Raw genomic sequence first — 144179 nt, forward strand, 5'->3', positions numbered from 1 at the left:
GATCTGAGAGTCACCAGCAGCAAGACCAACATCATTGATATACACAGAGAAAAGAGTCGGCCCGAGAATTGAACCCTGTGGCACCCCATAGAGACTGCCATAGGTCCAGACAACAGGCCCTCCGATTTGACACATTGAACTCTATCTGAGAAGTAGTTGGTGAACCAGGCGAGGCAGTCATTTGAGAAACCAAGGCTATTTAGTCTGCCAATAAAAATGCGGTGGTTGACAGAGTTGAAAGCCTTGGCCAGGTCGATGAAGATGGCTGCACAGTACTGTCTTTTATCAATCGCGGTTATAATATCGTTTAGGACCTTGAGCATGGCTGAGGTGCACCCATGACCAGCTCGGAAACCGGATTGCATAGCGGAGAAGGTACGGTGGGATTCGAAATGGTTGGTGATCTGTTTGTTAACTTGGCTTTCAAAAACTTTCGAAAGGCAGGGCAGGATGGATATAGGTCTGTAACAGTTTGTATCTAGAGTGTGACCCCCTTTGAAGAGGGGGATGACTGCGGCAGCTTTCCAATCTCTGGGGATCTCAGACGTTATGAAAGAGAGTTTGAACAGGCTAGTAATAGGGGTTGCAACAATTTTGGCTGCTAATTTTAGAAAGAAATGGTCCAGATTGTCTAGCCCAGATGATTTGTAGGGGTCCAGATTTAGCAGCTCTTTCAGAACATCAGCTGTCTGAATTTGTGTGAAGGAGAAGCGGGGGGGCATGGGCAAGTTGTAGCGGAGGGTGCAGAGCTGGTGGCCAGGGTAGTGGTAGCCAGGTGGAAAGCATGGCCAGCCGTAGCAAAATGCTTGTTGAAATTCTCGATTATTGTAGATTTATCGGTGGTAATAGTGTTTCCTAGCCTCAGTGCAGTGGGCAGTTGGGAGGAGGTGCTCTTATTCTTCATGAACTTTACAGTGTCCCAAAACTTTTTGGAGTTAGTGCTACAGGATGCAAATTTCTGTTTGAAAAAGCTAGCCTTTGCTTTCCTAACTTCCCTGAAAAGTTGCTTATCGCAGGGGCTAATCGATGCTAATGCAGTACGCCACAGGATGTTTTTGTGCTTGTCAAGGGCAGTCAAGTCTGAGGAGAACCAGGGGCTATATCTGTTCTTAGTTCTGAATTTTTTGAATGGGGCATGCTTATTTAAGATTGAGAGGAAAGCACTTTTAAAGAACAACCAGGCATCCTCTACTGACGGAATGAGATCGATATCCATCCAGGATACCTGGGCCAGGTCAATTAGGAAGGCCTGCTCGCTAAAGTGTTTTAGGGAGCGTTTGACAGTGATAAGGGGTGGTCGTTTGACCGCGGACCCTTTACGGATGCAGGCAATAAGGCAGTGATCGCTGAGAACCTGGTTGAAGACAGTGGAGGTGTATTTAGAGGTTAAGTTAGTCAGGATGATATATATAAGGGTGCCCATGTTTACGGATTTAGGGTTGTACCTGGTAGGTTCCTTGATAATTTGTGTGAGATTGAGGGCATCTAGTTTGGATTGTAGGATGGCCGGGGTGTTAAGCATATCCCAGTTTAGGTCACCAAGTAGTACGAATTCTGAGGATAGATGGGGGGCAATCAATTCACATATGGTGTCCAGGGCACAGCTGGGGGCTGAGGGGGGTCTGTAGCAAGCGGCAACAGTGAGAGACTTATTTCTGGAAAGGTGGATTTTTAGAAGTATGAGCTCAAACTGTTTGGGCACAGACCTGGATAGTATGATAGAGCTCTGCAGGCTATCTCTACAGTAGATTGCAACTCCACCCCCTTTGGCAGATCTATCTAGACGGAAAATGTTGTAGTTGGGGACAACAGGTTGGGAGAGGGGACAACAGGTCATGCACTGGGGAGTCATTTCAGGTGAGTAGGCGCCCCACTTACCCAGAGCTCTCTGTTGGTCACATGTGTATACCTGTGAGATTTCCACAGGTGGCACCTCATTACCAGCATAAGGCGCTAGTAGATTCAGGCGCAGCTGGGAATTTTGTTGATCGTGCATTTTGTTATAGGTTAGGAATTCCCTTCGGCCGGTAGAAGCCCCCTTTCCTGTTCATGCCCTAGACAGCCGGCCGTTGGGGTCGGGGTTGATCAGAGAAGTCACAGCGCCACTTAAGATGACGACACAGGGGGGTCATGAGGAGATCATTCAGTTTTATCTGACTGACTCTCCTGCGTATCCCGTGGTGCTGGGGCTTCCCTGGTTAAGCGCCCATGATCCTACCATTGCGTGGCAACAGAGGGCTCTTATGGAGTGGTCTGCCCAGTGTGTAGGGAGATGTCTAGGGGTTTCCTTAGGGGCGACCTCGGTAGAGAGTCCGAACCAAGTGCCCGCAATGCGCATTCCCCCTGAATATGAGGATTTAGCACTGGTGTTCAGCAAAACGAGGGCAACACGGCTACCACCTCATAGACAGGGGGATTGTCCGATAGATCTCCAAACAGGAGCGGCACTTCCGCGGAGCCGTGTGTATCCCCTGTCTCAAGAGGAGACAGCGGCTATGGAGACTTACATAGCCAAGTCCTTGGCACAGGGATACATACGGTCCTCCACTTCCCCGGTTTCCTCGAGTTTCTTCTTTGTGAAGAAGAAGGACGGGGGTTTGCGCCCGTGTATTGATTACCGTAGTCTCAATCAGATCACGGTTAAGTACAGTTACCCTCTTCCACTGATTGCGACTATGACAGAATCATTACGCGGAGCGCGGTTCTTCACAAAGTTGGATCTCAGGAGCGCGTACAATCTGGTGCGCATTAGGGAGGGGGATGAATGGAAAACAGCATTTAGCACCACCTCGGGTCATTACGAGTATCTCGTCATGCCATACAGGTTAATGAATGCTCCTTCAGTCTTCCAATCCTTTGTTGACGAGATTTTCCGGGACATGCATGGGCAGGGTGTGGTAATATACATCGACGACATCCTAGTGTACTCTTCTACACGAGCCGAGCATGTAGCCCTGGTGCGCCGAGTGTTGAGGAGACTGTTGGAGCATGACTTGTATGTCAAGGCAGAAAAATGCTTGTTCTTCCAGGAGTCCGTCTCCTTTTTGGGTTATCGGTTGTCCGCGTCTGGTGTGAAGATAGAGGTTGACCGTGTGTCGGCCGTGCGTAATTGGCAAACTCCAACCACTGTAAAAGAGGTGCAGCAGTTTTTGGGTTTTGCTAATTACTACCGGAGGTTTATCCGGGGCTTTGGACAGGTTGCAGCTCCCATTTCATCCCTGCTAAAGGGGGGTCCGGTTCGTTTGCAGTGGTTAGCTGAGGCGGACAGGGCATTTGTCAAACTGAAGAACCTGTTCACCTCGGCTCCGGTGCTGGCGCATCCGGATCCCTCTTTACCATTCCAAGTAGAGGTAGACGCGTCCGAGGCCGGTATTGGGGCAGTCCTGTCACAACGGTCCGGCACGTCACCTAAGCTCCGCCCCTGTGCGTTCTATTCCAAGAAGCTCAGCTCGGCGGAGCGTAATTATGACGTAGGGGACAGGGAGCTGTTAGCTGTAGTCCAGGCCCTAAAGGTGTGGAGGCATTGGCTTGAGGGGGCTCAACACCCTTTCCTCATTCTGACTGATCACCGTAACCTGGAGTACATCCGGGCAGCTAGGAGATTGAACCCTCGTCAGGCTAGGTGGAACATGTTCCTGACCCGGTTTGTTTTTAAGATCACATACATCCCAGGGTCCCAGAACGGTAAGGCAGACGCCCTGTCCCGGCGGTATGACACAGAGGAGAGGTCCATTGAGCCTACTCCCATACTGCCGGAGGATTGTCTGGTGGCTCCGGTGGTGTGGGAGGTCGATGCGGAGATCGAGCGGGCACTGCGTACCGACCCTACTCCCCCCGAGTGTCCTGTGGGGCGGACGTACGTTCCGCTCGAGGTTCGTGATCGCCTTATTTATTGGGCTCATACATCACCCTCCTCTGGACATCCAGGTATTGGCCGGACAGTGCACTGCCTTAGCGTGAAATACTGGTGGCCAACGTTAGCTAAGGATGTGAGGGTTTATGTCTCCTCCTGCTCGGTGTGCGCCCAGTGTAAGGCGCCTAGACATTTGCCCAGGGGAAAGTTACATCCCCTGCCCGTTCCACAACGACCATGGTCCCACCTCTCGGTGGATTTTGTGACCGACCTACCCCCTCCCAGGGGAATACCACCATTTTGGTCGTTGTGGATCGGTTTTCCAAGGCCTGTCGTCTCCTCCCAATGCCGGGTCTCCCTACTGCCCTACAGACCGCTGAGGCCCTATTTACCCACGTGTTCCGGCACTATGGGGTCCCCGAGGATATTGTGTCTGACCGAGGTCCCCAGTTCACCTCCAGAGTCTGGGGGGCGTTCATGGAACGCTTGGGGGTCTCGGTGAGCCTTACCTCGGGGTACCACCCAGAGAGCAATGGGCAGGTTGAACGAGTCAACCAGGATGTGGGTAGGTTTCTGAGGTCCTATTGCCAGGGCCGGCCGGAGGAGTGTTCTAGGTATATCCCCTGGGCAGAGATGGCCCAGATCTCTCTCCGCCACTCCTCCACCAATTTAACACCTTTCCAGTGTGTTTTAGGGTATCAGCCGGTCCTGGCACCATGGCACGAGAGCCAGATCGAGGCCCCTGCGGTGGATGAGTGGGTTCGGCGCTCGGAGGAGACGTGGGACGCTGCCCATGTCCATCTGCAGCGGGCCATCCGTCAACAAAAGGCGAGCGCCGATCGCCACCGCAGTGCGGGACCGGTATATGCACCGGGAGATCGAGTCTGGCTCTCGACTCGAAACCTGCCCCTCCGCATGCCCTGCCGGAAGCTGGGTCGGCGGTTTGTGGGGCCCTTTAAAGTCCTGAGAAGATTGAACGAGGTGTGTTACAGGTTACAACTGCCTATTGAGTACAAGAATATTAACCCCTCGTTCCATGTGTCTCTTCTCAGGCCGGTGGTAGCTGGCCCACTCCAAGAAGATGAGATAAGAGAGACCCCTCCGCCCCCTTTGGACATCGAGGGGGCCCCGGCGTACAGGGTCCGGACCATCTTGGACTCGAGGCGCCGGATGAGTGGTCTCCAGTATCTCGTGGAGTGGGAGGGGTACGGTCCGGAGGAACGGTACTGGGTGCCTAGGAGGGACATCCTAGATCCATCCCTCCTGACTGAGTTCCACCGTGGGCATCCCACGCGCCCGGGTCCGCGCTCCTCCTGGCCGTCCCCGAGGCCGGGTCGGCGCACGGCTGGAGCCGCGCGTCAAGGGGGGGTACTGTCACGGATTCTGCCGAGGCTGCTCCTCCCCTCCTGGTTCGGGCAGGCTTCGGGCGTTCGTCGTCCCCGGAGTACTAGCTGCCACCGTTGAATGTTTCTATGTTTGATTGCTTTTGTCTGTCTTTTACACCTGTGTCCGTTTGTGTCTGATTACGTGTCCTATAAGTTGCCTGTTTTGTATTGGTTAGGTTGTGTGTTGTTTTTCGCCTGTCCGTAGTGCTGCGTGTTTTTGTATCTGTTTCGTTGTTTAGTGTAATACGCATTGCGTATTGCTCGCCTCTGTTTTGTTTTGAGGCCGTTTACTGTATCTTTGCCTAGTGGTTTCACAGTAAACTTTGTTGGACTAAGCTTCGGTGTCCTGCGCCTGACTCCCACACCACATACACCTCAGCCTTGACACTTGTGCTCCCCAAATAAGGTACAGGGTTTTGATCAGTCAATAGGCTGTTTGTTTCTACTTGGCTACCTGCCAAACTTTTCACATTTTACTTTTAAGAACCGTTTAATCAAACTCTATTTAACAAGTATACCAACTTCTTAGCTTTGTCCTCACTCAACTTTTTTCATTAAACTATTTCACCCTGGACGCTTTATCTGGACCTCCACCAGACGAAAACGCTAAGTCACACTATGCCTTGCAGGAGAACTATCGCCTTATGGTGAGAATAGCCGAGTTGCAAGCCCAGCTTTAGACACAATCGTTAGGCAAGGGCAATTTAAGTGTAGGAAAGGATGAAACAGAGTCTGTGCCACCAGTAAGTACAGGTAGTAGTGTTAACCCCCACACAGTCACCGCAGCCGGACAATTTTTTCATGGCTTCTGGAAAGAAATGCTGTTGGCATGCTCAACCGATGTCGCTCATTCAGCCGATATAAACTTTTAGAGGGGCATGCACGTACCAATAGGAGGCATGGGGTGTGAGTAGCTCTGTTTTGTACCTATAAAACTGTGGTTATATGTACAAACCAGACAACAAAGGTTAAATCAAGCCTCTAAACTTGATAAATCAATATATCCCCAAGCAACTGGGACAGCAAACCAATCAGTTTGTAAAACTGTGCAGTGACACGAATCCAACAAGCAAAAAGCAACTTGGAGACACAAACGAGAGTAATGAACAGTTAAATGCTATCCAAGACAACATAGCTAGAATACACTCAATGCACACCAAAAACAAATTACGATCTGTTAAAGTAGATATGCTCGAAAATAATGTAGAGGCTATCGTGTCAGACATGCACAAACAAGGCATGCGCGTGAACGAACAAGACAACAAAATTAGCGTTTTGGAAACAAAGTTGCAAACTTTAGAAGATTAATTGGACCAGCAAGAAAACAGAATGAGATTAAACAACATGAGAACATTGTCCTTACCAGAAGACGAGGAAAAAGGAGACCTTTCCAGCTACGTGGTCAAACTGATATCTGAGGAACTTCACGTGGATATATCACCAGAAGATCTGGAACGATGACATAGGATCGGTGTGAAACAGAAGAACGCTAAATACCCATGCATGGTAATCTTCAAACTATGGAACTATCAGACCAAAGTCAACATTCTGAAGGCACAAGGGAGAAAGGAGATCAAAATCCAAGGACAGACCATTCTATTCGTCCAGGACCTGTCTGCTAAGCTGAGAAAAAGACGCAAGGAATACCTTCCAATCAGACGGTCACTGGACAAAGAGGGGATTAAATATCAGCTCCGCTTCCCAGCAGTGCCGTGGGTATGGAAGGGAACGCAAAGAATGGAATTCAGGTGCCGATGAAGCCCTAATCAAGCTGCAAGAAACCTTTCCAGTCGAAGGCCTACAAACACTGAGCGTAATGGAGACCTCCATGGGCAGAGGAGAGTCCCCTGCACCGAGAAGATGATGAAGTGGGAAAAAGCGATGAATGCACTGTGTGCTTGGTGCGCACTGTAGGCTACATACAGTGATGCCTAAGACCCACTTACGGTAAGTTGAGACAATATTATTTCCCCCTCCCCCCAATGCAATCTATACTCTACTTTCCCCAAGTAACTGTTCTTCTATATGGAGTAACGATAGAAGTAGCCGATGCCAATGGGCTACATGGACACTGAAAATAATTTAAAGGGGGAAATATAGCATGTATTTCAATAACTGTTCTATGGATGTGTGTGTGTGAATGGGTGTGTGAGGGAGGGAGGTGTGAGGGAGGGTGAATATGTGTAGGATGGTGGGTGAGTGGGTGTGTGGATGCATAGGGCAGGGTTCCCCAACTGGTGGCCCACGGGCCAAATCTGTCCAGAAATATTTTTTATTTTTATTATTATTACAATACATTTGTATTTTTGTAAAATCTCAGACACATGATGCAAAAAGCCCCAAATGCAATGTCCCAAGAAGGAAGTTACCCCACCTAAATAATGCAAATGTTACTTTTTAACTTCATTCATGAGAGAGAATGCAGGAGACAGTCAACTAATAAAGCTGGCAGTGGACCATTTTGTGGTGCTGAAACATAAAGCTGCAACCGCAGCACAATCAATAGGTGAATAGCGCCTGGTGCTGAAAATATAGCTAACTTGATATGCAATTGGCGCACAGCAACAGATGGAGAAAAACTACACCAGTCGTGTAATTCATTTCAACAATCTTCATTAAAATTTTCAAATAACAATAAGGCTTAATAATTGGAGCCTACAGTGAGGGAAAAAAGTATTTGATCCCCTGCTGATTTTGTATGTTTGCCCACTGACAAAGAAATGATCAGTTTATAATTTTAATGGTAGGTTTATTTGAAAAGTGAGATACAGAATAACAAAAAAATGTCATGTCAAAATGTTATAAATTGATTTGCATTTTAATGAGGGAAATAAGTATTTGACCCCCTCTCAATCAGAAAGATTTCTGGTTCCCAGGTGTCTTTTATACAGGTAACGAGCTGAGATTAGGAGCACACTCTTAAAGGGAGTGCTCCTAACCTCAGCTTGTTACCTGTATAAAAGACACCTGTCCACAGAAGCAATCAATCAATCAGATTCCAAACTCTCCACCATGGCAAAGACCAAAGAGCTCTCCAAGGATGTCAGGGACAAGATTGTAGACCTACACAAGGCTGGAATGGGCTACAAGACCATCGCCAAGCAGCTTGGTGAGAAGGTGACAACAGTTGGTGCGATTATTCGCAAATGGAAGAAACACAAAAGAACTGTCAATCTCCCTCTGCCTGGGGCTCCATTGAAGATCTCACCTCGTGGAGTTGCAATGATCATGAAAACGGTGAGGAATCAGCCCAGAACTACACGGGAGGATCTTGTCAATGATCTCAAGGCAGCTGGGACCATAGTCACCAAGAAAACAATTGGTAACACACTACGCCGTGAAGGACTGAAATCCTGCAGCGCCCGCAAGGTCCCCCTGCTCAAGAAAGCACATATACAGTGGGGAGAACAAGTATTTGATACACTGCCAATTTTGTATGATTTTTAAGTAATTAATTTGCATTTTATTGCATGACATAAGTATTTGATCACCTACCAACCAGTAAGAATTACGGCTCTCACAGACCTGTTAGTTTTTCTTTAAGAAGCCCTCCTGTTCTCCACTCATTACCTGTATTAACTGCACCTGTTTGAACTCGTTACCTGTATAAAAGACACCTGTCCACACACTCAATCAAACAGACTCCAACCTCTCCACAATGGCCAAGACCAGAGAGCTGTGTAAGGACATCAGGGAAAAAATTGTAGACCTGCACAAGGCTGGGATGGGCTACAGGACAATAGGAAAGCAGCTTGGTGAGAAGGCAACAACTGTTGGCGCAATTATTAGAAAATGGAAGAAGTTCAAGATGACGGTCAATCACCCTCGGTCGGGGCTCCATGCAAGATCTCACCTCGTGGGGCTTCAATGATCATGAGGAAGGTGAGGGATCAGCCCAGAACTACACGGCAGGACCTGGTCAATGACCTGAAGAGAGCTGGGACCACAGTCTCAAAGAAAACCATTAGTAACACACTACGCCGTCATGGATTAAAATCCTGCAGCGCACGCAAGGTCCCCCTGCTCAAGCCAGTGCATGTCCAGGCCCGTCTGAAGTTTGCCAATTACTATCTGGATGATCCAAAGGAGGAATGGGAGAAGGTCATGTGGTCTGATAAGACAAAAATAGAGCTTTTTGGTCTAAACTCCACTCGCCGTGTTTGGAGGAAGAAAAAGGATAAGTACAACCCCAAGAACACCATCTCAACCGTGAAGCATGGAGGTGGAAACATCATTCTTTGGGGATGCTTTCTGCAAAGGGGACAGGACGACTGCACCGTATTGAGGGGAGGATGGATGGGGCCATGTATCACGAGATCACCTTATTGTGGGTCGTGACTGGGTCTTCCAGCATGACAACGACCCGAAACACACAGCCAGGGCAACTAAGGAGTGGCTCCGTAAGAAGCATCTCAAGGTCCTGGAGTGGCCTAGCCAGTCTCCAGACCTGAACCCAATAGAACATCTTTAGAGGGAGCTGAAAGTCTGTATTGCCCAGCGACAGCCCCGAAACCTGAAGGATCTGGAAAAGGTCTGTGTGGAGGAGTGGGCCAAAATCCCTGTTGCAGTGTGTGCAAACCTGGTCAAGACCAACAGGAAACGTATGATCTCTGTAATTGCAAACAAAGGTGTCTGTACCAAATATTAAGTTCTGCTTTTCTGATGTATCAAATACTTATGTCATGCAATAAAATGCAAATTATTACTTACAAATCATACAATGTGATTTTCTGGATTTTTGTTTTAGATTCCGTCTCTCACAGTTGAAGTATACCTATGATAAAAATTACAGACCTCTACATGCTTTGTAAGTAGGAAAACCCGCAAAATCGGCAGTGTATCAAATACTTGTTCTCCCCACTGTACATGCCCGTCTGAAGTTTGCCAATGAACATCTGAATTATTCAGAGGAGAACTGGGTGAAAGTGTTGTGGTCAGATGAGACCAAAATCGAGCTCTTTGGCATCAACTCAACTCGTCGTGTTTGGAGGAGGAGGAATGCTGCTTATGACCCCAAGAACACCATCCCCACCGTCAAACATGGAGGTGGAAACATTATGCTTTGGTGGTGTTTTTCTGCTAAGGGGACAGGACAACTTCACCGCATCAAAGGGACAATGGACGGGGCTATGTACCATCAAATCTTGGGTGAGAACCTCCTTCCCTCAGCCAGGGCATTGAAAATGGGTCGTGGATGGGTATTCCAGCATGACAATGACCCAAAACACAAGGCCAAGGCAACAAAGGAGTGGCTCAAGAAGAAGCACATTAAGGTTCTGGAGGGGCCTAGACAGTCTCCAGACCTTAATCCCATAGAAAATCTGTGGAGGGAGCTGGTTCGAGTTGCCAAACGTCAGCCTCGAAACCTTAGTAACTTGGAGAAGATCTGCAAAGAGGAGTGGGACAAAATCCCTCCTGAGATGTGTGCAAACCTGGTGGCCAACTACAAGAAACATCTGACCTCTGTGATTGCCAACAAGGGATTTGCCACCAAGTACTAAGTCATGTTTTGCAGAGGGGTCAAATATCTATTTCCCTCATTAAAATGCAAATCAATTTATAACATTTTTGACATGCGTTTTTCTGGATTTTTTTGTGGTTATTCTGTCTCTCACTGTTCAAATAAACCTACCATTAAAATTATAGACTGATCATTTCTTTGTCAGTGGGCAAACGTACAAAATCAGCAGGGGATCAAATACTTTTTCCCTCACTGTATTTCTTCCAAGCCTAGGCCTATATAAAATAGCCTACCTCAGCCAGTTGTTATTTGGCTTAACAGTATCTTTCACAATAAAAAAAATATGTGGCCTAATATTTATTTTATTTTATTATTATTATTAGGCTTACTTACAATGGCAACTGGCCAAAACTGTAGCATTCTACATAAAACAATAATACAAATAATAAAAACTGCAACGTCTGTAAATGTCTGCGTCTGTATCGGGAGTCTCGGGATGGCCTGCTCCTGTAACGACAGACCAAACAGAAAATACTGTCAGCAGGAGACCTAAATAGCCTTGGACAAGCACTCACAATAATGTTAGTATTTACTAAATAAAGTCAAATAGGCTACTAAGTTACTTAAATGGGAAAAGTGGCATTTCCCCTCGGACACGTTCTTGTGGATGTCAAGTGATGGATGTGATGTGGATGCGCAGGCAGTTCTCGATTGACTTATGTGAAAGCCGGTTCCTGTCGTGAGTCTTGATTGCGTTCATTGAGGAAAAGGAGGACTCGCAAGTGAAAAGTAAATCCAAATATTGTTAGTTTCTTTATTGTGCTGTATTCCTCTGAGCATGCCACCCAAAACGCACACAGGGACTTGGCACTCCTGAGCGCATCGCTGATTTGGCTCGATGTCTGGAATTGAATCTGCTCAGTCTGTGTTTTTTTGTATTTTACACCCTTTTTCTCCCAAATTTCATGATATCCAATTACGATCTTGTCTCATCTCTGCAACTCCCCAACAGCCTCGGGAGAGGCGAAGGTCGAGTCATGCGTCCTCCGAAACATGACCCGCCAAACTGTGATTCTTAACACCCGCCCGCTTAACCTGGAAGCCAGCTGCACCAACGTGTCGGAGGAAACACCGCTCAACTGACAACCGAAGTCAGCCTGCCGGCACCCGGCCCGCCACAAGGAGTCGCTAGAGGGTGATGAGCCAAGTAAAGCCCCCCCTGCCAAACCCTCCCCTAACCCGCACGACGCTTAGCCAATTGTGCGCCACCCTATTGGACTCCTGGTCACGGCCGGTTGTGACACAGCCTGGGATAGAACCCGGGTCTGTAGTGACGCCTCAAGCACGGCGATGCAGTGCCTTAGACTGCTGTGCCACTCGGGAGGTCGAGGGGTATTGTTTATCTTAGCAAGGGAGGAGAATTCTCCACCTGGGCGGACTGAGAGAATCACATAGAAACGTAATGATATCCTTGGGCCTGCTGTAGTCTTCAAATCTGATGGAGAAGTTGTCCCTTAGCTGCTTGATGAAATCTTCTATCACTTCTGTGACAATGTTGCGGCCTGGTCCCGCTGCCTGTTGTTTCTTCAGTGTGCTGAAGTGCAGTAGGCTTCCAGATGACAAGCCCAAATCGAACAACTCAAGCTTCCTAGTAAAGGCCTCCACATTTTTCCACAATGTCCACGACTGTTTTCCCTCTTCCTTGTAACTGCATATTTAACCTGTTTAAGTGACAGAATATGTCAGACAAAAAAGCAACATTGGAGAGGAATTCCTCAATTTCCAGAATGTGAAGGTGGTCATGCAGCTCACAGAACCGCTCCAGCGCTTTTCCTTTACTCAGCCAGCGCACGTCATTGGGAAGCAGGAGATCATCGTGGGTGTCCTCCTCTGATTCTGTCCCTAGAATTTCTAAGCAAACATCTGGAGTCAGGGCTTTCTCCTATAAAGCAACATTTTCATGGAATGGTCTGCCGATCCATGTGAGAGACGCTGACTTGGTCTCAACCTTTAAGTCTTTACTGAAGACTCATCTCTTCAGTAGGTCCTATGATTGAGTGTAGTCTGGCCCAGGGGTGCGAAGATGAACGGCAAGGCACTGGAGTGACAAACCACCCTTGCTGTCTCTGGCTGGCTGGTTCCCCTCTCTCCACTGAGATTCTCTGACTCTGACCCTATTACGGGGGTTAAGTCACTGGCTTGCTTGCACTCTCCCATGCCGTCCCTAGGTGGGGTGCATCACGTTGTGCCAGGCTTTTTCCGCTATACTCGACTTGAGTGGGTTGAGTCACTGACATGATCTTCCTGTCCGGTTTTGCGCCCCCTCGGGCTCGTGCGGTGGGGGAGATCTTCATGGGCTATACTTGGCCTTGTCGCAGGGTAGTAAGTTAGTGATCTGTTGATATCCCTTTGGTGGTGTGGGGGCTATGCTTTGGCATAGTGGGTGGGGTTATGTCCTGCCTGGTTGGCCCTGTCCGGGGGTAACTTTGTTCAGAGCCACAGTGTCCCCCGACCCCCTGTCTCAGTCTCCAGTATCTATGCTGCAATAGTCTATGTGCCGGGGGGCTAGGGTCAGTCTTTCCTATCTGGTGTAATTCTCCTGTCTTATCTGGTGTCCTGTGTGATCTTAGGTATGCTCCCTCTAATTTTCCCATCTCTCTCTCCCTCTCCCCTCCCGGAGGACCTGAGCCATAGTACCATGCCTCAGGACTACCTGGCCTGATGACTCCTGGCTGTCCCCGTCCCCAGTCCACCTGGTCGTGCTGCTGATCCAGTTTCTTGCGGCTATGAAACCATGACCTGTTCACCGGACGTGCTACCTTGTCCCGAACCTGCTGTTTCGACTCTCTCTCTCCCTCTCTCTCTCTACCTCTCGACCTCTTGACCTCTCAACCTCTGAATGCTTGGCTATTAAAAGCCAACTGACATTTACTCCTGAGGTGCTGACCTCTTACAACCTCTATAACCACTGTAATTATTATTTGACCCTGCTGATCATCTATGAACATTTGAACATCTTGAAGAACGATTTGGCCTTAATGGCCATGTACTCTTATAATCTCCACCCGATACGGACAGAAGAGGACTGGCCTCCCCTCAGAGCCTGGTTACTCTCTAGGTTTCTTCCTAGGTTCCTACCTTTCTAGGATGTTTTTTCCTAGCCACTGTGCTTCTACATCTGCATTTCTTGCTTTTTGGGGTTTTAAGCTGGGTTTCTGTATAAGCACTTTGTGGCAACTGCTGATGTAAAAAAGGCTTTATAAATACATTTGATTGATTGATTCATTGAATAGGTTAGATTGTCTCCCCAACAGATACTGATGTACCTTTCTTACTCCATAGATTAGTCCCAAGGCTTCATTTTCAACCTCGGCTGGGGATGAAGTCCTGGATATACAGTACCAGTCAAAAGTTTGGACACAACTACTCATTCAAGGGTTTTTCTTTATTTTTACTATTTTCTACATTGTAGAATTATAGTGAAGACATCAAAACTATGAAATAACAGATATGGAATCATGTAGTAACCAAAAAAGTGTTAAACAAATCAAAATATATTTGAGATTTTAGATTCTTCAAAGTAGCCACCCTTTGCCTTGATGACAGCATTGCACACTCTTGGCATTCTCTCAACCAGCTTCATGAGGTAGTCACCTGGAATGCTTTTCCAACAGTGTTGAAGGAGTTCCCACATATGCTGAGCACTTGTTGGCTGCTTTTCCTTCACTCTGCGGTCCAACTCATCCCAAACCATCTCAACTGGGTTGAGGTCGGGTGATTGTGGAGGCCAGGTCATCTGATGCAGCAATCCATCACTCTCCTTCTTGGTCAAATAGCCATTACACAGCCTGGAGGTGTGTTTTGGGTCATTGTCCTGTTGAAAAGCAAATGATAATCCCACTAAGCGCAAACCAGATGGGATGGCGTATCGCTTCAGAATGCTGTGGTAGACATGCTGGTTAAGTGTGCCTTGAATTCTAAATGAATCACTGACAGTGTCACCAGCAAAGCACCCCCACACCATCACAACTCCTCCTCCATGCTTCACGGTGGGAACCACACATATGGAGATCATCCGTTCACCTACTCTGCGTCTCACAAAGACACGGCGGTTGGAACCAAAAATCTCAAATTTGGACTCATCAGACCAAAGGACAGATTTCTACCGGTCTAATGTCCATTGCTCATGTTTATTGGCCCAAGCAAGTCTCTTCTTATTATTGGTGTCCTTTAGTAGTGGTTTCTTTGCAGCAATTCGACCATGAAGGCCTGATTCACGTAGTCTCCTCTGAACAGCTGATGTTGAGATGTGTCTGTTACTTGAACTCCGTGAAGCATTTATTTGGGCTGCAATCTGAGGTGCAGTTAATTGCCGATTTCTGAGACTGGTAACTATAATGAACTTATTCTCTGCAGCAGAGGTAACTCTGGGTCTTTTTTTCCTGTGGCAGTCCTCATGAGAGCCAGTTTCATCATAGTGCTTGATGGTTTTTGTGACTGCACTTGAAGAAACTTTCAAAGTTCTTGAAATTATCCGGATTGACTGACCTTCATGTCTTAAAGTAATGATGGACTGTCGTTTCTCTTTGCTTATTTGAGCTGTTCTTGCCATAATATGTACTTGGTATTTTACCAAATAGGGCTATCTTCTGAATACCAACCCTACCTTGTCACAACACAACTGATTTGCTCAAACGCATTAAGAAGGAAAGAAATTCCACAAATTAACTTTTAACAAGGCACACCTGTTAATTGAAATGCATTCCAGGAGACTACCTCATGAAGCTGGTTGAGAGAATGCCAAGAGTGTGCAAAGCTGTCATCAAGGCAAAGGGTGGCTACTTTGAAGAATCTCAAATCTCAAATATATTTTGATTTGTTTAACACTTTTTGGGTTACTACATGATTCCATATGTGTTATTTCATAGTTTTGATTTCTTCACTATTATTCGACAATTGAGAAAATAGTAAAAATAAAGAAAATCCCTTGAATGAGTAGGTGTGTCTAAACCTTTGACTGGTACTGTATATGCAATGGGACGTTCATTTCCATTTGGCATAATGTGCTGGATGACAGTTCCAATACCGTACGCAGATCACAAGCCTTCGATTCATTTCTTTCCAACTCTTTCTTTCCCCTCCTTGCCTCTTTTGACCTCACCCTTTGCTAATCCCCTCCAACTCGCAAGGCAGGCAATACACGTGACCTCATCTTTACTAGAGGCTTTTCGCCTACTAATCACATTGCATTAGATCTCCAGATCTTTGACCACTACTTTGTTTCCTTTTCTGTCTCCCTTTCCTCCAACCCTAGCCACAAAGCCCCTCCCCAGATGGTCATACACCGTCGCAATCTTCACTCTCTCTCTCCCACTACTCTCTCCTCTTCCATCCTATCATCTCTCCCTTCTGCTAAATCCTTCTCCCTCCTGTCTCCTGATTCTGCCTATTCAACCCTAATCTCCTCCCTTTCCACATCCTATGACTCACACTGTCCCCTTTCCTCCAGGCTGGCTCGGTCCTCCCCTCCTGCTCCGTGGCTGAGTGACTCATTGCGAGCTAAATAAACGTTATATCACTCTAAATTTCAAGCTCCTGCCTCTTTTTCACCATCTCCTCTCTCCTTAATCCCCCCCCCTCTCTGCGGACGACTTTGTCAACCACTTTGAAAAGAAGGTTGATGACTACCTCTCCTCATTCACTCAGCCTATTGAGTCCACTGGTCCCACTCACACAGAACTACCCTTTGCCTTGACCTCTTTCTCCCCTCCCTCTCCAGATTAAATCCTGCGATTAGTGAGGTCTGGCCACCCGAAAACCTGCACGCTCAACCCTATCCCCTCCTCCCTTCTCCACACCATCTCTGGAGACCTTCTCCCATTCCTCACTTCCCTCATCAAGTCATCCCTGACCACTGGCTTCAAAATGGCCAGAGTCGGTCCCCTCCTCAAGAAAACAACACTTGACTAATCTGACGTCAAAAACGATAGACCTGTATCCCTTCTTTATTTTCTTTCCAAAACACTTGAGCATGCTGTCTCTGATCAACTCTCTCGTTATCTGTCTCAGAACGATCTTCTTGACCCTAACCAGTCAGGCTTCAAGACGGGTACCTCAACCGAGACTGCTCTTCTCTGTGTCATTGAGTCTCTCCGCACTGCCAAAGCTGACTCTCTCTCCTCTGTTCTCATCCTCCTAGATATATCCGCTGCCTTCGACATGTAAACCATCAGATTCTCCTCTCCACACTCTCAGGGCTGGGCGTCTCAGGCTCTGCACACTCTTGGATTGCATCCTACCTGGCAGGCCGCTCCTACCAGGTGACGTGTAAAGGATCTATGTCTGCACCACGTACTCTCACTACTGGTGACCCCCAGGGCTCGGTTCCTGGCCCTCTTACCTCTATACACAAAGTCACTCGGATCCGTCATATCCTCTCATTGCTTTGCGGATAGATGGCAGCATTCGCTCAAAACTGAAAGCGCGAACCACTGCATTTAACCATGGCAAGGTGACTGGGAATATGGCAGAATACAAAAAGTGTAGTTATTCCCTCCACAAGGCAATCAAACAGGAAAAACGTCAGTATAGGGACAAAGTGGAGTCTCAATTCATCGGCTCAGACACGAGACGGAAGTGGCAGGGTCTACAGACAATCACGGACTACAAAAGGAAAACCAGCCACATCGCGGACACCGACGTCTTGCTTCCGGACAAGCTAAACACCTTCTTCGCCCGCTTTGAGGATAACACAGTACCACCGACGCGGCCCGCTACCAAGGACTGTGGGCTTTCCTTCTCCGTGGCCGATGTGAGTAAGACATTTAAGCGTGTTAACCCTCGCAAGGCTGTCGGCCCAGATGGCATCCCTAGCTGCGTCCTCAGAGCATGCGCAGACCAGCTGGCTGGTGTGTTAACGGACATATTCAATCTCTCCCTATCCCAGTCTGCTGTCCCCACATGCTTCAAGATGGCCACCATTGTCCCTGTACCCAAGAAAGCAAAGGTAACTGAACTAAATGACTATCGCCCCGTAGCACTCACTTCTGTCATCATTAAGTGCTTTGAGAGACTAGTCAAGGATCATATCACCTCTACTTTACCTGCCACTCTAGACCCACTTCAATTTGCTTAACGCCCCAATAGATCCACAGACGATGCAATCGCCATCACACTGCCCTATCCCATCTGGACAAGAGGAATACCTATGTAAGAATGCTATTCATTGACTATAACTCAGCATTCAACACCATAGTACCCTCCAAGCTCATCATTAAGTTCGAGGTCCTGGGTCTGAACCCCGCCCTGTGCAACTGGGTCCTGGACTTCCTGACGGGCCGCCCCCAGGTGGTGAAGGTAGGAAACAACACCTCCACTTTGCTGATCCTCAACACTGGGGCGCCACAAGGGTGCGTGCTCAGCCCCCTCCTGTACTCCCTGTTCACCCATGACTGCGTGGCCAAGCACGCCTCCAACTCAATCATCAAGTTTGCAGACGACACAACAGTAGTAGGATTGATTACCAACAATGACGAGACAGCCTACAGAGAGGAGGTGAGGGCTCTGGGAGTGTGGTGCCAGGAAAATAACCTCTCACTCAATGTCAACAAAACAAAGGAGATGATCGTGGACTTCAGGAAACAGCAGAGGGTGCACCCACCCCTATCCACATCGATGGGACCTCAGTGGAGAAGGTGGAAAGCTTCAAGTTCCTTGGCGAACACATCACTGACAAACTGAAATGGTCCACCCACACAGACAGTGTGGTGAAGAAGGCGCAACAGAGCCTCTTCAACCTCAGGAGGCTGAAGAAATTTGGCTTGGCACCTAAAGCCTTCACAAACTCTTACAGATGCACAATTGAGAGCATCCTGTCGGGCTGTATCACCGCCTGGTACGGCAACTGCACCACCCGCAACCACAGGGCTCTCCAGAGGGTGGTGCAGTCCGCCCAACGCATTAACGGGTGCAAACTACCCGCCCTCCAGGACACCTACAGCACCCAATGTCACAGGAAGGCCAAAAAGATCATCAAGGACATCAACCACCCGAGCCACTGCCTGTTCACCCGCTATCATCCAGAAGGCGAGGTCAGTACAGGTGCATCAAAGCTGGGACCGAGAGAATGAACAGCTTCTATCTCAAGGCCATCAGACTGCTAAGTAGCCATCACTAGCACATTAGAGGCTGCTGCTGCCTATTGAAATCACTGGCCACTTTAAGAAATGCAACACTAGTCACTTTATGTATATACTGTATTCTATAATTTTCTACTGTATCTTAGTCCATGCCGCTCTGTCATTGCTTGTCCATATATGTATATATTCTTAAATTCCAGTTCTTACTTAGATTTGTGTGTATTGGGTATATGTTGTGAAATTGTTAGATATTACTTGTTAGATATTACTGCACTGTCGGAGCTAGAAGCACAAGCATTTCGCTACACCCGCAATAACATCTGCTAAACACGTGTATGTGACAAATACAATTTGATTTGATTTGATTTATTCACACCCCTGTGTCACGTCTCCTCCCATTGCTCCCCTCCGGCGAATCTCTGATTCGCCGGTCTACTGAGCCACTGGTCTGAGCGCACCACCTCAGCAAACACAGGAATGGAAACCCAACGCACCCTAATCCCCTCCAGCGCACCTGCACCTTATCATCTCTTCACCACCACTATATAGACCTGGACTGTTCATTAATTGATGTGTGTAAATGTTAGCGTCGTGTCGTTTACTCGCTCCTTGTTATCCTCTTTCTCATTGTTAAGTAAACCTTTACCTTGTTAATTCCTGTGTCTGCGTCCGGCCTCTTCGTATACTCAGTACTCGTCACACCCTGAGTCACCTTTGACAGCGATTACATCTGTGAGTCTTTCTGGGTAAGTCTCTAAGAGCTTTCCACACCTGGATTGTGCAACATTTGACCATTATTATTTTCAAAATTCTTCAAGCTCTGTCAAATTGGTTGTTGATCATTGCTAGACAACCCTTTTCAGGTCTTGCCCATAGATTTTCAAGTAGATTTAAGTACAAACTAATATCTCAGACTGCCCATCTTAATATTTTCCTTTTATTGGCCAGTCTGAGATATGGCTTTTTCTTTGCAACTCTGCCTAGAAGGTCAGCATCCCGGAGTCGCCTCTTCACTGTTGACTTTGAGACTGGTGTTTTGCGGGTACTATTTAATGAAGCTGCCAGTTGAGGACCTGTGAAGCGTCTGTTTCTCAAGCTAGACACTAAATGTAATTTGTCCTCTTGCTCAGTTGTGCACCGGGGCCTCCCACTCCTCTTTCTATTCTGGTTAGAGACAGTTTGCGCTGATCTGTGAAGGGAGTAGTACACAGCGTTGTACGAGATCTTCAGTTTCTAGCCTTCATTTCTCAGAACAAGAATTTCAGAAGAAAGTTATTTGTTTCTGGCCATTTTGAGCCTGTAATCGAACCCACAATTGCTGATGCTCCAGATACTCAACTAGTCTCAAGAAGGCCAGTTTTATTGCTTCTTTAATCAGCACAACAGTTTTCAGCTGTGCTAACATAATTGCAAAAGGGGTTTCTAATGATCAATTAGCCTTTTAAAATGATAAACTTGGATTAGCAAACACAACGTGCCATTGGAACACAGGACTGATGGTTGCTGATAATGGGTCTCTGTACGCCTATGTAGATATTCCATTAAAAATCAGCCGTTTCCAGCTACAATAGCCATTTACAACATTAACAATGTCTACACTGTATTTCTGATCAATTTGACGTTATTTTAATGGACACAAAAATTGCTTTACTTTCAAAAACAAGGACATTTCTAAGTGACCCCAAGCTTTTGAATGGTAGTGTATATCAAATTGTTTTCATTTGGAAATGTGCACATTCTTTAAGATGGTCAATATAAGGTTTCCAGATTTTATCTAACATATTTTTTCTGCTTGACTTTAGAAAACACCAAATCTAGTGGAATGTCACTACATAGTTCAGCCCTCCAGTTCGTTAGTGAAGGTGAGTATGATGCTTTCCAATTGATAGCTAAACTCAGCAGAAAAAGAAACGTCCCCTTTTCAGGACCCTGTCTTTCAAAGATAATTCGTTAAAAAACCAAATAACTTAACAGACCTTCATTGTAAAGGGTTTAAACACTGTTTCCCATGCTTGTTCAATGAACCATAAACAACTAATGAACATGCACCTGTGGAACGGACTTTAAGACACTAACAGCTTACAGACGGTAGGCAATTAAGGTCACAGTTATGAAAACTTAGGACACTAAAGAGGCCTTTTTACTGACTCAGAAAAACACCAAAAGAAAGATGCCCAGGGTCCCTGCTCATCTGTGTGAACGTGCCTTAGGTATGCTGCAAGGAGGCATGAGGACTGCAGATGTGGCCAGGGCAATAAATTGCAATGTCTGTACTGTGAGACGCCTAAGACAGCACTACAGGGAGACAGGACGGGCAGCTGATCGTCCTCGCAGTGGCAGACCACGTGTAACAACACCTGCACAGGATCGGTACATCCGAACATCACACCAGCGGGACAGGTACAGGATGGCAACAACAACTGCCCGAGTTACACCAGGAACGCACAATCCCTCCATCAGTGCTCAGACTGTCCGCAATAGGCTGAGAGAGGCTGGACTGAGGGCTTGTAGGTCTGTTGTAAGGCAGGTCCTCACCAGACATCACTGGCAACAATGTCGCCTATGGGCACAAACCCACCGTCGCTGGACCAGACAGGACTGGCAAAAAGTGCTCTTCACTGACGAGTCGCGGTTTTGTCTCACCAGGGGTGATGGTCGGATTCGCGTTTATCGTCGAAGGAATGAGCATTACACCGAGGCCTGTACTCTGGAGCGGGATCGATTTGGAGGTGGATGGTCCGTCATGGTCTGGGGGCGGTGTGTCACAGCATCATCGGACTGAGCTTGTTGTCATTGCAGGCAATCTCAACGCTGTGCGTTACAAGGAAGACATCCTCCTCCCTCTTGTGGTACCCTTCCTGCAGGCTCATCCTGACATGACCCTCCAGCATGACAATGCCACCAGCCATACTGCTCGTTCTGTGCGTGATTTCCTGCAAGACAGGAATGTCAGTGTTCTGCCATGGCCAGCGAAGAGCCCGGATCTCAATCCCATTGAGCACGTCTGGAACCTGTTTGATCGGAGGGTGAGGGCTCGGACCATTCCCCCCCAGAAATGTCCGGAACATGCAGGTGCCTTGGTGGAAGAGTGGGGTAACATCTCACAGCAAGAACTGGTAAATCTGGTGCAGTCCATGAGGAGGAGATGCACTGCAGTACTTAATACAGCTGGTGGCCACACAAGATACTGACTGTTACTTTTGATTTTGACCCCCCCTTTGTTCAGGGACACATTATTCAATTTCTGTTAGTCACATGTCTGTGGAACTTGTTCAGTTTATGTCTCAGTTGTTGAATCTTGTTATGTTCATACAAATATTTACACATGTTATCTTTGCTGAAAATAAACGCAGTTGACAGTGAGAGGACATTTCTTTTTTTTGCTGAGTTTATAAACACTTTTTTAAGCAATTAGACCTAGGTTACAAAACTTTCTTCGATATTCCCAACAGACAATCGTGGAGATGGATGGATATAAATTCCTAGACACAATGATAGAGTTGCATCCCCTTTTGCCCTCAGAACAGCCTCAATTCGCCGGGGCATGGACTCTTCAATGTGTAGAAAGCATTCCACAGGGATGCTGGCCCATGTTTACTCCAATGCTTCCCACAGTTGTGTCAAGTTGTCTGGATGTCCTTTGGGTGGTGGACCATTCTTGATACACACGGGAAACTGTTGAGCATGAAAAACCCAGTGGCGATTTTAGCATGTAAATCTTGGTGGGCCAAACTCCCCAAAAATGTTTGGGAAGCATGCCAGCAAAGCCACTACACAACACAACACTAAACAATACATTAATTCCACTATAACGGTGACAAACGGTGCCCACAAACTGTTAGGGCCTACATAAAGCTGTCCCAACAGCAGAGCTTTCTTTTCAGCACCATGTAGTGAATCCTTACCACTGCTACACCTGGCTATCAGTGGAGCCTTGTCTGGCAGCGAAACAGTTCATTCAGCCTCATTTACTGCCTTTTAAAAAAACGTAGCTGATATGGCTGATTTGCTTAAACAAATGTGGTTTCTACTGACAATTGAGATGTACAAACTATGGCGTAAGGGGATGACGAGCGGATAAGTGTCACGCCCTGACTCAGGGGACGCTTATATGTTGAGTCAGGGTGTGTATATTCCTTGTTGTGCGTTTTCTATGTTTGTGTTCTAGTATGTGTATTTCTATGTTGGCCGGTGTGGTTCCCAATCAGAGGCAGCTATCGCTCGTTGTCTCTGATTGGGGACCATACTTAAGCAGCCTATTGGCACTGTCTAGTTGTGGGATTTTGTTCCGTGTAAGGTTTGTTTTCTGTACTACCTTGGACTTCACGTTTCGTTTCGTTTATTGTTTTGTTGTGGTGTTTAATAGTTAAAATAAACATGTATGCATATCACGCTGCGCCGTGGTCTGTCCCGTCATTCAACGAACGTGACAGAAGATCCCACCAAACGAGGACCAAGCAGCGTGCCCAGGCGGAGCGGATGGCCATGTCACAGGTGGCCAATTTGTGGTCATGGGAGGAGATATTTGCGGGGAAAGGACCATGGGCTAAGTTAGATGCCCAGGCAGGAGAGGAGCAACGGCAACACGGAGGAGGCCGGTTGAGGAGGAAGCCCGAGAAGCAGCCCCAAGAAAAAAAAATTGGGGGGCACACGGGGTGGTTGGCGGAGCCTAGGGTTAGAGTAGAGCCAACTCCCCATACTCAGGCGAAGAGGCGTATGACTGGGCAAGCTCCGTGTTATGCAGAGCTACGTACTGTGTCGCCAGTGCGCCGGCACAGTCCTGTACGTCCTGTGCTTGCACCACGCACGTGCCGTGCAAAGATGGGCATCCAGCCAGGACGGGGTGTGCCGGCTCAACGCTCCTGGTCTCCAGTACGCCTCCTCGGTCCCGCATATCCTGCGCCAGTTCTATGAACTGTATCTCCAGTGCGCGTGCACAGCCCAGTGCGTCCTGTGCCAGCACCCCGCATGTGTAGTGCGAAAGTGGGCAGCCAGCCAGGACGGGTTGTGCCAGCTCTCCACTATAGACCTCCAGTCCGCCTCCACAGTCCGGCCCGGCCTGTTCCTGCTCCTCGCACCAAGACAGTGGTGCGCGTCGCCAGCCCGGCCCGGCCTGTTCCTGCTCCTCGCACCAAGCCAGTGGTGCGCGTCGCCAGCCCGGCCCGGCCTGTTCCTGCTCCTCGCACCAAGCCAGTGGTGTGCGTCGCCAGCCCGGCCCGGCCTGTTCCTGCTCCTCGCACCAAGCCAGTGGTGCGCGTCGCCAGCCCGGCCCGGCCTGTTCCTGCTCCTCGCACCAAGCCAGTGGTGCGCGTCGCCAGCCCGGCCCGGCCTGTTCCTGCTCCTCGCACCAAGCCAGTGGTGCGCGTCGCCAGTCCGGCCCGGCCTGTTCCTGCTCCTCGCACCAAGCCAGTGGTGCGCGTCGCCAGTCCGGCCCGGCCCGTTCCTGTCCCTCGCACCAAGGTAGTGGTGCATGTTCCTAGTCCGGTCCGGCCCGTGCCTGCACCTCGCACCAGACCAGTGGTGCGTTTGTCCAGTCCGGCACGGCCCGTGCCCGTTCCACCGGTGCCTAGTCCGGCACCGGTCAGCTGCTCCACTCCAGAGCCAGAGCAGTCCGCTCCACCGGTGCCTGATCCAGTGCCGGTCAGCTGTTCCACTCCGGAGCCAGAGCAGTCCGCTCCACCGGTGCCTGATCCAGCTCCTGTCAGCTGCTCCACTCCGGAGCCAGATCAGTCCGCTCCACTGGTGCGTGATCCAGCTCCGGTCAGCTGCTCCACTCCGGAGCCAGAGCAGTCCGCTCCACCGGTGCCTGATCCAGCTCCGGTCAGCGGCTCCACTCCGGAGCCAGAGCAGTCCGCTCCACCGGTACCCAGTCCAGCTCCGGTCAGCGGCTCCAGTCCAGACCATGACGTCAGCCCCTCTCCAGGTTCGGGGTCTCCCACACCAGGGTCCAGACAGGGCCTGGCGTATCGTGGGAGGAAGGAGAGGGGAAGCAGCGCGCCGAGGTCCAGACCAGACCAGGGGTGCAACAGGGAGGCGGAGAGTGAGAGGTCGTCACGACCCACCCGGCCCCTACCCTGTTATGTTTATGTTGTGCGGTCGGAGTCCGCACCTTTGGGTACTGTCACGCCCTGACTCAGGGGACGCTTATATGTTGAGTCAGGGTGTGTATATTCCTTGTTGTGCGTTTTCTATGTTTGTGTTCTAGTATGTGTATTTCTATGTTGGCCGGTGTGGTTCCCAATCAGAGGCAGCTGTCGCTCGTTATCTCTGATTGGGGCCCATACTTAAGCAGCCTATTGGCACTGTCTAGTTGTGGGATCTTGTTCCGTGTAAGGTTTGTTTTCTGTACTACCTTGGACTTCACGTTTCGTTTCGTTTATTGTTTTGTCGTGGTGTTTAATAGTTAAAATAAACATGTATGCATATCACGCTGCGCCGTGGTCTGTCCCGTCATTCAACAAACGTGACAATAAGTGGCAATAAGTAATTTGGATTGAGACATTAATGAGCAAGCTAGGACAGACGTAGTCAATAGAACTATTTGTTTAGCACTTTTGAAATGTACAGCGACAGAATTCAGAACATGGGTGAATTATGAAGGGGAAAGGGACCAAATGATTAGGGTGAGGCACATAGGCTACTAACAGCTTACCACACAACATTTACTTAGTATTACTTTCTTAGCTACAGTATACATATCTCCCTGGCATATTACATCATTTATGCAGTAGCATACAATACATTTTTGGACTCACCTTGTTGTGCTGTGCTCACTTGAACAGGAAGGTGGCGCAGCGGTCCTTCTTGTGGGCTCTAGAAAGAGGCCCGAAATCCCGACTTGGAATTCCAAGTTGGATGACCGTTAAAAATGATTTTCCATATTTTCCCAGTTGGAGCTAGTTTTATCGAAATTCCCAGTTGTCTTGAACTCTGAAGTCTAAGATGTCCCAGTTCCGAGTTTCCAGTTGTTTTGAACGCGGCAGAACTTTTCTGGCCCATGGTGTTATCTCCGTTTTGGTGATATCCAATTGGTAGTTACGATCTTGTCTCATCGCTGCAACTCCCCTACGTACTCAGCAAATGTCGAGAGCCAAGCCGCATTGCTTCTTGACACACTGCTCACTTACCCCGGAAGCCAGCCGCACCAGGAAACACTGTCGACCGAAGTCAGCTTGCAGTTACCTGGCCCGCCACAAGGAGTCGCTAGAGCACGATGAGACAAGGACATCCCGGCTGGCCAAACCCTCTTCTAACCCGGACGACGCTGGGCCAATTGTGCGCCACCTCATGGGTTTCCCGGTCGCAGCCGGCTGTGACACAGCCTGGGATCGAACCCAGGGCTGCAGTGGTGCCTTAGCACTCATTGTTGGATTTGCGATTTCCAACTTGTTCTGTAATGTTTATGTTCAATGGCCGATGAGCACCGATACGTTTTATCTATAATTTCTCTTCATATGACAAGGATTGAAAAGGATTTGCCAGTAAATTGCCAACTTGATGCATGATGATGACTCCTTGTCTATCTTGCTAGCTAAGAGTTTGAAAGTATGATGTTGACATGATCAGTCCAATCAAGGCTACGGTAGATATAATGTGATTTTACGTAATTTTATCTGTGGCCAATGACCTTGAGCCTTCTTGGATGGGCACTTCTAATGTAAGTCTATGGCAGCACCCAAGGGGCTTGAATTTTCGAGCTCTTCCCATAGATTTTGCGGGGACATAGTGTCCCCATGAGTGACAGAACACTGAGCCAATTACGGCGCAACTAGAGAACATTACGAACGCCTATGCTCCATATTTTCCGCTGGCTGCCCCACCACCACAGAAAGCACTGAGCTAGGCTGAAACACCTGCATTTTGGAGAAAGCAAAAAAGAGACCATGTTTGTATGCAGCTTTATTAACTCAACGATTATATATTTTTACATTGTTTGCAAACTGATATGTGACACGTATTAATGCCAAGTTTTTTGTTACATCATTTTTTTTAGCTAAACAGGTGGGGCTCAAAACAGGTGGGGCTGAATGACGCGTCGCCACTGAGCGTTGCAGTTCTTGACACACTCAAACCGGTGCACTTGGCACCTACTACCATACCCCGTTGTCTTGCCCATTCACCCTCTACACAATCCATGTCTCAAGGCTTAAAACTCCTTCTTCAACCTGTCTCCTCCCCTTCATCTACACTGATTGAAGTGGATTTAACAAGTGACATCAATAAGGGATCATAGCTTTCACCTGTATTCACCTGGTCAGTCTGTCATGGAAACAGCAGGTGTTCCTAATGTTTTGTCCACTCGCTATATTTTAATATTCAGAAATACCTTATTTACATAAGTATTAAGCCCCTTCGCTATGAGACTCAAAATTGAGTTCAGGTGCATCCTATTTCCATTGATCATCCTTGAGATGTTTCTACAACATGATTGGAATCCACCTGTGGTAAATTCAATTGATTGGACATGATTTGGAAAGGCACACACCTGTCTATATAAGGTCCCACAGTTGACAGTGCATGTCAGAGCAAAAACCAAGCCATGAGGTCGAAGGAATTGTCCGTAGAGCTCCGAGACAGGATTGTGTCGAGGCACAGATCTGGGGAAGGAACACAGTGGCCTCCATCATTCTTAAATGGAAGATGTTTGGAACCACCAAGACTCTTCCTAGAGCTGGCCGCCCGGCCAAACTGAGCAATTGGAAGGACAGAAGGACAACCATAACTCCACCGATCTGGCTTTTATGGTAGAGTGGCCAGACGGAAGCCACTCCTCAGTAAAAGGCACGACAGCCCGCTTGGAGTTTGCCAAAAGTCACCTAAAGGACTCTCAGACCATGAGAAACAAGCTTGAACTCTTTTGGCCTGAATTCCAAGCTTCACGTCTGGAGGAAACTTGGCACGATCCCTACGGTGAAGCATGGTGATGGCAGACTTGTCAGGATCGAGGGAAAGATTAACCGAGCAAAGTACAGAGAGATCCTTGATTAAAACCTGTTCCAGATCACTCAGGACCTCAGACTGAGGCGAAGGTTCACCTTCCAACAAGACAACGACCCTAAGCACACAACCAAGACAACGCAGGAGTGGCTTCAAGACAAGTCTCTGAATGTCCTTGAGTGGCCCAGCCAGAGCCAGGACTTGAACCCGATCGAACATCTCTGGAGAGACCTGAAAATAGCTGTGCAGCGACGCTCCCCATCCAACCTGACAGAGCTTGAGAGTATCTGCAGAGAAGAATGTGAGAAACTCCCCAAATACAGGTGTGTCAAGCTTGTAGCGTCAATACAAGAAGACTCAAGGCTGTAATCGCTGCCAAAGGTGCTTCAACAAAGTACTGAGTAAAGGGTCTGAATACTTGTAAAATGTATCACATTTACATATTTTCATTTTAGTCATTTAGCAGACGCTCTTATCCAGAGCGACTTACAGTTAGTGAGTGCATACATTTTCATACTGGCCCCCCGTGGGAATCGAACCCACAACCCTGGCGTTGCGAACGCCATGCTCTACCAACTGAGCTACACGGGACTTCGGAACTGATATTTCAGTTGTTGTTTTTTTATACATTTGCAAACATTTCTAAAAACCTATTTTTGCTTTGTCATTATGGGGTACTGATGAGGGAAAAAAACAATTGAACAACAATAGAATAAGGCTGTAACGTAACAAAATGTGGAAAAGAATCAAGGGGTCTGAATACTTTCCGAATGCACCATATGCCATTTAGTAGACGCTTTTATCCAAAGCAACTTAGTCATGTGTGAGGATAATAAGTAAGACAGAGGGGCTCGCTCCTCTTCTGTTTCGCTCACTCGGATACTTTCTCTGATGAGATAGTTTCAGCAACTTGCGACGTGAAGGAAAGTTGGCGGGTGAAAAGTGCACTGTTCGGATGCTGAAATTATTTTGGCTGAACTTGCGACGGTAATCTACTTTTTTGTTTGACAATCAGATGAAAACATCATGACTGCCTGTGTTCATGGCACATTAAAAGGTAATACATTTTTACAGTTAAATTACATCACCAATTATTGGTCTTTCTATAAACTAGGGTACCAGAGTGTTTCTTGTAGTGGGAAACTGTTTGGAGCTGTTACAAAGTCATTAATAATAATTTGCCATTTGTTTTTATGTGAATACATTAAGATATAAAGGGGGAACATAGATACAGTTGAAGTCGGAAGTTTACATACACCTTAGCCGAACACATTTAACATCAGTTTTTCCCAATTCCTGACATTTAATCCTAGTAAAAATTCCCTGTCTTAGGTCAGTTAGGATCACTACTTTATTTTAAGAATGTGAAATGTCAGAATAATAGTAGAGAGAATGATAATAATTGTATTTATTTCATCAGATTCCCAGTGGGTCAGAAGTTTACATACAGTGAGGGAAAAAAGTATTTGATCCCCTGCTGATTTTGTATGTTTGCCCACTGACAAACACATGATCAGTCTATAATTTTAATGGTAGGTTTATTTGAACAGTGGGTGAGAACATCCTGGAATACCCATCCACAACCCATTTTCAATGCCATGGCTGAGGGAAGGAGGTTCTCACCCAAGATTTGACGGTACATGGGCCCGTCCATCGTCCCTTTGATGCGGTGAAGTTGTCCTGTCCCCTTAGCAGAATAACACCCCCAAAGCATAATGTTTCCACCTCCATGTTTGACGGTGGGGATGGTGTTCTTGGGGTCATAGGCAGCATTCCTCCTCCTCCTCCAAACATGGAGAGTTGAGTTGATGCCAAAGAGCTCGATTTTGGTCTCATCTGACCACAACACTTTCACCCAGTTCTCCTCTGAATCATTCAGATGTTCATTGGAAAACTTCAGACGGGCATGTACAGTTGAAGTCGGAAGTTTACATACACTTAGGTTGGAGTCATTAAAACTTGTTTTTCAACCACTCCACACATTTCTTGTTAACAAACTATAGTTTTGGCAAGTCGGTTAGGACATCTACTTTGTGCATGACACAAGTAATTGTTCCAACAATTGTTTACAGACAGACTATTTAACTTATAATTCACTGTATCACAATTCCAGTGGGTCAGAAGTTTACATACACTAAGTTGTCCGTGCATTTAAACAGCTTGGAAAATTCCAGAAAATGATGTCATGGCTTTAGAAGCTTCTGATAGGCTAATTGAAATCATTTTAGTTAATTGGAGGTGTACCTGTGGATGTATTTCAAGGCCTACCTTCAAACTCAGTCCCTCTTTGCTTGACATCATGGGAAAATCAAAAGAAATCAGCCAAGACCTCAGAAAAAAGATTGTAGACCTCCACAAGTCTGGTTCATCCTTGGGAGCAATTTCCAAACGCCTGAAGGTACCACGTTCATCTGTACAAACAATAGTACGCAAGTATAAACACCATGGGACCACGCAGCCGTCATACCGCTCAGGAAGGAGACGTGTTCTGTCTCCTAGAGATGAACGTACTTTGGTGCGAAAAGTGCAAATCAATCCCAGAACAACAGCAAAGGACCTTGTGAAGATGCTGGAGGAAACATGTACAAAATTATCTATATCCACAGTATAACAAATCCTATATCGACATAACCTGAAAGGCCGCTCAGCAAGGAAGAAGCCACTGCTCCAAAACCACCATAAAAATGCCATACTACGTTTTGCAACTGCACATGGGGACAAAGATCATACTTTTTGGAGAAATGTCCTCTGGACTGATGAAACAAAAATAGAACTGTTTGGCCATAATGACCATCGTTATGTTTGGAGCAAAAAGGTGGTGGCTTGCAAGCCGAAGAACACCATCCCAACCTTGAAGCACAGGGGGTGCCAGCATCATGCTGCGGGGGTGCTTTGCTGCAGGAGGGACTGGTGCACTTCACAAAATAGATGGCATCATGAGGAAGGAAAATTATGTGGATATATTGAAGCAACATCTCAAGACATCAGTCAGGAAGTTAAAGCTTGGTCGCAAATGGGTCTTCCAAATGAACAATGACCCCAAGCATACTTCCAAAGTTGTGGCAAAATGTCTTAAGGACAACAAAGTCAAGGTATTGGAGTGGCCATCACAAAGCCCTGACCACAATCCTATAGAAAATGTGTGGGCAGAGCTGAAAAAGCGTGGGTGAGCACGGAGGCCTACAAACCTGACTCAGTTACACCAGCTCTGTCAGGAGGAATGGGCCAAAATTCACCCAATTTATAGTGGGAAGCTTGTGGAAGGCTGCCCGAAATGTTTGACCCAAATTAAACAATTTAAAGGCAATGCTACCAAATACTAATTGAGTGTATGTAAACTTCTGACCCACTGGGAATGTGATGAAAGAAATAAAAGCTTAAATAAATCATTCTCTCTACTATTATACTGACATTTCACATTCTTAAATAAAGTGGTGATCCTAACTGACCTAAGACAGGGAATTTTTACTAGGATTAAATATCTGAAATTGTGAAAAACTGAGTTTAAATGTATTTGGCTAAGGTGTATGTAAACTTCAGACTTCAACTGTATACAGTGGGGAGAACAAGTATTTGATTCACTGCCGATTTTGCAGGTTTTCCTACTTACAAAGCATGTAGAGGTCTGTAATTTTTATCATAGGTACACTTCAACTGTGAGAGACGGAATCTAAAACAAAAATCCAGAAAATCACATTGTATGATTTTTAAGTCAATAATTTGCATTTTATTGCATGACATAAGTATTTGATCACCTACCAACCAGTAAGAATTCCGGCTCTCACAGACCTGTTAGTTTTTCTTTAAGAAGCCCTCCTGTTCTCCACTCATTACCTGTATTATCTGCACCTGTTTGAACTCATTACCTGTATAAAAGACACCTGTCCACACACTCAATAAAACAGACTCCAACCTCTCCACAATGGCCAAGACCAGAGAGCTGTGTAAGGACATCAGGGATAAAATTGTAGACCTGCATAAGGCTGGGATGGGCTACAGGACAATAGGCAAGCAGCTTGGTGAGAAGGCAACAACTGTTGGTGCAATTATTAGAAAATGGAAGAAGTTCAAGATGACGGTCAATCACCCTCGGTCTGGGGCTCCATGCAAGATCTCACCTCGTGGGGCATCAATGATCATGAGGAAGGTGAGGGATCAGCCCAGAACTACACGGCAGGACCTGGTCAATGACCTGAAGAGAGCTGGGACCACAGTCTCAAAGAAAACCATTAGTAACACACTACGCCGTCATGGATTAAAATCCTGCAGCGCACGCAAGGTCCCCCTGCTCAAGCCAGCGCATGTCCAGGCCCGTCTGAAGTTTGCCAAAGACCATCTGAATGATCCAGAGGAGGAATGGGAGAAGGTCATGTGGTCTGATGAGACAAAAATTGAGCTTTTTGGTCTAAACTCCACTCGCCGTGTTTGGAGAAAGAAGAAGGATGAGTACAACCCCAAGAACACCATCCCAACCGTGAAGCATGGAGGTGGAAACATCATTCTTTGGGGATGCTTTTCTGCAAAGGGGACAGGACGACTGCACCGTATTGAGGGGAGGATGGATGGGGCCATGTATCGTGAGATCTTGGCCAACAACCTCCTTCCCTCAGTAAGAGCATTGAAGATGGGTCGTGGCTGGGTCTTCCAGCATGACAACGAACCGAAACACACAGCCAGGGCAACTAAGGCGTGGCTCCGTAAGAAGCATCTCAAGGTCCTGGAGTGGCCTAGCCAGTCTCCAGACCTGAACCCAATAGAAAATCTTTGGAGGGAGCTGAAAGTCCGTATTGCCCAGTGACAGCCCCGAAACCTGAAGGATCTGGAGAAGGTCTGTATGGAGGAGTGGGCCAAAATCCCTGCTGCAGTGTGTGCAAACCTGGTCAAGACCTACAGGAAACGTATGATCTCTGTAATTGCAAACAAAGGTTTCTGTACCAAATATTAAGTTCTGCTTTTATTCATGAATACTTATGTCATGCAATAAAATGCAAATTAATTACTTAAAAATCATACAATGTGATTTTCTGGATTTTTGTTAAAGATTCCGTCTCTCACAGTTGAAGTGTACCTATGATAAAAATTACAGACCTCTACATGCTTTGTAAGTAGGAAAACCTGCAAAATCGGCAGTGTATCAAATACTTGTTCTCCCCACTGTATATGTGCTTTCTTGAGCAGGGGGACCTTGCGGGCGCTGCAGGATTTCAGTCCTTCACGGCGTAGTGTGTTACCAATTGTTTTCTTGGTGACTATGGTCCCAGCTGCCTTGAGATCATTGACAAGATCCTCCCGTGTAGTTCTGGGCTGATTCCTCACCGTTCTCATGATCATTGCAACTCCACAAGGTGAGATCTTGCATGGAGCCCCAGGCCGAGGGAGATTGACAGTCTTTTGTGTTTCTTCCATTTGCGAATAATGGCACCAACTGTTGTCACCTTCTCACCAAGCTGCTTGGCGATGGTCTTGTAGCCCTTTCCAGCCTTGTGTAGGTCTACAATCTTGTCCCTGACATCCTTGGAGAGCTCTTTGGTCTTGGCCATGGTGGAGAGTTTGGAATCTGATTGATTGATTGCTTCTGTGGACAAGTGTCTTTTATACAGGTAACAAACTGAGATTAGGAGCACTCCCTTTAAGAGTGTGCTCCTAATCTCAGCTCGTTACCTGTATAAAAGACACCTAGGAGCCAGAAATCTTTCTGATTGAGAGGGGGTCAAATACTTATTTCCCTCATTAAAATGCAAATCAATTTATAACATTTTTGACATGCGTTTTTCTGGATTTTTTTGTTGTTATTCTGTCTCTCACTGTTCAAATAAACCTACCATTAAAATTATAGACTGATCATTTCTTTGTCAGTGGGCAAACGTACAAAATCAGCAGGGGATCAAATAATTTTTTCCCTCACTGTACTAAGCATTTAACAATTGAATTACACATTAAACTTGACAGTAGCGGTGCGTGGTTAAAATCACTGAGGAAGCCAGCACAAAAGCCATATTACAACCTGTGTTGTGATAATTGCGTTGTTTGCTCTATAACCTGTTAGTTCATATGCCTTGCCACCTTGATATATAGGACTAAAGGCCAAGACAATAAGAAGACACACTGGCAGAATAAATTCAACCACACCTTTGTTTCATCACAAAACCGGAGAGCAACCTCTGTCCAGTGAAGTCCAGAAAGCATATTGCATGTAACAAACAGTTACATGACCTACAGCCTGGTCAAGCAAGTTAATGTTTCCGACATTTTCGGACTACTAAACAACTATTGACTTAGAACCACAGAGAGTTACCGCAAGCCGCAAAGAAAACAGGAGCTACCTCCACTATTCCAGCACCACTTCAACATTTCAACATCATCAAATCACCTATGCTTAGTATAATACAGTGACAACTAAAAGATAACTGAATATGATGTGGCTGTCCATGGTTCTGGATTTCTGTGTGTGTGTGTGTGTGTGCGTCCGTGCATTCGTGCAAGAAAAAAAACTTGTTGACTCACCCTACTTTTAGAGAAACACCAATGCCATCCTCCTCTCTTTCAAGTTGACAAAACAGTCTATGACTGTCATACAGTATACGCTTTTCGTTTTTGTTGTCCTAGACTACCTGACTAAAATGCTTGCTCGCTAGCCTAACTTCATTTCATGGGCAACGATGAGCCAGCTAGTTAACATTAGCCTACTACATCTAGCTGCATTCTGAATTTCCATCCTCTCAGGCCAAGGGCACAATGTATGAATTTATGGTTGGAACACAATCACCATTAAAATCATTGGCTTGTACGGAGAATTAAGTAAAACCACAAGTCAAAATCCCTATCTCCATCCATGGCTAATTTAGGAAAGGGCCAATTTTAGCTAGCTAGCCACCGGAAGACAACGACACAACGAGATGCCAAAAAAAAAAATCTGTCAATGACGTTTTGATTTTGATGAGATGTGATTGGAGTGAAGCCAAATCCAAACTGGCTTCCCTTGACACTTTTTTTTGGTGCGCCAGGACCATTCACAGTTGAGCTCACTCAGATATCGGAAGTGCACTGTAACCTCGTAACATTTTGTATCTCCCCATGTTACAGTGTGAAAACAGTTTTCATGGGCACACATATCCAAAATAATGTCTGTGATTGTAAAATCGAATGCTTCTAACAGAAACAGTAACTTTAACATGATTAATAAAACAAACAAAAACATACTGTCATTAACGGGGTTCTTCAATAATTATCCATAATAGCTGTTTGATGTGCATTTGATTTATATCTATTTAGTTAGGAGGGGCCATTATCGAGCTACATCAGCTGATTCAGGAAGTCAAGTGATAAAGAGCTTGTGTGATACCGCACGCGATTGAACAACAGCCAAAGTGCAGGAATGAATGTTGATCATGAGGATTGACAGAACATTTTTGTGTATGTTGTGACGGGGTCAAGATAAATAGCCTAGTCTATTCCTGAGGATTCCTGAGGTAAGATTACAATGACAGCTGTAGCCTAGTTGTCTGTTTGACTTATGGCAGATTTGTTACATTGAGCAGAGAAAGTGTCAAGTTCATGAGTGAAAGTTTATGAGTGAAAGTGATGGGCAATGGAACACTAGCTGACTTGTGATGGAACAGTGAGTCTGTGTTACGTAGAGCCATGTGCATACAAATCATTCATTTCTAAAAGCTTTGCCTAAAAACTTTCCCAATTAAATGTTGACTTCGAAGAAAGCATACCTATCAGAATGATATCATGACTTATATCAATCGGGTGGGCGTTCGTTTATTTTGCAAACTCTCCCATCACTTCTAGTAGCCTACAGAAACACCCTAGCCAAACACAAAGGTCAATTTTTGCAAGGTGCACAGTTTAATTAAAGGGGAACTACACCAATTTGTGTTTTATTTCTTTTTTACTCAAAGGTGGTCTACTGATGTGGTTTAACCATTGTTGTGGATATAGAACATCCAATTTTGTAGTCTTTCTGGAAACATTTTCTAAATCTGCAGTTTTCCCATAGGCCTACTTGTCGTCCTTTATACAAATCTATATGATATTATTATTATTATTTACATAGCCTGCCAGAAAACATTTTTAGACAGTTTTAAAATACACTTTTTAATGCATTTGATGGAATTGTGTGTGTGTCGTATTTACAATAATTTTACAGGTTCAAAGTAAAAAAACAAAAACAAAGGACAACAAAACATATAGACATGAGATGACCCTTGCTGACAGTATCCTAAAAAATAGGAACATTTCAAGCAAAGAGAGGGAGAAGGCAGAAAAGCTGCAGCAGCTGAAAAATATATATAATGCCAGTGCTTCCCAGAGAATGCGGAAGGTGAGAGCAAAGTGAAGAGAGGACGCCCAGAGCAACCAAAAATGTGTTTAGAAAACACTTACAAGAACAGAATTGCAGAAAAAGAACAAGAAGAATACAAAGCTGGTTTTAAGAAAATGTGAACAGAGAGCAGCTAGGTCAAAAGAGGAGCATGAAAAAGACAAAGCTAAATGACGGGAAAAATATGGTCAGAACAAAGAAAAGGCAAAGCAGAATGACCAGGCAAAGCAGATGAAAGCACAACAAGAGAAATTGGAGGCAGAGAAAATTTGTCTCAAGGAACTAGAGGATAAATTAGAAGAATGCAGAAAGCAACTTGAACATTTTAAAAGAGCCTTGCAGACAGCAGGGCTAGATATACGGGTTCCATCTGCTGGATGGAAGAGCTTTTAAAGGGATAAAGCCTGTATGTCAAAACAGGCAGCATAGTGTCACTACTACCATGGACCTCATTGACAAGGCCTCACCGAGGAAGGCAGCCATTTAACATCAGAAGAAGGATGTGGCAGTTGTTGAAGCAGTAGCCAAAGGCCTATCAAAGTCCAGACAATCTGCAACTAGGAAAGCTTTGGCTTGTTCACTGAATATGATTAAGAAATACAAACTACAGAGACAGTTTGCAAAAAGATTTGGGGTCAGTAGAAAAAAGCCCATGAGGTCGACATATAGATTACCTCAATCTACAGTCTCAGCAGTAGAAAAATATCTATGAAGCAGTCTCTCACAATGTGCCAGATAAGAAAAAGTTGAGTAAGAAGAATGGGAAGGCAGCCAGCTTTCTTGACATTGCAGTGCAAGGATTGTGGTGTCCATAGATTAGATCCATTTATTGCCCCCTCCTAAAAAAAAAAAGGACACTGACATAGAGTGGAAAAGATGGGAGATTGTCAGACAAAAAGTAACAAATGGGAAACAAGAGTACACCATAAAAAATGATCACTGGTCTGTAAGCGTGGATCTATGAAGAGGTTTATTGATGAACTGAAACAAGAGGCTCAGGCTTTTTCAGAACACTTGTTTATCAAGGACTGGCAGAACAAGCAACTTGCAAAAGTGACAGCCAACCTCCCAGAACACACAGCATTGGGCATCCTGGACATTGCCGAGAACTACACTTGCAGGTACCAGCAAGAGGCCCAGGGGGCTTACTGGACCCAATAGAGTGCTACACTGCACCCCTTGGTAATGTACTACAAATGTGGGAAATGCCAGAAGACCATCACAGACAGTTGTATAATGATATCAGATGACGTCAAGCATGACTACAATGCAGTCAATGCATTTCAAACTGCAGATAATTGATCACCTAAAAAACCAAAGAAATCTGAAGCCCAACAAGGTCTACAGATACTCTGACGGCTGTGGGGCACAATACAAATCAAAAGGACCTATATCTGATGTTAGCTAAGCTGTGTCTGATTTTGGTTTCCCCATACAACACAACAATTCTGGCTCCAGACATGGTCAAGGTGCCAGTGATGGGGAAAGTGCAGTAATCAAGAGCCATGCAACCACAGCAGTGAAGGTTGGCCGAGCCCTGATCAGAAACGCAAAGGAGCTCTACAACTACAGCAGAGACAATCTGACAAAGTAAGCATCTCCAGATACCTGTACCCATTACCTCCATACCATGTTCTTCATTCCCAGTGAGGGGAAGTCACCGTAGTCTGAAGCAAGTGCCTGCCACCATGAAGTTGCATTGCATCAAAACAGTCAAGGACGGGTTAGAGGCAACCAGAAACCTCAGCTGCCACTGTTTCCATGGGTTTGGAGTCTGTGAGAATGGATTGGATGTTGAGCAATGGAGAGAGGTGAAACGTCATAGTCTGCGTGGTAAGTAACACATTGCTTACATTATGTAAATCATGTTTGATATTAAATGACTTATTTCAATAACCTCATGTAATTCTTTGTTTCCATACCAGAAATTTTGAAAGAGATGCCAGAGACCAGATGTGCCAGAGACCAGATGTCCCAGAGACCAGATGTCCCAGAGACCAGATGACAGTGACCAGATGAATGACAGCGTCTCACTCACACACACACACACACACACACACACACACACACACACACACTGGGTGCTGGAGGAGTATTGATGGTAGTGGTGATAAAGTGATCTAATAATGTCATAAAGCCAGAGAACATGCTGTAAGTGAAAATAGGTTATACAGTGTAACACACACACACACACACACACAAGCACACACATACACAATGCTTGAAGAGTTTACTGATTATATGAATGTATTATTGATTATTATTATTGTCAATGATTTTCTTGACAGAACCCATTGTATTATATTATATAAACTATTTAAACAAATGTATAGAAATGCTGTTTATTTTTCATTCTTCAGGAATGTTTAGCATTGCTAAATGATAGGGAAATTGACTAAAGCACAAATAGACTTGGCTACTAGGCATGACAAGTAAACATGCGGTGTCCATGTTTCATGTGGCAATTTGAATGACATGTAGATGTTTTGTTGTTGCTAGGAGGAGTTATTGTCTCATTGTGCATATCTAGACTTTTATTCCTGTAACTACACATGGAAAGCTGCAAGAAAATAATATTTAAATGTATATCAAACCATTTTGAAATGTTGACACTGATATCACATATTGGCCCCTTTATTTATAGAAAGACCCATATACCATGTGAACATTTTCTCAGAATAAATAACACAGGATTGTTATGGGTGTTAGAAGACCAGAATATAGAGTAGGGAGCTAGAGAGCTTGGAAGAAACCACTAGATGGGGGTATCGAGCACCAGTATGAGGCAATAGATATACCAGTAAAATACTTCAATACAATTCTTCATTCATGCCTGATAGGTGGAGAGTTTTAAGATCGAATACAGGTGGATGTTCTGTCTGGAGAAGACTAAGTTCAAGATTACCACCCCTATGTGAATGTTTTATCTGCTGTATAGCAGAGAAGGACATGTAGGAGATAGGGTGACCAGCCTCTGAGAAATGACATGCAATTGGGGATTTAGGGTCATTTCTCCTTACAGCACTATTGTGTTCTACACTGCTCAAAAAAATAAAGGGAACACTTAAACAACACAATGTAACTCCAAGTCAATCACACTTCTGTGAAATCAAACTGTCCACTTAGGAAGCAACACTGATTGACAATACATTTCACATGCTGTTGTGCAAATGGAATAGACAACAGGTGGAAATTATAGGCAATTAGCAAGACACCCCCAATAAAGGACTGGTTTTGCAGGTGGTGACCACAGACCACTTCTCAGTTCCTATGCTTCCTGGCTGATGTTTTGGTCACTTTTGAATGCTGGCGGTGCTTTCACTCTAGTGGTAGCATGAGACGGAGTCTACAACCCACACAAGTGGCTCAGGTAGTGCAGCTCATCCAGGATGGCACATCAATGCGAGCTGTGGCAAGAAGGTTTGCTGTGTCTGTCAGCGTAGTGTCCAGAGCATGGAGGCGCTACCAGGAGACAGGCCAGTACATCAGGAGACGTGGAGGAGGCCGTAGGAGGGCAAAAATCCAACAGCAGGACTGCTACCTCCGCCTTTGTGCAAGGAGGAGCAGGAGGAGCACTGCCAGAGCCCTGCAAAATGACCTCCAGCAGGCCACAAATGTGCATGTGTCTGCTCAAACGGTCAGAAACAGACTCCATGAGGGTGGTATAAGGGCCCGACGTCCACAGGTGGGGGTTGTGCTTACAGCCCAACACCGTGCAGGACGTTTGGCATTTGCCAGAGAACACCAAGATTGGCAAATTCGCCACTGGCGCCCTGTGCTCTTCACAGATGAAAGCAGGTTCACACTGAGCACGTGACAGACGTGACAGAGTCTGGAGACACCGTGGAGAACGTTCTGCTGCCTGCAACATCCTCCAGCATGACCGGTTTGGCGGTGGGTCAGTCATGGTGTGGGGTGGCATTTCTTTGGGGGGCCGCACAGCCCTCCATGTGCTCGCCAGAGGTAGCCTGACTGCCATTAGGTACCGAGATGAGATCCTCAGACCCCTTGTGAGACCATATGCTGGTGTGGTTGGCCCTGGGTTCCTCCTAATGCAAGACAATGCTAGACCTCATGTGGCTGGAGTGTGTCATCAGTTCCTGCAAGAGGAAGGCATTGATGCTATGGACCGCCCGTTCTTCAGACCTGAATCCAATTGAGCACATCTGGGACATCATGTCTCGCTCCATCCACCAACGCCACGTTGCACCACAGACTGTCCAGGAGTTGGCGGATGCTTTAGTCCAGGTCTGGGAGGAGATCCCTCAGGAGACCATCCGCCACCTCATCAGGAGCATGCCCAGGCGTTGTAGGGAGGTCATACAGGCACGTGGAGGCCAAACACACTACTGAGCCTCATTTTGACTTGTTTTAAGGCCATTACATCAACGTTGGATCAGCCCGTAGTGTGGTTTTCCACTTTAATTTTGAGGGTGACTCCAAATCCAGACCTCCATGGGTTGATACATTTGATTTCCATTTTTGTGTGATTTTGTTGTCAGCACATTCAACTATGTAAAGAAAAAAGTATTTAATAAGATTATTTCATTCATTCAGATCTAGGATGTGTTATTTTACTGTTCCCTTAATTTTTTTGAGCAGTGTATAATGTGTGTTCTTATCTGTCTACTGGTTTTACCCACCCACGTATTGCATGGACAAGAGATAAGGTACAGTATATGATGTTAGAAGAGCTGCATGTGAGGAACTGTTTGATAGTGTATTGTTTACCAGTGGCAGAGCTACTGAATTCACTCACTTTTTTACAGTAGTCCCTATATGCCGCACAACTACGGCAGGGGTAGAAACCGGTCACCTCGTCCAGTCGTCCATCATTGATTTTCAGGGGGACATAAGTGTCAGCCCGAACAATGAAGTCCCTGACATTTCTGGCCCTGTAGTGTGAGAAAAGAGGAGGGTCAGAGAAAACCTTTTAGCAAACAGGAACAGCCATGAGGGCATTCCAATGTTTCTTAATGGCTCCCTTGATGTCATCACTCAAAGGACAATATGTAGTGGTACAGACACATTCATGTTGTTTTTTCTTCTCACTTTTATCCCTTCTGGTTGAGGTCATATCGTTACGTACCCTACTGAGGACATCATCAAGACATTCTTTAGGGTATGAACGGGTCTCAAACTGTCTATACATTTTCACAGCCTAATTTTCAAAGTCTGTTTTACTAGTACAAATCAAATCAAATTGTACTGGTCGGGTACACATATTTAGCAGATGTTATTGCGGGTGTAGCGAAATGCTTACGTTCCTAGCTCCAGCAGTGCAGTAATACCTCACAAAACAAAACAAAGCGTTTCAGTCTCAGAAATTGTGTGTTTGGTAATCCCTTTTTCAGAAATGTGGGATGCACACTACAGGCATGTAGGATACTGTTCTTATCTGTAGGCTTGGTATACAAAGTAGTAGACAAGCAACCTGAGTCAAGGCACACAAGGGTATCAAGGAAAGATATCTCGCTCTGGCTAATCTCGGCTGTGAACTTGAGGTAAGCGATAAAGTCATCAAACACATTGAGGGGACCCTTCCAAACTAGAAACACATCAATATATATTTTCCACATACAGTGCATTTGGAAAGGTTACAGCCTTATTCTAAAATCGATTAAATCGTTTTATTCCTTCATCAATCTACACACAATATCCCATAATGACAAAAGCAAAAAGAGGTTGTTATTTTTGGGGGGCAAAACCCCCCGGAAATATCACATTTACATCAGTATTCAGACCCTTTACTCAGTACTTTGTTGAAGCACCTTTGGCAGGGATTACAGCCTCGAGTCTTATTGGGTATGACACTACAAGCTTGGTACACCTGTATTTGGGGAGTTTCTCCCATTCTTCTCTGCAGATCCTCTCAAGCTCTGTCAGGTTGGATGGGGAGCGTCACTGCACAGCTATTTTCAGGTCTCTCCAGAGATGTTCAATCGGGTTCAAGTCCGGGTTCTGGCTGGGCCACTCAAGGACATTCAGAGACCAGATTTAGGGTCGTTGTCCTGTTGGAAGGTGAACATTCGCCCCAGTCTGAGGTCCTGAGCGCTCTGGAGCAGGTTATTATCAAGGATCTCTCTGTACTTTGCTCTGTTCATCTTTCCCTCAATCCTGACTAGTCTCCCAGTCCCTGCCCCTGACTAGTCTCCCAGTCCCTGCCGCTGAAAAACATACCCACAGCATGATGCTGCCACCACTATGCTTCACCGTTAGGGATGGTATTGGCCAGGTGATGAGCGGTGCCTGGTTTCCTCCAGACGTGAAGCTTGGCATTCAGGCCAAAGAGTTCAATCTTGTTTTCATCAGACCAGAGAATCTTGTTTCTCATGGTCTGAGAGTCCTTTAGGGGCCTTTTGGCAAACTCCAAGCGGGCTGTCTTGTGCCTTTTACTGAGGAGTGGCTTCCGTCTGGCCACTCTACCATAAAGGCCTGATTGGTGGAGTGCTGCAGAGATGGTTGTCCTTCTGGAAGGTTCTCCCATCTCCACAGAGGAACTCTGGAGCTCTGTCAGAGTGACCATCGGATTCTTGGTCACGTCCCTGACCAAGGCCCTTCTCTCCCAATTGCTCAGTTTGGCCGGGTTGCCAGTTCTAGGAAGTGTCTTGGTGGTTCCAAACTTCTTCCATTTAAGAATGATGAAGGCCACTGTGTTCTTGGGGACCTTCAAGGCTGCAGAAATGTTTTGGTAACCTTCCCCAGATCTGTGCCTCGACACAATCCTGTCTCGGAGCTCTACGGACAATTCCTTCCAACTCATGGCTTGGTTTTTGCTCTGACATGCACTGTCAACTGTGGGACCTTATATAGAGAGGTGTGTTCCTTTCCAAATCATGTCCAATCAATTGAATTTACCACAGGTTGTAAATCATCTCAAGGATGATCAATGGAAACAGGATGCAACTGAGCTCAATTTCGAGTCTCATAGCAAAGGGTCTGAATACTTATGTAAATAAGGTATTTCTGTTTTTTATTTTTTATTAAAATTGCAAACATTTCTAAAAACCTGTTTTCGCTTTGTCATTATGGGGTATTGTGTGTAGATTGATGAGGACATTTTTTTATTCAATCCCTTTTATAATAAGGCTGTAACATAACAAAATGTGGAAAGAATGAAGGGGTGTGAATACTTTCCAAATGCACAGTAAGTATATGTTGGGAGAAAGGGTTATTGTGCTAAATAAACTTGTCTTCCAGATAACCCATAAATAGATATGCATAGGAGAGAAAATGGAGCCCTGTTTTTGTAAATAGTAACAGTCTTAAAAATATATATATGTTTGTACATGAGGATAGTTGCCAGATCCAACAAAAAACCTGTAGAATGTGTTGTGTCCCCTCTCTGTTCCAAAAATAACTTCAATGCCGCCAGTCTTTCTTCATGTTGTACATTAGTATATAAAGAAAAAACATCTAGGGTGATGAGAGAGATATCCAAGTAGACATCACACATTTTGAGTTATTTTATGAAATCGCCAGTGTCTCTCAAATATGAGGGCAACTGTCTTATACTGGGGCTTTAGAATATAATGGGAGTTAGAATAGTAGACTACACAAGGTGCAATTTCGAAATATGGTAGTGCATCAGCAGTTTTCCTCTTGTTATGTCAGTCACTGACAGTCACTCAATTAGCCCATGTCAGCTAACATTTTATAGATTGATAGGTAAGTTAGTCAAACCAGCTATCTAAACATTTGGAGCAATCATGGCTGAGTAATCAGGGTCCCTGACCTCCAGGGGGCCCCCATTGATTTTGTTAGTCCCTCTCACTCAGATATCCTATGCACATGGCATAACGCAAGGCAAAATGTGTAGAATTGCAACCAAATCTTGCTTAAGGCCCCCAAAAGTGACTGATGATTGGCTGAAAGAAATTGATAATAAGAAGATTGTGGGATCTGTTTTGTTAGAATTCAGTGCAGCTTTTGACATTATCAATCATAGTCTGCATATCATGGATTATGAGTTACCTATCTAACAGAACACAGAGGGTGTTCTTTAATTGAAGCCTTTCACTAATGACCTACCACTTGCCTTGAGTAAAGCCTGTGCATCTATATACGCTGATGATTCAACATTATACATGTCGGCTACCACAGCAAGCGAAATCACTGCAACACTTAACAAAGAGCTGCAGTCAGTTTTATAATGGATGGCTACTAATAAGCTGGTCCTAAATATAAAAAATTAATAAAAGCATTTGGGCCAAATCATTTGCAAAACCCTAAAACTCATCTAAATCTTCTACTGAATAATGTGGTAATTGAGCAAGTTGAGGACACCAAACTGCTTGGTGTAACGCTAGATTAGGGATGGGCAACTCTGCTGGGGGTGGGGGCCACAAAAAACGGAACTCATCATGAGGGGCAGCAGTGGCTCATGGGTCTGCGTACCCACATCCCCCCCCACACCACCTTGCGAGCAAAACATATATATTTTTTATTGGTCCGCGGGCCTACAAAAGGGGGGTCTCGGGCCGCCAGTTGCCCATCACTGCCCTAGATTGTAAACTGACATTGGCAAAACATATTGAAGCAACAGTAGCTAAGATGGGGAGAGGTCTGTCCGTGATAAAGCGCTGCTCTGCTTTCTTCACGTCACAATCAACAAAACAAGTCCTACAGACCCTAGTTTTAATCACACCTGGACAACTGCCCAGTTATATGGTCAAGTGTCGCAAAGAAGGACATAGGCAAATTAAAGTTGGGCCAAAACAGAGCAGCACGACTCGTCCTTAAATGCACTCAGAGGGCTAATATCAATAACATGCATGTCAATCGCTCCTGGCTCAAAGTAGAGGAGAGATTAACTGCATCAATACTTGTCTTTGTGAGAGGTATTGATGTGTTGAAAGCACCAAACTGTCTGTTCCAACAGCTAACAGACAGCTCAGACACCCATACCTACCCTAAAAGACATGCCACCAGGGGTGTCTTTACAGTCGCCAAGTCCAGAACAGACTCTGGGAAACGCACAGTATTACATAGAGCCATGACTACATGGAACTCTCTTCAATTAACTCAAGAGAGCAGTAAAATCAAATCAACAAACCCCAGATAAAACAACATCTCATAGCACAAGGCAGACTGACCTGCCACTGGCATTAAACAAAACATGTGTGTCCATGTATGCTGATGATTCAACCATATATGCATCAGCAACTACAGCTAATGAAGTCACTAAAACCCTTAACAAAGAGTTGCAGTCTGTTTTGGAATGGGTGGCCAGTAATAAACTGGTCCTGAACATATCTAAAACTAAGAACATTGTATTTGGTACAAATCATTCCCTAAGTTCTAGACCTCAGATGAATCTGGTAATGAATGGTGTGGCATTGAACAAGTTGAGGAGACTAAATTACTTGGTGTTACCTTAGATTGTAAACTGTCATGGTCAAAACATAGATTAAATAGTTGTAAAGATGGGGAGACGTCTGTCCGTAATAAAGAGATGCTCTGCTTTTTTGACACCACACTCAACAAAGCAAGTCCTGCAGGCTCTAGTTTTATCTTATCTTGATTATTGTCCAGTCATATAGTCAAGTGCTGCAAAGAAAGACCTAGTTAAACTGCAACTGGCCCAGAACAGAGCAAATAGTCTGGATTGCCATTTGATTCGATGTTCAGGAGTCTTATGGCTTGGGGGTAGAAGCTGTTTAGAAGCCTCTTGGACCTAGACTTGGCGCTCCGCTACCACTTGCCATGTGGTAGCAGAGAGAACAGTCTATGACTAGGGTGGCTGGAGTCTTTTCAGGGCCTTCCTATGACATATATAGAGGTCCTGGATGGCAGGAAGCTTGGCCCCAGTGATGTACTGGGCCGTACGCACTACCCTCTGTAGTGTCTTGCGGTCCGAGGAAGAGCAGTTGCCATACCAGGCAGTGATGCAACCAGTCAGGATGCTCTCGATGGTGCAGCTGTAGAACCTTTTGAGGATCTTTTCAGTCTCCTTAGGGGGAATAGGTTTTGTCGTGCCCTCTTCACAACTGCCTTGGTGTGCTTGGACCATGTTAGTTTGTTGGTGATGTGGACACCAAGGAACTTGAAGCTCTCAACCTGCTCCCCTACAGCCCGTATATGAGAATGGGTGCGTGCTCGGGCCTCTTCTTTTTCCTGTAGTCCACAATCATCTCCTTTGTCTTGATCACGTTGAGGGAGAGGTTGTTGTCCAGGTCTCTGACCTCCTCCCTATAGGCTGTCTCGTCATTGTCGGTGATCAGGCCTACCACTGTTGTGTCATCGGCAAACTTAATGATGGTGTTGGAGTCGTGCCTGGCCATGCAATCATGAGTGAACAGGGAGTACAGGAGGGGACTGAGCACACACCCCTGAGGGGCCCCCGTGTTGAGGATCAGCGTGGCGGATGTGTTGTTACCTACCCTTACCACCTGGGGGCAGCCCGTCAGGAAGTCCAGGATCCAGTTGCAGTTGTAATGTCTGCACCTGTTGTATTCGGCGCATGTGACCAATAAAATTTGATTTGATTTGATTTGATTTAGTGATGAGCTTTGAGGGCACACTGAGCTGTAGTCAATGAACAGCATTCTCACATAGGTGTTCCTTTTGTCCAGGTGTGAAAGGGCAGTGTGGAGCGCAATAGAGATTGCATAATCTGTGGATCTGTTGGGGCGTTATGCAAATTGGAGTGGGTCTAGGGTTTCTGGGGTAATGGTGTTGATGTGAGCCATGACAGCCTTTCAAAGCACTTCATGGCTACAGACGTGAGTGCTACGTGTCAGTAGTCATTTAGGCAGGTTACCTTAGTGTTCTTGGGAACAGGGACTATGGTGTTCTGCTTGAAACATGTTGGTATTACAGACTCAGACAGGGAGAGGTTGAAAATGTCAGTAAAGACACTTGCCAGTTGGTCAGCGCATGCTCGGAGTGCACGTCCTGGTAATCCACATGGCCCTGCGGCCTTGTGAATGTTGACCTGTTTAAAGGTCTTAGTCACATCGGCCACAGAGAGCGTGATCACACAGTCGTCCAGAACAGCTGATGCTCTCATGCATGTTTCAGTGTTACTTGCCTCGAAGCGAGCATAGAAGTAATTTAGCTCGTCTGGTAGGCTCGTGTCACTGGGCAGCTCGCGGTTGTGCTTCCCTTTGTAGTCTGTAATAGTTTGCAAGCCTTGCCACATCCGACGAGCGTTGGAGCCGGTGTAGTACGATTCGTTCTTAGTCCTGTATTGATGCTTTGCCTGTTTGATGGCTTGTCGGGGGGCATAGCAGGATTTCTTATAAGCTTCCGGGTCGAGTCCCACTCCTTGAAAGCAGCAGCTCTACCCTTTAGCTCAGTGCGGATGTTGCCTGTAATCCATGGCTTCTGGTTGGGGTATATACGTACAGTCACTGTGGGGATGACGTCATCGATGTACTTATTGATGAAGCCAGTGACTGATGTGGTGTACTCCTCAATGCCATCGGAAGAATCCCGGAATATATTCCAGTCTGTGCTAGCAAAACAGTCCAGTAGCTTAGCATCTGCTTCATCTGACCACTTTTTTATTGACCGAGTCACTGGTGCTTCCTGCTTTAGTTTTTGCTTGTAAGCAGGAATCAGGAGGATAGAATTATGGTCAGATTTGTACACGTCTCTGTGTGTGGAGTAAAGGTGGTCTAGAGTTATTTTCCCCCTCTGGTTGCACATTTAACATGCTGGTAGAAATGAGGTAAAACTGATTTAAGTTTCCCTGCATTAAAGTCCCCGGCCACTAGGAGTGCCGCCTCTGGATGAGCGTTTTCCTGTTTGCTTATGGCCATATACAGTTCATTGAGTGCGGTCTTAATGCCAGCATCGGTTTGTGGTGGTAAATTGTCAGCTACGAAGAATATTGATGAAAACTCTCTTGGTAGATAGTGTGGTCTACAGCTTATCATGAGATACTCTACCTCAGGCGAGCAAAACCTTGAGACTTCCTTACATATCGTGCACCAGCTGTTGTTTACAAATATACATAGACCGCCACCCCTTGTCTTACCAGAGGGTGCTGTTCTATCCTGCCGATACAGTGTATAACCCGCCAGCTCTATGTTATTCATGTCGTCATTCAGCCACGACTCTGTGAAACATAAGATATTACAGTTTTTAATGTCCCGTTTGTAGGATATACGTGCTTGTAGTTCGTCCACTTTATTATCAAGTGATTGTACGTTGGCCAATAGTATCAATGGCAAAGGCAGATTAGCCACTCGTCGCCGGCTCCTTACCAGGCACCCCGATCTCCTTCCGCGATATCTCCTTTTCTTTCTACTGCGAATGACGGGGATGAGGGCCCTGTCGGGTGTCTGGAGCAAATCCCTCTGGTCCGACTCATTAAAGAAAAATTATTTGTCCAGTTCAAGGTGAGTAATCACTGTTCTGATGTCCAGAAGCTCTTTTCGGTCATAAGAGATGGTAGCAGCAACATTATGTACAAAATAAGTTACAAACAATGAGAAAAATTATAATAATAGCACGGTTGGTTAAGAGTCCATAAAAAGGCAGCCATCCCCTCCGGCGCCATTCTCCAGCCATTTTTCATGTGTTGGACATTCCAAATTGTTTCATAGTCAACTTACACACAGCACTGACACACACTTACCCCACCAGACATGCCACCAGGGGTCTTTTCACAGTCCCAAGGTCTAGAACAAATTCAAGGAAACGTACAGTATTATACAGAGCCATGAGTGCATGGAACTCCTTTCCATTTTACATAGTGCAAAACCTGGTTTTAAAAAAACAAATAAAGCAACACCGCACAACGCCTCTCCCCCATGTGACCTACTTGTTGTGTGTATGTACTGACATGTATGTGTAACTGATAGATGCACACACACACACACACACACACACACACATTACTGTTTTTAAATGTATGTAAATTATAAAGTATTTTGTCTGTAATGTCTTTTTTGTTATGTGTCAGACCCCAGTAAGTCTAGCTGTCGCCATTGGCGTCGGCTAATGGGGATCCTAATAAATAAAATTAAAATAAATAAAAAAAGACGCACAAACACACGCACTTTACAAATAAACATTGTAATATTAGGAGCAACAACAGCTCAGCTGCAAAGTGGTAGGCCACACAAGCTCACAGAACGGGACCGTGAGTGCTTAAGCGTGTAAAAATCGTCTGTCCTCGGTTGCAACACTCCCGAGTTCCAAACTACCGAGTTCCAATCTGCCTCTGGAAGCAACGTCAGCACAATAACTGTTTGTCTGGAGCTTCATGAAATGGGTTTCCATGGCTGAGCAGCCACACACAAGCCTAATATCACAATGTGCAATGCCAAGCGTCGGCTGGAGTGGTGCAAAGCTCCCCGCCATTGGACTCTGGAGCAGTGGAAACGCGTTCTCTGGAGTGATGAATCACGCTTCACAATCTGGCAGTCCGATGGATGGTTTGGCGGATGCCAGGAGAACGCTACCTGCCCCAATTCATAGTGGCAACTGTAAAGTTTGGTGGATAAGGAATAATGGTCTGGGGCTGTTTTTCATGGTTCGGGCTAGGCCCCTTAGTTCCAGTGAAGGGAAATATTAACGCTACAGCATACAATGACATTCTAGACGATTCTGTGCTTCCAACTTTGTGGTAACAGTTTTGGGAAGGCCCTTTCCTGTTTCACCATGACAATGACCCTGTGCACAAAGCGAGGTCCATACAGAAATGGTTTGTCAAGATCAGTGTGGAAGAACTTGACTGGCCTGCACAGAGCCCTGACCTCAACCCCATCAAACACCTTTGGGATGAATTGGAACGCCGACTGCGAGCCAGGCCTAATTGCCCAACATCAGTGCCCGACCTCACTAATGCTCTTGTGGCTGAATGGAAGCAAGTCCCCACAGCAATGTTCCAACATCTAGTGGAAAGCCTTCCCAGAAGAGTGGAGGCTGTTATAGCAGCAAAGGGGGGACCAACTCCATATTAATACCCATGATTTTGGAATGAGATGTTCGACGAGCATGTGTCCACATACTTTTGGACTCCACTTTAGTCCCCTGTAGCTCAGCTGGTAGAGCATGGCGCTTGCAACACCAGGGTTGTGACTTCGTTTCCCACGGGGGGCCAGTATGAAAATGTATGCACTCACTAACTGTAAGTCGCTCTGGATAAGAGCGTCTGCTAAATGACTAAAATTTAAAATGTAATGTAGTGTAGATTCAGCTGCAGGACTATTTTTTCTTGAGTGGATGGTCAGGGAGCCGGAACATAATTACAAATACTTTGTAGACTGCAAATTGACCGCAAGAAGCCCAAACAAATATAATATTTGACTAAAACATAATAATTCCAAACCTTGCTTAAATTTGTATATGATCACATATATGTCTCTATTATGCGTGGGAATACTAAATTAATTTTTTTTTAAACAATTGGAGCTATTTTGCTGGTGTATTTACAGTCTTTTATGTCCAACAATTTAAATAAATAAATAAAAATTTGGGACGCCAGATGGTAAATTCCTAGAATAATCATTTTCCAAGAAAATATCCTGAATGGCCACTGATTGGCCGCGTGGACATGCAAATTGGCCACAAAAAGCCTCTAAAGAAGGCTCACCAAATCTGTGTCTGTATTTGGCTTGGTTAGAGACAGTCGTAGGTATTTCTGTGTTCGATCATTCTCTGAAAATGGCATCCGGGGAAAATAGCTTTCTGGCTTGAACTACAGAAACATAAGAGCAAACGTCAAACCAGATTCCAAGTAGGCCTAGAACCACTATTACTTCATGGTGCGAGGCGCACACATGGCGTCTTGGCAAACTTCCACTTCAATGAAAGGCGGGTCAGGATTTTCTCACTCATGCTCGCACAATGGCCGAGGCGAGTCCCAACATGAAAACCCCGAGTCAGCAAGTAGCCTAATCCACGTAGTCTACTGCAATACATTCCCAGTAGACCATTATGAGCAAATAATTCGCAGTTTTAGCGAATCCTTGAATTCAGACGCCTATAATTGAATATACCTATTGCTCAACACCTACAGGACTGGAAAATGCATTCTAAAATGTCAGGGTCAATCAATTTATGACGTGGAAAAGTGAAAACTCAAATTTAACATGGGTTATTATAGAGTCACTGAAATACAACATATTAACCCCACTGCCCAAGCATACCTTATAGAATACTCGAATATTATTGAGTAAACGGCCTGACATATGATTTTGATATTGCATGTTTGTTTCATACTCATGCAAGTGTAATATTACTTATCCACACCAAATATACATAATAGAATAGGAGTAGATACGGGCTAAAATATATTGAAATGGTAGGCCACACCCGCTGCAACCTGGTCTCAGAGAATGTTGTATTATTCTGTATGCAAATTTGTTAAAAAACACTCAATTTAGCATGATATGTTACGTCCCATATGGTATGTATTAATTTGGGAATGTCCACCATCCATTTCACATGATATGTAACGAATTACAGCAGCTACTCTTCTTGGGGTCTAGCAAAATGTTACGAATTTGCTATATGTACAATATGTTACGAATTCCAATTTGTTGTGGCAAATGTTAGCTAGGCAAGGGGTTAGGGTTAAGGTTAGGAGTTAGGTTCAAGGGTTAAGGTTTGGGGAAGGGTTAGCTAAAAGGGTTAAGCTTAGGGTTAGTTAACATGCTAAGTAGTTGCAAAATAGCTAAAAAGTAATAAGTAGCTGAAAAGTTGCTAAATGCTATGGTTGTCCATGATGAGATTCAAACATACAACCCTTGGGTTGCTAGACGTTCACTTTATACGCCCACCTATTCGTTGATCCATCCATCCATCCACCCCAATCAACCACCCTCCTTTCGTTTTTACCTTAAGTAACCTTCTGTTTTATGTAACCATACCAAACATAATATAGCATACTAATCTGGGTGTCCCAGATTAATGTTTACTTTAACGTTTACTATGTTACCTTTAGTGTATGAGACCTGGCTGTATTTATGGCAACGCATTTTATTATGCATTAACTGTTTGTTATTCATTTCCTCCCAATGGCCTAGCCCGAAAATAGTTTCTAGGCAACCTCCATCGGTGTCTGAGAAAAATACAGAAAAAAATATTATTTACCTTCCACGTGGGCGCTACTTTGGGTTAGTCTGATTTCTGCGATCTGGACACAACTTCCAAATAGTCTACGCCTACTGCGTCCAAAACCTTGCCACTGGGTGGGGTCGACGCCAGGATTCGCTTTGATTGGCCCCCAATGAGAAACTTAACTCTATGCCGCGCCGGTCCCAGTCCGACATGGGTCGAGCGATATAAATAGTGTCTTGGTGCAAGATGAGCACCGACACCCGATAGACTTGCCTTTGTTTCCCTAACAGTGCACGAACATAGCCAGAAGGATGCTGCAGCAAGCCCTCAAAGTGTCTGGTCGCAGTGCGTCCCCGCTTATCAAGTGGATGGAGAATTGGGCTGAGAGCGCAGCTGGCCTGAAGACTACAGAGGCGGCGCACCGGGTGAAAACCCTGGAGGAAATGCCGGGACCCACCGTCGCCAAATTTGCCTGGGACCTCTTCGCCAAACGGGGACTGTCCCGCCTCCACGAGCTGCAGGTAAATTATTTTGATTACTTGTTCATCTTTTCTTTTTAATTTATTTCTATTAAAGCCAGACAGCCACGTGAATGTATGGAATTACAGTGTTTCATAATGTCTGATAAACAGCAATACCATATAATGGCAGATTTAACTGGTCATCACACATTTTGTCTTGTTATAGATAGGTTATGACATTGCTGTTGGGTGTGGCATGGTGCTGTAGTGCAGACACTCTGTCACAGCCTCTCCTTACATGTAGGCTACTGTATAACCTAACCACCAGTGTGTAATGTAATTGCCCAGCAATTAAATAGCTATGAGAGGGCCAACATAAGCTGTACTGTGATGATCTAAATGCACCAGACATGCAGTTGCATATGCATAGACTATGTTAGACAAATGGTATGCATACATCAGTTCTCTTACCCTGATAGGGCATTGAGCAGGAAAGTGCCTTAGGCCACTAGGGCACTTTCCTGTGCTTTGGGAGGTACCTGCTGCCTCATAGGTGTAGATGGGGAGCACAAGGAGCAAGAAGGCAAGCTTTCTAGAACCGCTTGACAGGCGCTCCCAACGCTTTTAACATTTTTGTACAGATTTTGTCCATACACTTTACATCAAGCAGCTTTAGAACTGTAGCTAGGTCTGCTCACAACATGTCGATGTTCCATCCATATAAATAGATTATTTCTAAATCTATGGACTGTTCCATCTACAGTGAATCATGCCATCTACAGTGGGGGAAAAAAGTATTTAGTCAGCCACCAAATGTGCAAGTTCTCCCACTTAAAAAGATGACAGAGGCCTGTAATTTTCATCATAGGTACACGTCAACTATGACAGACAGAATGAGAATTTTTTTTCTACAGAAAATCACATTGTAGGATTTTTAATGAATTTATTTGCAAATTATGGTGAAAAATAAGTATTTGGTCAATAACAAAAGTTTCTCAATACTTTGTTATATACCCTTTGTTGGCAATGACACAGGTCAAACGTTTTCTGTAAGTCTTCACAAGGTTTTCACACACTGTTGCTGGTATTTTGGCCCATTCCTCCATGCAGATCTCCTCTAGAGCAGTGATGTTTTGAGGCTGTCGCTGGGCAACACAGACTTTCAACTCCCTCCAAAGATTTTCTATGAGGTTGAGATCTGGAGACTGGCTAGGCCACTCCAGGACCTTGAAATGCTTCTTACGAAGCCACTCCTTCGTTGCCCGGGCGGTGTGTTTGGGATCATTGTCATGCTGAAAGACCCAGCCACGTTCATCTTCAATGCCCTTGCTGATGGAAGGAGGTTTTCACTCAAAATCTCACGATACATGGACCCATTCATTCTTTCCTTTACACGGATCAGTCGTCCTGGTCCCTTTGCAGAAAAACAGCCCCAAAGCATGATGTTTCCACCCCCATGCTTCACAGTAGGTATGGTGTTCTTTGGATGCAACTCAGCATTCTTTGTCCTCCAAACACGACTGAGTTGAGTTTTTACCAAAAAGTTCTATTTTGGTTTCATCTGACCATATGACATTCTCCCAATCCTCTTCTGGATCATCCAAATGCACTCTAGCAAACTTCAGACGGGCCTGGACATGTACTGGCTTAAGCAGGGGGACACGTCTGGCACTGCAGGATTTGAGTCCCTGGCGGCGTAGTGTGTTACTGATGGTAGGCTTTGTTACTTTGGTCCCAGCTCTCTGCAGGTCATTCACTAGGTCCCCCCGTGTGGTTCTGGGATTTTTGCTACCGTTCTTGTGATCATTTTGACCCCACAGGGTGAGATCTTGCAGGGAGCCCCAGATCGAGGGAGATTATCAGTGGTCTTGTATGTCTTCCATTTCCTAATAATTGCTCCCACAGTTGATTTCTTCAAACCAAGCTGCTTACCTATTGCAGATTCAGTCTTCCCAGCCTGGTGCAGGTCTACAATTTTGTTTCTGGTGTCCTTTGATAGCTCTTTGGTCTTGGCCATAGTGGAGTTTGGAGTGTGACTGTTTGAGGTTGTGGACAGGTGTCTTTTATACTGATAACAAGTTCAAACAGGTGCCATTAATACAGGTAATGAGTGGAGGACAGAGGCGCCTCTTAAAGAAGAAGTTACAGGTCTGTGAGAGCCAGAAATTTTGCTTGTTTGTAGGTGACCAAATACTTATTTTCCACCATAATTTGCAAATAAATTCATAAAAAATCCTACAATGTGATTTTCTGGATTTTTTTCCCTCAATTTGTCTGTCATAGTTGATGTGTACCTATTGTCACGTACGTCGGGAACAGATGAGGACCAAGGCGCAGCGTTGCAGGCAAACATACTCTTTTATTGAGCGAAACGCGATCAAAACAACAAAGACGGTAACGTGACAGTACACGGTCAAACACAACCAACTTGAAACAAGAACCCACAAAAACAAAGGAAAAACCGACAGTTTAAATATGGCTCCCAATCAGAGACAACCAGCAAACAGCTGACACTCGTTGCCTCTGATTGGGAGTCACTCAGGACAACATAGAAATAGAGAATATAGATCTACACACCCTGGCTCAACATAACAGTGTCCCCAGAGCCAGGGCGTGACAGTACCCCCCCCTAAAGGCGCGGACTCCGACCGAGCCAACTAAATACCACAGGGGAGGGACCGGGTGGGCACTCCGCCTTGGCGGCGGATCCGGCTCTGGGCCCGATCCCCATTCCCTCTCCAACCCCCCAAAGTACCCCTGGTCCGGTCTGGCCCCGCTGGCCGGAGCCGGACTGACGACACGCACCCCTGGCTTGGTGCGTGGAACAGGAACGGACCGGACCGGGCTGACGATGCGCACCCCTGGCTTGGTGCGTGGAGTAGCAACTGGCCGGACCGGGCTGACGATACACACCCCTGGCTTGGTGCGTGGAGCAGGAATGGACCGGACCGGGCTGACGATGCGCACCCCTGGCTTGGTGCGTGGAGTAGCAACTGGCCGGACCGGGCTGACGATACGCACCCCTGGCTTGGTGCGTGGAGCAGGAATGGGCCGGACTGGGCTGGCGACGCGCACCACAGACTTGGTGCGGAGAGCAGGAACGGGCCGGACAGGGCTGACGAAACGCACCACAGACTTGGTGCGGGGAGCAGGAACAGGCCGGACCGGGCTGGCGACGCGCACCACAGGTTTGGTGCGGGGAGCAGGAACAGGCCGGACCGGGCTGGCGACGCGCACCACAGGTTTGGTGCGGGGAGCAGGAACAGGCCGGGCCGGGCTGGCGACGCGCACCATTGGCTTGGTGCGGGGAGCAGGAACAGGCCGGGCCGGGCTGGCGACACGCACCATAGGTTTGGTGCGGGGAGCAGGAACATGCCGGGCCGGGCTGGCGATGCGCACCATCGGCCTGGTGCGGGGAGCAGGAACAGGCCGGACCGGGCTGGCGACGCACACCATAGGCTCGGTGCGGGGAGCAGGAACAGGCCGGACCGGGCTGGCGACGCACACCATAGGCTCGGTGCGGGGAGCAGGAACAGGCCGGGCCGGGCTGACGACACGCACCACAGGCTCGATGCGAGGAACAGGAACAGGCCGGACCGTACTGGGGACACACACCACTGGCCCTACGCAGGGATCAGGAACGGGCCGGACCGGACTGGTAACACACCCCAGTACCTCTCGCCGTGCCTCCACACTTTCCCTCTCCTCTGTGACCAGTGGCCCCCTTAACCTGGCGGCCTCCTCTGCACACCCGCTGGACCGCTCCATCGCGGCCTCCTGCTGCCCCGTCGTCCACGTCGTGAGCCCCCCCTAAAAATGTTCTGGGGTTCTCTCCTCCCCGTGGACCAGGCCTCCCTAGTTCTCGCCAGACTCTCACCCCACTGCTTCAAAGTCCAACCTCTCTGCTCTTCACTTGGCTTGGCCCAGTCGAGACTCTTAATCCATTGCTCCATAGACCAGCCTCTCTTCTCTTCACTTAGCGGGGCCCAGTCGAGACTCCTACTCCACTGATCCCAGGTCCTTCCTCTCTCCTCTTCACGCTGCTTGGTCCAGTTTTGGTGGGTTCTTCTGTCACGTACGTCGGGAACAGATGAGGACCAAGGCGCAGCGTTGCAGGCAAACATACTCTTTTATTGAGCGAAACGCGATCAAAACAACAAAGACGGTAACGTGACAGTACACGGTCAAACACAACCAACTTGAAACAAGAACCCACAAAAACAAAGGAAAAACCGACAGTTTAAATATGGCTCCCAATCAGAGACAACCAGCAAACAGCTGACACTCGTTGCCTCTGATTGGGAGTCACTCAGGCCAACATAGAAATAGGGAACATAGATCTACACACCCTGGCTCAACATAACAGTGTCCCCAGAGCCAGGGCGTGACACCTATGATGAAAATTACAGGCCTCTCTCATCTTTTTAAGTGGGAGAACATGCACAATTGGTGGCTGACTAAATACTTTATTTCCCCACTGTATATGCGTTGTGTGCTAATGTGTTGTCATCTCCCAGCTGGAGGGTGTGAAGTGCTATGGGCCGATGTGGAAGGCCAGCTTCGGTCCCATTCTGACGGTGCACGTGGCAGAGCCAGACCTGATAGAGCAAGTGCTGAGGCAGGAGGGCCAGACCCCGATCCGCTCTGACCTCTCCTCCTGGAAGGACTACAGGAAACAACGAGGTCATGGCTACGGACTGCTCACAGCGTGGGTACCATTCCTCTCCTCCTCTGCTGTCTCCCCTCCCATGCTTGTCATGCTAATGTAAGCTGTTCTGACATCAGGTTCACGTGCTGTTGACAGGAACCAGGAAAGATTAACAGAGATGAAACAAAGACTTCAAGGGATACTTCAGGATTTTGGCAATGAAGCCCTTTATCTACTTCCCCAGAGTCTGATGAATCGTGGATACCATGTCTCTGTGTGCAGTTTGAAGGAAGTTGCTAACTAGCATTAGCACAATGAATGGAAGTCTATGGTATGTACTAGCATATTAGCAGTTGCCATATACTTCCAGTCATTGCGCTAATGCTAGTTAGTTTTGGCTAGCAAAACTACCTCTAACTTCCGTCATCCTGGATGCAGAGACATACAAATGGTATCCATGAGTTTGCCAAAATCCTGAAGTATCCCTTTAAGACAAAGGACTAATTGGTCTAGAAGCCAGACAGACAGACAGACAGTGAGTCATGAAAGAGACAGATGTCAGCCTATGATGCCCTCGTAAAACTAACTATCCTACCGATCCTTGACTTCGGCGATGTCATTTACAAAATAGCCTCCAACACTCTACTCAGCAAATTGGATGTGGTCTATCACAGTGCCATCCGTTTTGTCACCAAAGCCCCATATACTACCCACCATTGTGACCTGTACGCTCTCGTTGGCTGGCCCTCACTACATATTCGTCGCCAAACCCACTGGCTCCAGGTCATCTATAAATCACTGCTAGGCAAATCCCGCCTTATCTTAGCTCATTGGTCACCATAGCAACACCCAACTGTAGTATGCGCTCCAGCAGGTATATCTCACTGGTCATCCCCAAAGCCAACACCTCATTTGGCCGCCATTCCTTCCAGTTCTCTGCTGCCAATGACTGGAATGAACTGCAAAAATCTCTGAAGCTGGAGACTCTTATCTCCCTCACTAACTTTAAGCATCAGTTGTCAGAGCACCTTACCGATCACTGCACCTGTACACAGCCCATCTGAAATTAGCCCACCCAACTACCTCATCCCCATATTGTTATTTATTTTGCTCATTTGCACCCCAGTATCTCTATTTGCACATCATCTTCTGCACGTCTATCATTCCAGTGTTAATACTAAGTTGTAATTATTTTGCACTATGGCCTATTTATTGCCTTACCTCCATAACTTACTACATTTGCACACACTGTATATATATTTTCTATTGTGTTTTTGAGTGTACGTTTTGTTTACCCCATATGTAACTCTGTGTTGTTGTTTTTATCGCACTGCTTTGCTTTATCTTGGCCAGGTCGCAGTTGTAAATGAGAACTTGTTCTCAACTGGCTTACCTGGTTAAATAAAGGTGAAATAAAAAAATGACCTATGGGTTATTATTACCTATGGGTTATAACCTAATGACCAGGAATATGAAAATACTATCACAGTTCAATTACAGTTCAATCAAGTAGCCTACAGTACAGTTGGCCCAGCCTGTATAAAACATGTAAACTATTGATGTTTGGTAAGCAAACTCATTGATTACATTATTTTCTGTTTACCTTACTTAGGGTTGCAAATCGCTGAGAACTATAAATCATTTCCCTGGTTTTCCAGAAATCCTGGTTGGAGGATTCCGGATTTCCTGCTTATTCCCTCCTGATTCTGGACATTTTTGGGAAAACCAGGGAATTTTTTTAAAGTTCCAGGAATTTTGCAACCCTAACCTTTACTCTCTTCAGTGAGGGGGAGGAGTGGCAGGCGGTGCGGAGTCTCCTGGGGAAGCACATGCTACGTCCGAAGGCGGTGGAGGCCTACGACGCCACTCTAAACGGTGTGGTTGATGACCTCATTGCTAAGCTCCGCCTCCGCAGGCGCCAGGACCCCTGCGGCCTCGTCCCGAACATCGGCAGTGAGTTCTACCGCTTCGGCCTCGAAGGTAAGACCTATTTGCATTCAACCTGTTTCTTTGTTGTTATTTTTTTAAACGGTGGTATATGAGGTCAGCATCCGAGGTCAGGTGTGAGATTATCTGAGATCAGTCCCGTAATAAGAGACAAGATCAGGAAGCAACTTTATTGTATCAATGTCAATTAGCATTGTAGGCTACTAGTTTAGTCTATTACCACCACTTACTTGTGTATGGTAGGATAGGGTACTCTGACAAGTCTATAATAGGCTTGATTGGATCTGTATTACAGAGGGCAAACAAACAAAGCCCTTCCGGAAAGCCCTTCAAACCCTCCTCACCCTTGCCCTCTGCCGGTCTTCCTCTCTGCAGGGATCTCCTCAGTCTTGTTCGAGTCCAGGATTGGTTGCCTAGACCCTGTGGTTCCCACGGAGACAGAGTGTTTCATCCAGTCCATTAACACCATGTTTGTCATGACGCTCCTCACCATGGCTATGCCTGCCTGGTTACACCAGCTGTTCCCCAAGCCCTGGGACACTTTCTGCCAGTGCTGGGACTACATGTTCCAATTCGGTGAGCTGCCATCTTTGACAGCCTCATACTATCGTTACTTATTGTGTATTTATTCCTTGTGTTATCTTTCTATTATTTGTCTTTTTTTCCTCTGCATTGTTGGGAAGGGCCCATAAGTAAGCATTTCACTGTTAGTCTACAACTGTTGACAAATAACATTTTATTTGCTTGGTTTAATCCCGTGGACTTTTGAGTACATGCCACCTCTTACATTTGATATATTTAACCCAACTGACCTACTGATTATTAGTTACCCTCTACGGATAGATTTCTTGTAACTTGCTATAAATAGTTCCCATTCAATAGGACCCATAGTGTGTGTGGCTGCCTTCCATTCATCACCTGTAATCCCTGTAGTAAACTTTCCCAGAGGTCTATTTTTTCTTTCCAAGCTGTACAGATTCCCTTAGTTGGACTAGAGCTCCTTCAGACCTGGGTTCAAATATTTGAAATCATTTGAAATACTTCAGCTGGAATTGATTGATGATTGGTGCTATGGAACCAATAGAATTGTCGCAAAACTGCAACCCCCGCCCATCTGGCATTCCAGTTAGTCTAAAGCAAACGCTGACAGTATTTAAAATATTTAAAATAGTATTTGAACCCAGATTTGAGATTTTTTTCTCTGATCTGACCCCTGATCTCTCTCCTTGCAGCTCAAGGTCACATTGACCAGCGTCTGAAGGAGGAAGCGGAGAAGGTGGCGCGGGGAGAGGACGTGGAGGGGCGATATCTGACCTACTTCCTGACCCGCACGGGGCTGCCCATGAAGACGGTGTACAGCAACATCACTGAGCTGCTCCTGGCTGGGGTGGACACGGTGAGGAAAATCTCTCATCTCTTCTTCTTCTTGCATTTCTCCCTCCTCTTTGTCTTTTCTGTCCTAATCTCGCCATCTTTGAGCCTGCTCTTTACTATTGGTTTATAAAATATCCAATAGTCATACATCTCCATTTCCTCTCACTCCTAGTCAAAAGTATACTGTATCATTGAGTAAATCACAGCATACTACCTCTTCTTAAGCTGTAGGGAGCTCACCATCCTCTCCATCCACTGCTACAGTGACCTTATGGTGAATGATCTTTCCGTCGTACTGACCTGTTGTGTCCTGTGTGTGTTCAGATCTCCAGCACCATGTCCTGGTCCCTGTACGAGCTGTCTCGGCACCCTGAGGTGCAGGCCTCGCTGAGGGAGGAGATACTGGCCGTGATGGGGGGTCGGAGGGTGCCTGGGGCTGCAGACGTGGCTCGCATGCCCCTCATGAAGGCTGTGGTGAAGGAGGTGCTCAGGTAAAAATATGAATGATAATAATAATAGTAATGATGTAGTTTTGGATTATTATAGCGCTATTCCAAGTGCTCATAGCTCCTCGTTATATAATTAAGGGGAGCTCATTTAATCCGCTACCAATTGGAATCAACTACATCCAATCAATCAATCATTAGACTGATCAGTCACATCGACATTGTTATGTTTTGGCTCCTCCAGACTTTATCCTGTTATTCCGGCCAATGCCAGGGTCATCGCTGACAAAGACATCCAGGTCGGAGGCTACCTCCTCCCCAAAAACGTAAGTGTTGACATGATGTTGACTGCTTTTTTCTCTGAATTTTTTTAACAATCTGGTGTAATATTAAGGTGTGAAGAAGGCAAACATATGTAATGGAAGGATTTTACCAAGGTTTTTTAACTGATTCCTAGCAACAGTATGTCACAATTCTATCCTATCCAGACTCTGATCACCCTCTGTCACTTCGCCACATCCCGGAATGCAGCATTTTTCCCGAACCCGGATGCCTTCCAGCCCCATCGCTGGCTGAACCGGAACGAAGGCCACCACCCTTACGCCTCAGTGCCCTTCGGCGTGGGAAAACGCAGCTGCATCGGCCGCCGCATCGCAGAGCTGGAGGTCTACCTGGCACTGGCACGAGTGAGTAGATCTTTGGTCACTTTTACAGCTAGGCTTTGGCAATGAGTGTCCAATTTCATTTCCATAGCGTTTTGAGTCCCAGTACATTTTCATCCTTATTACATTTACATTTTAGTCATTTAGCAGACGCTCTTATCCAGAGCGACTCATAGTGGACTTACATTCTTCCAAGTACTGTACATGTGAGTGGCGCCCTCTCATTTTCTCAACCCCTCTCCTGGTCCCCTCAGATTCTGATGCAGTTTGATGTGAAGCCCGATCCGGAAGGCAGTGGTGCAGCAGTCAAACCCATGACCCGGACACTGCTGGTGCCAGAGAGCGAGATCAACCTGCAGTTTATCGAGAGATGAGCCGATGACCTGCTGAAAACTAGCTATGTGTATTTGACAGTGACTGACAATCCCAGTCTCTCAGAGTGCAACAGATGGGAGCACTGGGGAAGAAAGAGGGCCCAACTGAAGCTGAAACCCTGCAGGCCTCAACCCACAGACCAGGCCCTCAGCCCCTCAGAACTCAAGCCCAGTTGGTTTGGGCTGGCCTGGGTCTGAGTTGATACAGCAGCTGGATGAGGGGCTGATAGAGGTCTCAGATCAATGCCATTGTTATTTGAAAACCTTCCTTTCTGTCTATGGGCAGTAGTAGGTGCATTTCCAGTTAACTAAAATTCACTTCCCACACTTTTTGCACAAGGAGGCTAGGAGAGGGTGAAGGGAGGGTAGTGCAATATTTCAAGTGCATTATGGCCTGGCTTGAAACCTTCCCATGCAGAGCGAAATGCATAAAACTTGAAACTTTTGACTGAAACTTGAAATGTACATCAGGGCAAGTGATTTTCCGTCTCAATATCAGGTTGATTCCCCTTGCACCACTTAAACTTCCTGCTTTATTAATTAATGCTCATGAATGCAATAGCACTTATACTTACTTGTGGTTTAGATTGTAGCCAATGGTATTCCCAGTAGCCAATGATATTACCAGTGGAATCTCTGATAACTACATTATGTTCCTCTCATCTAACCAGACTGATTAAACTCAGTTGCAAGTATGCATCCTGATCATAGCATGTAATGTTCAGTACACCAAAACCACAATCACCCCTTTAGGCAGTCTTCAATATTCATTTATTATAGCCCTATGTATAATACTAGAAAACGCACCATATGTTTACAGCTGTGTTGGTAATGCATTGTTCTGTTCATAACCAGAACAGTTGTAACTCCTTCCTTAGCTTAGACAAACAGAAAGCAACTTATCCCTCTGTAATTTAAATCATAGATTGGCAGATGCCAAGCCAAACCAAACTTCAGTTGCATTTATTAATGTTTACGCATTGCTGATGAAGATGCTATAAAATGCTTATAAATATGTCATGTACTGCCTTTAGAAGAGTGTTATTGAATTATTATTATTATTTTGGACAAAACTGTGATGTTCCTATCAGAATGGTGCTTATATGGTGCTCATTAGAATCTTAAATGAAAAATGGCAGCTGGTGGGACTAACATAGTGCTCCATATCCTCCCACCTGGGTTTCTCTGTTTACAAACACTTTTGTCTTTTTAAAAGTCTTCTGATCTTGTATGATGTCCTACTCAGTTGTACAAAACGATGTATCCTCTGTGAGTTGTCTGTATCTCTTACATCTAAAAAAGAATTTGTGTGTTAGCATTTTTCTACATCTAGAACCTGACGTGACTTGTATGACGTGGTGCTTCAAAATACTTATTTCTCTGTTGGGATAAGACATTGTAAAAAGGTTATAAAAAATAATTTTGTAATTGTTCTCTATTAAAATAATGTCATACATGTATGCATGGTCTTCTGTTTCTGTTTTACTAGAAATGTGAAAGTCACACTACCTTGGGGCATCTTTTCCTGTAAGGCATTCTGGTTTCTGGTTGTAGCTTGTCTGTGGTTCAAACAGATGGAATAATATTTAGACATGAAGGCAGGTGATTCTGGGAATGCCGCTGCTGGGTATCGCTGTTCCTGTGAGATGTGTCTGTGGGGACATTCATTGTGCTTGCTACCTACCGTACATTAGTGCTAAGTTTGCAGGTCAACAGTTTGCATCACATAACCGCTCTACCCCCACTTACATTCTACAAAACCCTCCTCCTCCCATCTAATCTTTGGCTGCCCTGTGGATGAGTGATGAGAGAGTGAGGGTTTTGTACAAAACCCCTGACTGTCCAAAAAGACCCCAATCACACAACAAAGGTTGACTGACAGGAATCAACCCTCTAGATTAGAAGTCACTCTCCAAAAAGTTATGGTTATGAACAGAACAATGCATTACCAATACAGCTGTAAACATATGGTGCATTTTCTAGTATTATACATGAATAGGCCTATAATAAATTAATGTTGAAGACTGCCTAAAGGGGTGGTTGTGGTTTTGGCAGGCTGAAATGCCAGAGCAAGAACATCTATAGCCAGTGGCTGGTGGTCTATTGGAGGTAATAGTTCAATAATATAAATTCAGCCAGAGCTGAAATGTTTCTAAAATGGTTAATGATTCATAGGCTCTTTTCTCTTATTTTCCCCTCTGCCTGGCAGAGGCAGCAGCAGAGGTGGGGGCCTTAGGTGGCCTGAGACCAGACCAGGTCAATGTCTGTGCTGGACTTTAACAGGTGACTGTAAGCAGTGTGTCTGTGGCTATACTGACTCAGAGGTATAGTCTGTATACTGTCTGTTGTCTGGTAAACAGACAACACATAACAGGGTGTGTTGAAGGGGATGTGGAGGTGGGGTACATCCATGGTATGTGATTGTACACGAGAAAAGTTAATGGGGAAAGTTGAAACTGGTACCACAAATTATAGATTTTGATGATTGATTTAGCTTTTTCAGAGTTGCCCAATTCATTATTGTGATTGTCCCTCCTAATTTTTTAAAATAAAGTTCTATAAAATAAATAGTATTTTGTGAATTAGAACGTTGTGTCTTGGGGCTCCATCTGTTGGTAAAATCAAAGATGGTTTAGTATGAAGATATGTAGAAACTGCTTCGTGATGTCATGGAGACCTTGGCTAGCTTATGCGCAGAAATACATCTTCGGGTCTAAAGGTCGTCTCGCGCCGAACTTCGCATGTGCAGGCCGTCAAATCAAAGACATTCCTTCGATATAAAGTTGTTTTTGATGAAAATGTCAACGTATCAGTTTAATAATAATAATATGCCATTTAGCAGACGCTTTTATCCAAAGCAATAATATGCCATTTAGCAGACGCTTTTATCCAAAGCGACTTACAGTCATGCGTGCATACATTTTTTTGTGTATGGGTGGTTCCGGGGTTCGAACCCACTACCTTGGCGTTACAAGCGCCGTGCTCTACCAGCTGAGCTACAGAGGACCACAGTTTGTCACTCTCACGCGGTTGGAGTAATAACATGTTCAGCTACTTAAGACTGGGTCAAATATAGGATGTGCCTTTAGATTTAGAGAAAATTAACAACTAAGGAAGAATGTTTTATTTATCTCATTGACTTCTCAAACTCCAAACTCCGGTCTGAACTGTTGAGGCTGCTTCGCAAGCATTCCCGAAAGTTTCGTGATGTTGGGCCTCTGGGTTTAGAAACTCTGTGGTAAACCATACAATTATATTTATATGGGTAAAACCAGAGATATTAGAAAAGTATCTCTGAAAAAACACCTATTGACTAAACCACCTGTCATCATTAATTGCACATATCCTATGAGTTCACATAGCTACTGGAACAACATAGCATGTATTTTTATCGCAGAGAATCACATTTAAATAAACTGCAAGCATTTTGGGGTCAACCACTTATTTAAACAGAGAGGAAGAGGCGAATCGAGAGGTATAACTGGGGCCAAAATCTATTGTCTCCAGCAGGTGACGTTTTTTCGTTTTTTTCGGTCTCCAAGCGAGGAGTTTTTGTTTATGAAAGTGTCAAAGTTGGTCAACAAAAAATGTGAAGCCTTATTTAATCGAATAGACGTTTCGTAATTCTTAGGTTGTCACGAGTGTACTGATATAAATAGGACACGTAACATCCCGGCAACTTTGAGAAAAAACACTTTATATCGGAGTTGTGCCTGTTGTTCGCGCACGTATCTGCCCTCTTATTGGCTAGAATGGTCCCACCTGATCTTGCCTCCTGCCGACTGCCTTCCATTTTTGATGACATTTCTTTCCATTGTAAGAGCGGCCCCTTGAGTATCTGGTCAATATAATGGATAATCTGTGATGTAAATGAGCCAGTCCTGTTGGTGGCGGCAATGCACGTTACGAGAACGTTATGAAGAAGACGGCCAACGACATTTCCTGTACACACCGGAAATGTGTTTCGTTCTGTTATTGTTAGCATGAATGTAACTAGCTAGCTAATTTCGAATATAACAGAAACATATTGATTAGCAATTGTGTTGATTTATTCGAAGTTCAACGTACCTGGCTAGACTCTAGTTGGCTGATAAACCAGCCTGGGACGAGGTAAGTAGAGGAATAAGCGAAGAGGCTGCTTCGTTAGATAACCATGATGTGAAATGTTCCTAGCTTTGAAGACAGCTAACGTTACTGCTGTATCGACAATGTTCTCGACATCAAACTAGCTAACAATAGCATACATAGCACAACTTTCCCAAGTATCTGTGGCCAGATATGGGGTTTCGCTTGAACCAGAATCTGGCCTTACAGGACGGAGACGTTGATATGTCGATTGTCCTTTCAGCCCCAGGAAGCAGCCATTCAACTTGCCATTCACCAGCTTTTCAAGCTTAATAATGTCAAAATACATTCGTTACTCGCCAAATATGGAGTTTCGATGAGCAACTATCGTAATTTACTGCCATCGCGGCCGGTATGTACTTCCAAAAAACGTGTAAATAAAAAGTTACATGCAACCGAAAAAAGACCTCTCCAATGTATTGACCTGTTGTAGACTTCCGACCCGTTCATGGAAGCTAGGTTCCTTGGGATCCTTGGAACGTGTGCGATTTACATTGGAGTTGCCGACTAGGCATTTTTTCGGTTGCTTGTACATTTTTATTTAGATCTTTTTTTGATGTACATACCGCCCGTGACGTCAGTAAATTACGATAGTTGCTAATCGAAACTCCATTTTTGATGAATAACGAACGTATTTTGACATTATTGAGCTTGAAAAGCGGGTGAATGGCTGCTTCCTGGGCTTAAAGGAGATTCGCCATATCAACGTATCCCGTATGGCCAGATTCTGTTTCAAGTTTAGCTGAGCATCATTTACTTTTAATCGGAGCTTCCTGGGCGTTAGAGGTCTCTAACACACAGATACTGGAGCAAGCACAGCTTATATGTGTCACGTTGACTGCTAGCTAACTATCCGCACATGCTTCCCATTTACTGCCCATCTCTGACTGATACCTTCCTCTCTCTCGTCTTAGATTGCCACCTGAGATACGTTGTCTGAGTGACACCTGCCGAATGTAGCAACATTATATTATTCAACATTTATTCGAAATCTCTGGACTGTGAACAAGATCATGGAAAAAGGTATGCACATCTCTTGTTTGTCTGTCTGCCTTTGGTTGCAAGTTGTTGCCATTTATGTTGTCATCATAATCCATAGTGTCTAACATTGAGGTTTGTCTCTGTGTGGGGACAGATATACGGGCAGGTGCTGCAGCTGCATCTGTGGTTGGGGCACCGATGGGAGCAGCTGGGACACAGAGCCGGTCAGAGGACGAGGAGTCGACCGGGATGAAAGATATCAAAAGAACAGCAACACAGGCTTTTGTTGGGGGTGGCGGTGTTGTGCCCAATCGCAGGAGCTCTTCAAGGTTTGACTGTTACTCATTTGTGTCTGTCTTGATGTTATAGCTTTACTCTGCAGGCATTTTTTAGCTTCAATCTTTGCATCAGTTTTAACCTGAAAGATGAACATGCAACACCTTGTACAGTTCAGTGATTCAAAATAACTTCCTACACGTCTGACCATTGGACAGCATTCATTCTGCATCACCTACCTTCTGAATTTGAAGTAGGCCTGCATGAAAGGAAGCTCAGGGGTTCTGTCTGTTGCAGCTCTGGTGGCTATATGATATCTAACCTGTTCCTCTCCTACTCCCAGGTCAATTAAGAGGAAGAAGTTTGATGATGAACTAGTGGAGAGCAGCCTGGCCAAGTCATCCAGCAGGGTCAAGGGCCCACCTGTCATCGAGCCAATCCGCTGCTCTGGGAGCGAACCCTCATCCAATGAGAAGAAGAAGGTATGAGGGAGGAATTTAATCCAAAGAGTGTTTTTATGGGTTGCTCATATTGAGAAACGTAGAGGGGGAGATACCGGTAGTTGTTGAATTTTCTCTTGATTAAATAGCTAGATGATTAGCAGGTTAGCATTTTTCGTCATGAGTCTTGTTCTGGAAACAGCTCTGCAGTGGTCACTAGCTGGCACAGCCACAACGTCATAAAATATTATTTTAAACCAAACCGTAACCCTAACCACACTGCTAACCCTAATGCCTAACCCTAACCTTGCATTAAGACCAAAAAGCTTATTTTTTTATTTTCATGAATTTTTACAATATAGACAATTTTGACTTTGCAGCTGGCCTATCTAAGGGGAAATCGCTCAGTTCTGCCTCCAGGACAAGACTCATGACAAACGGCAACCTGCAGAGTATTGTGCTGTTTATATAGTCAGTTCTTTCTTTGTCTCTAGACTCTAACTAATAAGGGTGTCTGACCGATGATGAAATGCCTACTAGAGTAAATGCTGAATAAGGTAAAGGAGATGCCTCATTGGTTCCCCATTTCCATGCTACCCTATGTCAGATGTCCAAGTCCAGCACGGCCCTCACGCCGCCCCTCACCATGGTTATCACCCACCCGCCCATCGCCAAGAGAGTGAAGAAGAGCAAGCAGCCCCTCCAGATCACTAAAGACCTGGGCCGCTGGAAATCCACCGATGACCTGCTGCTCATCAATGCTGTGCTACAGGTAACAGGCCTAAAGACAATAGAGATACGCTATTGATATATAACTGAAACATCAGTGCTATAAATCATTGGAATTTGCAGTGTAGTATACTATGTAAACATTGACCTTGATTAATGTAAAATATGAATTTTCAATGTGTTTGCGATGTAGCCAGATAATTTGTCTATGGATGTATCATACAGCTCATTGATGTGGTAATGTACTATACACACTGTAACTGGCTGCAACTGACTGTGTGTGTATTGTTGTGTGTGTGCTGTTAGACAACAGATCTGACCTCTGTTCATCTGGGAGTGAAGTTCAGCTGTCGTTTCACCCTGAGGGAGATCCAGGAGCGCTGGTACTCTCTGCTCTACGACCCCGTCATCTCCAAGTAAGAGCAACCCACACACCCCTGGCCATCTCCTACTATCCACTTCCTCCTATCCTTTTCCTTCCTCTCTCTTTGTCTTTCTCGCTCCGTCCAGTATATTTGACCTCGACTGTTATTGTAATAGACAACCAATTATTGTTGATTTGACTGGCCAAGTAAAGGCAAATAAAATCTCTGTGTGACAATGTTCTACCCCTGTCTCTGTGTTGTAGGTTGGCATGGCAAGCGATGAGGCAGCTTCATCCGGAGGCCATTGCTGCGATCCAGAGCAAAGCTCTCTTCAGTCAGGCTGAGGAGGCTCTGTTGGCCAAGATTGCCTCAGTGAGTGAGTGGGGGGTTTCTATGGTGTTTGAAATATGAAGTCCCATCAGGTCAAGATGGCCCAGCTCTTGCTCTCAAATATGGAGTCAGTCAGCTCCTACTACACAAAGCAACGCCCAAATATAGTTATTGATGATCTCTATTGCATCTCAAACTTTTAATCATACACACAGTTCAGAGATGGTTTAATAAACATCATAAATCAGAACCATATACAGTCCTCACCATATGAATTTGGAAAGTGAATCTACATTTTTACATTTGGCTTTATACTCCAGCATTTTATTTAATTGTATTTTCATGCATATCTGTTTTACCATTTAGAAATTAATGCACTTTATGTATCAGTTCCCCTGTTTGAAGAATTCACAAGTATTTGTACAAATTCACTTAAAGTGTATTAAAGAAGTCAAAAGTTTAGTATTTGGTCCCATATTCCTTGCACACAATAACTACATCACAATGACTATATTTTAATAATAATAATAAATAATATGCCATTTAGCAGACGCTTTTATCCAAAGCGACTTAGAGTCATGTGCATACAATTTTACGTATGGGTGGTCCCGGGAATCGAACTCACTACCCTGGCGTTACAAGCGCCATGCTCTACCAATTGAGCTACAGAGGACCACAATGGTGAATGGTGAATAATGTATTGTGTCATTTTGGAATCACTTTTATCATAAGTAAGAATAGATATTTCTGAACACATATTACTTATGTCATCATTCACCATTCAGTTATTATTTGGCAAAACATAACCCAAAACAAACAACGAGTCCCAAGCTTGATGTAGTCATTGTGATGTAGCCATTGTGATGTAGTGGTCTAAGGCACTGCATCGCAGTGCTAGCTGTGCCACTAGAGATCCTGGTTCGTCGTAGGCTCTGTCGTAGCTGGCCTTGACCGGGAGACCCATGGGGCGGCGCACAATTGGCCCAGCGTCGTCCAGGGTAGGGGAGGGAATGGCCAGCAGGGATGTCGCTCAGTTGGTAGAGCATGGCGTTTGCAACGCCAGGGTTGTGGGTTCGATTCCCACGGGGGGCCAGTATGAAAAAAATTAAATAATAATATGTATGCACTCACTAACTGTAAGTCGCTCTGGATAAGAGCGTCTGCTAAATGACTAAAATGTAAATGTAAATGTATGTAGTCATTGACTGCTAGGAGTATGGGACCAAATACTAAACATTTGACTACTTTAATACACAATCAGTGAATTTGTCCAAATACTTATGACTTCTTCAAATGTGGGGAAGGGATGCATAAAGTGCTTTAATTTCTAAACGGTAAAACAGATACACCCTCAAATAAAAGGTGACATTCTGTACTGTCGTCTCATATGAAATATTTGACTTCAAATCCAAAATGCTGGAGTATACAGTGAGCTCCAAAAGTATTGGGACAGTGACACATTTTTTGTTGTTTTGGCTCTGTACTCCAGCACTTTGAATTTGAAATGATACAATGACTATGAGGTTCAAATGCAGACTGGCTTTAATTTGAGTGTATTTTCATCCATAGTCCCCCCATTTTAGGGGACCAAAACGATTGGGACAAATTCACTTGTGCGTTAAAGTAGTCAAAAGTTTAGTATTTGGTCCCATATTCCTAGCACGCAAGTCCTGAATGAATCGTGAATAATGATGAGTGAGAAAGTTACAGATGCACAATTATCATACCGCCAAGACATGCTAACCTCTCACCATTACAATAACAGGTGAGGTTAGCATTCTATTCTTATTTACAATAAAAGCGACTCAAATGACACTACATTATTTACAATTAAATTCTATTGGGCACAAAATAATCTGAAACACAACCAAAACAAACAGCAAATACATCAAACAAGTTTGTAGAATCACAAGCTTGATATAATCATTGACTGCTAGGAATATGGGACCAAATACTCAACCTTTTGACTACTTTAATACACATAAGTGAATTTGTCCCAATACTTTTGGTCCCCTAAAATGGGGGGGACTATGTACAAAAAGTGCTGTAATTTATAAACGGTTCACCCGATATGGATGAAAGTGCCCTCATTAAAGCTGACAGTTTGCACTTTAACCTCATAGTCAATATATCATTTAAAATCCAAAGTGCTGGAGTACGGAGGCAAAACAACAAAAAATGTGTCACTGTCCCAATACTTTTGGAGCTCACTGTAGAACCTCATTTCAAATGTTAGCTTCATTGTCCAAATACAGATAGTGTGGACTGACTGTATATACATGTGTATATAGAGTGATTTATACACATTTGTGTATATATGGTTCTGTCATAAACTAAGTGTAGTGATGCTGGAAAAAGCATTGACCTGCCCATTGGTGAAATATTTTTCTCACTGCATATGTTTACATGTGTGGGATTGATGGCACTATATGTTTGTCAGTTTGAAGAAGTGAGTGTGGGTTTGTTTAAATATGTTTTTGAATAAGTGTGTGTGTGTGTGTTTGTTCTGATGAACAGAGCAGTCAGCCCAAGCTGGAGGTGTTCCAGGAGCTGCTGAGTAAGCACCCCAGTGTGTTCTACCCCTCCCGCACTCCCAAGAGCCTGCTGGTGCACTGGCAGCTGCTCAAACAGTACTACCTGCTGGAGGACCAGAGTGGTGAGAGAAACTCAACTGGCCTTATTGGTTCATTACACAGGCTTCGTCCCAAATGCCACTCTATTCCCTTTTAGTGCACTACTTTCGACCAGAGCCTCTGGTCAAAAGTAGTGCACTAATAAGGAATAGGGTGCCATTTGGGATGCACAACACTGTTAGTCCATTACTTGACATCCATGAAGTGAATTATTTCTAAAAGTTTTTAACTACACACATATGTTCCCCTGTTGCAAACTGAAACTAAGTGATCAAAGAGAAAGGAGGACCAAGGCACTCGTCATATAATTAATTAAAATGCCTTTATTTGTATGGCATGTCCAATGGAAACAAAGTTTAAAAACGTAAACTTTGTTTCCATTGGACATGCCATACAAATAAAGGCATTTTAATTAATTATATGAAGAGTGGCTTGGTCCTCCTTTCTTTTTGATGACCAATTTTACCCCTTTTACCAAAGAGCACCTTCTGTTTACCAAAATCTACTATTGTGTACCTTAGCAGCGCTTCCCTTCCTTCTTTTTTCGTACAACTAAAACTAAGTGAGTTGAGTGCCCATCAGTCCCCCTATATATGAGGCCTTATTGTATGGTTTCATTCTCTTTTGCAGTCCAACCTTTCCCTAAAGGCGACCAAGTCCTCAACTTCTCTGATGCTGAGCAGCTGGTGGATGATGCTAAGCTAAAGTAAGAGAACCGGTCAACATTCTGACCACAATTAATTTCCAGTTTCCCTGAGGTAAAATTCAGAGCTCCGCCTGTCTCTGTCATTCTAATCAGTGTCTCTGTCTCGTTACCCAGGGAGAGCAGGGATGAGGTGCTGGAGCATGGTGAGTTACTCAAACATAGAACCTTGTACATTACTAACACATAAAAAGGAGTCTATCTAAGAAGGTGCTTCATTGATCAAATTCAAAGCACCTGAATGCATGTTCCTGAATGCATGTTGATTGGCTTAGAAATCTGTTGTCATCTCTTCTCCTCTTCATCATTCTCTCTCCTGCTGCCCTTCCTCATTCTGTCCCCACTCTTAGAGCTGATGATCTCTGACCGCCATCAGAAGAAGGAGATAAGACAGCTGGAGCAGGAGCTACCACGCTGGCAGGTACTGGTGGACAGCATCACAGGTGAGAGTGTGTGCATGTGCGCGTGTGTATGTGTAAGAAGACACTCTTGCAGGGCCTTTATGTTGTTGTTGTGTTCTCAGGTATGAACTCTCCAGACTTTGACAACCAGACACTGGCAGCGCTGAGAGGCCGGATGGTTCGCTACCTTATGAGGTCACGAGAGGTGAGCAGCTCATTTCAGATTGACCAATTAACTGAATTTACAGTACAGACAACTGTCCAATACCAACTCATATTAGGACCATAGTAAGATGACTGTGGAGCAGGTTAATTCTATGGAAATGTATGCTTACGAAATGTGAAATATATATTTTATGTTTTTTATATATATACCGTATATATAATTTATTAAGCTAATCTGACTTTTCCTCTAGATCACCCTGGGCAGAGCCACCAAGGACAAGCAAATAGATGTGGATCTGTCTCTGGAAGGACCTGCCTGGAAGATCTCCAGGAAACAAGGTGACTCACTTATCACCTGCAGCACCATGACATAGGATGCCTTTTTGGATGCAGCCCATATCTGCATTACCCGGGTCTGAAGCTGAAGAACCTGTATTATCTGGGCTCTAGAGGGCAGTGCCCGCCCTGTCCTCACTTCACCATAGTGAAATTAGACCCTGTTGAAATTAGACTGTTTTCTGATAAACGTCTATCATGTAGTAATATTATGGCCCCATATCAGGACTTGATCTAGTTTTTCATTGTGTGTTTGTAACTGTTTATGTCTAATGCACAGGGATCATTAAACTGAAGAACAACGGGGACTTCTTCATAGCCAACGAGGGCCGCAGGCCCATCTACATAGACGGTAGACCAGTCCTGTCGGGCAACAAGTGGAAACTCAACAACAACTCTGTGGTGGAGGTGTGTGGAAGGTTCTGGAAGACTTAAATTGCAGGATGTATTATAGGGTAGCTGGTGCAAGAAGAGTGAGATGAAGAAATGTGTTAAAGTGGCAAAAGGGCCTAGAAAAATAAAATAGACAACAGACTGCATAGTTGAGATTGAATTATGGATGCCTGTCATGGTTTTTATTTCACAATACATGATCTATAACACAAAATGTAAATCTGGACCTCGAAGCCAGTTCCACTGCTTTTTGTCAAAAAATTTCCCTTCTAATCAGGCACTGATTTAGACCTGCGAGACCAGGTGGGTGCAATTAATTATAAGGTAGAACAGAAAACCAGCAGTAGTCGGACCTCGTAGGGTAAGATTTGAATACCCCTGATCTATAACAACCACCTCTAATAATACATGAACTTCACAACAAGTAATTTGTCTCTCCAGATTGCAGGTCTTCGTTTTGTGTTCCTGATCAACCAGGAGCTGATCTCACTCATCAAGGCAGAAGCAGCTAAGATGAACCAGCAGTGAGAGAGCGAGCGAGAGAGAGATGCCAAGATAGCTGCTTTTAGCAACGCTGGTGTATTGACACACAAGCATTGCTGGGAATTGGGTTGCAAAAACTGAACAGTCCACAGGCCAGAAGTTAATACAATTCTATTTCAACTTACTCTGCCGGTGGTCTTGACGGTTGGTCCTTATAGCGAGGGGAATTTGAGACAAAATATAAAAAAGAACGTGGAAAGTCTGTTAAATAATATCTTTAGATAATTTGTCTCAAATTCCCCCAGTTATAAAGACCAACACTGGCTTCCCACTGACTGTTTTTTTGCAACCCAATTCCCAGCAATGCTAGTGAGTCAATGCACCAGCGCTGCTAAAAGCAGTTAAGGGTAAGACACATGCCTGTGTGCACTGCCCAGCCAGCTCCTCCATACAGAGCAACGTACGGTGGCCTCTAATGGACACACTGTACACCACCAGGAGCCTAGTAGACGAGGACCACATGAAGGACCATAGACTTGAAATAAAGGAACCTGGAACCTCTTTAGTCATGGTTATACAGTGGAGTAAGAGCACGACACCCACATACACACTCTGAATGGTTGTGGTATTTGGTTACATCACATACCTTTCCGCTGCTGGACATTTTAGGGTGAATCTCATCTCAAAGAACCTCGATGATACTTTCCTTGTAACCACAGGACCATAACACCAGTTTAGTCTTGTTTTAAAGTTTAAATTGGGATTCGTATCAGGAGGTTCCACAGTGCCTTTAAGACAATGCATTTGTTTTAAAACTGTGTTTCCTTTTTGTTCATACAGATAGGTTTAGGTTGAATTGGTACATGCAAAGATACATTTAGGACCAGGATAGGGAATCACTCGTAAAAGTGATATTGTGTGTGTATGTATGTATGTATGTATGTATGTATTAGTGCTACTTAAGCCAAAGCCATGTAAAAGTCAATGTGACAGTTTGTTAGATTTTTGTATGAAAGCTTGGATTAAAATGTCATAAATTGAGCCATTATTTTTTTCTACCACAAGGAGGAGCTGTTGGATAAGTAATGTTTGTTTTGGCATCTCTTCAGTCGTAATATTGTAGCACTCATTTACAGAGTATCTTTTGATGTTATTCATATCTGAAAGTTGTCAGCAGTCAATGAAGAAATAACAATTCTACTCCATAATTTGGCCTATAATAAGTGTAGACTAGTGGCATCAACAAAACTTCAGAGTCCCACCGGCTGGTGTAGCAATATTTTCTTGCAACATTGTGAGAAAGTTGATCATTAATTGCCAGTATCAGAGACACCAAAGTTTCGGTTTAATATGCTGCAATATCAAAGGAGATCAGATAGATTTTGTAGAAGTGTGAAATACGGTCTATTGAAGATAGTAATCTGTTAACGCTCATAACGTCTGAATTTAAGCACTTCCATAAACCCTCTTATCTAAAGCTATCACCTTATTGTGGAACTTTCTGTTAAACTTCAATCAAACACGTTCTGTGTTAGCCTGGGTGGCAGTCTGTTTCTGCCTTCTTGCCAATTCCTTGTGGAATTGTCATTCCAAACTAAAATTGGTTGCCAATGAGGGAGTTTGATTATGTGCACTGGGCTATGGCCCGTGAAGTGAACGGGCAAAATCGGTGAGGGAGGAGTTCCCTTCTCAAATCGAACACTAATCTGTGCAGCTCGGTCATGTTGTCAACAAGGCAGCATGATGCATCGTTCAGAAACATAGAACATCTCTTGTCCTTTTAAAATGTTTGAATTTTCAAACCAGTTTTCATTGTGAAGGCAGAGGAAGTGTTTTATCAAAATCAATCACTTTTGCATGTGAACATGCTTAACCTACGTCACTTTTGTTTTGAGCCGACTTTGCAGCCCGGGAGGCAGCTTGGTTCTAAATCGAATGCTATCAACGCTAACCCTGTTCACCCGGGGCATTAATCGAATTCCCTCTTTGACAGTAATGGAGTAGGCAAGAGCTCAAAGAGATCTGGGACCAGGCCAGTTCTGTGTCTTTTGAGAAAATAATTGGCAGTGTTTTGCATACTTTTATGCCTTTAGGGAAGTGGCCCCCAAGACCTACCTCCATGACATGTTACAACAAGGAAATAACATCTAGGCTTTTGTCATTATTTTGCTCATTAGGTCTGTAATTATTGAAACCGAGAGATAGAAATGTAAAACGGATATGATGATATCTGATCAAATTTAGATATTGGATATTTTGTAAATATAAATATTTTGTAAATATAAATAAATATTTTGTAAATAAAAATTTATAAATTGATCAGCATCACAGGAATTGGAATAACAAAATGCATTCAGTTTGTTAGGTTTACTTACTGCTTGCTTTGCTTTGTTTTACCATTTGACCAAATAATTTCTGGGGAGGAGGTAGTTGTGCTGAGGTAGTTGACCCTATGTAGCCAATATCTGGAGATGCATCCAGCTGCAGCCCTGCAGCAGCCTGTGACTAATACTAGCCTGTTACTAAAACCAATGCTATCACCATCTACTTTCTAAATGAAAAGCTGAAATGTCTTGAGTCAAAGTATTCAACTCCTTTGTTATGGCAAGCCTAAATACGTTCAGGAGTAAACATTTGCTTAACAAATCACATAAGTTATATGGACTTAATAGAGGTTGACATTATTTTTAAATGACTACCCCTTCCTCTGTCCCCCATACATACAACCTCTGTAAGGTCCCTCAGTCCAGTATTGAATTTCACACAAATTCAACTACAAAGACCAGGGAGCTTTTTGAAAGCCTCATAATGAAGGGCAGTGATTAGTGGATGGGTAACAACAACAAATCAGACATTGAATATATCTTTAAGCATGGTCAAATTAATAATTATGCTGTGGATGATGTGTTAAACCTCCCAGACACATCAAAGATGCAGTGGTCCTTCTGAACTGAGCTGCTTATGGATGTTAACAAGAGGCCATTGGTGAATTTAAAACAGCTATACAGAGTTCAATGGCTGTGATAGGCGAAAACGGAGGATGGATAACAACATTGTAGTGACTACAATAATGACCTAAATGACAGAGTGAAAATAATAAAAATATACAGAAAATATTCCAAAACATGCATACATATGCAACAAGGCACTAAAGTAAGACTGCAAAGGAATACACTTTTTGGCCTAAATACAAAGCCTTATGTTTGGGGCAAATCCAACACAACGCATCACTACATTAACTGCCTCCTTATTTTCAAGCATGGTGGTGGCTGCGTGGTCCTCTGTAGCTCAATTGGTAGAGCACGGCGCTTGTAACGCCAGGGTAGTGGGTTCGATCCCCGGGACCACCCATACGTAAAAATGTATGCACACGTGACTGTAAGTCGCTTTGGATAAAAGCGTCTGCTAAATGGCATATTATTATTATTATTATATTATTATCATGGTATGGGTATGCTTGACATCGGCAAAGACGGGAGATTTTTAGGATAAAAAAAGAAACGTGAGGGAGCTAAACACAGGCAAAATCTAGAGGAAAACCTGCTTCAGTCTGCTTTACACCAGACACTGGGAGAGGAATTCACCTTTCAGCAGGATAATAACCTACAACACAAAGCCAAATCTACACTGGAGTTGCTTACCAAGAAGACAGTGAATGTTCCTGAGTTTTGACTTAAATCTTCTTGAAAATCTATGGCAAGACTTGAAAATTGCTGCCTAGCCATGATCCCCAACACATTGACAGAGCTTAAAGAATTTAGAAAAGAATAATGGGCAAATATTGCACCATACAGGTATGCAAAGCTCTAATGAGACTTACCCAAGAAGATTCACAGCTGTAATCGCTGCCAAAGGTGTTTCTAACATGTATTGACTCAGGGGGGTGAATACTTATCTAATCAAGGTATATTAGTGGGGGGGGGGGGGGTTTCGTGTTAAAAAATAAATAAAAATTAAGGAATCCCCTTTTGTGGAGAAAAGCTCATTCTGATTGGCTGGACCTGGCTCCCCAGTGGGTGGGCCTGGCTCCCAAGTGGGTGGGCCAATGCCGTCCCATGGCTGCTCACCTGCCTAGTCATGTGAATCCATAGATTTAGGGCCCAATGAATTTATTTCAATTGACTGATTTCCTTACATTAACTGTAACTCAGTAAAATTGTTGCATGTTGCGTTTATATTTTCATTCAGTATACAGTGGGGAGAACAAGTATTTGATACACTGCCGATTTTGCAGGTTTTCCTATTTACAAAGCATGTAGAGGTCTGTAGTTTTTATCATAGGTACACTTCAACTGTGAGAGACGGAATCTAAAACAAAAATCCAGAAAATCACATTGTATGATTTTTAAGTAATTCATTTGCATTTTATTGCATGACATAAGTATTTGATACATCAGAAAAGCAGAACTTAATATTTGGTACAGAAACCTTTGTTTGCAATTACAGAGATCATACGTTTCCTGTAGGTCTTGACCAGGTTTGCACACACTGCAGCAGGGATTTTGGCCCACTCCTCCATACAGACCTTCTCCAGATCCTTCAGGTTTCGGGGCTGTCGCTGGGCAATACGGACTTTCAGCTCCCTCCAAAGATTTTCTATTGGGTTCAGGTCTGGAGACTGGCTAGGCCACTCCAGGACCTTGAGATGCTTCTTAGGGAGCCACTCCTTAGTTGCCCTGGCTGTGTGTTTCGGGTCATTGTCATGCTGGAAGACCCAGCCACGACCCATCTTCAATGCTCTTACTGAGGGAAGGAGGTTGTTGGCCAAGATCTCGCGATACATGGCCCCATCCATCAATACGGTGCAGTCGTCCTGTCCCCTTTGCAGAAAAGCATCCCCACAGAATGATGTTTCCACCTCCATGCTTCACGGTTGGGATGGTGTTCTTGGGGTTGTACTCATACTTCTTCTTCCTCCAAACACGGCGAGTGGAGTTTAGACCAAAAAGCTCAATTTTTGTCTCATCAGACCACATGACCTTCTCCCATTCCTCCTCTGGATCATCCAGATGGTCATTGGCAAACTTCAGACGGGCCTGGACATGCGCTGGCTTGAGCAGGGCGACCTTGCGTGCGCTGCAGGATTTTAATCCATGACGGCGTAGTGTGTTACTAATGGTTTTCTTTGAGACTGTGGTCCCAGCTCTCTTCAGGTCATTGACCAGGTCCTGCCATGTAGTTCTGGGCTGATCCCTCACCTTCCTCATGATCATTGATGCCCCACGAGGTGAGATCTTGCATGGAGCCCCAGACCGAGGGTGATTGACCGTCATCTTGAACTTCTTCCATTTTCTAATAATTGCGCCAACAGTTGTTGCCTTCTCACCAAGCTGCTTGCTTATTGTCCTGTAGCCCATCCCAGCCTTGTGCAGGCCTACAATTTTATCCCTGATGTCCTTACACAGCTCTCTGGTCTTGGCCATTGTGGAGAGGTTGGAGTCTGTTTGATTGAGTGTGTGGACAGGTGTCTTTTATACAGGTAACGAGTTCAAACAGGTGCAGTTAATACAGGTAATGAGTGGAGAACAGGAGGGCTTCTTAAAGAAAAACGAACAGGTCTGTGAGAGCCGGAATTCTTACTGGTTGGTAGGTGATCAAATACTTATGTCATGCAATAAAATGCAAATGAATTACTTTAAAATCATACAATGTGATTTTCTGGATTTTTGTTTTAGATTCCGTCTCTCACAGTTGAAGTGTACCTATGATAAAAATTACAGACCTCTACATGCTTTGTAAGTAGGAAAACCTGCAAAATCGGCAATGTATCAAATACTTGTTCTCCCCACTGTATACACTACCGTTCAAAAGTTTGGGGTCACTTAGAAATGTCCTTGTTTTCGAAAGAAAAGCAATTTCTTTGTCCATTTAAAATAACATCAAAATTGTTCAGAAATACAGTGTAGACATTGTTAATGTTGTAAATGGCTATTGTAGCTGGAAACGGCTGATTTATTTAATGGAATATCTACATAGGCGTACAGAGGCCCATTATCAGCAACCATCAGTCCTGTGTTCCAATGGCACGTTGTGTTTGCTAATCCAAGTTGATCATTTTAAAAGGCTAATTGATCATTAGAAAACCCTTTCGCAATTATGTTAGCACAGCTGAAAACTGTTGTGCTGATTAAAGAAGCAATAAAACTGGCCTTCTCGAGACTAGTTGAGTATCTGGAGCATCAGCAATTGTGGGTTCCGTTACAGGATCAAAATGGCCAGAAACAAATAACTTTCTTCTGAAACTCGTCAGTCTATTCTTGTTCTGAGAAATTAAGGCTATTCCATGTGAGAAATTGCCAAGAAACTGAAGATCTCGTACAATGCTCTGTACTACTCCCCTCACAGAAAAGCGCAAACTGGCTCTAACCAGAATAGAAAGAGGACAACTGAGCAAGAGGACAAATACATTTAGTGTCTAGTTTGAGAAACAGACGCCTCACAGGTCCTCAACTGGCAGCTTCATATAATAGTACCCGCAAAACACCAGTCTCAACGTCAACAGTGAAGAGGCGACTCCGGGATGCTGACCTTCTAGGCAGAGTTGCAAAGAAAAAGCCATATCTCAGACTGGCCAATAAAAATAAAATATTAAGATGGGCAAAAGAACAGACACTGGACAGAGGAAGACTGGAAAAAACTGTTATGGACAGACAAATCGAAGTTTGAGGTGTTCGGATCACAAAGAACATTTGTGAGACGCAGACCAAATTAAAAGATGCTGGAGGAGTGCTTGATGCCATCTGTCAAGCATGGTGGAGGCAATGTGATGGTCTGGGGGTGCTTTGGTGGTGGTAAAGTGGGAGATTTGTACAGGGTAAAAGGGATCTTGAAGAAGGAAGGCTATCACTCCATTTTGCAACGCCATGCCATACCCTGTGGATGGTGCTTGATTGGAGCCAATTTCCTCCTACAACAGGACAATGACCCAAAGCACAGCTCCAAACTATGCAATAACTATTTAGGGAAGAAGCAGTCAGCTGGTATTCTGTCTATAATGGAGTGGCCAGCACAGTCACCGGATCTCAACCCTATTGAGCTGTTGTGGGAGCAGCTTGACCGTATGGTATGTAAGAAGTGCCCATCAAGAAAATCCAACTTGTGGGAGGTGCTTCAGGAAGCATGGGGTGAAATCTCTTCAGATTACCTCAACATATTGACAACTAGAATGCCAATGTCTGCAAGGCTGTAATTACTGCAAATGGAGGATTCTTTGACAAAAGCGAAGTTTGAAGGACACAATTATTATTTATATTAAAAATCATTGTTTCTAACCTTGTCAATGACCACATTTCCTATGCATTTTGCTATATTTCCTATTCAAACTCATTTCATGTATGTTTTCATGGAAAACAAGGACATTTCTAAGTGACCCCAAACTTTTGAATGGTACACAATTGCCTATCTCAAGACAAGATCAGTCTCCTCTTTTCAGCAGTAGGCGTTTGCTTTCCAAACAATGTTTTTCTTGCGATTGTATTTTGAAGTCAGTGCCATTGGAACGTTTATTTAGTAGCCTACTGTAGCCTAAAATATATATATATACAGTACCAGTCAAAAGTTTGGACACACCTACTCATTCAAGGGTTTTTCTTTATTTTTACTATTTTCTACATTGTAGAATAATAGTGAAGACATCAAAACTATGAAATAACACATATGGAATCATGTAGTAACCAAATAAGTGTTAAACAAATGAAAATATATTTTATATTTGATATTCTTCAAAGTAGCCACCCTTTGCCTTGATGACAGCTTTGCACACTCTTGGCATTCTCTCAACCAGCTTCACCTGGAATGCTTTTCCAACAGTCTTGAAGGAGTTCCCACATATGCTGAGCACTTGTTGGCTGCTTTTCCTTCACTCTGCGGTCCAACTCATCCCAAACCATCTCAATTGGATTGAGGTCGGGTGATTGTGGAGGCCAGTTCATCTGATGCAGCACTCCATCACTCTCCTTCTTGGTCAAATTGCCCTTACACAGCCTGGAGGTGTGTTGGGTCATTTTCCTGTTGAAAAACAAATGATAGTCCCACTAAGCGCAAACCAGATGGGATGGTGTATCGCTACAGAATGCTGTGGTAGCCATGCTGGTTAAGTGTGCCTTAAATTCTAAATAAATCACTGACAGTGTCACCAGCAAAGCACCCCCACACCATCACACCACCCCCTCCATGCTTCACGGTGGGAAACACACATGTGGAGTTCATCCGTTCACCTACTCTGCGTCTCACAAACACACGGCGGTTGGAACCAAAATTCTCAAATTTGGACTCATCAGACCAAAGGACAGATTTCCACCAGTCTAATGTCCATTGCTCGTGTTTGTTGGCCCAAGCAAGTCTCTTTTTATTATTGGTGTCCTTTAGTAGTGGTTTCTTTGCAGCAATTCGACCATGAAGGCCTGATTCACTCAGTCTCCTCTGAATAGTTGATGTTGAGATGTGTCTGTTACTTTAACACTTTGAAGCATTTATTTGGGCTGCAATTTCTGAGGCTGGTGACTAATGAACTTATCCTCTGCAGAAGAGGTAACTCTGGGTCTTCCTTTCCTGTGGCGGTCCTCATGAGAGCCAGTTTCATCATAGCGCTTGATGGTTTTTGCGACTGCACTTGAAGAAACAATTATATTGACTGACCTTCATGTCTTAAAGTAATGATGGACTGTCATTTCTCTTTGCTTATATGAGCTGTTCTTGCTGTGATGGACATTTTTATGTTTGTGCTTTTCTAATAAGCAATGTCTGTTCTGTTTGTGCTTTTCTATAAACCAATTTCTGTGTTCATGCAAGTGACTGATTGAATGAATCCTCACTATCAGTATCTGCAATTTGGCAGTACCTTGTTTAGAGAAAGGGATATCTCAGTTTCAAGGTCTCAGCTTCGAGAGAAGAATCCTTGTGAGGTATTGGTCTGTCACATGCATGACCCAGTATTGGTCGTCACATGAATGAAGCAAACATTAGTTATGAATGATGAATAAGCTAAATCATGCAATATAACTTGTCAGTATATAAGGGAACTAACGGGACTGCCCCGTTAGAGCTCCTAATCGACATGTGTACTTTGTGCATTGAGTTTGTTGGAACCTCTCCAGCGCGCTGACAATAAACAATGATTCATTTAAGATTGACTTCAAGTGTCTCTGTGTAAGAATTTCCACAACAATTTGCTTGATTGATTCTGCCTGCGGAGCTTTCCAGTGAGGGTCTGCGAGGAAAACCAGTGGCGCATTTTATGAAGCGTGAGGGAAATTCCCGTCTGACCAAAAGACAACGAGACCCGTCCAGACCAGACCCTTACTGTGAACTGCCCAGGAGGAGACACATCATCCATGAACAATTGAGTGTCACGATCGTCTAAGTAGGAGGACCAAGGCGCAGCGTTGAGGGTGAACATATTTATTATTAGAATGATCACACGATCAAAACAACAGACGATAACGTGACGTCTACGGTTTAACACAAACCAAATAAGAACAAGAAACCACAATGAATGAGTGCCAAACGGCTACCTAAGTATGACTCCCAATCAGAGACAACGAGCTACAGCCGTCTCTGATTGGGAGCCACCCTGGCCAACATAGAAAAGCAAAACTAGACCCACCACCTACAACACAAAACATAGAAACTAACACCCTGGCTCAACATACGAGAGTCCCCGAGCCAGGGCGTGACAGTACCCCCCCCTAAAGGCGCGGACTCCGACCGCGCCAACCAAACACAACAGGGGAGGGACCGGGTGGGCACTCCGCCTAGGCGGTGGATCCGGCTCCGGGCATGATCCCCACTCGCTCTCTAACCCCCAAAGTACCCCTGGTCCGGTCTGGCCCTGCTGACCGGAGCTGGACTGCACACTGGTGGAGCGGATTGCTCTAGCTCCGGCGTGAAGCAGCTGACCCGTGCCGAACCAGGCACCAGTGGAACAGGCACGGGCTGTGCCGGACTGACGACGCACACCACTGGCTTGGTGTGGGGGAGCAGGGACGGCCCGAGCCGGGCTGACGAAACGCACCCCTGACTTGGTGCGGGAGCAGGAGCGGGCCAAACCGGGCTGGACGAAACGCACCACTGACTTTGTGCGGGGAGCAGGAACGGGCCGAGCCGGGCTGACGGGCGCACCACTGACTTGGTGCGGGGAGCAGGAACGGGCCGAGCCGGGCTGACGAGCGCACCACCGACTTGGTGCGGGGAGCAGGAACGGGCCGAGCCGGGCTGACGAGCGCACCACTGACTTGGTGCGGGGAGCAGGAACGGGCCGAGCCGGGCTGACGAAGCGCACCACTGACTTGGTGCGGGGAGCAGGAACGGGCCGAACCGGGCTGACTAAACGCACCACTGACTTGGTGCGGGGAGCAGGGACGGTCCGAGCCGGGCTGACGAAGCGCACCACTGACTTGGTGCGGGGAGCAGGAACGGGCCGAGCCGGGCTGACGAAGCGCACCACTGACTTGGTGCGGGGAGCAGGGACGGGCCGAGCCGGGCTGACGAAGCGCACCACTGACTTGGTGCGGGGCGCAGGAACAGGCCGGACCGTACTGGGGACACACACCACTGGTCCTACGCCGGGATCTGGAATGGGCCGGACCGGACTGGTAACACATCCCAGTACCTCTCGCCGTGCCTCTACACCTTCCACCCCCTCTTCGACCAGTGGCCCCCGTAACCTGGCGGCCTCCTCTGCCAACCCGCTGGGCCGCTCTGCCGCGGTCTCCTGCTGGCCCGTCGTCCACGGCGTTAGCCCCCCCCTAAACATTTTCTGGGCGTCTCTCCTACCCGTGGACCAGGCCTCCATGTCCCTCGCCAGCCTTTCGCCCTTCTGCCACAATGTCAAGCCCCTCTCTTCCTCATCCGGCTTGACCCAGTCGAGGAGGCGAAGGAGATCTGTTAGAGATCTCCCTGGCGATGGCTCCTGGACACGCTGCTTGGTCACATCTTGGTGGTTTCTTCTGTCACGATCGTCTAAGGAGGAGGACCAAGGCGCAGCGTTGAGGGTGAACATATGTATTATTAGAATGATCACACGATCAAAACAACAGACGATAACGTGACGTCTACGGTTTAACACAAACCAAATAAGAACAAGAAACCACAATGAATGAGTGCCAAACGGCTACCTAAGTATGACTCCCAATCAGAGACAACGAGCTACAGCCGTCTCTGATTGGGAGCCACCCTGGCCAACATAGAAAAGCAAAACTAGACCCACCACCTACAACACAAAACATAGAAACTAACACCCTGGCTCAACATACGAGAGTCCCCCGAGCCAGGGCGTGACATTGAGGGACTGCAACTGATTTCAGTAAGTCCATTTAAATGAATTTGTATAAAACATTTAAATAAAATATTATAAAACCAATAGAACTAAACATAAAGATGTAGTAGGAGGGTACCACTAGTCTTCCTGAGTGGCGCAGTGGTCTAAGGCACTGCATCGCAGTGCTAGCTGTGCCACTAGAGATCCTGGTTCGTATCCAGGCTCTGTCGTAGCCGGCCGCGACCGGGAGACCCATGGGGCGGCGCACAATTGGCCCAGGGTAGGGGAGGGAATGGCAGGCAGGGATGTAGCTCAGTTGGTAGAGCATGGCATTTGCAACGCCAGGGTTGTGGGTTCGATTCCAGTATAAAAAAATTAAAATGTATGCACTCACTAACTGTAAGTCGCTCTGGATAAGAGCGTCTGCTAAATGACTAAAATGTAATGTAAATAATAGCACAAGGTGCTATTCTATATATACACTGCTCAAAAAAATAAAGGGAACACTTAAACAACACATCCTAGATCTGAATGAATGAAATAATCTTATTAAATACTTTTTTCTTTACATAGTTGAATGTGCTGACAACAAAATCACACAAAAATTATCAATGGAAATGAAATTTATCAACCCATGGAGGTCTGGATTTGGAGTCACCCTCAAAATTAAAGTGGAAATCCACACTACAGGCTGATCCAACATTGATGTAATGTCCTTAAATCAAGTCAAAATGAGGCTCAGTAGTGTGTGTGGCCTCCACGTGCCTGTATGACCTCCCTACAACGCCTGGGCATGCTCCTGATGAGGTGGCGGATGGTCTCCTGAGGGATCTCCTCCCAGACCTGGACTAAAGCATCCGCCAACTCCTGGACAGTCTGTGGTGCAACGTGGCGTTGGTGGATGGAGCGAGACATGATGTCCCAGATGTACTCAATTGGATTCAGGTCTGGGGAACGGGCGGGCCAGTCCATAGCATCAATGCCTTCCTCTTGCAGGAACTGCTGACACACTCCAGCCACATGAGGTCTAGCATTGTCTTGCATTAGGAGGAACCCAGGGCCAACCGCACCAGCATATGGTCTCACAAGGGGTCTGAGGATCTCATCTCGGTACCTAATGGCAGTCAGGCTACCTCTGGCGAGCACATGGAGGGCTGTGCGGCCCCCAAAGAAATGCCACCCCCACACCATGACTGACCCACCGCCAAACCGGTCATGCTGGAGGATGTTGCAGGCAGCAGAACGTTCTCCACGGCGTCTCCAGACTCTGTCACGTCTGTCACATGTGCTCAGTGTGAACCTGCTTTCATCTGTGAAGAGCACAGGGCGCCAGTGGCGAATTTGCCAATCTTGGTGTTCTCTGGCAAATGCCAACGTCCTGCACGGTGTTGGGCTGTAAGCACAACCCCCACCTGTGGACGTCGGGCCCTCATACCACCCTCATGGAGTCTGTTTCTGACCGTTTGAGCAGACACATGCACATTTGTGGCCTGCTGGAGGTCATTTTGCAGGGCTCTGGCAGTGCTCCTCCTGCTCCTCCTTGCACAAAGGTGGAGGTAGCAGTCCTGCTGCTGGGTTGTTGCCCTCCTATGGCCTCCTCCACGTCTCCTGATGTACTGGCCTGTCTCCTGGTAGCGCCTCCATGCTCTGGACACTACGCTGACAGACACAGCAAACCTTCTTGCCACAGCTCGCATTGATGTGCCATCCTGGATGAGCTGCACTACCTGAGCCACTTGTGTGGGTTGTAGACTCCGTCTCATGCTACCACTAGAGTGAAAGCACCGCCAGCATTCAAAAGTGACCAAAACATCAGCCAGGATGCATAGGAACTGAGAAGTGGTCTGTGGTCACCACCTGCAAAACCAGTCCTTTATTTGGGGTGTCTTGCTAATTGCCTATCATTTCCACCTGTTGTCTATTCCATTTGCACAACAGCATGTGAAATGTATTGTCAATCAGTGTTGCTTCCTAAGTGGACAGTTTGATTTCACAGAAGTGTGATTGACTTGGAGTTACATTGTGTTGTTTAAGTGTTCCCTTTATTTTTTTGAGCAGTGTATATGGGAAGAGGCAAGACTATAAAGACCATAGCATTTATGACTATATAAACTATTGATACAATGGATGCTGAGGGACTATATATGCTGTAGGGACCATAGATGCTATTACTTTAGGGACTATGGATATTATTGGGACTATAGATGCTCAGGGACTATAGATTCTCAGGGACCATGGAAACTGTAGAGACTATGGCGACTGTAGAGACTATAGAGGAACCGTTGAATAGCACGTGGTGCTACTGAACACGGTGTTGTTTTATATGTATAGGAAGTAGCGGTCTATAGGCATTTCTGAACTGTCTATGTGGTCTGGGACCACTGTCTCTGTGAGGCTAGAATCGTTGAAGATACATATGGTGCATAGATGCACATGGAGTGGTGTGGGTGTGAATACCTAGGTATAGTTATATAGGGAAAATAATGAATACCCCAACCAGTTCTGTGTGCGCTGAGTTTTTCGATCTATAACGTTATATAGGGTTCTGTCCACCGCCCATCGATCTACATGTAGTGAGCACTGACAGGAGAAGCCATTGAAACATTTGAGAGGGTAATAGCCCCCGGACACTGATTTCCTTGATATGAAAGAGATATGTACCTCTCGGGCTGCTGCGCTGTGATCGTTGCTGCGGTGTGGAGATGAAAACCTAAAGATTTATAACGTTATAAAGGGATTCTGTATGGAGATATGAAAGAAGAGAGTATTGTTCCCGAATATGCTGTTAAATAGAACACTAGAGTGAATATTTAAACCCCTGTATGAATAGAACACTAGTATAGAGGAGGAATTTGTGATGTAACACAAATGTAGAATGGGTTTCTAGAGATAAAGCAACATAATATTGAGTATAATGGGTTACTAGAGATCAGATGAAGTAACAATAGAAAAAAATATAATAATATACAACTTGCACAAACATAGACGTACGTAAGTGGTGTAAAAAGTATTCGGAGAAATGTTCAGAGTGGTCCCTTTAAGGATCATTTGAAGTATGATCAGGTTAAAGCATTGTACGGGACTTGACTTACCCCTAACCAATAAAACTATAAATAGATCCAATGAATGTTCAACATGATTTTCTGTTCACTAAACTGAGGCTACAATTTATTGTACTCCTGATGGAGTTTTCGTTGATATCCCAAACGATGAGATATTAAATCAATGAGTAAGCAAGCAAATAGAACCACTCCCCCAGGAGGAGTGGGGGTCTGACACTGCCTCCCAGTCTATTTTGTCTCAGGTGCCAAAAACCTTATGGATAGAACATTCCAATGACAGTGGACTGATAGGCAGTGCTAGCCCAGTTATAATAACTGTTTATCTCTCCCCTTCTGAATTGACCGATGTATTTTATAAATTCGGCACATTACATATGAATCTTAAAATAATAGACATTTAATAAGTGTGAAGCAGAAAGTGAATATCCAACAGAAATGTGAAATAAATATATAGTCACATTGTTGGGGTAGACTAAAATGAAAACAATGCCTTCCAATATGGAGAAAGTTATCATGTGTGTTTTGTTTTGTTTTAAACCTTGCAATAGGGGGAAAAGCAGAACGTTGTTTGAGAGTGATCGTGTGTATTAGCAGTAGTGATTGAGGTCTTCCTATTGGAAAGGGAGTCCTAGTTGAAGGAAACAGATGGAGACTAGTGAAAGTAACAAAGTGAATGGTAATTGGCTTTCAGATAGCACTCCAATAATGCAATATTTTAGTAATTTCAAGAAGTAAGACAGAGCATTGGGACTGATATTTAATTAGAGGCTGCTCACTCTTCAAGGCCTGGTCCACTGCTCTCGTGTTTAAGTCATCTGTTGTTTGGGTTAGAGATAAGCTTCATGTGGAACAATAGATAGCCGCCAGTAAACACTGAACTCAAACAGGCTGTAAGAGACGCAGTGAGGAAATTTGGGACAGAGGTATGAATAATTGAATAAGACATGTTTTTGACAATGTATTACTCAATTCTATAGTTTGGGTAGCACCAGGGATTTAAGTAAGAAAGTAATGTAATCTAAAAAAAACTATAATCTGTTTCCATTACGTGGAACTGCGTCCAGAATGAAGTAGATACAAGTAAATGTTTTATTACCGAATATTGAGCTGATAAACCAGCACCAACATTTTGAAGGTCCTAGCAGATTTGTTAAACAACAGGTTTTATATTTTGACTAAGTTTGTCCCAGGGACAGTTTGTACAGAATTGTATGTCAACGCAACAGGTCAAAATGACAATGATTACAAGAGAGGGGCTCTGGGATTGTTTACTTTAGAAGGTGCCTATTCAACTTGACGGGACACTGTATCATCTGATGTGTCTGAAGTATAATTCTGTATACGACTGATGGAATGTCCGCTACCAATTTTTTTTTCATGTTTATCAATGATTATGTATCTCTTCTTTTGAAAGGCTTCCTAAGACAAAGTGCAGTTAAAGGTACCCGGATCCAGCTGTTGAGGGAGTCCCAAATTAAGTAAGGCCTGGCCATTTTGTTTGTTTTTACCCTACGATTTTACTATATACACGCCAGCACCCACACACAACACAATATTTGTTAGTGGTTAATACTCTGATTTATTGTGTGAGGTCTTTTTATTTTGGTTTTAGGATGTTTATAATTTACCAATAGTCCCATGCGTGATTCGGACCACCTGTCTCTAGTCTTTTTTACCATTACCTTATGGGATACAATTATTTCCTCATGGAGTTATCAAGAGTTGTAATTCTAATTTGATTTGTTATTGTAATTTGTTTATTTTTGATTTAACAGGCAGTGTTGTTATTTTTTTGGACGCATGAATCATGACATGGGGGAATTACCAGTCCGCTGGGCCCTTTGGTAAATATGCAAATAGATTTTTCTTCATATGCCTGCCTGTAAAAGGAAAAATTATATGTTGGTAATGGTTGACAGTTACTCCAAATGGATTGAAGTTTTCCCCACATCAAGTGATATGTGTATTGCTGTTGTTGTTTTCTTTTCTTTGTTTTAGTCTTGCTTCAATAACAAATCTCACCAGATTGGGTCTGCTGGATGGTCAGGATTTCTCCCTAAGGATTAGCCCTCTAACTCCCTGACCCTGTAACTCTGCAGTGAGATCACCAACCCCCTGACCTGTAACTCTGCAGTGAGATCGCCAACATGATAGGGGAGTATAAGCCAATTTGGGAGAAAAACAATGGTTTCAACTGTGTGTTGTTATTCTCTTTGACATTTGTTTTAGAAATCTGTATTAAGAATATTGGTAGTAGTAATAATTTGTCATACAGTAAAGAATTTGTCTGGATTTCCTGAATCAGAAATGCCCTAAACTAAACTGTTGTTCTGGTCTGTCCTCTCTCGAGGTTATGGCAAAGGTGACCACAGATGGTGTCTAGATGTATGGAAGGGATAATTTGACCAAGAACAGTGTGAACCTCAAACCCCCCTTACTGGCTGAAGCAATGGTGAAAATGGCGTTCAGTATGGTCCTTCACCACTTCTACCGTGAGACCTGAGTCTGAGCCAGCAACCTGTACACAGCATCCAGTCGAAGCTATCAACTGCCTTTTCTCTCATGCCTTTTCTCTCAGGAGTGCGACATGAGTCCAGGTGGAGTGAGCATGGAGAGAGATCCCGTCCAAACTTGCTGGTGTACTGGTAGGAAAATGGACAAGACATAATGGACCGTAAAGGACAGTGGCGGCTCAGGTGAGATATTATCAAGGGCCATCCACTTTGAACATGTGCCATTAAAAGGACGAACTGAAACATTATCTGAAGAAGAACATGAAGAAACGCCAGAAGGATGAGTGCCGGGAGGGAGGGGGTTGGTCAACCATGCCCGTAATTGATTTAGGCTTATCCAAAATGGTTTATTTGGGGTATCAGGTTGATTGTGGAGGTATGCATACTGCGAAATGTATAGTAATTTAGACTAAGAATGCATTGAGATACCAATCTGTCATTACCACAAGTGATGAGAAAAGTTCATGCTAGAAATGATGAGATGAATATCCTGTATGTCAATGTAAATGTACATTCTGCCAGTGTGCTAAGTTGAGGGTCTTAAATTAAAGTGATAGAACCAACGTGAAGCACTAAGGACTGTCATTCTAAATTTAGGTTGGATAATTTATCAATAGTTATAATTATGATTTGGAAAGGCGAGGCTTCTAGAGACAGAGCTATGCCCCTAAATTGTGAGGAGAGCCACTAGATTGTAGCTTGGGCTAACCTTGCCCCAATCTCATTCTTATCAAGGTTGGTGTGAAACTGTTATAACATGTGTTCTCTCTCTCTTCCCTGTGAAAGACCAAATTCGGAAGATCTCTAGAGACGTAGAGAAAATTGGCAATGCTAAAAGAATTGAGCAAATTGGCTCTGCGAAGCAGAGAGGCTCTTGACTATATTTTGGCAGGTCAAGGGGGCACTTGTGCAATCATTGCCGATGAATGTTGGACTTTTGTCCCAGATCACTCTTCTAATATAACTGATCTCGCCGAATACATTGCCACTGTTGCTAATAATAATTCCCCACAACCAGAGCGGAAGCCTGCAACTTGGTTGGAATCTCTGTTTGGAAGTAGGGGATCCCAAATTGTCAAATGGGCTGCATCGTGTGTTTTTTTTCTTAGTTTGTCTAAATTGTGTTATTTAACATGCTGTGTATGTGTGTGTATTTTTGATGAATTCACTCCTGTTAATAGAAGTATAACCTTTATTATGGTGATAGTATTACCATACTAATTAGATTGTTTAACCCAGAATGAAGGGATTGAAATGATGAAGTGTCTGAGTTTTTTCTGTGTTGATTTCCCTTACTTTAATAGGAGTATAGAATGTTATGATATAGAAGCTAAAATATAAATGCTTACATTAAAATGGAATGATTATCACATAAGTGATAAGAGTGATCTTCTGTATACCAACCCTACCTTGTCACAACACAACTGATTGGCTCAAACGCATTAAGAAGGAAATAAATTCCACAAATTAACTTTTAACAAGGCACACCTGTTAATTGAAATGCATTCCAGGTGACTACCTCATGAAGCTGGTTGAGAGAATGCCAAGAGTGTGCAAAGCTGTCATCAAGGCAAAGGGTGGCTACTTTGAAGAATCTCACATATATATTGAAATTTGTTTAAAACTTTTTTAGTTACTACATGATTCCACATGAGTTATTTCATAGTTTTGATGTCTTCACTATTATTCTACAATGTAGAAAATTGTAAAAATAAAGAAAAACCCTGGAATGAGTAGGTGTGTCCAAACTTTTGACTGGTACTGTGTATATATATATGTATGTTATATATACAGGGTACATTTGTAAAAGAGACCTAGGTCTCAATATGTCTTCCCTGTTAAAATAAAGGTTAAATTAAATAAAAATAGTTTTTCTTATGTGGGTTGAATTCAGAATAAAACAATAAAACTCCCATGATGGGGGTGACTGCCCATTACTGCATATCACTTATTAACCATAATTTATCCACATTACTTTACTTTACTAAAATATTTCAGTTGTTGTGTATATTACATTTGTTTTAGACCTATTTGATGACTTTATTATTTCATTCCAAGTCATCATCTCATCTCTATAGAACTGCTGCCTATGCTGATAAAATCACTATTTTAGTAGTTCTTTAAAATAAATAAGGCATACTTTTATGACTACTGAATACCAACTACCACTCTTAGATCATGTATTTTCAGGTAGAGATACCTCACGAAGCAATTGCTCTCTATCCCTCTCGATCGTGTATTCTTCTGTCTCTTCTCTTCTCTCCGTCTCAGACCGGACAAGTAGGCGTGCAATGGATTATGGTCATTGTAGTAATTACCACATTGTCTGTTCTAAACTATGTAGAATATTGGCCTGTTGGAAACTACAACTACCTACTACATTACACAGTTCGGGCTTGATCTGATGTATCTCTAGAGAAACTGTGCATTGCGCTCACAAAAAAAATAACAAAATGGAATTCAAATAATTGAACTTCAGTCAATTAGTTGTTTGAAAAAAATATAAATAATGACATTTCGGTTAATTACTCAGCAATACTTACCATGGACTATAATGCAATATGCAAATATGTCTAAAGCATATTAGAAAACACTCTAAAACACTCCACGCCAACTCATATTACATCAGAATCCCATTCTGAATTACACGGAGTATACCAAACATTAGGAACACCTTCCTAATATTGAATTGCAAGCCCCCCCCCCCCTTTTGCCTTCAGAACAGCCTCAATTCGTCGGGACATGGACTCTACAAGGTGTCGAAAGCGTTCCACAGGAATATTGGCCCATGTTGACTCCAATGCTTCCCACAGTTGTATCAAGTTGGCTGGATGTGGTGGAACATTCTTGATACACACACCCTGCATTGTTGCAGTTCTTGACACAAACTGGTGCGCCTGGCACGTACTACCATACCCCGTTCAAAGACACTTACATTTTTTGTCTTGCCCATTCACCCTCTGAATGGCACACATACACAATCCATGTCTCAATTGTCTCAAGACTTAAAAATCCTTCTTTACCCTGTCTCCTCTCCTTAATCTACACAAATTAAAGTGGATTTAACAAGTGACATCAATAAGAGATCATAGCTTTCACCTGGATTCACCTGGTCAGTCTATGTCATGGAAAGAGCAGGTGTTCTTAATGTTTTGTACGCTCAGTGTATGTCTGCACTCATTTTATTTTTATGGGACAGAGACATCATTCAAAATGGGATTCTGATGTAATATTAGTTGGTTTGGAGGGTTTTGGAGCATTTTCTAGCATGCGTTAGACACATTTTTATAATGTGTTGTAGTCAATGGCAAGTAATGACTCAGCAAAATGTGTCCACATTTTTTCTGTAATGGAACAAAATATTTTTTTTTTACGGTTTTGGGGATCAACTACAATCACAGAAAGAGTGAAAGTAAGTCTACATGTAAAAATTGGTGAACTACCCCTTTAAGCTGTCATTTCCATTTCATCCCTAGGCCTTTTGCTGGTTTGTGTATTATTTCTCTGTAAAACAGCACATATACCAGTTCATTGTCCTGCTAATGTCATTAATGTGCAGTAAATCCACATGCAGTCACCCTTTGGCTGCTCCAATTCTAGTTAAGCCACGTGTCCAACCACACAGGCCTCCTCCCACACAGTCATGACCAGGCCCTTGATGACTAACAACACAATATAGGTCAAGTCTAAGATCTCAACTAGACCACTGTCTCACCACCACGTAGATACAAACACACATGGAGAAGCAACAAGTGACTAATAGTGAGTAAGTTGGTGAAATGCACATCCCAAACTTTAACAACTGACTATCCTACCGATCCTTGACTTCGGCGATGTCATTTACAAAATAGCCTCCAACACTCTACTCAGCAAATTGGATGTAGTCTATCACAGTGCCATCCGTTTTGTCTCCAAAGCCCCATACACTACCCACCACTGTGACCTGTACGCTCTTGTTGGCTGGTCCTCACTACATGTTCGTCGTCAAACCCACTGGCTCCAGGCCATCTATAAATCACTGCTAGGCAAATCCCCGCCTTATCTTAGCTCATTGGTCACCATAGCAGCACCCACCCGTAGTCTGCGCTCCAGCAGGTATATCTCACTGGTCATTCCCAAAGCCAACACCTCCTTTGGCCGCCATTCCTTCCAGTTCTCTGCTGCCAATGACTGGAACGAATTGCAAAAATCTCTGAAGCTGGAGACTCTTATCTCCCTCAATAACTTTAAGCATCAGTTGTCAGAGCACCTTACCGATCACTGCACCTGTACACAGCCCATCTGAAATTAGCCCACCCAACTACCTCATCCCTATATTGTTATTTATTTTGCTCTTTTGCACCCCAGTATCTCTATTTGCACATAATCTCTTGCACATCTAGCATTCCAGTGTTAATACTATTGTAATTATTCTGCACTATAGCCTATTTATTGCCTTACCTCCATAACTTGCTACATTTGCACACACTGTATATATATTTTCTGTTGTATTTCTGACTTTATGTTTTTTACCCCATATGTAACTCTGTGTTGTTTTTATTGCACTGCTTTGCTTTATCTTGACCAGGTCGCAGTTGTAAATGAGAACCTGTTCTCAACTGGCTTACCTGGTTAAATAAAGGTGAAATTTAAAAATTTAAAAAAACAACAGTGCTTTGCCGAAAATACAGTACAGATTTGTAGTGCAGGTTGAATTAAAGCACAGCATACGCTGTGGGTGAGCTTCCTATCATTATGCAAATTGACTAATAGGAAGAAAACAATGCGACAGAATGAATTATGACTTCCTGTATATGTGTGCTAACAGGGATGACCAAGCCACAGTCAGAGGGAGGACGGAGGCTGTTGGGAGTTTATATGATGAACAATAACTTATTAAACCACACTCCCACACTTACTGGTCAGTGTGTGCAGAAGGAAACTAAACTTGAACATCAACAAGTGAAGTTTTGTTTGATTTACGGGTCACTGACTTTGTCAGCTCACCATAGTAGCAATTTGTAATGTGTAACTGCTTAACTAGGGTTGCAAAATTCTGGGAACGTTCAATATTATTGGAGGATTCCCATAATCAGGAGGGAATAAGCATGAAATCCGGGATTTCTGGAAAACCAGGGAAATTATTAAAAGTTCCCAGAATTTTGCAACCCTACTCTTAACATAATGAGACATAAGGATAGTCACTGGCCTCTCACAACCAGCAGTAATATGTCCATGTGTTGTGAAACTATTGAATTGATTAGAGACTATTTGAGTAGTTTGGTTTAAATAGCCTCTTCAAGTATAGAATGAACTCAGCATCATCTATCAACAATTGTTTTGACTTGTTTGGTTTACTTTGTGATGTAAAGAGACGGCCCTGGTCGTTTGTTCTGCACTCTGAACTTAATGATGCACAGATGTGGTGACGTTGGTTGTACACAGGATGTAAATTGGCCTAGACAGTTTCCTGGAAACAACAAGGGTATTCCAGCTGGCAAAAGAGAGAGGGAGGAAGAAGGAGTGCGAGACAGATAAACAGGGCGGAGAGAGAGAAATAGAGAGAGAAAGACAGAAGTTGTGAGAAATCGAACAAGAATGAAGAAAGAAATGAAGGGATGAAAAGAAAAACAGAGTGAGAGATAGTGAGAGAGAGTGAGAGAGAGTGAGAGAGGGGCCAGAAAGCAGAGAGAAATAAAGTAGGTTTATGATGTTAAAGACGACAAACTCAGCGTGTGACCAGACCATATGTTTTTGCCCTCCTACTCTATAAAACCAGGGACTCATTCCAACAAATTAACTTTAGAGAACACCACCTGGGGAATCTGTAGATAATCTCTGAGTTTGCTGTTCTGTTATGAAGTCAGAGCCAAAGTCATCCACTGTGATAATAAATGGAAACAAAGGATACATCTAGGGAGAGTTGGCTGAGAGGAGAGAGATAGTGCACAGAGTCAGACAGAACCATGCAGGTGTCTGAGTGACATGGCAAGATGCCAGACTGATATTCTCTGACAGAGCACATTCTTCCCACCCACCCGACACAAATAAGAGGGTCTTCACACTTACTAGACTTTTCGCAAAAATACCCTCGGCTACACATGTAAACAGAATTGTCTCGTTGAGCCAAAGCAATGTTTTTGAAACATTTATAGACTTCAGAAATTATCGCTGTAGCTTTAAACCTCAAGTGTTTTTTTATTTGTTTTGCTTGACTGCACTGGGCCCCCACTGAGGTACAGGCAAGAAGCAACTCCCTAGGGAATTATCAACGTTTTCAGTGGCAATTTACTTTAACCTCATTTGCTTTAACCTCATTTGCTTTAACCTCATATATTATTATTATTATAATTTTTCTTAAAACTACATTGTTGGTTAAGGGCTTGTAAATAAGCATTTCACTGTAAGGTCTACACCTGTTTTATTCGGCGCATGTGACAATGTCACGGTTTCTGCCGAGGCTGCTCCTTCTCCTTGTTCGGGCAGGCTTCGGCGGTCGTCGTCCCCGGAGTACTAGCTGCCACCGTTCGTTGTTTCTGTGTTTGTTTGGTTTGGTCTGTTTTGGTACACCTGTTTCTCATTTTGTCTTGATTATGTGTCCTTTAAGTTCTCGTTGTTTCTGTCTTGTGGTTGTGTGTAGTTGTTCCTTGTCAGCAGGTGTTTCCAGTCAGTTTGTGCTCTGTTTCTGTTTTAGATAGAGAGTCCGCACTTGTTGTGCGTGTTTTGCATTTATACGCTGAGTGCGTTATTTTTCTCGTGCCTCCGGCTCTGTTTGTAGCCGTTCATTCTGTGGACTTTACTAAAGTATTTTTGGACTAGCATCTGTCCTGCATCTGATTCCTACACCACACCTACGCCCGCTCTGACAGAACTACACACCATTCATGGAATCAGCAGGAGCAGCAGCAGCGACCGAGTCTTGGGAGGAGCGCGTCCACGGACAGGACGAGCGGATAGCCCAAATCACCAACGCTCTGCAGGGAGTAATGAATACCCTGCATCGCCTGGAGACCAGTTGGGCACCCACGCCTCCTCCCACATTACCACCAGCACCGGTCAGTCCCTTTGTCCACGCTCCGGAACCCAGTGGGATTCGGCTCTCGCTCCCGAGGGCGTATGATGGTACCGCTGCCGGGTGTCAAGGTTTCCTCCTACAAGTTGAACTCTACCTCGCCACCGTACACCCGGTGCCCTCGGGACATGAGAGCGTTTCCGCCCTCATCTCCTGTCTCACCGGCAAGGCGTTGGAGTGGGCCAACGCCGAATGGAGGAGAATAGACCCCGCGACGATCACCTATGCGGAGTTCTCCCGTCGCTTCAGGGCTGTATTCGACCATCCACCTGAGGGGAAGGCGGCGGGAGAACGTCTATTCTACCTCCGACAGGGGAAGAGGAGCGCCCAGGAGTTTGCACTGGAGTTCCGGACTCTAGCGGCAGACGCAGGGTGGAATGAGCGGGCCCTCATAGACCACTTCCGCTGCAGCCTACGGGAGGACGTCCGTTGTGAGTTGCCCTGCAGGGACACCACCCTTACGTTTGACCAGTTGGTGGACATGGCCATTCGCCTAGACACCCTGCTGGCTACCCGCGGACGTCCTGAGTGGGGGTCGTCCATTCCACCCTCCAGCACCTCCGAGCCTAGTCCTATGGAGCTCGGGGGTGCTGGCGCTAGAGAGGAGAGGAGAAGGAGCCCCAAGGGGACCACCCCCTGTACCAACTGTGGCCGTGGAGGACACACTGCGGCTAGGTGCTGGGGGGGGTCTCCTAGGGGACGAGACGGCAGGCCACGCACTGGGGAGTCCTTCCAGGTGAGTAGGCGCCCCACTTACCCAGAGCTCTCTGTTGTGCACCTAACCATACCTGTTTGTTTCCCACAGGTTGCACCTCGTTCCCAGCATAAGGCGCTAGTAGATTCAGGCGCAGCCGGGAATTTTATAGATCGGAGATTTTGTGTAGAGTTAGGGATTCCCCTCCTTCCTGTCAACAATCCTTTCCCTGTACATGCTCTAGATAGCCGTCCGTTGGGATCGGGGTTGATTAGGGAGGTCACAGCTCCACTTAGGATGGGGACGCAGGAGGGTCATGAGGAGACTATTCAGCTATATCTTATTGACTCTCCTGCGTATCCGGTGGTGCTGGGGCTTCCCTGGTTGATTACCCATAATCCCTCTATTTCGTGGCAACAGAGGGCTCTTAAGGAGTGGTCTGCCCAGTGTGTAGGGCGATGTCTGGGCGTTTCCGTAGGGGCGACCTCGGTGGAGAGTCCAAACCAAGTGCCCGCATTGTACATTCCCCCCGAGTATGAGGATTTAGCACTTATGTTTAGTAAGGCGAAGGTGACGCAATTGCCACCACATAGACAGGGGGATTGTGCGATAGACCTCCAGGTAGGAGCTGCGCTTCCGCGGAGCCATGTGTATCCTTTGTCTCAAGAGGAGAAGAGAGCTATGGAGACTTACATAGCCGAGTCTCTGAGACAGGGATACATACGGCCCTCCACTTCCCCTGTGTCCTCGAGTTTCTTTTTTGTGAAGAAAAAGGATGGAGGTTTGCGCCCGTGTATTGATTACCGCAGTCTCAATCAGATTACTGTGAAATACAGTTATCCACTCCCTCTGATTGCGACTATGACGGAGTCTTTACACGGGGCGCGGTTCTTCACAAAATTGGACCTCAGGAGCGCATACAACTTGGTGCGTATTAGGGAGGGAGACGAATGGAAGACAGCATTTATTTGTCTTGATTATGTGTCCTTTAAGTTCTCGTTGTTTCTGTCTTGTGGTTGTGTGTAGTTGTTCCTTGTCAGCAGGTGTTTCCAGTCAGTTTGTGCTCTGTTTCTGTTTTAGATAGAGTCCGCACTTGTTGTGCGTGTTTTGCATTTATACGCTGAGTGCGTTATTTTTCTCGTGCCTCCGGCTCTGTTTGTAGCCGTTCATTTTGTGGACTTTACTAAAGTATTTTTGGACTAGCATCTGTGACCTGCATCTGATTCCTACACCACACCTACGCCCGCTCTGACAGACAAATACAATTTCATTTGATTTGATTTAATGACTTCCATGATATAGATCAAATGAAGCCTGGTTTGTTCTAAGTTAACTTTTATACAGTAGCTAGTGTAACTTTAATACCTTAGCAAATCAAGGGCGTAACTTTGTGTTGCAAATTGTGGGGGTCCGGGTCAATGGGTTCCAGGGTTGTTTCTGGTGAATTTTTAAGGGAAAATACATCCCAAACTTTCCTGATACTTTGGTCAATCACAGGAGGTTGGTGGTACCTTAATTGGGGAGGGGCTCGTGGTAATGGCTGGAGCAGAATGGGTGGAATGGTATCAAATACATCAAACACGTGGTTTCCATATGTTTGATGCCATTCCATTCGCTCCATTCCAGCCATTATTATGAGCTGTCCTCCCCTAACCAGCCTCCACTGTGGTCAATATATCCCAACCACAACTGAAATACAATAATTTCGGTATTACTTTAAACTGTTGATCTAACTCTATCAGTTCAGAATGTAACCAGGCATGGCAATTTTCTGTAGAACAACTATGAGAAAGTCAGTTCTGGGGTGCATTTAGTTCGATTGAACGTTTGCTACGATGCATAATGGGTTGTACAGTGTGCCCATATTCACTGTCTTTATCATTGGATCAGTACCACTGGAATTGTTGGGGGAAGGAAATAATTTCCTCCTCCAGGCTAGATGGACGTCATATTGTAAAATTTGTGTCTCCCCTTTCCGTAGGCCTAGATTAGATGGTTGCATTCAAGACAAGGTCATTTTTACTGATCTGTTTGTCAGTGTCAGCAGAGTAGGCTACTAATTTGTGTTGTATAAAAAAATATGTTGCTTATGTCTCCAGTCATATAAAGTGTACTAGAATTGCATGAAATGTATTTATAAAAAGCCACATTTTCCCCATGCAAAGAAAGGAGAAGAAACGTCTCTGATTAGGCCTACTCTATGTCACTACACGCTCAGGCATGCATTGTTCAGAACTGTCTGTTTTGCTAACAGTGATTGAGTTATATTATTAGCCTAAATTATGACTATGCAATTTACTCATCACATTAGGAATAGTAGCCTATCTTACATTAGTCTTCAAATGCGATGATAAATGCATGCAATCCTTTATTATAAAGGTGCAATTTTATGGTGAAAAAATTGCTTCCCCAAATTTGAAACTAATGCGCCGTCTATGGATGTCGGCATTTAAAGTCAGCCTTGTTGTGACTTGATAGCGTGTATTATGCATCTATTTCACGTTCCACTGTATGCGCCGTTCCACAAGTAAATTAGTTAATTTATGATGAGGTTGAGTAGTGGTTGACATTGTATATGCCATTCTACAGACCTTTAAACCTAATATTGCGGTGATAATTAATGGTTGGGGTCATTTTTGTTCGTTTTTGCTGTTCTCCAAATAGCATTTTAGAGTTTTTTAATTGTGTAGAAATGCAGTAAATGAGCTTCAACTTCCAAAGAATTCCTTGGAGGAATACACCCCACTTTGCCATACCCTAGGCTTAGCTGAACTGATGCCACTAGTCAAGACGTTACAAATTCTCAAGTTTACATGCAGTATATGTGTAGCCGAGGGTATTTTTGCAAAAAGTCTAGTAAGTGTAAAGACCCTCATAGAGACAGAGGGAGACAGACAGACAGACAGACAGACAGGCAGGCAGGCAGGCAGGCAGGCAGGCAGGCAGGCAGGCAGGCAGGCAGGCAGGCAGGCAGGCAGGCAGGCAGACAGACAGACAGACAGACAGACAGACAGACAGACAGACAGACGGACAGACGGACGGACGGACGGACGGACGGACGGACGGACGGACGGACGGACGGACGGACGGAGGGAGGGAGAAAGACAGGGGGGGCACCTCAGATACCTTGCTCTTGTATGGTATATAAATCCAAACCAGATTATCGGCCAGTCAGTCATGTTACAACCTGATCCACATTCCATCTCTCCCTCTGCTTCACAAATTGCAAATCATCAGTTAATAATGCTAAAAGGGGTAATACCTTCTTAGTAACACTGTTGTGCATGTACTGTTTATCAAATAGAGGTCCAACCATTTTTCTGGTTCACCTGTATTTTCACTTGATAAGTATCTGTCCTTCTGGAATTCCCTAGAGACTCAATTAGTATTTTTTGCTGGGAAATCCCATTGGCAGACATCTGTATTCCCTTCAAACTGTTATAACATTTCACATTTACATTTACGTCATTTAGCAGACGCTCTTATCCAGAGCAAATTGGTGCATTCACCCTATAACCAGTGGGATAACCACTTTACAATATAGTTTATTTTTATTTTTTAAGAGGGGGGGGGGAGAGGGGGGTGGGGGGGTAGAAGGATTACTTTATCCTATCCCAGGTATTCCATAAAGAGGTGGGGTTTCAAATGTCTCCGGAAGGTGGTGAGTGACTCCGCTGTCCTGGCGTCGTGAGGGAGCTTGTTCCACCATTGGGGTGCCAGAGCAGCGAACAGTTTTGACTGGGCTGAGCGGGAACTATGCTTCCGCAGAGGAAGGGGAGCCAGCAGGCCAGAGGTGGATGAACGCAATGCCCTCGTTTGGGTGTAGGGACTGATCAGAGCCTGAAGGTACGGAGGTGCCGTTCCCCTCACAGCTCCATAGGCAAGCACCATGGTCTTGTAACAGATGCGAGCTTCAACTGGAAGCCAGTGGAGTGTGCGGAGGAGCGGGGTGACGTGAGAGAACTTGGGAAGGTTGAACACCAGACGGGCTGCGGCATTCTGGATGAGTTGTAGGGGTTTAATGGCACAGGCAGGGAGCCCAGCCAACAGCGAGTTGCAGTAATCCAGACGGGAGATGACAAGTGCCTGGATTAGGACCTGTGCCGCTTCCTGTGTAAGGCAGGGTCGTACTCTCCGAATGTTGTAGAGCATGAACCTACAGGATCGGGTCACCGCCTTGATGTTAGCGGAGAACGACAGGGTGTTGTCCAGGGTCACGCCAAGGCTCTTCGCACTCTGGGAGGAGGACACAACGGAGTTGTCAACCGTGATGGCGAGATCATGGAACGGGCAGTCCTTCCCCGGGAGGAAGAGCAGCTCCGTCTTGCCAAGGTTCAGCTTGAGGTGGTGATCCGTCATCCATACTGATATGTCTGCCAGACATGCAGAGATGCAATTCGCCACCTGGTTATCAGAAGGGGGAAAGGAGAAGATTAGTTGTGTATCGTCAGCGTAGCAATGATAGGAGAGGCCATGTGAGGATATGACAGAGCCAAGTGACTTGGTGTATAGCGAGAATAGGAGAGGGCCTAGAACTGAGCCCTGGGGGACACCAGTGGTGAGAGCACGTGGTGCGGAGACAGCTTCTCGCCACGCCACTTGGTAGGAGCGACCGGTCAGGTAGGAGAGGGTGGAGAGGAGGATCTGATGGTTCACAGTATCAAAGGCAGCAAACAGGTCTAGAAGGACAAGAGCAGAGGAGAGAGAGTTAGCTTTAGCTGTGCGGAGAGCCTCCGTGAGACAGAGAAGAGCAGTCTCAGTTGAATGACCAGTCCTGAAACCTGACTGGTTAGGATCAAGAAGGTCATTCTGAGAGAGATAGCAAGAGAGTTGGCTAAAGACGGCACGCTCAATAGTTTTGGAAAGAAAAGAAAGAAGGGATACTGGTCTGTAGTTGTTGACATCAGAGGGATCGAGTGTTGGTTTTTTTGAGAAGGGGTGCAACTCTCGCTCTCTTGAAGACGGAAGGGACATAGCCAGCGGTCAAGGATGAGTTGATCAGCGAGGTGAGGTAGGGGAGAAGGTCACCGGAGATGGTCTGGAGAAGAGAGGAGGGGATGGGGTCAAGCGGGCAGGTTGTTGGGCGGCCTGCAGTCACAAGTCGCAAGATTTTATCTGGAGAGAGAGGGGAGAAAGAAGTCAAAGCATAGGGTAGGGCAGTGTGAGCAGGACCAGCAGTGTCATTAGACTTAACAAACGAGGATCGGATGTCGTCAACCTTCTTTTTCAAAGTGGTTGACGAAGTCATCCACAGAGAGGGAGGAGGGGGGGGGGGATTCAGCAGGGAGGAGAATGTGGCAAAGAGCTTCCTAGGGTTAGAGGCAGATGCTTGGAATTTAGAGTGGTAGAAAGTGGCCTTAGCAGCAGAAACAGATGAAGAAAATGTAGAGAGGAGGGAGTGAAAAGATGCCAGGTCCGCAGGGAGTCTAGTTTTCTTCCATTTCCGCTCAGCTGCCCGGAGCTCTGTTCTGTGAGCTTGCAGTGAGTCATCAAGCCATGGAGCTGGAGGGGAGGACTGAGCCGGCCGGGAGGATAGGGGACACAGAGAGTCAAAGGTTGCAGAAAGGGAGGAGAGGAGGGTTGAGGAGGCAGAATCAGGAGATTGGAGGGAGAAGGATTGAGCAGAGGGAAGAGATGATAGGATGGAAGAGGAGAGAGTAGTGGGAGAGAGAGAGCAAAGGTTGCGGCGGCGCATTACCATCTGTGTAGGGGCAGAGTGAGTAGTGTAGGAGGAGAGCGAGAGAGAAAAGGATACAAAGTAGTGGTCGGAGACATGGAGGGGAGTTGCAGTGAGATTAGTAGAGGAGCAGCATCTAGTAAAGATGAGGTCAAGCGTATTGCCTGCCTTGTGAGTAGGGGGGGACGGTGAGAGGGTGAGGTCAAAAGAGGAGAGGAGTGGAAAGAAGGAGGCAGAGAGAAATGAGTCAAATGTAGACGTAGGGAGGTTGAAATCCCCCAAAACTGTGAGGGGTGAGCCATCCTCAGGAAAGGAACTTATCAAGGCGTCAACCTCATTGATGAACTCTCCAAGGGAACCTGGAGGGCGATAGATGACAAGGATATTAAGCTTAAATGGGCTAGTGACTGTGACAGCATGGAATTCAAAATGAGGAGATAGACAGATAATATAATATAGGGAAGGGAAGGGAAAGGAGGATACCTAGTCAGTTGCACAACTGAATGCATTCAACCTAAATGTGTCTTCTGCATTTAACCCAACCCCTCTGAATTCTGTTCAATGCAGAATCTGTAGCTGTGACCCTGTGCTCAATCTCTCTCTTCCTCTATGACTCAAAGCTTACTAGACCTGGGATGAGTCGGAGAGAGCAGGCGAATACTAAAAACATTGCCTTACTAGTCCTTCATTTACAAGCACTGTAAATAAACAGAACCTTTCGGTTCTGAGAAAAAGTCATTAGAGTTACGGATCTCCAGGCTGTGGACGTTTACTCATACGGCATGATACACTTACATTACAACTGGTATGAATCAGTGAGAGTGAACTTATACCTATACAGATACAGGGCTGGAAAGATCAAACGGAGGGAAATATAGCGAAAGAGGCACCTGAGGGATACCACTGTGACAATATTGCATCTAATTCAATCTAATCTAAGTCAAATATGTACTTCATCCAGTGTCTTAGGCTGAGCCCCAGAAATAATATCTGGACATTATCAGTCGCTCATGAACAATAGACACTAGCTCAGGCCTATGACATTACAGACTTAAGAAGGAAACCTTTGCAGTACGTGGTTTGAGGTTTTGGCAGAGTCTGTGGTACAGTTTGTGTAGCACTACCCAGAAATTGTGCTGGCACAACAATATCATTATTATGTTTATCAGATACAGCACACTTGACCAGAAATCTGCACATTTTTGCAATTGCTATTTCTTTTTTATAGCTGGATGAATTGGGGCAATCTGGTTGTGGACCCATTCCTCTAACTCTTACACTTCAATGGCTGTTGCAAACTATGCTCCAGACAGAACATTCACCATCAAACCCCTTGAATCTAACCTCGTTGCCAGGCTCAATTGTTAGGGAGAGCCAGCTGGTGAACGAGATTACTCAAAATCTTAATGGAAAGGAGTAGCTGTGCTGCTTGCATGACACCACATACTCACATCACAAAAAAACTCCCAGTGAAGACTGGACCATGACAAAAACACACAAAGCCTCCTCTCCACCCCCAGAGTGTCTACGCTGTCTGCACCTTGTAAGGCTGATGACAGTGATTTGGAGGAGGTATGTGTTAGAGTGGACCTTAATGATGGCTGACAACTGCTCCATCCCAGCCGGACCCATTATATCTGTGCCGCCCCATAACTCCACTGGCACCATTGGTCTTCTATTCCAGCATGGCATACGACAATAAGGCAGACTGGCATGCCACTTCCCATCCCCACAAACACTGTTTTCACACCTCTGTCTTGTTAGGCTATTGTGCAACTGCTTGATGTTTGCTTCAGTAAATAGATGTGGGAGCCAGCTACCACTACTTAAACTACCCTGCGGCGCTTGCGGTTAGGCTGAGGGAAGCTGCTGCCAACACCAGCTGCACTATCCAGAAAATGGCTTCTCTTTGTCTTTATCTTCCACACCCTCTCCCTGCCCTGGCCTGTGAAAGGACAGAGAACAGCTGTTGTACTATCAGACCCAGTGTGTGCCAGCTCTGACATACCCTTGTGTTGACATAATAATCACAATATTGCTTTAACTACCAAACATACACAAGGGGACGAGAAGCAAGAAGATGCATTTCAGGTACCAAGACTAGATACATTGTGTGAGTTTGGGGTTGTTTTAACCATTGTGGGGTCGAAGGCAAATCAATTAAATATGTTTATTTGTTCCTGAGAAAGCAAACCTTCTGATTCAATCATATTAACTTCTTTGTTAATCATATGATGGATGGGCATCCACATAGAACCCCCAGAGGCATCAAACAGATACAGTTCTGCAGCATGTGGCTGTGTTCATTCAAAGGATGAAAGACTCTTTCAAAAATCACAACCCCAAGACCTCTGGAGGTTATTAAGATATGGGTGAACATTTCTGATGGTAGGATTTCATCAACCTCAGGATGAGGTTACGTGTAAAGGAAGGGAGAGGGCCATAGATGGGTTAGCTGACAATGTCACTAAAACGATGTGCACGCTTCAATGGGACAGAAGTTAATGTGTTGTTGTGTTTCTGGATAGCTAGCAACAATGACAAGAAGCTGCCATGTGGGGAATCATACATGGCTCATTTGAGCTAGTTCTAGCTTGTTCTTGACACCATGTCTTGTTTTGAGGTGTTTTGACTGTTGTCACGTCTATGCTAATATGGCAAAAATGTGCAAGTTAGCTAACCAACAACTGTACCAATGTATTTGAGAGACAACAAGTGCTCATTGTGCAAATGTATACATTTACATTTACATCATTTAGCAGACGCTCTTATCCAGAGCGACTTACAAATTGGATTTCAATAAACATTGGAGACTAAATATAGTTTACATGTTGTCAACCATCTAAGCCAACCCTGTCTGTTTTGCCCCATAGTTGCACACAAGTCAGTTTTGTTGCTAAATAAAGAAGAAGCAAAGACTAAGATATAAACCACTGAGGTTTCCCTACAAACAGCTGTAGAATGTTATCATTATTTGGTTGATGTATGTGCACACTGCACATGCTCAAGAAGAATGAGTTCAAGTTCAAGTTCAGACTCTTTTTCTTGGAAAGCCTGCAGGCTGACCAAACTCATACATTGTGAATGAATCTTTGTTAAACTGCAGAACTGATGTCTGAAATGCCAACCTGAGTACGTCCTTGAAAAGTGTGGGGTTTTGAACATTATTGTAGCATGCCCTCATAATGATGACAAGGTGCAGGCGGATGAAAAGCTACACAAAAAAGATATCCAAAGCTGTCCATTCAAAATGATAAACTTACTGAGACTACGGTGTTTGCTGTTCCACTTACTGTATATCAGCAGCACGTTTATGGTATTCTCACACTCTGGCTTCAAACCAGTGCACTGTATCTCTGTCCCTGAGATAGTTCTGTGGTTTGGTCATTAGTATCTATTGGCACCTTGTTGCATGCTGAGGAATGTGCAGCTGTTCAGTGAAACTATGGTGTGCACTTCACTTCAGCATTTCTCCAGTGTCTCTTTAAGTCTTGTAAAAATCGATGCAGGAAAACATTGACCATTACCTTACTAACATAAATGTATCAAACCTTAACGCAAAATCGAAACGGTTATGATGGATAATGGAAAATGTACTACCCTTGCAGAGGTCAAACGATTTGACTTGAATACGGGCTTGCTTGCACAACCACTTGAAAGGAGCACTTTAATGTGGTCTATAAAGGCCATATTATATTACCCCTCATAGGCTACTTCTCTTCAAGACATACAGTGAGGGAAAAAAGTATTTGATCCCCTGCTGATTTTGTACGTTTGCCCACTGACAAAGAAATTATCAGTCTATAATTTTAATGGTAGGTTTATTTGAACAGTGAGAGACAGAATAACAACAACAAAATCCAGAAAAACGCATGTCAAAAATGTTATAAATTGATTTGCATTTTAATGAGGGAAATAAGTATTTGACCCCCTCTCAATCAGAAAGATTTCTGGCTTCCAGGTGTCTTTTATACAGGTAACGAGCTGAGATTAGGAGCACACTCTTAAAGGGAGTGCTCCTAATCTCAGTTTGTTACCTGTATAAAAGACACCTGTCCACAGAAGCAATCAATCAATCAGATTCCAAACTCTCCACCATGGCCAAGACCAAAGAGCTCTCCAAGGATGTCAGGGACAAGATTGTAGACCTACACAAGGCTGGAATGGGCTACAAGACCATCGCCAAGCAGCTTGGTGAGAAGGTGACAACAGTTGGTGCGATTATTCGCAAATGGAAGAAACACAAAATAACTGTCAATATCCCTCGGCCTGGGGCTCTATGCAAGATCTCACCTCGTGGAGTTGCAATGATCATGAGAACGGTGAGGAATCAGCCCAGAACTACACAGGAGGATCTTGTCAATGATCTCAAGGCAGCTGGGACCATAGACACCAAGAAAACAATTGGTAACACACTACGCCGTGAAGGACTGAAATCCTGCAGCGCCCGCAAGGTCCCCCTGCTCAAGAAAGCACATATACAGGCCTGTCTGAAGTTTGCCAATGAACATCTGAATGATTCAGAGGAGAACTGGGTGAAAGTGTTGTGGTCAGATGAGACCAAAATCGAGCTCTTTGGCATCAACTCAACTCGCCGTGTTTGGAGGAGGAGGAATGCTGCCTATGACCCCAAGAACACCATCCCCACCGTCAAACATGGAGGTGGAAACATTATGCTTTGGGGGTGTTTTTCTGCTAAGGGGAAAAAACAAAACACACGGCCAAGGCAACAAAGGAGTGGCTCAAGAGGAAGCACATTAAGGTCCTGTAGTGGCCTAGCCAGTCTCCAGACCTTAATCCCATAGAAAATCTGTGGAGGGAGCTGAAGGTTTGAGTTGCCAAACGTCAGCCTCAAAACCTCAATGACTTGGAAAAGATCTGCAAAGAGGAGTGGGACAAAATCCCTCCTGAGATGTGTGCAAACCTGGTGGCCAACTACAAGAAACATCTGACCTCTGTGATTGCCAACGAGGGTTTTGCCACCAAGTACTAAGTAATGTTTTACAGAGGGGTCAAATACTTATTTCCCTCATTAAAATGCAAATTAATTTATAACATTTTTGACATGCGTTTTTCTGGATTTTGTTTTTGGTTATTCTGTCTCTCACTGTTCAAATAAACCTACCATTAAAATTATAGACTGATCATGTCTTTGTCAGTGGGCAAACGTACAAAATCAGCAGGGGATCAAATACTTTTTTCCCTCACTGTATAGACAGGTGTGTGCCTTTCCAAATCATGTACAATCAATTGAATTCACTACAGGTGGACTCCAATCAAGTTGTAGAAACATCTCAAGGATGGTCAATGGAAACAGGATGCACTTGAGCTCAATTTCGAGTCTCATAGCAAAGGGTCTGAATACTTATGTAAATAAGGTATTTCTGTTTTTTATTTTTAATACATTTGCAAACATTTCTAAAAACCTGTTTTTGCTTTGACATTATGGGGTATTGTGTGTAGATTGATGAGGGATTTATTTTAAAAAAATCAATTTTAGAACAAGGCTGTAACGTAACAAAATGTGGAAAAAGTGAAGGGGTCTGAATACTTTCCGAATGCACTGTATTAGCCAAAATGATACATTTATGAAATCCTGAAGATGTTTCCTAGTCACACAAAAAAAGAAATGTTGATATCATATTCACAGGAGGCTTGACACACCCATTTGTGTACACTGAGTCAAAACCATATTTTCAGATCGCATTTGGTAGACTGGGACAGCAGGTTAGATAAACTGGGACACCATTATTGTAGTCCTAATTGTATCCCAATGACAATTCAATTTTGTGTGATTAGGAAACATTTGAGGATTTCAGAAATGTATCATGTGAGGTCACAGAAGAGGGAAATGCAAAAAGAGACCCAGTACAGCGGTCCCTAATGTAAACTGGATCTCTTCCCTCCATTGGAAAAGCCTATAAGGCAATCCCACTTTAGCAACTCCATGCTGTTCTACTTTAGCTAGCTATGGTTGGTAAAGCAAAAAAAAAAAAAAAGAGACAATTGCAACATTTAAAGGTGCTACACATTCATTTTTTTGTTGTTTAATTTTTACATTGTAATTTCAGATAATGTCCATAAAATATCTGCAGTAATAGTGGAATGACAGTGTTTCACAGTATTACTTACACGCCAGTGTTGTGATTGGCTGTGATATTTGCCTATTAATTTCTCCCACCGGGCCGGCTTATTTTGTCAAAATGGGAAAGCTATTTTGACTTTGTGGCTGTGGAAGTCGCTCTTTCATTTCCTGGTTGCTAAAATTCTACACTGTTCGCTCAATTTCATTTTATGTGAGAAAACAATCACTGAATAGTGTGTAGGGAATCATTGTACCATCTAAATCGCTGTGAAATATATTTTCAATAACAACAAATATAGTTATTACAGCTGTTTGAAGCTGGTGGACCAAAACCGAAAGTAAAAGGCTCAAGCGTGAGTCTCCTCCATGTTACGGGGAAATGGGATGCAGGGGAGGGGGGAGATTTGTTTTGAATGCAGCCTAGTGCTATTGCAATTCACCTAGCTTCCACATAGGGGAGAAATTCTATTTGTAGCACCTTTAAACATAATATTGGTATTTTGTTGCAACAGTACACAGTATGCACATTTACATCACAATTTGGCAAAGTGCATTATTTATGACAGTTTTATAACCTTCACATCAAAACAGAGAAAAAAGCTATGTCACTGATCTTACTGTGTGCTTCGCGGGGTGAGCTTCCTGTTTGAAGCTTGCTCTGCCCCCCTCTATGATGTAACACCAATGAAGTGATGGGATTTTGATGATGTGGTTTCTCTGCAAGGGCTTAGTAACAATAGTTTAGGTTTTCTCTTGTCAGATCAATAAATACACACTTCAGGATTATGCTGTCCCAGTTCATATGATGTCCCACTCTTTCCGAATTCACCCTATTCATTATTTTATATTATTTTGACAAAGTCTTGGAATGTGCTTGGTAGGCCTATGCCACCATCATCACATCATACTGCAAGGTTATATTTTAACCACTACACACTGACACCTGGCTGACACAGTTGGTTGGGCTTGGGCAACTGTATTATGGAAAAGCTTTGCTTAGTGACCAATTGTGCAGTGTTACAACTTCTGTATGCCAATGACGTGGTAAAATTTCCGTACTTGTGAACACCGTTGGGAAAAGGGTCAAGTGTTAACTGGGATCCTTGGGATGTCCCTACCCCATTTTAGTAGACATTTAAAATGGCTAAGGTAAGGGTTAAGGTTAGGGTTGTGGGTAGGGACATCCCAAGGATTCTGTGTAGCACTGACTGGAATCCATGAAACGTTGCCATTTTCTATCAAGCGTTGACGTTTGAAGCGCGTTGTCCCTGTGGAGGAAACAATTATCAGGAACTTACAACAACAAAAAAGCAACAATGTAAGTCACATGGCTGGAAACTGGAATCCCATAGTTACCGGGGGAAATAGGCCAATAGGCTGAAGTCTCCCGCCAATTTGTGTTCTTCATCAGACGGAGGGGGCACGTGGGAGTGTGGGAGTTGGAGAGCATAAGAAAATGGTCGACAACTGCATTTTACTGTTTCAACTTGAAACCATTTCGCGGTTGCTCCAGGCTCATTCTTCCGAGATGGATCATCACAGTGGGTCAGGGCTGACTCACTCCGCACTTGAGTTATAAGCCTCCAGAACACACGGAAGAAAACCAGTAGAGTAACGTTTTGGGAGAGTAACAGATAACGATGAACGACGAAATTTTTTTCCCCTAAATAATGTTTAATAAGTATATATTTTTCTAAGTAGTTGAGACAAGAGCGTCCTGCAAAGTGTATTACGGACATCATATTTGCTTGATTTTCCTAACGTTTACAGCAGTTTTTCCTGCGTAGAAGTTTTGCGAATGGGTTACCTTCTGCAGGTGACGGTGCTCATGGCTCTCGTTCTGTGCGTAATTACAGGAGTGATGGACAGGAGGTTGGAGGCCACTGAAGCAACGGTAGGAATTTTCCAACTTTTTAAAGTATTATCTATCTTCATTCATTGAATTACATTGCAACTTATGAATACTCTGCATTATTGTGGATGTTCACACTCATAATGCAAACTTTCAGCAATGCCTATGAACTGGACCATCCATATAGGTCTATGTGATGCAAAGTGCCATATGTGTAACCTATCAAATGGCTTTCACAGTCTTTCTGGTAGTCTGCAACTTAATCAGCATTGTTTCTCTTGTGGCTGTTGTCATTCACAATGTAAGAGGTGATTAAGATCACTTTGAAACTTCTAAAGTAACCCTTGTATCCCCACTGTGGTTATTGTGTTACCAGGCATACCTGAAGAAGTATGGCTATCTGCACACTCCACTGGATCCTCAGAACAAGGGCATCGAGGCAGATGATATCACTGAGGCCCTCAGGTAAAGTTGATCCTCAGCAACACAACCTACAGTCTATGAACACAACAACAATTTACATGTGTAATTCCTCTTGGCAATGGGTGATTCCTCTTCCCCAACAAACCTGAACAAGCAAAAAATCTGAACATACTTACTGTAAATGTCCCTTTGTGAATACAGATCCAAACACAGCTTTATTGTATAGCCTTTTGTTTGCAAGGCACATTGACACATGCACTACAATCAATGCAATTCTTTAGCATAACATTTCCCATTGGCAGGAAATATTTCCTTGCCTTACATTTACAGTACGCACATGCTGTATCTGCTATTGGAGCTTTCAGTCCTTCCTTTCCCCCAGGGTCTTCCAGAGAGTGACAGACCTGCCTGTCAATGGAGTGATTGACAAGGCCACCCTAGAGATGATGAGACAGCCTCGCTGTGGCATAGAGGACCCCTTCAACAAGAAAACCCTAAAATACAGAGTACTGGGTGAGTGAAGACATGTGGAGAGGATATTGTATGTGGGGGTGGGATGAACCGGTTTCCCAGATGGTGGGTTGGAACATAAAACTTTGGGAGTCACTTTGCACATTTAATGATAATAATAATAATCCTCACCTAATAAGAATAATCTTCACCTACACAATGTGGTTTCTCGTCTAGACGTGTGTTTATGGTAAATGCATGTTTTTTCTTCTTTAGGTTACTGGCGCAAGAGAAGCCTGTCCTGGCAAATCTACAACTACACTCCAGACATGCCAAAGAGTGAGACAAAGAGGGCGATCCGCTCTGCCTTTAAGTACTGGAGCGACGTGGCTCCCCTGAGCTTCCGAGAGGTCGAGTATGGACGAGCCGACATCAGGATCTCATTCCATGCAAAAGATGCCACTTGTGCCGAGCCTTTTGATGGACAGGGTGAGTGTGCCTATGGGCCGGATACAGTTGGGTTGGAGTTACTGTAGTCTAAGACCGGGATTAATGCCGATCTGTGCTAGATCCACATTATAGCATGCTTGACATTTAAAGGTAATTTCTAATTGAGCTGACATCTGCAGGGTTTACTTTAAATGCAATCTCCACGAACGCAGTCACATTGTTGCCTTTAAAAGCTGCGTTGTCTACAAGCGCGATCAGATTGAATCCCGGCCTAACACACACACACCAAACATACAGTAGTTAAGTACCCCTGGTTTCACTGCTGATACTTATTAATTTCCATTGAAATATAGCGTAATAAAACAGTTTTTTTCTCTCGTAGGTCATGTGCTGGCCCATGCTGAACCCCCAGAGTCAGGCATCATTCATTTTGACGAGGATGAGTTTTGGACAGAGGGCAAGTTCTATGGCATTAACCTGCGTATCATCGCTGCCCATGAGATAGGCCACGCCCTGGGCTTGGGCCACTCCCAGTACAGAAGTGCTCTCATGGCCCCTCTCTACACCGGTTACCGTAACAACTTCCGTCTGCATTTCGATGATGTGAAAGGCATCCAGGCTATGTATGGTGAGTAGAGCCTGGGTTGGTCTGGTACCAATGTTTATTTTTTTACTTTTTGGCTTGCAAAACAAAATACACCCCTATCAGAAAGCTATGTATTACAAATGTCACAGGTAATGCTTTCATCCTCCCTTTAGGTAAACGTGATACAAGTGTTACAATTAAGCCCACAGTGGCACTCCCCACATACAGCCTCCCTGGTGCTGAGGGAGACATCCCAGACCCCTGCACCACCAAGCTGGATGCCATCATGCTGGGTAAGCTGTCTGCACACAATACTGACCAGCGATATACAGTCAAAAGCGTAGATGTACATACAGTGGGGAAAAAAAGTATTTAGTCAGCCACCAATTGTGCAAGTTCTCCCACTTAAAAAGATGAGAGAGGCCTGTAATTTTCATCATAGGTACACGTCAACTATGACAGACAAAATGAGAATTTTTTCTCCAGAAAATCACATTGTAGGATTTTTTATGAATTTATTTGCAGATTATGGTGGAAAATAAGTATTTGGTCAATAACAAAAGTTTCTCAATACTTTGTTATATACCCTTTGTTGGCAATGACACAGGTCAAACATTTTCTGTAAGTCTTCACAAGGTTTTCACACACTGTTGCTGGTATTTTGGCCCATTCCTCCATGCAGCTCTCCTCTAGAGCAGTGATGTTTTGGGGCTGTCGCTGGGCAACACGGACTTTCAACTCCCTCCAAAGATTTTCTATGGGGTTGAGATCTGGAGACTGGCTAGGCCACTCCAGGACCTTGAAATGCTTCTTACGAAGCCACTCCTTCGTTGCCCGGGCGGTGTGTTTGGGATCATTGTCATGCTGAAAGACCCAGCCACGTTTCATCTTCAATGCCCTTGCTGATGGAAGGAGGTTTTCACTCAAAATCTCACGATACATGGCCCCATTCATTCTTTCCTTTACACGGATCAGTCGTCCTGGTCCCTTTGCAGAAAAACAGCCCCAAAGCATGATGTTTCCACCCCATGCTTCACAGTAGGTATGGAGTTCTTTGGATGCAACTCAGCATTCTTTGTCCTCCAAACACGACAAGTTTAGTTTTTACCAAAAAGTTATATTTTGGTTTCATCTGACCATATGACATTCTCCCAATCCTCTTCTGGATCATCCAAATGCACTCTAGCAAACTTCAGATGGGCCTGGACATGTACTGGCTTAAGCAGGGGCACACGTCTTGCACTGCAGGATTTGAGTCCCTGGCGGCGTAGTGTGTTACTGATGGTAGGCTTTGTTACTTTGGTCCCAGCTCTCTGCAGGTCATTCACTAGGTCCCCCCGTGTGGTTCTGGGATTTTTGCTCACCGTTCTTGTGATCATTTTGACCCCACGGGGTGAGATCTTGCGTGGAGCCCCAGATCAAGGGAGATTATCAGTGGTCTTGTATGTCTTCCATTTCCTAATAATTGCTCCCACAGTTGATTTCTTCAAACCAAGCTGCTTACCTATTGCAGATTCAGTCTTCCCAGCCTGGTGCAGGTCTACAATTTTGTTTCTGGTGTCCTTTGACAGCTCTTTGGTCTTGGCCATAGTGGAGTTTGGAGTGTGACTGTTTGAGGTTGTGGACAGGTGTCTTTTATACTGATAACAAGTTCAAACAGGTGCCATTAATACAGGTAACGAGTGGAGGACAGAGGAGCCTCTTAAAGAAGAAGTTACAGGTCTGTGAGAGCCAGAAATCTTGCTTGTTTGTAGGTGACCAAATACTTATTTTCCACCATAATTTGCAAATAAATTCATTAAAAATCCTACAATGTGATTTTCTGGAGAAAAAAATTCTCAATTTGTCTGTCATAGTTGACGTGTACCTATGATGAAAATTACAGGCCTCTCTCATCTTTTTAAGTGGGAGAACTTGCACAATTGGTGGCTGACTAAATACTTTTCCCCCCCACTGTATCTCCCATATCTTGGAAGCTCTTATTTTTGCCTCACACATTTTTGCCTTACACTATTCAAGATTGTAGCAATATTCTTTACTCTGATAGATTTAACTAACCACATTTTTGCTCTCTGCAATGGAATTGAGACTACAATGGAATTTGACAGGTTGAGATTGGACCTTCAGTGTTCAATTTTGTGCTCCTCCTCCAGGTCCATGGAGGAAGACATTTGCCTTCAGTGGTGATTATGTGTGGACGGTGTCTGACATTGGACACAATCCACCCATGAAGATCGACCGGCTGTGGACGGGACTGCCTGGGAACCTGAACGCAGCCGTTTACTCTCAGAGAACAAACAAGACATACTTTTTGAAAGGTGTAATATTTTATCAACTTTAAAATGTATTGTGTTTTTGACTAACAAATTAGGGAAAGTGAGATGATTTTAAAGAAGAACTGATAGTATGAACTGTGTAATACTTGTTTTAAAATACTTGACAGTGATTGATTGACAGTGATCTGGCCCAGAATGTGTTACTGTTAATCTCTCCTCATTTCAGCCTACTCACCAAAACTGTTTCTGACCACAGGTGATAAAGTGTGGAGATACACTCGTTTTCTCCTGGACTACGGGTACCCCAAAGAGCTCAAACGCCTCCCACCTAATATTGATGCTGCTTTGTACTTGGAGAAGAATAAGAAGCTGGTCTTTTTCAAGGTAGCTGAACACAAGAAAGCACAAATATCAATACTTTTTAACCAGTAAACTTACAAATGACAACTGAGCATTATGGTTTCAGTAAATTGTTATAGTAGATTAATGACAACAAAAATTGAAGCCGTAGCATTTTTACCCACTTGAATGTGATGAATATGCCAAATACCCAGCATGAAAAACTCTTTGTACTAATCATCTTTGTCCTCTGTTGTCCCTCTCCTCAGGGTACAGGGTACTGGCAGTGGGATGAGCTGCGCCACAGTAACCTCAACGTGTACCCCAAACCACTCTCTAACCTCTTCACTGGGGTGCCCTCCAGCCCTGATGCTGCCTTTACCTGGACCAACGGAAAGATCTTCTTCTTCAAGGGAGACAAGTACTGGCGTGTGAACAGTCTACTGAGTGTAGACAAAGGCTACCCACTCAGCATGAGTGAACGCTGGATGCACTGCTAGGAGCCAGACACTAGAGGACAGCAGACACCATAAACCTCAATACGGTGCTGGTGAGATGTGTTCTCAATTAACCATTCAGGGAACCACACAACAACAATCACAACCACACTGTGATAACATTGTGTTCACACTGTGAAACCAATATAATAACATATTTCCATGTACCAGTACATGTTATCAGTCAAGGTACATAACTGAAATGTTATGTCAAACGACTTCTTCGAAACATGAGATAGAATCTTTATCAATGTAAGTAGTGGCAAAGCCATTTGAGGTAAGACATAAGTGCTTATATAAGGTTGCATATTGAGTGTCAAATCGTTATGGCCTACTAGTTCTCTGTTTCCATGTAACACAGGCAGGACCTCAGCCCAAACGTGTTAGACTGAGTTCTGAGGGAGTGTGTGTGTGGAGAGGCTGTTTGTTATGCTCTCAGGGGGCCTTCCAGGGGGGGGGCCTTCCTCTCCCTCACAACAGATGTGGATGGGACTATTCAGTTATGTGCCCTCTTTTCAGTATGTGTACTGATTTCAATGGTGTTCACCCAGCACTTTGAAACTTCTTGTTTTCTTTTGATGTTTGGCTTGCAGACACCGTGGACGGGTCTGAAAAAGTATTTGTGAGTTTCTTGTCGCCATGTTATGCGTTTCTAGGGATAGAGTGTGGATATTTTATCACTTCCGACATAAAGAGAAGCCTAATATCATTGCTGTTGCGTCAGACTTTCACATCATGATGTCTACATTTTATAACTGGTTTATAATTGTGTACCGATGTTGCTGTTGAACCTCATCATGCTTATTGATGTTTTTATAGTCAAGCTAAAGGGAATTCACATTTCATAGTGTATAGGCCTACCATTTGGATATGTTTATAAATGTGTGCAATTATTTTTTTTGCTGTTAATTCATCTAAGACATACAGTAGTTGTACAAATGAGTCATGACAGTCAACAATAAAACCATTTCAACAGTCCTTGTTTCCCTTATGATGTACACTGAGTATACAAAGCATTTGGAACACCTGCTCTTTCCATGACATAGACTGACCAGGTGAATCCAGGTGAAAGCTATGATCCCTTATTGATGTCACTTGTTAAATCCAGACAGTTTAAAGAAGGATTTTTAAGCCTTGAGACAATTGAGACATGGATTGTGTATGTGTGCCATTCAGAGGGTGAATGGGCAAGACAAAATATTTAAGTGCCTTTGAATAGGGTATGGTAGTAGGTGCCAGGCGTACCGGTTTGTGTCAAGAACTGCAATGGTTCAGGGTTTTTCATTCTCAACAGTTTCCCGTGTGTATCAAGAATGTTCCACCACCCAAAGGACATCCAGCCAACTTGACACAAATGTAGGAAGCATTGGAGTCAACATGGGCTAGCATCCCTGTGGAACACTTTCGACACCTTATTGAGGCTGTTCTGAGGGGGGATGCAGCTTTCATGCATGATACTTGTGGGCTGATAAAGCTTCGGAGCTGCCACAGCAACACCACTGCTTAAACCAATCAGGGAGCAGGAAATCCCCCCCCAGTTGTTGCCTTTGAGACCCTCTGTGTTTCTGATTCCAAGGCTGAATTTGGCAGCTGATGTTGCTAGGTGACCATGAGGAAAATATATAGAGGCATTTATTAGCCTCAGATAAATGACTCAAACCGCTTTTGTTTTTAAACTAATTTAATGGTTTATCGTTTACATTTCCTATTGACAATTCTGTACAGATTCAGAATAGTTAAGAGTACTGAGTGAGTGTACTGTCCCTCTAAAATTCTAAAACAAAAGTAAATTACCATTTTCAAAAAACACAGATAATTCTTTAATAACCTAGAATGTGGCAAATTTGTGCTCTAATTTGACCATAGCATAGTCCTTCAATGTTATGAATCATATAAATTACTGAATACAGGTACTGCACAGGTAAAACTGCCCATAAATTGTCATGAAACAAGCTACTGTTCCAAAATAAATGACATAACCAAGTGTGGTTTGAAACATTGTATATATAGTATTGCTATCTCTAAAAAAGGCACTGTAATTCCTATGAAAAAAAACTTCAATTTCACTTGTAAATTGCCCATGTAATCTCCATTGTATTTAGGCACAAAATGGCTGCCGTGTATCTCTCTGGACCTGAATCTTCTACACTCAACTATACAGGCAGTTACTTACAAAAAGGGACAAGTAAACACCAACACACACCTTAACATTACAAACACACACTCGCACAGACAACAAACACACATTAGAGAAATGTGTCTTGACTTGTCCTCTTCTTTGTCCAGTCACAGTGCATCCTCAACAACAGCTGCTCTCCTATTCTTTAAGGCAGTCAGGTGACCAGAAGTTACATGCAACTGGTTAATTTCAAGTCATTAAAGCACAGATAACTCCAATTGTAAAAGTTGATATCACTCGAGGAGGTAGCTCTCGTGCTATTATTGCTTCCTGAACAGCAAAAATAGTCTGTTTTCATCAGTCAAGTGATTTTTCCCATATGTAATCAATCAATCAATCATAATGGCACCAAAGAAAGTCTATGACCTAAGAAATCAGATGAGTCTCTCTCTCTCTCTCTCTCTCTCTCTCTCTCTCTCTCTCTCTCTCTCTCTCTCTCTCTCTCTCTCTCTCTCTCTCTCTCTCTCTCTCTCTCTCTCTCTCTCTCTCTCTCTCTCTCTCTCTCTCTCTCTCTCTCTCTCTCTCTCTCTCTCTCTCTCTCTCTCTCTCTCTCTCTCTCTCTCTCTCTCTCTCTCTCTCTCTCTCTCTCTCTCTCTCTCTCTCTCTCTCTCTCTCTCTCTCTCTCTCTCTCTCTCTCTCTCTCTCTCTCTCTCTCTCTCTCTCTCTCTCTCTCTCTCTCTCTCTCTCTCTCTCTCTCTCTCTCTCTCTCTCTCTCTCTCTCTCTCTCTCTCTCTCTCTCTCTCTCTCTCTCTCTCTCTCTCTCTCTCTCTCTCTCTCTCTCTCTCTCTCTCTCTCTCTCTCTCTCTCTCTCTCTCTCTCTCTCTCTCTCTCTCTCTCTCTCTCTCTCTCTCTCTCTCTCTCTCTCTCTCTCTCTCTCTCTCTCTCTCTCTCTCTCTCTCTCTCTCTCTCTCTCTCTCTCTCTCTCTCTCTCTCTCTCTCTCTCTCTCTCTCTCTCTCTCTCTCTCTCTCTCTCTCTCTCTCTCTCTCTCTCTCTCTCTCTCTCTCTCTCTCTCTCTCTCTCTCTCTCTCTCTCTCTCTACACAGGCCCAGTCTATTGACACAGTGGTTAAAGCACACATCAAACAGGAGGCCAAACATCCCCCCAACCGCTCTCAGGGAACAGCTCACAGACAGAGGAACCATTCCATCACTCTCCAGTCTGCCATTCCAAACGTCCAGCATTGACAGGCTGAGAGCTACAGTATAGTACACTGGAGTTGTGCTAGGATCTATTGGTGCATTGATCTTCACTTGGACAGCATTCAAGGCTCTATTCCATCTCAATGGAAGGTAGATTCGCTATTCAATAGACTCGAACATTGCCTAAATAAGAGCTGAGGCCCTAAAATAGCAGTATGTAGGGTCAACATTGGGAGAACTGTGGAGGAGGGTCAAGAAACAAGTGGTTGGTCCCCTGCTTGTCCCTCAGTGCGTCAGACCCTGATGACCGGTGTAGTGGCGGTGAGGGGCACGGTGGAGCCAGTCTCGTAGTCAAAGTCAATCATGGTGTGGTTGGCAGTGCCCAGGCTGCTGAGGGAGTTGCCTGTGCCCATCTGTCTGTCCCTCAGACTCTGCAGGTAACTCTGAGAGAAGGAATACAGGAGAGAGGAGATAGGGGGAGAAGAGAGGAGAGAGGGAACATAATCAGAATCAACCTAGGAATGGGTTCTACACATTGGAATTAAAATACAATAGTGTGTGTGTGTTTTACTATCCCACAAGGATAGTAAAACAAGGAAAATTCTCCCTCATGGGGACATTTCCCAGGTTCCCACAAGGACAAAAGCAATTTTAGGCTTAGGGTTTAGAGTTAGAATTAGGGTTAGGGGTTAGGGATTAGGTTTAGGATTAGGGTTGAAGTTAGGGGTTAAGGTTAGGGTTAATTAAGGTTAGGGTTAGGATTAGGGAAAATAGGATTTTGAATGGAAATCAATTTTAGGTCCCCACAAGGATAGTACAGTTTTTCTCAATTGCTAAAACACTAAACCCTATTGTCTGAACCAAATGCTCAGTTGCCTGAACCCACTGATTGAATCAATCACTCTTTTGGCAAAACCATTGTCACGGTTTCGGCCGAGGCTGCTCCTCCTCCTGGTTCGGGCAGGCTTCGGCGTTCGCCGTCCCCGGAGTATTAGCTGCCACCGCTCTATGTTTCTGTGTTTGATTGCTTTTGTCTTTCTGTCACACCTGTGTCTGTTTGAGTATTGATTACGTGTCTTATAAGTTCCTTGTTTTGCTCTATGGTAATTGTGTGTTGTTATTTTCCGTTGCCTCTTTGTATTTGATACGTGTTTGTTTTCCGTATCATTTTTCTATGTTTAGTGTTTTACGCGTGTGCGTAATTTTCCCTCGCCTCTTCGTGTTATCGAGGTCGGGGTTTATACTATTGCATTTGAGACTATTAAAAGTATTGTTGGACTAAACCTCTGCTTCCTGCGCTTGACTCCTCCACCACATCCACGACGGTTTATGACAACCATAAGCACTTTTCACCTGTTTAGACATAACTTGCCAACACATTTTCATTGTGATGCACCCGTGCTGCATAATGGTGAGCACAGGTGACAAAAGTCAAACACAATTAGAGCACAGGTGTCTGTCACGATCGTCTGAAGAAGCGGACCAATACGCAGCGCGTGGAGTGAACATGATGACTTTATTTAATAAAGCAACCACAAAAAACAACAAATGACGATAGTGAAGTCCTCTGTAACACTGACAGAAACATGGAACAAAAACCCACAATACCCACGAGAAAACACACAGTATAAATATGGCTCCCAATCAGAGATAACGAGCCGACAGCTGTCACTCGTTACCTCCGATTGGGAGTCACCTGAATAATCACGAACAATCACCACACATAGAAATGAAACAACCAGAATACCCAACATAGAAATACACCCAAACAAGGAAAATGAACAACCCTGGCTCAATAATAAAGTCCATGGAGCCAGAGTGTCACAGTACCCCCCCCTAAAGGTGCGCACTCCGGGCGCACCAGCATACAGTCTAGGGGAGGGTCTGGGTGGGCGTCTGTCCATGGTGGCGGTTCTGGTCCAGGTCGTGGTCCCCACCCCACCTTAGTCACTATCCGCTTCCGTAGCCCCCTCCACATGACCACCCCCCAACTAAACCCACCTGGATTAAGGGGCGGCACCGGACTAAGGGGCAGCACCGGACTTAGAGGCAGCACCGGACTAAGGGGCAGCACCGGACTAAGGGGCAGCACCGGGCTAAGGGGCAGCACCGGGCTAAGGGGCAGCACCGGGCTAAGGGGCAGCACCGGGCTAAGGGGCAGCACCGGGCTAAGGGGCAGCACCGGACTAAGGGGCAGCACCGGACTAAGGGGCAGCACCGGACTAAGGGGCATCACCGGGCTAAGGGACAGTACCTGACTAGCTGGCGGATCCTGGCTGGCTGGCTCAGGCGGATCCTGGCTGGACGGCTCTGGCGGATCCTGTCTGGCAGAAGGCTCTGGCTGATCCTGTCTGGCAGAAGGCTCTGGCCGATCCTGTCTGGCAGAAGGCCCTGGCCGATCCTGTCTGGCGGAAGGCTCTGGCCGATCCTGTCTGGCGGAAGGCTCTGGCTGATCCTGTCTGGCGGAAGGCTCTGGCTGATCCTGTCTGGCGGAAGGCTCTGGCTGATCCTGTCTGGCGGAAGGCTCTGGCTGATCCTGTCTGGCGGAAGGCTCTGGCTGATCCTGTCTGGCGGAAGGCTCTGGCTGATCCTGTCTGGCGGAAGGCTCTGGCTGATCCTGTCTGGCGGAGAGCTCTCAGCGGCCCCGTCTGGCGGACGGCTCTGAAGGCTCATGGCAGACGGGCGGCTTTGCAGGCTCAGTACAGACGGGCAGTTCAGACGGCGTTGGGCAGACGGACAGTTCAGACGGCGTTGGGCAGACGGGCAGTTCAGACGGCGTTGGGCAGACGGACAGTTCAGGCGCCGTTGGGCAGACGGGCAGTTCAGGCGCCGTTGGGCAGACGGGCAGTTCAGACGGCGTTGGGCAGACGGACAGTTCAGGCCCCGTTGGGCAGACGGGCAGTTCAGGCGCCGTTGGGCAGACGGGCAGTTCAGACGGGCGTTGGGCAGACGGACAGTTCAGGCCCCGTTGGGCAGACGGCAGACTCTGGCCGTCTGAGGCGCACCGTAGGCCTGGTGCGTGGTGCCGGAACTGGAGTTACCGGGCTGAGGACACGCATCTCAGGGCTAGTGCGGGGAGAAGCAACAGGGCATGCTTGGCCCTGGGGACGCACCGTAGGCCTGATGCGTGGTGCCGGAACTGGAGGTACCGGGCTGAGGACACGCATCTCAGGGCTAGTGCGGGAAGCAGCAACAGGGCATGCTTGGCCCTGGGGACGCCCGTAGGCCTGATGCGTGGTGCCGGAACTGGAGGTACCGGGCTGAGGACACGCATCTCAGGGCTAGTGCGGGAAGCAGCAACAGGGCATGCTTGGCCCTGGGGACGCACCGTAGGCCTGATGCGTGGTGCCGGAACTGGAGGTACCGGGCTGAGGACACGCATCTCAGGGCTAGTGCGGGAAGCAGCAACAGGGCATGCTTGGCCCTGGGGACGCACATAAGGGCTAGTGCGGAGAGCCGGAACAGGGCATGCTGGACCCTGGGGACTCACATTAAGCCTAGTGCGGAGAGCAGCAACAGGACGCACAGGACTCGGGAGACACACAGGAGGCTTGGGGCGTGGTGTAGGCACTGGTGGGAAAGGGCTGGCGACGCGCACCGTATCCCTGGTGCGAGTGGCCGGAACAGGCCGGGCTGGGCTGGCGAGGCGCACCGTATCCCTGGTGCGAGTGGCCGGAACAGGCCGGGCCGGCTGGCGAAGCGCACCGTATCCTTGGTGCGAGGGGTCGTAACAGGCCGGACCGTACTGGAGGCACACACCACTGGCTCTACCCCGGGAACTGGAACGGGCCGGACCGGACTGGATACACACCTCAGTCTCTCACGCCGTGCCTCTACATCTCCTTTCCCTACTTTGGCCAGTGACCCCCGTAACCTGGTTGCCTCTTGAATTCGCCCCTTCTCTGCCTCCGTTAGCCCCGTCGTCCAAGCCATGTGCCCCCCAAAAACTTTTTTGGGGTTGCCTCTCGTCCTTCCAACGATGATGGCCCTGCTGACGCCGTTGCTCCTCTCTCGCCAGGGCCTTGATCTTCCCCCAAGGTCCCTTGCCCCCGAGCATGTCCTCCCAGGACCACGATTTGCCCACCTGGGCCATCGCCAGCCTCTCGAGCTCCTTACCAGGCGCTTCCTCCCATGTCCAGCTGTCTTGCTCCTGGACACGCTGCTTGGTCCTTCTATGGTGGGTTTTTCTGTCACGATCGTCTGAAGAAGCGGACCAATACGCAGCGCGTGGAGTGAACATGATGACTTTATTTAATAAAGCAACCACAAAAAACAACAAATGACGATAGTGAAGTCCTCTGTAACACTGACAGAAACATGGAACAAAAACCCACAATACCCACGAGAAAACACACAGTATAAATATGGCTCCCAATCAGAGATAACGAGCCGACAGCTGTCACTCGTTACCTCCGATTGGGAGTCACCTGAATAATCACGAACAATCACCACACATAGAAATGAAACAACCAGAATACCCAACATAGAAATACACCCAAACAAGGAAAATGAACAACCCTGGCTCAATAATAAAGTCCATGGAGCCAGAGTGTCACAGTGTCATCACTTGAACACAACAACTCAAAATTGATCACACTTGTGGCTAATGATGTGAGGGAACATACAGTGGGGAGAACAAGTATTTGATACACTGCCGATTTTGCAGGTTTTCCTACTTACAAAGCATGTAGAGTTCTGTAATATTTATCATAGGTACACTTCTACTGTGAGAGACAGAATCTAAAACAAAAATCCAGAAAATCACATTGTATGATTTTTAAGTAATTAATTTGCATTTTATTGCATGACATAAGTATTTGATCACCTACCAACCAGTAAGAATTCCGGCTCTCACAGACCTGTTCGTTTTTCTTTAAGAAGCCCTCCTGTTCTCCACTCATTACCTGTATTAACTGCACCTGTTTGAACTCATTACCTTTATAAAAGACACCTGTCCACACACTCAATCAAACAGACTCCAACCTCTCCACAATGGCCAAGACCAGAGAGATGTGTAAGGACATCAGGGATACAATTGTAGACCTGCACAAGGCTGGGATGGGCTACAGGACAATAGGCAAGCAGCTTGGTGAGAAGGCAACAACTGTTGGCGCAATTATTCGAAAATGGAAGAAGTTCAAGATGACGGTCAATCACCCTCGGTCTGGGGCTCCATGCAAGATCTCACCTCGTGGGGCATCAATGATCATGAGGAAGTTGAGGGATCAGCCCAGAACTACACGGCAGGACCTGGTCAATGACCCGAAGAGAGCTGGGACCACAGTCTCAAAGAAAACCATTAGTAACACACTACGCCGTCATGGATTAAAATCCTGCAGTGCACGCAAGGTCCCCCTGCTCAAGCCAGCGCATGTCCAGGCCCGTCTGAAGTTTGCCAATGACCATCTGGATGATCCAGAGGAGGAATGGGAGAAGGTAATGTGGTCTGATGAGACAAAAATAGAGCTTTTTGGTCTAAACTCCACTCGCCGTGTTTGGAGGAAGAAGAAGGATGAGTACAACCCCAAGAACACCATCCCAACCGTGAAGCATAGAGGTGGAAACATCATTCTTTGGGGATGCTTTTCTGCAAAGGGGACAGGACGACTGCACCGTATTGAGGGGAGGATGGATGGGGCCATGTATCGCGAGATCTTGGCCAACAACCTCCTTCCCTCAGTAAGAGCATTGAAGATGGGTTGTGGCTGGTTCTTCCAGCATGACAACCACCCGAAACACACAGCCAGGGCAACTAAGGAGTGGCTCCGTAAGAAGCATCTCAAGGTCCATGAGTGGCCTAGCCAGTCTCCAGACCTGAACCCAATAGAAAATCTTTGGAGGGAGCTGAAAGTCCGTATTGCCCAGCGACAGCCCCGAAACCTGAAGGATATGGAGAAGGTCTGTATGGAGGAGTGGGCCAAAATCCCTGCTGAAGTGTGTGCAATCCTGTTCAAGACCTACACGAAACATATGATCTCTGTAATTGCAAACAAAGGTTTCTGTACCAAATATTAAGTTCTGCTTTTCTGATGTATCAAATACTTATGTCATGCAATAAAATGCAAATTAATTACTTAAAAATCATACAATGTGATTTTCTGGATTTTTGTTTTAGATTCCGTCTCTCACAGTTGAAGTGTACCTATGATAAAAATTACAGACCTCTACATGCTTTGTAAGTAGGAAAACCTGCAAATCGGCAGTGTATCAAATACTTGTTCTCCCCACTGTATACAGTAAGCCAGTTCAGAGAGCACTGGTTTGTGAGGCCCTACAATGGATAGAAATCTGAGAGAAAGAGTTCGTGTGAGAGGGGGTCGAGGTGGTCGAGGTGGTCAGCGAAGACAAAGAACAGTAATATCTGATGAAATCAGAGCTACTGTGAGTGACCATGTTCTTGTCCATGGTATGAGCATGAGGGAGGCTGGACAAAGGGTACAACCAAACATCAGTAGATTCACTGTGTCCACCATAATCCGAAGATTTAGAGAAGAGAACAGGTAATTACCTTTTTTTGACATTATAGTACAGTATGTAAATGTTGACAGCAATTACTGTATGACATACTATATACTGTACCACAGTATACTGTAAGTAAATATATGTTTCAGTACATCACTGTACCAATGTACTGTAGTATTGTAATAGAGGGTTGGTCTAACTGTTTGTAGGCCTAGTATTCCATGTATATTTTTTGTAACTCCATGTTCTCTTTTTGTAGAATTGAAAGACTGCCACATGGGGGTGGGAGGACAGGTATGTTCTCCCCACACCAAGAGACCCTAATTGTTGATATGGTCCGTGAGAACAATGCCATTAAACTGAGCGAAATTCAGCAGAAGATCATTGAGGACCATTTACATTTTGAGGGTATCAACAGTGTCAGCCTCTCTACTGTTGATCGTGTCCTCAAGCGCAACAGACTGCGCATGAAACAGCTATACAGAGTGCCCTTTAATCGCAACTCAGACAGAGTCAAAGAGCAAAGATTCCAGTATGTACAGGTTGGCATATATCCAGACACATTCAATGTTGATTACTCTAAGTAGTGATTTACTGTAGTGGCCTAAATCACTTTTTCCGTATCACTTACAAAACTATATCTATTTCTACAGAGGGTTTTTCAACTGGATGCAATGGAAAGACCCCATCAATACATCTACATGGATGAAGCTGGGTTTAATCTCACCAAAAGGAGAAGGAGAGGCCGTAATGTGATTGGCCATCGGGCCATTGTTGGTGTTCCTGGGCAGCGTGGTGGCAATGTCACATTATGTGCTGCCATCAGCAATCATGGGGTTGTCCACCATCATGCCAACCTGGGGCCCCAAACACTCACCAGCTCCTCATTTTCCTCAATCACATGCGAGATGCTTTGTTAGGGCAGCAGGATGAGCATCCCATCTATGTTGTTGTTTGGGACAATGTGAGTTTTCACAGAGCCCTCCAGGTTAGAGAGTGGTACAATATGAACCAAGGTTTTATCAATCTTTGCCTTCCACCGTACTCCCCTTTCCTAAACCCCATTGAGGAATTCTTCTCCTCATGGCGGTGGAAGGTATATGAACGTCAACCTTACACCAGGGTAAATCTCCTGCAAGCCATGGGACTTGCCTGTGGTGACATAGGTGTGGAGGCATGCCAAGCCTGGATACGGCATGCCAGGGTTTTTTTCCCCCGTTGCCTGGCCAGACAAAATGTGGCCTGTGATGTGGATGAAGTCCTGTGGCCTGACCCAGTACGGAGACATGATGCTGTGGCTGAGTAATGCACTTATTTGTATATTTTTGTACTTTATTTTTTACATGGGCTTACTGTACACAAGTGGCAAACGCATAAGATTTCTGTTTGTTTTTACAAGTGCTACATGTAAATGCACAAGATTTCTGTTTTGTCTTTTTGTACAAGTGCTAAATGCACAGTTTTTTTTTGTTTTGCAACATGCATTTAGCCTACAGTGAACAATAAACATTTATTTCTCCAGCTTCATGTCCTGAGCATTGTGTTTTCTATTTTTCTACGTAGTGTTTAGTGACTGTTCAGTAGTGTTTTTTATTTTGATTGACTCGGGGCACGATTTGACAACATAGTTCAGTTTTGAGCACAGATTGAACTGTTTTGAGGTGAAAGTTTGGTTTTGCAAGAAGAGTCTGAGGTTTTGTGAATGTAGCTTGAAAATGGGGTTTTGTGTTCACAGTTAAGAGAAAAGGAGAGCAGCTTTCAAGAAATGTGTCTTAGCAATCGGGAAAAACTGTAAAACATATGCTCTGTGTGTGTCTGTGTCTGTGTGTGTGAGTGAGGGAGACTGACCGGTGCCAGCAGGTCTCCGGCGTAGCGTTTGACAGGGGTAGGCTTGCGACGGTAAGTGCCCTCCTGCCCACCGCTCTGCTGCCGCTTCTTGGCATCTTTCTGCCTGATCCGCATCAACTGGACCCGCTTCTGCCTCCTGCTGATGATGACTAAGAGGAGAAAGAGAGAGGGAAAGGGAGAGGTAGAGAGAGAGATAGGAGAGAGAGGAAGAGAGAGAGAGAGAGAGGGAGGGAGAGAGGGAGAGATAGGAGACATGAAGAAAGAGAGAGAGAGAGAGAGAGAGAGAGAGAGAGAGAGAGAGAGAGAGAGAGAGAGAGAGAGAGAGAGAGAGAGAGAGAGAGAGAGAGAGAGAGAGAGAGAGAGAGAGAGAGAGAGACGAGAGAGAGAGAGAGAGAGAGAGAGAAAGAAAGAAAGAGAGGGAAGTGTTAACTCACTGAGTCATTTCTTAGTAATTCTGCAGAGCACATGAGAAATTCCTAATCACCCAATATGGAATATAAACCCTGGTTTGTTTTAATGCCATAAGAATGTTCTCTAAAACCATGAAACCATTGTCGCAGTTAATAGAACATAATATAACCCATACTCCATATTGAGATATACAGATGCATCATACTCTACAAAAGGCGTCCTCTACCTCCCATTCTTTCCACAGAGATCCTATAAATCAGTTCTATATGTAATTCTATGATGCTTACCCTCAGTGTGTGAGAAGCCTTCAGCCGTCAGCTTCCACTGCACCAGTACCCCCATGAAACTGAGTGTCGGCCAGATACCCAGGATCACCCAGCTGTACCAGCAGAGCGGTGGCGGCGGCGACAGCCTCAGACACTCGTACACATGGCTGGCCAGCGCCAGCATCTCCACAAAGTAGTCAGCACACACCGTCATGATGGCTGCCCCGAACACGGACGTAGACAATACCGTAAAGAGCTTCTGCCACTGCAGGGTGAGCACGGCGAACAGCATGCCCGTGCCCAGCAGTGCCCCCAGGGGCACCCAGACGGTGGTGGGGGTGTAGAACTGGTGGGTAGCCAGAAGGGCGGCGAGGGCGAGCAGCAGGCCCAGAAGGAGGCCTGTCATGAAGAGGCCCACGGAGCGCACCAGCATGGTGACCAGGCCACACAGCAGGCCGATGCCCAGGCCAATACCCGCCGAGGCCTCTACGCTCAGCTGGGTGTCCAGCACCCGCTCCTTGTGGCACAGCAGGAAGATGATGACCGAGCCAAACATCAGGCCCGACAGGAACATGACCGCTTTGAAGCAGCGGTAGCCTGCGAGAGAGGAAAGGAGAAGGGTAGAGAGGTGAAGAGAGGGAGTAGAAAATAAAATAATACTTATGTAGCCCTTTCATAATTAATAAACATTATGTTAAAAAAAACAGTTTTGTTATATTTCAGTCTTCTATGATGTATATAAAGTGTAATATTGGGATGCAAACTTAAAATGGAATACATTTAAACTCTTTATCTGACATGGTTCAGGTGTCTTCTTTTTTTAAGACCATAACCATGTGTGTGAGGTATATACTTTTGTTTCAAAGTAGATTTGTTTAAGACTACCAAGAAACACTCTGATTTAGCCCACTGCAGTAAAAGGTTGTTTCAACAGCTTGAGGAATCTAACTAACGGAAATATGCAGGTGATAAATTAGGGCGTTAAGTTAAAGTTAAATTGCTGAGGCTAGGAGATCAGCAACTAGTATCCAACTGTATAAATTACAGACTCTCAACTATAAGCAATGTAATGCCGTATAAATGACCCTACAATTAAAACTAATAAGAGAGGTGGTGGTGTTGAGGAGCAATCAGCTAATTGGGGTGATTATGGTGGATTTGGTGAGAAAAATGACGCCCACCCATAGATTGTGGCGGCCGCTTGGCTGAGGGTGGAGCCCTCTCTCTCTGGGTAATGGTTCTCATCTGGGTGTGAGGGATTGCTCAGTGTGATTAACACACACTACACTATCACTTTAGTCTGATAAATGCTGTCATTAGGTACCAAATGGCCAGATGTCTTTCATTTCTCTCTAATCAGTTACATCAGATGTCTTTCATTTCTCTCTAATCAGTTACATAACACTTTGAAAGACAAAATGGGGGATTTTGCCTTGAGGAATGATGACATGTGGAGGTGATGTATGATTAACAATGATGTCAATGGGGGACTGTATTAAAGACTTTACCGAAGCATACAGAACAGTAGACACATGTTACAGTATGTCTGGATAGAAAGTACATGTTCCCTGTATCATGTAGCCCACATACTGTAGCTTTTCAGTGTACTTTGGGGAACATTGGCATGAGGTAACCTAGGGACATGATGTTTGGGTGTACATTTTCTATATAACACATTAACAGACATATGATAAGTCTGAATACACATTCCCATGCTCTGTCACTTTGGTTCTGTCCCAAATGGCACCCTATTCCCTACATAGTGCACTACTTTTGATCAGAGTCCTTAGTAGTGCAATATATAGGGAATAGTGTGCCATTTGGGATGCAGCCCTTGTTATTGAAGCTTAAGTGTACTCGTTTGCGTGACGCCGTTGAGGTATGCCTTGGCCCTGTGGTGACCTTACCGAAGAAGCAGTAGATGATGCCGAATAGGCAGCACATGGAGCAGATGACGGCAGGGATGACCTCATACTTCCTCTCGATCTCCAGGCTGCAGGCATCCACCTCTGCCAAGCCCTCCCCCACAGACCCATTAGGGTCTGTCATCCTGGGGCTCCGACAGACCAACCAGACCACCGAGGAGACGAGGTGGAGGAGGAGGTGGGGGGTTAAAGGTTGGGACTGGAAGATGAGGAGTGGTGCTGTTATCTGGAGTCCATCAGAACAGCTTGGGTGCCTGTAAAATGAAAGAGAAAAATCTGATTAAATCATACACTATATATACAAAAGTATGTGAACAACCCTTCAAATTAGTGGATTCGGCTATTTCAGTCACACCCGTTGCTGACAGGTGTATAAAATTGAGCACACAGCCACGCAATCTCCATGTGGTCCTCTGTAGCTCAGCTGGTAGAGCACGGCACTTGAAACGCCAAGGTAGTGGGTTCGATCCCCGGGACCACCCATACACAAAAATGTATGCATGCATGACTGTAAGTCGCTTTGGATAAAAGCGTCTGCTAAATGGCATATTATTATTATTATAGACAAACATTGGCAGTAGAATGGCCTTACTGAAGAGCTCAGTGAATTTCAACGTGGCACCGTCATAGGATGACACCTTTCCAACAAGTCAGTTCGTCAAATTTCTGCCCTGATAGAGCTGCCCTGGTCAACTCTAAGTGCTGTTATTGTGAAGTGGAAACGTCTAGGAGCAACAACAGTTCAGCTGGGAAGTGGTAGGCCACACAAGCTCACAGAACGGGACCGCCAAGTGCTGAAGCGCGGTTGCAACACTCACTACCAAGTTCCAAACTGCCTCTGGAAGCAACATCAGCACAAGAACTGTTAGTCGGGAGCTTCATGAAATGGGTTTCCATGGCCGAGCAGCCACACACAAGCCTAAGATCACCATGCACAATGCCAAGCGTCGGCTGGAGTGGGGTAAAGCTTGCCGCCATTGGACTCTGGAGCAGTGGAAACGCGTTCTCTGGAGTGATGAATCACGCATCACCATCTGGCAGTCCGACGGACTAATCTGGGTTTGGCAGATGCCAGGAGAATGCTACCTGCCCCAATGCATAATGCCAACTGTAAAGTTTGGTGGAGGAGGAATAATGGTCAGGGGGTGTTTTTCATGGTTCGGGCTAGGCCCCTTAGTTCCAGTGAAGGGAAATCTTAACACTACAGCATACAATGACATTCTAGATGATTCTGTGCTTCCAACTTTGTGGCAACCGTTTGGGGAAGGCCCTTTCCTGTTTCAGCATGACAATGCCCCTGTGCACAAAGCGAGGTCCATACAGAAATTGTTTGTCAAGATCAGTGCGGAAGAACATGACTGGCCTGCACAGAGCCCTGACCTCAACCCCATCGAAAACCTTTGGGATGAATTGGAACGCCGACTGTGAGCCAGGCCTAATCGCCCAACATCAGTGCCCAACCTCACTAATGCTCTTGTGGCTGAATGGAAGCAAGCCCCTGCAGCAATGTTCCAACATCTAGTGGAAATACTTCCCAGAAGAGTGGAGGCTGTTATAGCAGCAAAGGAGGGACCAACTCCATACTAATGGCCATGATTTTGGAATGAGATGTTCGACGAGCAGGTGTCCACATACTTTTGGTAATGTAGTGTAGATCATCACAGAGCATCACAATGTGTTAAAATGACTGTTCATTTTTTTGTTAGGACTCTCTGTTAGGACTTTAGACACAGTACTGGCAAAGAGAACAGAGCAGACCTCTCCACGTAACTTCTCAATCTAACAAACACTGCCTTAGATAGCCTTACCCACAACACAGAGATTATATAGTGATGAGTTGCAGCGAGACTCCATTCATGCTGAATGACTCAAAAGTTTAACATGTTACATGTGGAGCACTCCAGAACCCCCCTCCTCCTCACCCCCACCACCCCTGCTTCAGACCACTGTTCCCCGAGGCTTCAGGAGAAGTGTGAAATCTGCCGGCCAACTGTGACTTCTCCCTGGTGACACTCTGCTAGCCTCCCATGATAGCACACAGTACTGTATACCACCACACATACACCCTGTTGCCATGACTACAGTCTGGTTGAAGCACATAAACATGGACAACCACATACTCCAGGGACTTCCTGTAGTACCTTGCTGAAAAACAAATACCAAAAGTACTAAAATAAATACATCAGTACTGACTATCGGCACATCTTATAGAATAGCTTTTTGCAGAGTACCGGCATTGTTGTGTGTTTGTCTGCTCTACTGCATGTAATTATGACCATTCTAATCTACATGTCCAGTGTCCACTCAAGTTTGGCATCTATTTAACACCATCCAATTTAGCATACACTTGACCCATTTTCTGTGAGCATATTCAGCACTGATATCATATCAGCAGCAAATACCCACTCAAGTTTAATGGGGTCAAAGTTGTTTTCATTTTTTATTTACACTAAATTGGACTTGAGGTGTCAGTGTCATACATTTAAACTAGGCTATGTAGTAAAAATGTCTGGGTGAAAGTAAATTACTTTATTAAAAGTGGGGCTATGGACGTCGAGTGGTGCTAGTGAGGGGTTAATCAGGCAGCACCAACCCCCCTCCCAGTCTGCCTGTTGCGGGGGATTGGGGAGGAGGTGTAGGGTCTCATGGCTCAGGGTGGGCCGCTCTCTCTGGGGCTGCTGGCTGGCCTTCTTTATGATCTCACCCCAGTTCCGATCCGATTACAGCAAACTCACGTTTTCAGGCTCAGGACAAAAACAGTCACGCCGCTGGCTTCCCGCTTTCCTCATCTGCTCTCTCACTTCTCAGTCTCCCCCTCTTTCTCCTCATCTGTCTTCTGTGTCACTATCTCCCTCCCTCCATTCTCCCAAACTTTCCTTCTACTTTTAAACTTCTCTTTCCTTCTCCCTCTCTCTCTGAGACACATGGCTATACATTTTGACCTGGCCATGACTTGACATGGAAAGAATGAGGTCCCAGCTCTCTTGTCCACTCTCTTTTTCCAGAGCTGGAGGAAGAGTTCTTGCTGCATTCACTCAGTCCTTCACGTGTCTGCCTCTCTGTCTCTGCCAGATAGTCCTATCTGTTCTGTCTCACTTGTTTTCTAAAGGCCAGAGGAAAAGGAAAGACAAATGATCTGGCCAGCTGAGAGTTCCACAGTCCCACTGGTCTGCTGTGTCTGTGGCACTACTTTCCAAGTAGGTATGAGAGGGTGTGGACAGTATAATGAATGCTTTAGAGTGAGACTGAAATATGATACAGAGAATATGTTCAGCAAATTATGTGCTGTGCAGTATCGCCCATATTGTGAAACATGAGGGCATTTCACTTTGAGGCTATTATGGACTTCTCTTTCATCATGTTCAGTTATGGCGATATGTATAGATTTCGTGGCATTACCTTAAACCTACCCTAGTCAAAGTTTACATGCTATACCATGAAATGGTACTATTAAAATGTAAAATATAAAGCCGAAACAAACATCCACTGATTGTGCACAAGTCAAAAGATAGAACTTTTGCAAACTATGAAAGATTTTCATCTCCATATCTGTTTAGAGTCCAAAAATGTGAGAATGCTATTCATTGACTACAGCTCAGCTTCAACACCATAGTGCCTTCAAAGCTCATCACTAAGCTATGGACCCTGGGACTAAACACCTCCCTCTGCAACTGGATCCTTGATTTCCTGACGGGCCGCCCCCAGGTGGTAAGGGTAGGTAACAACACATCCGCCACGCTGATCCTCAACACGGGGGCCCCTCAGGGGTGCGTGCTCAGTCCCCTCCTGTACTCCCTGTTCACTCATGACTGCATGGCCAGGCACGACTCCAACACCATCATTAAGTGGTAGGCCTGATCACCGACAACGACGAGACAGCCTATAGGGAGGAGGTCAGAGACCTGGCCGTGTGGTGCCAGGACAACAACCTCTCCCTCAACGTGATCAAGACAAAGAAGATGATTGTGGACTACAGGAAAAAGAAGAGGACCGAGCACGCCCCCATTCTCATCGACGGGGCTGTAGTGGAGCAGGTTGAGAGCTACATGTTCCTTGGTGTCCACATCACCAACAAACTAACATGGTCCAAGCACACCAAGACAGTCGTGAAGAGAGCACGACAAAACCTATTCCCCCTAAGGAGACTGAAAAGATTTGGCATGGGTCCTCAGATCCTCAAAAGGTTTTACAGCTGCACCATCGAGAGCATCCTGACTGGTTGCATCACTGCCTGGTATGGCAACTGCTCGGCCTCCGATCACAAGGCACTACAGAGGGTAGTGCGTACAGCCCAGTACATCACTGGAGCCAAGCTTCCTGCCATCCAGGAACTCTATACCAGGCGGTGTCAGAGGAAGGCCCTAAAAATGGTCAAAGACTCCAGCCACCCTAGTCATAGACTGTTCTCTCTGCTACCGCACGGCAAGTGGTACCGGAGCGCCAAGTCTAGGTCCAAGAGGCTTCTAAACAGCTTCTACCCCCAAGCCATAAGACTCCTGAACATCTAATCAAATGGCTACCCAGACTATTTGCATTGCCCCCACCCCCGCCCCCTTTTACACTGCTGCTACTCTCTGTTAATTATCGATGCATAGTCACTTTAATAACTCTACCTACATGTACATATTACCTCAATTACCCCCGCACATTGACTCTGTGCCGGTACCCCCTGTATACAGCCTCGCTTTTGTTATTCTACTGCTTTTTTTTTAGGTATTCTTTATTAAAACTACATTTTTCGTTAAGGACTTGTAAGTAAGCATTTCACTGTAAGGTCTACACCTGTTGTATTCGGCGCATGTGACAAATAACATTTGACCCCCTTAGAGAGTGGGGTCACGGCAAGGGATTAAAAAAATGTTTGACTGCAATCCTGTAGCAATTAGGGTTAAGTGCCTTGCTCAAGGGCAGTTTGACAGATGTGCAATGCTCTAACCACTAGGCTCCACTCAACTCAAATCAAACATGTGGAAAGCTGTTCTCAGCTGGACCAAAACAAGGAATACAGTAGGAGACGGTTTTAAACGCAAGGAGAAACTAAGATAACTGGTCACCTCTGAAAAAGTAAAAAAACCGATTGTTGTGGGTAATCCATCAAGCCAAACGACTTGTGCATCTGACCATACACACACTCACACACACACAAATTCCCTCACACGTTCGTACTCACACACACACACCAACTCTTTCCCACGTCCCTGTATCTGTCCCCAAATTGTCCCTGTGTGAGTCACAATGGTGACCAGTGTGAGAGGCCTGGAGAGGCCTGGAGTCTGTGCCTCTCAGGGATAATGGAGCCATTATGGGGCGGCACAAAGGCTCTGAGACCCCAGCCGTGACCTCTACTGGCACACACAGCAAAGCATGCTGGGAGAGAGGCACAGACAACATAGAGATGGAGGGAACCAAGGGAAAGAAGGCGGTGTGTGTGTATGTGTACGTGTGTGTGTACGTGTGTGTGTGTTTGCCATTGAGCATGTGGGTGGATGAAGGATGAAGGACGAGGGGGGTAGATGGGGTCTAGCTGGTAGCTGTCCGGAATGCTGATATTTTTGCCCAATCTCACCAAATAAGGAGGAAGTGACGTGGCTCCATGTTTAGTCTTGGAGCTCTTGGGTGCCAAGGCGCAGAAGTTGAGAAATACTCTCTTCGATACATTTTGATGAAGTATATATTGAATGACCTCATTCCAGTATGACATTTCTCCGTGTGTTGTCATGACGACAATAACAACAAAAAGTTGCTGCTAGTGCTGTATGAGTATACAGAGATAAACAAAAAAGCAAATGTTTTAGTGGTAAGCCTCACAGTCACACGTATAGATCACTGAGTATGTTGGTATGAAATGACCTTGGAACAAATTACTTTAGAATGTTGCCTGACACACTTGCTTGACAAACACCAGGGAGGGAGGGTGGGACGGGGTTAGCTCAAGCCACAACAGCTGAGAGACAGGCAAAGCCATGCCCAGGTTCCCCACATAGCTAATTGGGTGGGTTTAATTAACCACTGATGGGGGTGCTGGGGATTCCAAGGTGCTCTGGCTTTAAGGCAGGGGGCAGCTGAGAATTCAATGTTAGAGCCCAGCTGTTTGGAGGCACAGCTTGGCACAGGGAGGGTATGTGAGACTGTGCCATGTGCCATGGTCTCCCCCTGACTGGGCATGATGCCCGTGGGTCTACAGCTACCCTGCTTTACAGATGAAGCTATAAAAGTAATCCTCCATGACCACTAATGCCAAAAACCGTGCACACCGTGCCCTGCCCAAAGACTGGCGGTAGAGACTGGAGAACAGTATGGACATAATGGGAGCAACACACTTCATGGCGTCCATCTTGTACCAACTGTGTTTGCCTTAGAGAAACATGCATGGATTCATGCATACTTGTTGACATGGTTGTAATATTGCCCTGACCATGGCTGCCTCCTAAAGCGAACCATAAGAAAAAATAATATAGATACATGCATATGTTTTCCACACTAGGTTATTGGGTTTCCTGACCTTCCATCCACAAGGCCGGAAACTTTAACCTCAAAACCTCTGACCCCTAACCCCACTTCCCCCTCTGCTCTCTCATTGGTAGGAAGCTGTGGCCCAGAAGAAGAAGTGGAGATCAGTGGCAGGGCTGTTTTGGAGGTGACCCTACCCTGAGGGCAGGAAACAGAGCAGGAAGAGGAGAGTTGGATTTGGAGGCTGGAGCGTCAACACCAAGACTGATTAACTGACTGGTTAAATCTAGTTTCAAGTTTCAAAGTTTATTTGCCACGTGCACAGGATGCACGTGTAAAACAGTACAGTGAAATGATTACATTGAGAGCTCTTTCCCAACAATGCAGTGATAATAATAATAATATAGATAATAATAGAAAATAGAATAAAACATTACAATTAAAATAAAACCCACACAAGAACTACAATGTGAGTTGAAGAAACACGAGAATGCAAGTATATACAGGTCAGTGCCAGTACCTTATTCAATGTGCACTGGAGTAGTTGAGGTGGGTTTATACAAAAAAAGTGACTGATAGTAGGGCCAAAGACGTCCAGTGTCAAGAGTTTTAAATGTACAATGTTTTTACTGCAAGCATTTTAACATTTTAGTCATTTAGCAGACGCCCTTATCCAGAGCGACTTACCGTTAGTGAGTGCATACATTTTCATACTGGCCCCCCGTGGAAACGAACCCACAACCCTGGCGTTGCAAGCGCCATGCTCTACCAACTGAGCTACAGGGCACTTATTTTAGTCTTTCCTCTATTTTTTCAAACTTATGGGCGATTCACAATATATACAGTATCTAGATTTTTGATACGTTTTGTTGTACAATTAAAAGTAAAATACACTGTATTTCAAACAGTAAGCAATAATCTAATGAATTCAGGGCTTGTGAAATTATACCTAGGCCACAACCAATAATCACTGATCTGGCTTTCAAGTCTGTCTATGAAAATGTCATTTTTGTTACAAATTTAACCAGAACCATGCATAATGCACATTTACTAATAATGACTAACTTCTTATAGCAGACATTATAGAAAATTAACACAGGTCTCATAAACAATCTCTCAAGCACAAGCCCACTGCTAGTGAGTAGCCAGCTAATCTTTATATTTCACCCTTCTGTCCGTCTCTAACTTTTTGAACAGCATGCTAGCCTGTCCACTTTTCAGATGTTGAAATCAAGTGGCCTATCTTATTTCTCAGAATGAGAACGAGTTGACAATTCCTTAGATAATTGTGTTTTATGCTTATTGCACATTCATAAAAAACAGACTAGAAAGCTAGCATAGCAGTCTTTGGCTAAAATGCTGCTAGCGGTACGTGACAAACTGAGTATAAATTTTCCAGAATCAATGTTCATTGATCCTCCTGTTTTAGTAATCTGCTCTATGTGCAATTTGAGAAGTTGAGACATAAAAAGGGTATCGTTAGAAAGGTTAACTTCTCCTCTATTACAGTAAAATAATGTCTCAATGTCTTTCAGTGTCCATATGACCGCTTGTCAGAGAGGAAGAAGTGATCTCTCATCTTTGTTGTTGGCAGGGGGAGGGGCTTGCTGTGTGTGTTGGTAAAGGGGAAGGTGCACAGTCACAGCAGAAGTGGCGAAGGAGACGAGACCAAATAGACAACATGAGAACAATATACTAATGGTTATACTGTATATACATGTAAACTGGAGTAATTGTGACCAGTAGCAGGATAAATAATGTTAATGGCAATCAATGGGCAGCAGCATAATGGATAAATAAATGTAATCAATTAAAATTTTAGCTGCAGCGTAGGTTCTGTCTGAGTGGGTAGAGACCTGAGGATGGACATAAGGTCAGTGTGGATAGTCTGTGGGAGAGGGAGAGCAGCAGTTGTTAGTCACGGCCAGGGGATAGAAGCTGTTTAGAAATGTGGATCCAATGGGTTACAGGGTATAGCTCCAATAGGATCACAACATAACAGACTCATATAGAACTTCTGTGATATTGTTTTGAATGCCTTGGCTATTAGAACATGTTGACCATGAGTTCAGCTGCATTTGTTTTTGTCGGTTATCATCTCTAAACAATTCAAATAAAACATTCCACCCTCAGTCCACATGTTCAAAATGATCTCGGAACTAATGATAATGATTGTGTTTATATGGGCCTTTCATCCATGGATCCAGATGCACTCACTCATGCTCTAATGTCGGAGACACTCTATGATATCAACATTCACCGCTGAGTGGTAGAAACAATGAGAGAATGCTCTCTGGCTAGCAACTTGATCACAACTTGTGTACAAACAAAGCCCCTTTTTTAATGTGGTCAAATAGGTCAAATACGCTCTCTGGGTAGATTTACAAATCCTCCTGAATTTCAATAACCCCTCTCACTGACCTGTCTGAAACTATACTTTCATGTTGAAACCTGGTCACGAATTATTTATAATCAAATCAAATATAGAAATGAAAGACATGTTGATCTATTGTGCACCGAGACCTCTTCCATTTTGTTTCTTATGAAGTCAAATTGCTGCACTAAATATACCTTGTCGTTACTAAATTGATCTTGTCGTTCTTGAGGAATGCTAAAAAGATTACAGGCAGTCCTGACGAGTGAATGGCTGTTTTGAGCAGAGAATGAAAACATGAAAATCCCGCTTTTAAATCAGGCTGTTCCATTTGGGAGCTCATTTGACAGGAAATGAAGAGACAAAACAGGGAGCAAATGAGCTGCACCCCACATGAGATGTGACAGTGTTTGACAGAGGTCTACCGAGAGACAGCCACAGACAGCCTCGCTTTTATCTCTTATAAGGCAAAGAATAGACACTATGTTCTATTGAGGAGGAACATAAATACCATGGTTACAAGTCATTAAGTGCATTTTCTCCGATTTTTTATCATGAGTAGACCCCTATGGTAAACCACAGATCTATGATAAACTTTACTCATCCACGCTGACTAAGGAAGGAAACATGAAACGAGAATGGATTGAATGACCTACCAGCCCTAAAGACCTCATTATGCCTCTTCTACACTCCTTTCACATCCTCACATTCAGAATTTTTTCTGAAGTTGGTGATAAAGCCACAGCTCGCCACCATTCTCTCTCTCAGACTGTCTCTGTCTCTCTTCTCCCTAAATCTCTGACCAGTGCCTCGCAAACAACACTTTGTTCCTCAAGAGTAAATGAGGCAGAGGGGGGGGGACTTGCAGTGATTTTGGCACTGTTGCACTCTTTCCTACCTCCCTCCTACTCCCCTCCCTCCATGCCTCCAGCCTTCATTCAGCCAGGCTTGGCCGAGAGCAGAGAGCTCTCCCCATGAATGTCCCCACTGTTTTCTGGACCCTACAGTGCTCTCCAAAGAGAGTGAGAGCGAGAGAGAGTGAATTTAGGTTGTAAACCCTTCAGAAAGTAGTAATTACAGAGTGAGAATGTATAGGAAGTGATTTGAGGGGCAGTAGCTTTACAACAACGCCTAACACTGACATGCACTCTAAGACCACTGACCTTTCAAACATGTACAGATGTTCCAAAATAACAAACCTCTGTAAAGTCATCATAAAAGATCATACATGACTATCCAACCCCCCAAACCATTTGGTATTTTATTAGGATCTCCATTAGCTGTAGCGAAAGCAGCAGCTACTCTTCCTGGGGTCCACACAAAAACATAAAACATGCCATAATACAGAACATTAATAAACAAGAACAGAACTACATCAATTAAAAAGTATCTACTTTGCAACTCCTATGTAGTCTATACATTTCTTCACTTACAGACAAGCAAGTACCTGTGAAAACTGTCTCCGATGGTGTACACATCTTTTATATTATATCTGAATGAGTTTCCAGGAAACCCACTGTTTAACACATGGTCTAACACAGTCTAGCCCTTTAAATATTCTAATAGTTGTATCAGTCTCAGAGAGAGTTCCTATTCTCCATCAAGCCCTTCCACTCTGCGCTTGCCTTTGAGAAAAGCCCAGACAATGGAGGCCTTTCAACTCTGATTGTAGAGAGCTCCTTACAAAAAAGGAAGAAAGCGTACAGTAACAGAGAAACAATGAGAGGCCTTTTCGAGAGGCAGAGTCACATGTGTATGATACACGCGGACACACGTAGACACACCCTACTTCCACGCGTGCTCTCACGCATGTTCCAACACACCTCTCACTAACACCCACACAGACTTGCAGATTCAAGGCACAGGCACACGTGCGTATGCGCGCGTATGCACACGTATGCACACGTATGCACACAGATGCACACACACACACACACACACACAAAATCTGCATCAACAGACCCACATGTCACGCACCCACACACTCATGCAAATACACAAACTCCAATCCACACATTCTAATTATCCCCACCCATGCACATCAAAAATTCCATGTTTATACAAATGGGGATTCTTTTTCGACAGACTGGCAATGTGAATGTAGTTCAGAGCCAGATATGCCCTCCATCTCCATTATAATTCCAATCAGTTGTTAAATAGCCTACAACAAGTGAAATGGACTGTAATAACAATATCTGATTATTTGGATAGTAAATGTAGTGTACTTATCATTAAAGTAAAAGGGTGATGATGGTCTTTGTGAGAGCAAACATCCAACATAAGAATTAGGTCTACACGTCACACAGTTTAGAGCTACTAGACTAGAAGAAAGGATTTAAGACATAATGATATAGAGAGTCATTACAAGGCCAGATTAGGTGGAGTGCGAGGGAGTCACTATGAACACAAAAACCAGTGAGTGGATCCCTAGCCACAGCAAGTGGAAAAGATTCACCTAAATGTTGAGGTCAGTCAGGTTTGAATGTTAAGCTGTAATAGCTCAGCTCAAACATTGCATATATTTGTGGAACTCATTTCTTTAGCTGTCAAGACCACAACATTCTGCTCAGGTAATGTTCAAATCTAATGGCACTGTAAATGTTAGCCTGCTAAGTTAAGATACTAACTGTAAGTAACAGAGATGAGGTGAAGGCCCTGAGAGTGTGTTGCCAGGAAAATAACCTCTCCCGCAATGTTGACAAAACAAAGGAGCTGATCGTGGACTTCAGGAAACAGCAGAGGGAGCACGCCCAATCTACATCGACAGGACCGCTGTGGAGAAGGTGGAAAGCTTCAAGTTCCTCGGCGTACACATCACTGACGATCTGAAATGGTCCACCCACACAGACAGTGTGGTGAAGAAGGTGCAACAGCGCCTCTTCAACCTCAGGAGGCTGAAGAAATTTGGCTTGGCACCTATAACCCTCACAAACTTTTAAAGATGCACAATTGAGAGCATCCTGTCGGGCCGTATCACCGCCTGGTACGGCAACTGCACTGCCCACAACCGCAGGGCTCTCCAGAGGGTAGTGCGGTTTTCCCAACGCATCACCGGGGGCAAACTACCTGCCCTCCATGACACCTACGGCACCCAATGTCACAGGAAAGCCAAAAAGATCATCAAGGACAACAACCACCCGAGTCACTGCCTGTTCACCCCGTTATCATCCAGAAGGCGAGGTCAGTACAGGTGCATCAAAGCTGGGACCAAGAGACTAAAAAACAGCTTCTATCTCAAGGCCATCAGACTGTTAAATAGCCATCACTAGGCGGCTTCCACCCACTTACGTAACCCTGCACCTTAGAGGCTGCTGCCCCATGTACATATACTTGAAATTACTGCCCACTTTAATAATGGAACACTAGTCACTCTAATAATGTTTACATATTTTTGCTTTACTCATCTGTATATACTGTATTCTATTCTACTGTATTTTAGTCTATGCCACTCCGACACTGCTCATCCTAATATTTATAATATTTATATATTCCTTAATTCCATTATTTTACTTTTAGGTTG

The 144179-nt window shown here is 44.9% G+C and overlaps 4 protein-coding genes, 2 long non-coding RNA genes and 1 other non-coding gene across 9 annotated transcripts in view; 4 read left to right on the top strand and 3 right to left on the bottom strand.

The window, feature by feature from the left end:
* Positions 1-28292: 28292 nt before the first annotated feature.
* On the bottom strand, positions 28293-28366 carry trnaa-cgc. The gene has a single exon. It is a non-coding gene; the product is annotated as a tRNA-Ala (tRNA).
* A 7527-nt stretch (positions 28367-35893) lies between these two features.
* On the bottom strand, positions 35894-52192 carry LOC121575163. The gene is made up of 3 exons (XR_006002296.2): positions 52154-52192; positions 40863-40998; positions 35894-38223 (listed from the first exon to the last, which is right to left on the bottom strand). It is a non-coding gene; the product is annotated as an uncharacterized LOC121575163 (long non-coding RNA).
* A 92-nt stretch (positions 52193-52284) lies between these two features.
* On the top strand, positions 52285-63492 carry LOC121575162 (25-hydroxyvitamin D-1 alpha hydroxylase, mitochondrial-like). The gene is made up of 9 exons (XM_041888071.2): positions 52285-52641; positions 57099-57289; positions 59013-59209; positions 59552-59752; positions 60409-60572; positions 60875-61041; positions 61241-61322; positions 61485-61682; positions 61913-63492. The coding sequence occupies exons 1-9, from the start codon at positions 52432-52434 to the stop codon at positions 62030-62032; spliced, it is 1530 nt and encodes a 509-aa protein (XP_041744005.1). The 5' UTR covers positions 52285-52431; the 3' UTR covers positions 62033-63492.
* Positions 63493-65837: 2345 nt separating this feature from the next.
* Positions 65838-75433, top strand: LOC121575161 (microspherule protein 1). Its single transcript, XM_041888070.1, has 15 exons — positions 65838-66142; positions 67072-67180; positions 67293-67467; positions 67758-67896; positions 68462-68626; positions 68890-68999; positions 69212-69320; positions 71796-71934; positions 72542-72617; positions 72732-72760; positions 72965-73057; positions 73138-73220; positions 73432-73519; positions 73797-73924; positions 74351-75433. The coding sequence occupies exons 2-15, from the start codon at positions 67171-67173 to the stop codon at positions 74435-74437; spliced, it is 1431 nt and encodes a 476-aa protein (XP_041744004.1). The 5' UTR covers positions 65838-66142; positions 67072-67170; the 3' UTR covers positions 74438-75433.
* Positions 75434-89998: 14565 nt separating this feature from the next.
* LOC121575160 lies at positions 89999-90980 on the top strand. Its single transcript, XR_006002295.2, has 3 exons — positions 89999-90189; positions 90487-90555; positions 90710-90980. It is a non-coding gene; the product is annotated as an uncharacterized LOC121575160 (long non-coding RNA).
* A 19204-nt stretch (positions 90981-110184) lies between these two features.
* Positions 110185-118582, top strand: LOC121575157 (matrix metalloproteinase-19). The gene is made up of 9 exons (XM_041888065.2): positions 110185-112625; positions 112960-113048; positions 113389-113519; positions 113733-113945; positions 114289-114534; positions 114666-114785; positions 116646-116810; positions 117025-117152; positions 117377-118582. The coding sequence occupies exons 1-9, from the start codon at positions 112530-112532 to the stop codon at positions 117605-117607; spliced, it is 1419 nt and encodes a 472-aa protein (XP_041743999.1). The 5' UTR covers positions 110185-112529; the 3' UTR covers positions 117608-118582.
* Positions 118583-120764: 2182 nt separating this feature from the next.
* Positions 120765-144179, bottom strand: part of LOC121575158 (transmembrane protein 198-like) — a 30091-nt gene continuing 6676 nt past the window's right edge. For all 3 annotated transcript variants that reach the window (XM_041888067.2, XM_045223024.1, XM_045223023.1), the window contains exons 2-5: positions 131818-132089; positions 129932-130507; positions 129234-129382; positions 120765-121366 (exon numbers count right to left, since the gene is read on the bottom strand). In XM_041888067.2, the coding sequence (XP_041744001.1) occupies positions 121217-121366; positions 129234-129382; positions 129932-130507; positions 131818-131959 (1017 nt within the window). In that variant the 5' untranslated portion in view covers positions 131960-132089 and the 3' untranslated portion in view covers positions 120765-121216. The remainder of the gene's footprint in view (positions 121367-129233; positions 129383-129931; positions 130508-131817; positions 132090-144179) is intronic.

The sequence above is a fragment of the Coregonus clupeaformis genome, chromosome 10, assembly GCF_020615455.1.
Source record: "Coregonus clupeaformis isolate EN_2021a chromosome 10, ASM2061545v1, whole genome shotgun sequence".
Classification (NCBI taxonomy): domain Eukaryota; kingdom Metazoa; phylum Chordata; class Actinopteri; order Salmoniformes; family Salmonidae; genus Coregonus; species Coregonus clupeaformis.

What these genes read in the sequence shown, in the direction of transcription:
- LOC121575162 (XM_041888071.2), top strand. Translation starts at nt 52,432, where the DNA reads ATGCTGCAGCAAGCCCTCAAAGTGTCTGGTCGCAGTGCGTCCCCGCTT. An exon ending in GGCTACGGACTGCTCACAGC is followed by an intron (nt 57,290 to 59,012) that starts GTGGGTACCATT and finishes TACTCTCTTCAG; the next exon opens with TGAGGGGGAGGAGTGGCAGG. An exon ending in CTACCGCTTCGGCCTCGAAG is followed by an intron (nt 59,210 to 59,551) that starts GTAAGACCTATT and finishes TCCTCTCTGCAG; the next exon opens with GGATCTCCTCAGTCTTGTTC.
- LOC121575161 (XM_041888070.1), top strand. An exon ending in TACGACCCCGTCATCTCCAA is followed by an intron (nt 69,000 to 69,211) that starts GTAAGAGCAACC and finishes TCTGTGTTGTAG; the next exon opens with GTTGGCATGGCAAGCGATGA. An exon ending in CCTGCTGGAGGACCAGAGTG is followed by an intron (nt 71,935 to 72,541) that starts GTGAGAGAAACT and finishes TCTCTTTTGCAG; the next exon opens with TCCAACCTTTCCCTAAAGGC.
- LOC121575157 (XM_041888065.2), top strand. Translation starts at nt 112,530, where the DNA reads ATGGGTTACCTTCTGCAGGTGACGGTGCTCATGGCTCTCGTTCTGTGC. An exon ending in CCTAAAATACAGAGTACTGG is followed by an intron (nt 113,520 to 113,732) that starts GTGAGTGAAGAC and finishes TTTCTTCTTTAG; the next exon opens with GTTACTGGCGCAAGAGAAGC. An exon ending in CGAGCCTTTTGATGGACAGG is followed by an intron (nt 113,946 to 114,288) that starts GTGAGTGTGCCT and finishes TTTCTCTCGTAG; the next exon opens with GTCATGTGCTGGCCCATGCT.